We start from the raw sequence: 121896 nt of genomic DNA, 5'->3' as shown, positions 1-121896 counted from the left end.
GGACTGTTACAGCCATTTATGTTCCAGCTCAAAAGCTGCAGAGACATCCTGGATAGGTCTGGTTATTCTTTCTGGGGTGGTACCTTGTTCTCCGGTCCTTGAGGATCCGAGGGGGCGGGCTCCCCTGGAAGTTCTGGCGCTGGCAATCCAAGTCCTTTGTGGAGGTCTTCTCCGTGTGCTCCCAAAAACTTGTCTCTATCTTCCACTGTTTTGATTTTGATCTTTCTCCCTCTGTAGGTAAAGGATAATCCTTGTGGAAACTCCCACCTGAAGATAATTGCGTTGCTTCTCAACAGTCTTGCCAATTCCGTGTAGTTAGATCTAAGGTCCAGCAACTGCTTAGGAATGTCCTTGTAGATTTCAATTCTCTTGCCCAAAATGTCTAGTGACTTTTCGTAGTGCAGGCCCAAAATCTTGTCCCTTTCCTCCTTTGATCTCAGTGTTATCAAACAATCTCTGGGCTTCTCTGTCCTTCTGACTCTGCCAAGCCTGAAAGCAGATACGATTTTAAAGTCTTTTTCCTCTAACTTCCAAAACTTGGCAAATTCCTTAGTTAGAAATTCAATAAAATTATCTTCTTCCACCTCTGGTATTGACCGTATCCTCAAGTTGGTCTCCCTGTTTCGCAGTTCTGTCATCGAAAAGTAAATCTGATGTTCTCCAACTTGTTTGCTGAGTGGTCTTACTTCTTTCTCAAGTTCTTCCAGTCTTTGACTAGTATCTTCAGCCAGTTTACGATTTTCACCTACAGCCTCCTTTAATTCTCCAATAGACTGGGCATTCTGTGCAACTTGTCCAGTCAGCTTATTCAAGCTTTCTATGTTCTGTTCAATTTTAGCTGTATGCAAATCAGCCTTCTTGTCCAGAGCCTCCAGTTTCTCCAAAATTTTCTCCAAGACAGAGCTACTTGTCCCTGAAGCCATATCTCCCAGGTGCAGCTCCTCTGTCTCACCCTCCCCTGCCTGTATTAGGGAGGCCGCCTCTATGTCTGGAGGCAAAGTGGAAGGCAAGGCCGGCACAGAAGATCTACGCTGTGAGGCTGCAGATAAAGTTAGAGTTGTTTGTTTGGTCCTTCCTCTTCTCCTTGCGCCACTCATTCCAAAGTTATCTGTAATCCAAGGTCAATCCAAGTTGTTCCCATGAGAAAGCAGAGTCCCAGATACAATAGTCAAACAGAGGCCGGGAAAGGGAAAGTAAAACAAAGTCACTGCTGTAAATCCAAAATCCTCTAGAGGGAGCTTAATACGTCTTCAGGGAAAAGATCAAATCCAATACGTCTTCAGGGAAAAGATCAAATCCAAGTTAAACTTATAAATTTAAATCCATGTCCATCGCCTCCACAATGTATTATTTTTAGCAGAGTAAAACTTAAAGCAAAACAGTGTTTCTTACAGTGCCTTGACTGCAACAGTTTCAAAGTATCCAGTTCCAACTCAGAATGTTTCAAAACCTGAATTCAATGTATCCAAAGTTGCAAACTGGTGTTCATCCAGGCAGCTCCAGCACCAGAGATTCTTATTTATTTTGTAATCCACTGGTGCCACAGAAGAAGGATATCAATGCACCCCCAATATGACCAGCAAAAGTCAATAGCTCAAAGTCTTTCACTCAGAAAACTGCTTTAACAGGGTGCCAGCATTTAGTTAACGCATAACTTTTTGTCTCCACTCCTCCTGCTCTTTGCTTAAAGTTCAGTATAGCGGGAGATGGGCTTCCTGCTTATCCTCACTCCGTTTTCAGCCAGATTTCAACTTTTTTAAAAAAGTTTTAAAAGTTTCAGAAAGTTCTCAAAAAGTTTCAGAAAGTTGACAAAAGTTTCAGAAAGTTTTCAATGTCCAAATTTACTCACGGGTTGTAGTTTCCAAAGTTCAGAAAAGTTGCAGGAAGAAAGGACAGCGCTGACCGGCCACAGCAACGCGGCTTCACTTCGCTGTTTGCGCAACGACCCACAGCGCCGCTACCCCCTCCGCGATCCGGAGCCCCTTACGGGGTCCCTTCAGCGTTTTGGGGGCTGCTTCTGGCGCCCGCCGGGTCCCGAGACCACAGGCTTCTGCCACCTGTGGTTTTCCTGAATGGGTCTCCGCTTCGCCGTAGCGGACGACCCGTTTACAGCGAAGCTCCCTTCTCCTTACTCGGAGAAGGCAGCCATTACCGGTCGCGCCGCCTCCGGAAGTCCCTTTTCTCTCCCCTTTCTATGTCACGGACTGCGCTGCAGCGCAGGCAGATCTTGCATCGGCCGCTCACCCCAAATAGTGGCCGTGGGGCAGATTCTCTTCTCCTCCTCCGGCGAGGCGCAGAGACAGCTGTTGCGATCGCCGAAGCGCCTTAACGCCTTCCGACGGCTGTTGCGCTTGCACCGATCCTGGACTACGAGCGGACAGCCTGGCGATCCCAGGAAGGCCCCTTCCCCTCCTAACCTCCGCCTCCCGCCCCGTGCACACTTTTGACCGGGTGCCCGCGGAAGGAGGTGCGAATGACGCGCTGATCGACGCCCCCCTCGCCCTCCAAACCAAGCCAGCCTCGAGGCTTCGGGCGGAACTCCAGCTGCTGCCCATTTGAACGAGTGGGAGGGAGGCGCTTCCCAAAGGAGCGGCGGGGCGGGTGGCTTCCTGACCCAGAGGAATGTACCTTTAAGGTGAGGAATGCCGGCCAGGAATGTCAACAAGCAATTACACACTGGGGTCAGAGCTAAAGCCAGAGGAGACTGGGGGCACAGACCCACCCTGCTTTGCTTCCCTTTCAGACTGCTGGGGCAAAGCAGGAGTTGCCCTTTCTTCCTCATAGACAACGTGGATTTAAAGTGCTTCCCTCATTCATTGCCTGTGGTGAGGGCTCTATCTCGACTAATGTTGGAGTTGATTTGAAGGAAATTGACTTGTTTTCCATTCACCAAACACTGGCTAAGGTTTGATGGAGCTATTCCTGTCTCATGTCCCTGCAAGTATGTTATCATGAACTACTGCCACAATTCTCAAATCCCCAATCACCCCATGGCTCATCCATTTTGATCAGGGATTCACAATCGTGGTCTGCGGTGGATAGGGTGGATGAAGACAGGAGATAGGGCATAATCAAATTAAGTATTCACACTGCTTCTTAATTGTATTTCAATTGCTTTTCTTTCTTATATGCTATTATAGTTTGAATTCTATGGAATTCGGATTGCAATACAGTAACAGCCGCAGCAAATAAACTACAATTAAAGCTTTGACTGCATCTAGTACAGCACATTACAACTACTACAACAGGCAGAAAAACTATTAATTGGTGCACAAAGACTCAGGTGTGTGTGGCAAAATTTGGAACCACTGACCTAGATGTAGCACAGCTCTCTGCCTTGTGACAGGGGCCCACCAGCTGAGAGACCAGAGAACAGGTAACACTCTGTAACTATATGAGTGGACTATTACCACCTGCAGGCAGATTCCATTGTAGCAGGCTTCAGTGTAATCTTATCCTGAGGACTAACTAAATTAAGTGATCATGGACCTTGTTCATCTGCAGAAGTTGTGTAGTTACATTTAAATTCTAGCCTTTGCTAGTAACCTAGTCACAACGTGAAGTGTATGATCAATTTGGAGTTGCACTTCTCTGTGACTGAAGGCCATGCACGAACAGGCTCAAGAGTAAAATGTTTCGATGTAAAGAAGATTCACAGCACAAGCTTACGGATGTTTATTCAGAAGTAAACCTCACTGTGACCAATAGGACTAACTGAGCAATTCTAACCTGCAGCTGCATATGAAGACCTTACAGCCAGGGGGCGGGGGAAGAGCAGAGTTTCTCCTGCTTTTTGCTGCATCCACTGAGTTGACTCAACAGACGTGCCTGGGAACTGGGTCCTTAGGGGACCACTCCTGCTTTGTATCCCATATCCAAAGCCTCCATCACCTACCTCCAACCTGAAACAGGGTTTTGTGCTAACTATCAACAGTGGGAGAACCAGAGGCAGGAAGTTGGCACCTGCCCAGATTCAGCAGCAGTCTCTGCACCTAAACACATACCATCCTAATCCTTCCCAGCACACCATCATCAGGAGAGGGGTGAGGATTGCAGTCTGGGTGAGTTTAGAAGTAGTTTTTAAATAATAAAAACAAAGACAATCAACTTACATTTCCCCCAAAAAGGATTCAAAAAATGAAAACAAACAAACCCACAATTCTACTAGCTACAATAACTAAACAAATCTATTTCTTTATGTGAAGTCCTAAATACCTCTGAAAAGCCATTTTAAAATTAGACACATAAGAAACTTAAATACAGATTTTTAAGCCAAATAATTGAGGCCTTTATGGGCTACTTAATGGGGACAAAGATTTAAATAAATTGTCTGTCTGGACTGAATAATTTCTTAAGAGATTGAAGTAAAAATCCTTCTATCCAGAAGGCATCATGCCTTTAAACTTCTGATCAGATCAACACAGAGGAAGCTGATCTTTGCAACTTGAGTAATGATAAAGATGCAATTGGTTACACTGATAAGGGATGAGAGAGAGAAAACAAACACTGCCCAGACCATTCTCTGAAGGCAAGCATGCAATCCAAAATGCAAGACAGGAAATAAACCTTGATTTATATACTTAAGTAGTTACATTCTGACACGTCAACAGAATGTATTTTCAACTAAATAGTTTAGGATTACAGGCTTCGGTTAGAGTGAACAGTATGGATTTCAACAGTACTCAACAACTATACTATGCTGTTCATTCCAGCACAGCTTCTTCAAAGAGCTTTATCATTTCAGGAACTTTTTCTTCACCAAAGCGATCTTTTAGGAGAAAATAAATAATCTGTTCAAGCTTTGTAACCTATGAAAGGGTAGAAAAAACAGCCATTATAATGGAACAATTTTGTCTTAGGCCTAGAGGGTGCATTTCACATCAGGTAAAACTGGTAATGCTCAGTGAAAAGACCCAACCAAAAACAAAAAAGAGGTATTCCTGTCACACAAAGTCAAAAAATTAAATTAGAACAATTACCGTAGAACCCCCCCATAAACAGGCAAGGCCAGCAGAATGCACACATCAACAAAACCAAACATGGGCAGCTTCCCAGAGTGGCTGGGGAAACCCAGCCAGATGGGCCGGGTATAAATAATAAATTATTATTATTATTATAAAACACTCCTAACAAAAAGTGGGAAAAACAAGCAAGCACACAACACACATACTAAAAAGCAAGAAAAAGCACACTTAGCAAAACCTAAGCTAACTAGTTTGTAATACTCAAACCTGTCTACATCATGATCTCAGGTTGAATGCAAATGCACCTTCTGTCAGAAGGGAGCTTTTGGATCCAAACTCATCTCTCAAAATCAACTGAAGTCTACTGAAAATCAGTTGGAAAGCTGATGAAATACAGTAACATTTTGAAGTCAATATTGTTTGCCATCCAAATTTCAGCTAGAAAACAAATGCTTAAGTTTTATTTAGGAGAATAAAGTGAGCTGGGCAGCAACCTCTTAAAAAACATGTTTTATACCAGTGTCTGATGTTTCCATAACTGACAGTCTTGCTACCTTTTCAACATCCATGATGCAGTCTGAACAGGGGCAGCCTGTCTTGTTTCACCACCTGAGGCAAAATGGGAATTGCTGCCTCCTGCTCCTGCCCATGGCACCCCACTTCTGCCACTGCCGTGCCCGGGCTCTTGCTGAACTTGGCAGGATCCATCCTCTAAGTGTTGCCAAGCCATAAATGGCATGCATGGAGCAGGATCCACGGTGCTGCTCACTTGACTTCTCTGGCTGACAGCAGCAACGCTGTGAGCCAGAACACCTCCCTCTCAGTGGCAGAAGTGGTGGGGTGGGTGGAGCGCTGCCTCTGGCACTTCTGCTGCCTGAGGCAAGCGCTTCACCCCGCATTATGGGCAGACCAGCTCTGGTCTGAAGGTGGGTACAAAATACCAAACCAAAACAAACTTGCATTGGCTCTGCAAGCAATCAGGATTTGGAAACAAACAGAACTTCAACTCCAAATTGAAACTTACTTGCTTTCTCAGCTCCATACAACAGCACTTAGTGCTTTTTACACATCCTGAAAGAAAAACAAATATATATAGCTTCTTGTTACACCACTGAACAGCAATAAGGCTGCCCATAGCAAGGCATTTCCAATTTTGTAAAATAAGGTACCGACTAACAAAGTTTTCAAATCTTTATAGTAAGTATGTGGGTTACATTTTAGCAAGAAATTACCTCAGGGTAAATTACTTACGATTCTCAATGTTGCTATCTTTTGCTGAGTTTTCGATTACTAGTTCATCAGCTACATTCATAGTATGAGTTCCAGATTTTTTTTGGACAGTTACTATATGAATATTCTTATTAACTCCTTTCACTGTAATTGTCACACACTCATTCAGTAAAAAACTTTTCAGCTTCTCTGCTGCTAAGATGGAGCACTTTCCATCCAGTTCCATAATTCCTAGAATACAAATAAACCATAAATTCAAATCTATGCTACTGACATTTTACAATGCTAGTGCTTACAAATCTGACAGTTTACATTGCTTTTCTTAAAATCAGTGCCATTAAAATAATGAAAACTCCTTTGTCCATATTTGAATACATTTGCAATCCTTCTTGCACATGAACTCTGCCACCACAAGAATAGTTTTTGCAATTTTTTTAAGACAGGGGTGGGGAACCTCAGACCTCAAGGCCAACTGTAGCCCTTCTAGTCCTGTCTGGCGCTTAAGATCTATCCAGGCTCCACCTCTTCCTCAGCTACACACCCTCTTCCCAGGCTATACCCTAACCTGTCCTGTACTCTCCTTGAGTGTTTCTGCCTAGCTGGAATGTGCCCTTGAAACTTTGATGCCTCCTGCTTGCCTGGTTGGAGGATAGAGGGGTGTGTGAATGTGTGCAAAACTACCCTACAGTACAAAGAAAACATTTATGTTTGCACCTGCTTTTACCTCTGGCATGTGCCCTATGGAACATTTGACAATTTTAATTTCATATTTACATTCCACTTTTATTCTCCAAGGGATTTCCACAAGAAAATTACAAGATAACATTAGCACTGCTTATTAACACATTAAAATTCAAGGCTCTGTATACATGTCAATATATATTCATATTAAGGCATTTGGTTTTTTGACAAATTGCTCTAGCTGGTTTGCTACCTGCAATGGAGCACTTGAGTATCTGAAAAGGTAGTTCCAAGTAGGGGGCAGTTATAGGTAGAAGCCTAGATAATGGCAATATTTCCACATTTCCATAGTCTGCATATGCCACTTTGACTTCTGATACACAAACTTCCAGAACGACAGCACGGTACCAAGTGTCATCACCTAAAAAAGTGAACAAAATTTAAAACTTACCATTTTATGTTTTAAGAGGCTTACCATTATGTGAAACTGTATATCCTGCTTAAAAGAGATTTCTCTTAAACCTGAAACCAGTAAGCATTTCCCTAAAAGCTAGATTTTCACAACTTAAGAGATTTAGAAATTATGATTCACTGGACTGCCTTTAGATGATGTGATGCCGCTTGATTCACATTATTTGGCAACCAGAAAAGTCAGCTTACTTGTGAGGAATTTACATTACAAGTTCACACCACTTGGCCAGAAAAGATTAAGAAAGACTGCAGAGTGAATAGCATGCCTCCCTAGTTTGAACCTAGACAAAGTGCTCCTAAATGCTGAAATACTATCACTGTAGTTCTGGATATGTTTCTATTGCTCTATCAGTACATAGATGAAAACAGCAGTAGGGATTTTCAAGCCTTGGTTGTATGGCTGCTACTCCTTATGTTATTCCCACCAGGGCAGAAGAGATCTCTATGCAGTTAGAGACAGCCACACCAATTAAAGATGCTGTTACTTGTTTAGCAACCCAATTCTGGACTATCTTTCTCCTAAGGAGGCAACTGATTCATTGGACCCAGAGAAAGAAGCGAGGATGTATGCTGTCAAATTCCGTGGCCTCCAAAAAGAGTTAGATACTTCAGGTTACTGAAGGGCTGTATGTATAATCCATTTGGGTGGCCACTCATTTACTGTAGTAGTAAAGGTTAAGGTAGGTCCAGTCGTGACCGACTCTGGGGTTGCGGCACTCATCTCGCTTTATTGACCAAGGGAGCCGGCGTACAGCTTCCGGGTCATGTGGCCAGCATGACTAAGTCGCTTCTGGCGAACCAGAGCAGCACACGGAAACACTGTTTACCTTCCCGCTGGAGCAGGTACCTATTTATCTACTTGCACTTTGACGTGCTTTCGAACTGCTAGGTTGGCAGGAGCAGGGACCGAGCAACGGGAGGTCACCCCGTTGCGGGGATTCGAAACGCCGACCTTCTGATCAGCAAGTCCTAGGCTCTGTGGTTTAACCCACAGTGCCACATGCATCCCAGTAGTAAAGGTTACCACTTGATAATATGGTCTTCACCATATTACCCATAGTATGCTACCCAAGAAAACTGTTCTTTCCTGTGATACCATTTCATCCAACTAAGCTGTTATGCAAGAACTGGGAGTTACCTATTTTAAACATTGACAGTGTGAAATTCACCCAAGCCATCATCTCCCTCTTGTAGGCTACAAGCTCCATAGGCTTATTTTAGACATTTTAAGAAAGTAATTAAAATATTTTCCTTTTTATGAAGTAATCTTAACATTTTCTAATACACAAACACACACACTTTTTCATTTTTTCACCTGTGAATCTGGCACAACAGGGTTCACCAACTTTTGGCTTGAAACTGGAATCATTCTGAGAATTACAGTAATCTGCAAGTCCAGTCATTAGCTTCTGGAGTCTCTGCAGATCCACTAAAACATAAAAGAAGTGCAATGTTTTGTATCTTCTACCACTCACCTATCCTGATAAAGTCTATGAGCAAATACATTCTAGCATCTGGAAGCATGTTAAACTAAATTTCCTTGGATAACATACGAATAATAAAGTAGTGAATTTGCAAACCTAAAGTATTTCCTTTTGTTTTCTTTTTAAATGTATGGTAATCAGTACCGCCTTTCTTTCTTCAGTAACTCAAGTTCCCAAATTATAAAACTTTCAACTACTGCAGGGGGTTTTTAAAGTCCTTGCACACTTCTGGTGCAGATATGTAACAATGGGCCTCTTTAAACTGAAGTTTAACACACCATGGGGTCATAAATAATGGTTTTAGAACAATTTATAAATAAACCACAACTCTCCAAATCTGAACATCATATGGGAAACTGTGGTTAGTTTAAAATTAAGACATAGAAGCTTCTAGTCTTATTACAGGCACTAAAAATGGAAGGGAATAATGATCATTTGTGACCAAATTTTGTCATGGTCATTTACATAGTGAAAAACATTGTTTTCTATTATGACTGAATGGGGCCCACATAAAGAAAATCTATGTCAACTTACAGCATTCTGTAGTTCTTACCTTTCATTTTTGTGGGTACAGCATAGAATAAACCAGGGTTTGTCACATCTAATACATGAACAGGCACAGTTTCACCAACCGGAAATTCTGTTGTTGTCCACTGTATGCATCCTGCAATATTACACACAAGTGAAAATTATTTGCTAAGCACTTTTATGTGGCTGACCTTGGTTATGAAAATTACCTGCCATTAGTTTCAGGATGGAGTCTACATTACAGAAAAGTGGGACCTGATCCCACCTGAGTATGGGCACATATGATGCATACTGGTGGAGCCTGAATCCCTGTTCCCCATCACCTGTGCATGCATGCATGCAAATAGCATGAGGAGCCACATGGCACACAGAAGAAGTGGACAGGGTTATGGAAGGCATGCATGAATCTTCCGCTCCCTGCAATCGCCCTTTGCATTACCTGCATGCAAGCAGGACAGAGGAAACAGCTGGGGGAATCCTCCACATAATGGCAAAAATCCAGTGTTGGGCCCAAGGGATGCATTGTTTTGTAAGTTTCCTTTCTCCTCATCAGTTTTCATTTCTTTTTTCTTAGAATGACCTTGTAATTATCAGTAATTGTGATCCCAATTATCAGATTGTGATCCTTACTAGGCATCAATTAAATATCCATATTGCTGAAGATATGACCAAAAAAAGCCACGGAAATAGTAGCAGGGTATATGTACCGACATATATTGCCAGACAATGCATCTTTGCCTTTGAAGATTTACAAAACAGATTATTTATGTGCTAACTGTTCTGACAATTATATGCTGCCACTTATAAAAGATGTGAAGCCAGTGGATGGGCACAGTCAGCACTGGACAGTGCTTTTAAATAAGACATACACAACACTCTCACACACCTTCAATGCATAATTCACATGTGCACACTATACACACTATCTCCCCACTAGCTGATCTGCACAGGAGGTAGTGGGGGAATGGATGTTAATCCCTGCCCCTTGTGTTCTTGATGCCGTGTGGGAACACCAATCTTTTCTGGATCAGAAGCTTTTGAGGAGGAAGTTAAAGGCTCCTCTCAGCACGTGCAATGTGTACATTTCTCCTGCTGCTAAGCTGTATGGGAAGAGCTCTCATTTCCCCCATCACCCAGCTGGTGGAAAGGTTGCCATGGTTCCATGGGCTTTGAGAGGCCTCAGAGAGAATGGCCAAGGGCTGCATGCTGCCCTTTGGTTGTCCACCTGTGGTTTACAACGATGTGTGAATTAGACCATAGTTTACAGAAATAGATATGTTACATAGCCTGTTGTGAAGGGAACAACTCTACACAGGTAATGAATTTCGTGATGTTTAATTTTGAAATCTACACTGTTATTGAAGTGTACTATTGCTTTAGTTCTTTCAGCTCATCTATGGAGAACCACCAAGTTTTATGCCCATTTCCATCAATGTGATAACATTCATCAACAGAAAGTTCAAAACGTACTTGGTGAGTTAATAATTTATCACATTTGCTAATTGACATGCTTAACGCCACAGCACATTGCCTATACCTACACAAAACAAACATTATGCAGATTCTTCATTTTTAAAAGTTAGTAACATTACCTTGGGAATCACTGTCTGTCAATTCACCTGGCTGCACATTCAGATCCGACACTATTTCCTTTTTCAAAGCTAAATTATTCTTAATTAAATATTCGCTGATCACTATGGGACCACTCTCAGAATTGTCAATAAGCTCTACTTCAGCACCATTTCTCGTTAAAGAAACTACTCTGGCCTGAATTTTCTTCCCAGCTGTGAACGTCTCAAGTGTTGTTGTAGCTTCTGCTGTCCATTCCTTATTTATGGGTCTTACACCTGAGGGGAAAAAATATTTAAGCAGCCATTAGGGACTCTTTAGACAATGCTCTTGATGTTACTAAGGCTGCAAATCCCTTATCGTTACTAGACAACCTGTATCTCAGTAAAAATGAATAAATTGTACTATAAATGTATTAGAGGATTTTGAAAACCTTAGGGACCTGTTATCATAAATTTAAAATCTTTTACATAAATATGTAAAAGATTAACATATGCAAAACTTAGGAATATCAAAGAATAAAGACAGTTTCAGTATTTAGTAATTTCTAATTTAGAACAGTTTCTGGGTCATATTTATCCTACACTACTCTGTTGGTTGTGGCTTAACTGTTTTCTTACTCCTATTCCCTTAGGACAATATAGCCTGAGATACAGGCTTCAAGTGCCTAACAGATTAACATTTTGGATCTTAGATTCAGGAATACACCTTAAACAGAAATATTGTTTAAAACAGTGTAACTTTATATCTTATTTGCAGTTCAAGAGATTTCTACTGAAGTAAGGTAACTGTACCTGACAATGAACATTCAATTGCTTGAAATGGGAGTTTCATAAATGTAGATGTAATCTGTCTGATTTTGTCCAGAGTTACCTCTTCGCAGTTTCCATAATCTACAAACAGAACTTTAAAAGCTTCAAATGAACTGGCTTCTTTCACCAAAGCCCGATACCATCTACCATCACCTAAATTAAAATAAGACAGAGACAAAGATCTTGTAATATCCAATAAGCATACAAATAATTTACTCTCTCATTAAAAACAGTAGTCTGATCTTTTGCTTCATGTCTTACTTGGGCGTAGACAGATACAGCAGATTCATGCTACCCCTATTTCAAAGTGATATCATTTTTAGTCAGACATTAAAGTTACTCTGTCATATTGCAAGAAAAGTACTAATATCCTATTGAAGGATAATGGATAATAATAAAAAAATAATATACATATCAAGAGCTATCTTCAGCCCTGGCAACAGCTTAGTGAGGAGACTCTTCTTTGCCATCAGAAGATGGCAGCTTCCCTCTGCCATGCCCCAGGAATATTTTTAAGGGAGTAGCTGCTAGGAGAACTGAGAGGGTATTTGTGGCCTTTTGAGTTTAGGCATAAACGCTGGGTGCCTGGGGTGCTGTCTAGGTACAAATGGTATCAGCTTTGGGGCTTCTTTGGGATATTAATAACTGACCTATTGGTAAGTGGTGTGCTTACTTCAATTCTGATACATTTTATAGGAACTGTTAATTCTTAAGAATTATCACATTATTATACTATTGCATTTTTACTGTTTATTTTTTTGCAAACTGTCTTGAGCAGTATTCGTATTAGCCTTATTAGCATGGAATGAAATCTACTGTTTCGTAAATCGCGACAATGCAGTTCTTGCTCCATTGCTCTGCTGGATGCCTTTCCTTCTAGGGAATTGGGGTGAAAGGAGCGAAGGCCACAAACTGCATGACATTTCAATTGCTCAGTGTATGTCTAAATGCACCAGGTGTCGGAAGTACTCAGTTGGATACTTCCCACAGCAAACAGAGAAATGTGATTTCTATAAAATATCAATGCAATACAGAAGATTATGAGCAATAAGTAAACTTACTCACCAGAGAAATAAGCACAGCACACATCTCCCTTTGTAACTTTGGAAATGTTTGGGGCTGTTTTCTGGCAGTATGCTGCTAAAGATATATTGAGTTCTTCCAAAGCATTCAAGCCTGCAAAATTAAGATTGAAATTGCAACACTAACCACTGTCAAAAGTTTAATGAGAAAAGTCTAGAGGCCTTCCTTCCAATATATGGCTTAAGTCAGCTAACATCTCAACCTTTTCTAAAACAGCTAATATGGAAGAGCTCCACCAAGCAATACTGCTGCCACGGAATTGCTACATAACCATATGATAGGAAGTTTGAATAAGTGTACCAATGATGGTGCTGAGTTTGAAAACAGTTTATAAATACAGCCAAACCTTGGATGTCAAACTTAATCCGATTCAGAAGCCGGTTCAGCTTCCGAAATGTTTGACAACCAAGGAGTGGCTTCCAATTGGTTGCAGGAGCTTCCTGCACCCAAGCAGAAGCCGTGTCGGACGTTCGGCTTCCGAAAAACGTTCGAAACCCGGAATTCCAGGTTTCCGGCATTCGGGAGCTGAAACATTTCAAAACAGAGCCATTCTGGAACCGAGGTTTTGCTGTATAAAGCTACTGAGCAATAGGACAAAATGTAGCTAGAGTTACTGTTTACATTCCTCTCCATTATTGCACTAACGGGGGGGGGGGGGGGGGGAGAACCAAACAAGATGCATGCAGGAGTGTGACAGAATTATGCCCTCTTAATATTCACTGTGCAAAATGGAAGAGGTTGCTCCACAAGATGAATGCTATCTAAGTAAAGTTGTTTGCACAAACAACTACGTGAGTGAAAAAAGCAATGGCACACCTGCCAGGTTTCTGAATCATACTTGTTTGAGGACACTGGATAGATATGTAAATAACAGGCTGAGTGCTGGGACATGTGACTGAAAGAGAGCTATAGATGGTTGAAATATAAAAATTGATACACAAGGAACAGAACACTCAAAGGGGAAAAAAGAAAGATGTACCGTTATTGTCTAACAATTGGCAAAAGAATTTGCTGGGGTTGTGTAGCACGCAAACAAACACATTTACCACCTGTTTGGCTGTTAATGTGACCCTTGACCAATCAATTTTGTCCAGCTGTTGACCTATAGATAAATATAAAAATAACCATTAGGAGTTATGTTTTTTCAATGTTCATTCTACTGGTGGAAATTTAACAGATCCCCATCAGCAAACTCTAATATATTACCTCATTTTTAGTTTCACAGGGAGATTTGGGTAGACGTTGTCTGAGTATTATAGATTAGGTACAACAAATATGTGATTAGTAACAGTGGAGCAGCAAAAATAATGCTGTTCCTAAATCTGAGTCTTATTCAGTGTTGTAATATTCACAGTAAATTACTAATACAGCTCAAGTCCTCAAGCTAGTTAGTTTTCACATACTCACCACTCATTTTTTGTAATGTTCCAGTGCTTGTTTCAAGCACTGCTGGGACAGTGGTGGCTTCTTCCACTACACATCCCAACTCTAAAAGGTATTTAGACACATTTATTGTTGGAGTCCTGGATTCATCTGTAAGTTCGACCACAAAAGTTTTGTCCTTCTCATTTATTACTCTTATAGTGAGTACTTTATTTTGCACCAGCTTCTTCATAACAGAAGCTGATTCTGTGGACCAGGTTCCAGATGCTGGCTTTACACCTTGAAATAAGAGACGGGTTTAAAAAATAGAAAATAAAAAATTTACTCCTTTACAAGTTAGTTATTTTTCTTTGTAACAGAATTTTCTTTGTCATGATATAAGTCCATCAGCAATAAAAGTATATTTCTAACATTTTCGATCAGGTAACCAATTACAGTGGTGCCCCGCAAGACGAATACCTCGCAAGACGGAAAACCCGCTAGACGAAAGGGTTTTCCGTTTTGGAGGTGCTTCGCAGGACGAATTTCTCTATGGGCTTGCTTCGCAAGACGAAAATGTCTTGCAATTCCTGGGGTTTTTTCCCCGCTCCCCACCCCCTTTTTCTAAGGCACTAAGCTGCTAATAGCCTTTTAACAGCTAATCCGCTAATCCCTTAAGCCTTTAATAGCCGCTAAACCGCTAATAGCGCTAATCCACTAATGGGCTTGCTTCGCAAGACGAAAAAACCGCAAGACGAAGAGACTCACGGAACGGATTCTTTTCGTCTTGCGAGGCACCACTGTATCTGCATACCCAGCACATAATTCTCTATTTCATATTCCCGAAACAACAAAATGGCACAAAAATGTTCCTTTGTTATCAGAAGAGGCTTTACTAATATCTATGCAGTGTTGACCCAAGACATTTTCTTGCCTCTAGGGAAGCACCAAATCGCTACTAACGTTTTGCCCTTTCTGCTATGCCTCCTACGTTTGCAAGAAGTGTCAGGCAAGTCTGCTCAGGGAGAACACAGCTCTGGGCCACTGCCTGGCATAGTTAGGATTACCAGGTCAGTGACAATCCAAAACCCAATATGAACAAGGTAGGGCTAGAGAATATCACAAAGCTGCCAACTCTAGGAAAAATAATAATTTGAACTATGTTAAGTATTTCATACTATGAGCCTCAGGCACAGCAAGCTTTTAATGGTAGGCTTTAAATAAAAGGAGTTAATACAGTAATCAATATACAAACAACTTTATTTACTATCACAACACTTCCAAAGGAATCTCCGATCTGCCTGGTGCAGGTTGCATCATATTGAGGCATAATTGGGATGATTCTATATCTAAATTCAGAAGCTGTACCTGGTACAAATTTTATGGTACAGCTTCAATTTCCATTTTGTCTCCACGGGTTAATCTCTCTGTTTCCCTCACTAAGTTGCAAAAAAAATTGTGTGTGCTATTCTCCAGATGTATTTAGTCATTCTGTTTCATACCTGCTAAGGTGCACTTTATAGCCTGTACTGGTAACTCCATTAATTTTGGAATGATCGGCCGAAGTTTATTTAATGGAAGGACTTCTATGTTACCATAATCTACATAGCCCACTAGAGCAGTTTTCTCTGAGATGTAGGACAAAACTGATGCACGGTACCACTGTTTGTCTTCTGGAAGATAAAAATACATTTGTCACGTAAAAATTATACAACTAACAACCCCATGCTACAAACTGATTTTTACTGCAGCTACTGTACACAAGCGGTGGCTTTCATTGTGGCTGTAGAAGTCTGAGCCAATACTAGCCAAACTAGTTCTTCCCTGCACAGCAGTACACATGCTACTTTAGAAAACATCAGGGGCACAGATTTGCAAAGGTCTCCAGTCTCAAAGGATGTTGCAACTCAGGGCCAATAGGGATCCTACTGCTTCTGTAGAAAGAGCAAGAGTGCCAACGACCATGTAATACTTTTAATGACTTAAAAGTCCAAGATTAAGTGAAAAATGCTCTGATATGCTCTGGTTTTATATAAAATGCCAGACACTGGCCATTAGGCCAACAAAGTGTGAGTACAAAACAACAACAACAAAAAACAACAACACACCATTGAAGAACTGAGCCTCCAATTTCTGCATATGGGTAAAAATGCTGGAAAGGCCCCAAAACTACCTATGTAAATCAACAGAAAGAACCGAGACCTCATCTTTGATAAATGCCTCAACGGTCCTTCAAATTAATACAGGCTTATGTACACTTGCAAGCTATCCTTTATCTACTCTCCAGTCCTCTTGCTTCTTGACTCGCCTGTTGCCTTTGAAACCGCTGACCATTCACTCCTGCTCAGCTCACAATGACCTAGGTCTTCATGATTCTGACTTTAAATGTTTTTCTTCCTACCAGATTGTTCCTTCAGTGGCTCCAAAAAGTGGACACACTTACTCTGGTTTTCCCTTCTGTGCTGGCATTTTTCATGGACCTGTTGCTGTCTCATAGCTGGTCTCTCTCCATGCCAGCCTTCCCCCACAATCCCTCCAGATGTTTTGGACTACAACTCCCATGACAATTCTTCAGGGTTGAATGCAGCTGCACTCCAAAATATCTGGAGGGCTCCCGATTTGAGAAGCCTACCCTATAACACTGCTTTTCAATCTGCTCAAACATCTGGAGACCCAAGGCTGAAGAATACTGTTCTACATTGCCCCTGGGCAACTTCTTCCAATCCTATAACATTCAGCGCTGATTTCACCCAGCTCTACCATGTACTTTAGAATTTTCTCCCTCTACCCAAATTCACATCTCTAACTGTCTCTTTTGTTATTTCTAATCTGCTGTTTTAACACTGCCGGAAACTTAGTGGGTTGGATTCAACTAATGAATCTCACTAGCAGAAGGCAGCACAAGGTCTTCCACTAGTGCAACAGAGCTTTTCGCTCCCAACCAAATTGGCACAGTAGGTAGGTAGGTCCGGAGGATACACAGAACTGCACATAGGAGAAGAGGGACGATTGTTTCATCAGCAGAAGTATTTCAGCTTGCCAGATGGAACAATCTCTTTAGCCCTACACTGAATTTCTCCCAGTATGCTGAAGACTAAACTTCTCATATTTCATCCAAAGCTCTTCTTTCCTTGAATATTCTCTTTACCCAACTTGCAACATGCAACCTGCTGAACAGGCACAAAGCCTTGGCTTTATGTTCAACCTTTCTCCTTCCACATTACTTTGTCTGTTGAAGCCATGTCACTTTACAACATTGTGAAGATACAGCCTTTCCTATCTGCCCCTTTGGCAAGAATTATGGTTCACATTCTAGTAATATCTTTCCTTGACTTCAACCTTCATTTCCGGTCTTCTGTTGCCTTGTCTCTCTCCAAAAAAAGTGACCTCTTGTTACTCTGACACAGAACATCATTCATCAGAGCTCCACACAGATCTAGAACAAGTTCCTCACCTTTATCTTCAAAGCCCTCCTTCTTCCATTATAGCTCTTTTCTTATACCAATATATCCTCACCCACAACTGTTACCCTTCTAGTTCTACCACTCTCAGCTGCTTGAAGACACCTGGCTTCCTCAAATGACTGTCCTTTCCCCCCTGCTGTCCGTTATGCTTGTACCAGCACTCTTACTTCCTACAAAAACCTCTTCAAAACTTAAGGGAAGGGCTGTAGCTCAGTGGCAAAGAATTAGATTCAATCCCTGGCATCCCTAGCTACAACTGAAAAAGACTTGTGTCTGAAATCCTGAACAACTGCTGTCAGTCACTGAGACAATACTGAGCTAGTAGGACTGATGGTCTAATTTGGCATAAGGCACCTTTTATGTTCCCATTTTGCCCATAAAGTTTTGCCATGTGGGCTGCAAACTCCTATGACAAGGACATGTCCTCTTGCATTCTGTAAAGCACCACTCACTAGAGGCATACTTAAACCCACAGATTTCCATGGGCTTGAACAAGTAACCTCTGTTAGATATACGCCAACAACAGCAAATCACCATCATCAACAAGTATTATTTACCTGTAAACTGCGCACAACACAAGTCTCCTACTGCTGGGCAGAAATCTGGGGTAGCAGAGATTGTGTCGCAGTATTCACCCAGGAATACTTGAAGCTCAGTAAGTTTGCCTGACAAAACAGGTATTTATGTGGAAATTGTTAAATAATAAACCAAAATGTACCCAAACCACAAGTAAGCAATATAAAAGTGTTGTACAGTGGTGCCCCGCAAGACGAATGCCTCGCAAGACGGAAAACCCGCTAGACAAAAGGGTTTTCCGTTTTTCGATGCGCTTCGCAGGACGAATTTCCCTATGGGCTTGCTTTGCAAGACGAAAATGTCTTGCGAGTCTTGAGATTTTTTTTTCGCTCCCCCCCCCTTTTCTAAGCCACTAAATCGCTAATAGCCTTTTAGCAGCTAATCCGCTAAGCCTTTAATAGCCGCTAAACCGCTAATAGCGCTAATCGAGTTGCTTCGCAAGACGAAAAAACCGCTAGACGAAGAGACTCGCAGAACGAATTAATTTTGTCTTGCGAGGCACCACTGTACTTTCATTTGCTAGCAAATGCTGTCATTTGAATATGGTTGGTTGTTTGGAGGTTACACAGAGAGTCTAGGCATGTTGTGGATTATAAAGTGCAAACTAGAAGCTATAAATTAAGAGTGATGTTAAGTATTAATCTCCCACTTCAATGAAAAAAACTCAACACCTCACCGCTTCCTAACATTTTAAAAGTTCTGTTACATATTCAAATGCTACTCCTGCATACATGTTTACATTTTAATTTAACTAAAAACAAGGACTTACAGCCATTTCCCATCTGCTGACAAAAGAAATCTCCTGGTGTCTGTATGTGGGCAACCATACCCAAAAATGTATCTCCTATAGATGGCAAGATAACCTTGCGAGTTTGACAGCCACTATGATCCAGTCCTTTATGCTCAAGCTTCTTTTCCTGAATAGAAATCTTTTCCACAGTAGAACCTAAGAAAAAAGAACATATTATCAAAACCTGAGTTGCAGGTTTTACTGGTATTAAAAACTTATCATCCTTAAGAGAATGCAGAATATCATTCATAGACACATTCATCCATCTATGGTAGTAATAAACAAAATGAGACTCAGAAGACTCTCAATAATGCACAACCTCTCATGTGAACTAAGACACCACGAGCACAGCTTGAAGGAGCCACAGAACCACCAGCTCCCTTGAAGCTGTATCTCTGCTCAAAGGCTAAGGACCGAGGCAGCAACCCACAGGTACAGCATTAAATTTTATCACATTTGGGGCTATTACCAGAAAGGCAAGCTCAATATAGCACAAATAGAGCCAACTCCCTTTCCTCCAGCACCCATTACGATGACCTCTAGCGTGAGGCACTGCATCTTCCATAACCTCAAGTGTTACAGTCCAAGATTCTGGCAACTCAACCCTCCAAATTAAAGCAAAAACAGCCCTTTGGACCTGGATAACCCAGCTGTAATGAACCCGTTAACTTATGGCTACACTCCTAAGCCTCATAAAAATGACACACATTTTGCACCAATAAGAATAAACCTATTTTAGTATCTTTAGCAAGTGCATGCTTAAAGGTGCCTTGCTTTCATAAAGATATTAATCAAGATGAATTAAATAAAACGATAAGAACTCACCAGTAACTGAGTTTTCCTTGTTGCTACTCCTACTCTTTGAATTCAAACTACATCCAATTTCCAAGAGTATTTCATGTAAGTGTTTACCTGAAACACACACATTTGTTAATATCCATTCAAAAACAAATCATTGCCAACTGAAATACATCAGATCTACCAAATTTATCTGTAAAGTACTACTGTAAATAGACCTACGACACATACAGTATTACAGATAAATTGATGAATGACAGCTTCACAAAGACTAGTAAAAAGGAATCTGCCATGCATACAAACATTCTGCCAAAAAAAAAAGAGTCCTCTACACTCATCTCTTATAAATTATGCCAAGTCAATATGAGCAGCTACTTCTCAAAACAGTTTTTTGCCTCCAATGCTTTGATTCTGGGCACTGACATATTACCCAGGGGTTTGGTCAAACAGGAAGAAAATACAGCACTACAAACTTATGAAGCTGTTTCCAAGTCTGGCCACCAGCTCATTTAACCCAATACTGACTGACTAACAGCACCTCTCCAAGTTATATAAAGGGTCAGATGCACTTCAATTTTATTTAGTTATACTTGTATCCCACTTTATAGTCCCAATAGGTCCTCAAAGTAGCTTACAAAAAAATCTGCACATATAAACAGAAACATGGTGCCAGGCTTTTCAGGCAGCACTTTTTTTGTACTATTTCTTGATACTGCCTGGTGTCACCAGGCCCACCAAGGATCTGAGGCAAGCATGACTGAGCAATTAGTTATTGGTCAGTCCATGATTGAACCAAGTCTTCCCTGATATGTAGGGAATGACATACAATCACTGTGCAATGACTCATCCACCCCAAGATGTGTTTTTATCACAATTGAAGTATCCGGTGAGCATCCTTCTAGTTCATGTGTCAGATTACAAAAATTGATGTTAACCATCACTGCTTAATTAACAATTCATTCAACAAAGAATATTACTGTTCATGAAACTTACCAGAATCTGCCAATACAACATCCACAGCAAAATAGGGCATCTCATCCACCAAAATATCAATAACAGTGAATGAGCAGCACTTTCCTATAAGAAATGGAGCAATAGCTTTGCTGCAGTTTGCATTCCATTTTTCTTCATTTGGGAGGACATTAGCAACACAACATTTAATGGCCTGAAAGCAAAGCAAAAACAAAACACACTGGGAGGATGTCTGGCTTACTGCTGATCTTTATGGCCATGTGTGCACATGTCCTTCAAACATATGCATGTTGGCCATTTAAGATTTTCGTTTGCGTCTTAGTCAAGATGCCAGTTTTGGAGTCTCTAATAGTTAGTAATAACAACAACATTCTGGCATATTATTTGTCTCGACACACTTTAGTATTTGCATACACAGGTCTGTATTCTTGACACTCTAAATATCTGTGGTAAACGTGCATTGTGTAAACATATACTTACACAGGGAGGAATGTGCGTAATATCTTGGTGCAATCGTTTAATTCTATTTAGTGGTAAATTCTCTCCATTTCCATAATCAATATATAAAACCAGAGCACTCTTCTTAAGGATATCCACCTCTTTTATAAGCACTCTGTACCAGGTCTGAACATGAACAAGTTATTTTACATTATGATTTATTATTGAACAACTACAATGGCAATTTTAATACCAGATCCTTCAATACATTTTTGTGCTTTTAAGCTAGTATCAGATGTAATTTATAAAACAGAATAATACACTGGACTTACTATGATTAGTTCATTTTCTGCAGGGAATGGAGGAGACTGTAATTGTGCTGAACTGAAAATGTTCAGTTTAACTGAGATACTAGTTAGTCAAACAATTCTACCATGAGCTGCTAATTCATTAATACTTGATTTATTACAGTTCACATCTTACTAGTAATCCAAAACACAGGTGTTTTTATCTTACTGCTACAGAATTACAGATTTACCCTACATTTACCCTAGGTTATCACAGCTGTTTGTGTGAAGTTAGGGTTGCCATAAGTCCAGAATTTCCCGGACACAGTCAGTATTCAGCTCTCAATAACAGAGTCTGGGCGGAAATCGATGGAATGTCTGGGGAAATCCAAACATACGGGACACCCATGTTGGCATTGTAGATTTTGGCGAATTTCATAAAAAATACCTTTAAAAACTCTTTTTTGAGATTTTGGGGGGAAAAGCTCAACAACATTAGTGTCCGGATTTTCACTTTTTGAAACATGGCAACCCTGTCAATAGTGCAGACTATTATATCTTCAGATGATACAACCATTAGAACTGCACAAGCAGAGATGGGAAACACAATGGTTGCAGCACAACCCAAATATTTATTGTCCACTCCCTAGTCACCTAAACTGATCCTACTCCCACGTGTGTGTAGTTTTTAATCTTTCTATAATGCTGCCTCACAAATGCTAGTTTTAACCCAAGCCAAAATCTTTATCATGTCTTCAGATTCCAACAGCCCCTCTGCCCCAAACACTTACTGTGTACATTTATTTTCCAACAGTTACTAGCAGTTACCTGCAGGCAGATGGTTGATGGATTCAAAGTAAAGCTCACAGAAGTACAGATTTGTCAAAAGTATTGTTTTCACAGCATATCCGGGGTGCCGCAGAATTTTAAAAAATTAAAGCCCACCCCAAGGGTTTCCTATAATTCTGTTAAGAGCTTTTTCGTCTACCTTTGCATGTATAGATTTTCTCCTCTATTAGGTGAGGTTTTCGAGATTACTGGGAAGGTTATACCAGTTTATTTCCTTTTATTGTTCTAAATATTACTACTTGTGACATCGCAGGAAAAACATCTATTATTTTGTGTTTGTTGTGAACTGTCATACTTAACAGATAACAACTAAGAGGAAGATTTTAAAAAACAGTCCTTGGCTTTATCCCTCTAAAGTTAAAGGGATTAGGTCCAGTCGCGGATGACTCTGGGGTTGCGGTGCCCATCTCACTTTACTGGCCGAGGGAGCTGGCGTACAGCTTCCGGGTCATGTGGCCAGTATGACTAAGCCGCTTCTGGCGAACCAGAGCAGCGCACAGAAACGCCGTTTACCTTCCCGCCAGAGCGGTACCTATTTATTTACTTGCACTTGGTGCTTTCGAACTGCTAGGTGGGCAGGAGCTGGGACTGAGCAACGGGAGCTCACCCCGTCACGGGGATTTGAACCACCGACCTTCTGATCGGCAAGCCCTAGGCTCTGTGGTTTAACCCACAGCGCCACCCGTGTCCTTTCATCCCTCTACTTGTACTTTATTGTATGCATGTGGGAGTGTCATTTGAAGCTACTGAACAATCCCACAGCATTTAAACTGCACTTTTATTACCATTTTAGTTTAGTTTATGATATTTAAAAACATTTGACCTATGTGACAGATCTCAGGTGTCATAACCCATTATAAAATTTAAAATGTTACTTCAGAAAAACCATCTTGCCCTGATGAAAATTCCCAGGCATAATTTATTCAAGTGCCCCAACAACTTTCATCACCTAGCAAACTTTCATCTAGCAAAGGAAAATCTGGAGCAAATAACTGGCACAGAATTATATTGCCAACCACCTCTCACTTTGGCAAAGTTATACAGCGCTGCTCATTTCAGTTACACATACACAAACAAGACTTAAGTACATATCTCAATTTATACTTTCTATAAATCAACAATGATAAGTTGCTGACTGCAGGTTCTCTTGGACAGCCAACCACAAACCAACTGGTCCTTGAGTCCATTTGATGATTAAGTTACCTGATCCAGGGTATATTGTCCAACACTGACTTCACCTTTGGCAGGAATATATTCACCTTGGTTAATTCCATCGTAATCTTTCAATTTCACACTAAGCTTATTAATATTACTTAGAACTTCTGGAGATTTGACTTGAATGTAGAATTCACTTGGATTATTGAACTGTGTTACTGTTCCCTAAATAGAAAGAAAGCCATATAGCAATAAGATTGTCTACAATGCTACATGTCATCAGTCAGCATCACTGCCGTTTACCTGCTGGTGGCTAGGCTGGGTGGGTGCAGACAATGATTTGTCCTGACTGCAGCTACCAGGTAAGGGGCAGGTAAAAATGGGATCAGCTCCCAGGAATTCCCTAGAACAGTTAGTGGAGCAGTTTTGATCCTATTGGCTTACATAGTTCAAAGGGGATTGCTCTCTGCACCCATCCGCTTTGGTACTGAAAACTTCCTTTTGATCAGATAGTTGCTGATGACAGCTTCTTTTAAGTAGTCACCTGGCATTGCAGTGATGTCAGGTGATTGACAGGTGGTTGATGCCTTCCTTCTGTCAAAGCTGGACTGCAGGAAGAAAGGGTCCCACCTGCTAGATCAAGTTCCCCACTCTTGATTTAGGTTATATAGGTAAGAAAATGAAAACATTCACTTTCTAATCAGAAAACTTCAGCAATCAAAACAAGTCTATTTATTAAGTCTAACTGTGTTATTTAAGCAATATATCCTCTCTCTCACACACACACTCTCTCTCACACACACTTTTTAAAGTTAAAAAAAGGTTTGCTCTTTGTTGTTTGCCACCTTGTGGTGGAGGGTGGGCAGGATAGAGAGTGCAGAATACACACAAAACAAAAGAACGGGTTGGAAGCAGAACTTACCACTATTTTCATATTTTTCTTCAGCTCCAGTGTAGTCAGATCAGAATACATAGTTTTCTTGCCCTGCTCTTCTTTTTTGCTGGTATTCATAGATAAATTTTCCTATTGTAAACAAATTATTTTGCTTGCTTACTAAGCAGAATATGCAACTAATATACTAACCTGTTTCAGTGATCTAAAATACTTAAATCATGTAAAGAAGAAGAAGGTGAGTTAATGAAAGGAAGTTAATGGAACTAATGATTCCTGTTCACTCCTTCCCCCCTTGCAATGAATCTCCAGAAGATGGAGAACCCTCCTGAGTATTAGATCGCATGCAAAGCTCTACCAGAGTCAGGCAGACCTCAGCTGAATTTCAGGAAGTTCCACTTTACATCAATCAGCTCTCCAGGATATATTCCCCTAAATAAATTTTCAAGGAGTGAAACCCCACTGGCAAGGGAAGTTTGGACTGCAGTGTAAGAAGGATCAAAGTCAAGGGTAATATTGAAGACTATGGTAGAAATATTAAAGTCATTACGTGTCTTGATGGTCAAGTCGCCCACACAGTATTTTTACAGAACGGAATAAATGGCATTTTGAGATACCACAAATGTAGTACTATTCACTAGTTACAAGAGGCAACAGCTTCAGCAAGAACAGGAGAATATACTTACTTCGTGTCATTTTAAAATGACAAGAAATTGAGAGGCTGTTCAGAAAGCAATAAGGAGTTTATATAAAGTGGGAAAGAAAGGAATTTATCATGTTTAAAATTCGTATCAATAGAGAAAAGGCAGTGAGAGTTGAAGCTAAAGCAGAAAAGACAACTGAGAAAATGCTTGCAATTAGGCACTCGTTAGCTGGCTAGCCGTCATGTAGTTAAAATTCATTCCCTGGACACTTCCATAGTGCCTATTCACTGTAGCCACAGCATTTTGCAATGTGCAGTAACTGCTATATTGATAAAGATGTGAGCTGTTCCAATTTTCTCTACAAGTAGGGAAGGTATCACAAGAATGGGTGGAGAAGTGACCAGCTCCCAAATGAAGGCTGAACTGAGTGTTATTGGTTAGGATTCAAAACCCAGTGATTGCACTTAAAATGCTTTCTTCTAACAGAACTTTAAATAAATTTAATTGCAAAAGGAGTTGTTTGTGCGTCTTTAAATGCTGTTCAGAGGTCCATAACCCTTATAAGAAAGAGATTTTTTAGACACGAGGCACTATAGTGGAAATGGAATGAAAATGAGCTCACTGCACAATGTGGAGGCAATCTCATGGTTCTCTGGATTCCAGTTTGTCACTGCAGGGTGACAGAAGATCCCTTAAGCAGCTTCAAGTTCTCTAAGGCCAATAATTCACTGTACTGCTGACCAAAATATACTATTTGATACACAGTACTATCATCTGCAGATGGTAATAATGCCCCCTCCCCAACCAAACAAGTGAACAACTCTAGTCATACCTTTTTCTTGATTTCATCCAAAGATTTTGTACTATCTTCAACTTTATCGGCACTAAAAATGAATTCTGTTCATTAGTATAATTGTTCTGTAAAGGTCAAGCAGTCCTGAATACACTCAAAATTGACCCACTTAAAGCAGTAAGCATTTATATGTTGCTTAAGAGACATAAAGTAGAGCCAGTTTATAAAACCCCTTTACAACTTACTTATCAATAAACATTGAAGGCGTTATTAGTCCTAATATCTCTGGTTGAATTAACTATTTATTAAGGTAGAATGAGCATTTTAACTGTACACTTCCCACTCACTCCATTTGCATGCTGGCTGGGTGCCTCAAACCTGGTCTGTTTAAACCAGTTTCTCATTATGCTTAAAAGTGGGGGACTCTAGTTTATTAACCCTTCTTAAGACACAGTTTGATTCTGTTTGTAAACTAGGTTTTCCATCTGTGACCAGTGTTCAAAACTTCCATTGTTCTAGGCGCATTTTGTGACAGGGAATTTCATTAACGCAAGCAGCTTCTGAGTTCAGGGTGCAATACTGCGCCTAAGATTTCAGATTAAAACAGCAGAGTAGAAGGAAAGGAGGACCTTTTTCTGCCTCCCCGCTTCCAGCTACTCTCTGAAGACTGTGGAAGAGACCCTCTTAAGAATATTAGGGGGGTGGGCAGGGGAAGGACTAGACCATGTGAAAAATGTATATAATACTTCAGAAATATTTTAAGATTTCTTCATTTTCAGCTTTGTATTCTTATTTAAAAAGCATGCCTAGACATTCCATTGTTGCGCCCATAACCTAGGTTTAAGGTGCCATTTAGCTCCTAGCTTTCATATCATAGTTTCTAACACTGTTTTTGACATAATGGGAGACAGACTAGGATGGTAGTGCTGAAGGTGGTGTGATACAAGGTGAGGAAAGAGAATGGCTCAACATTCATTCTAAGAATGTTATATTCAAACATGGTAGTAGCAATTTTCACTTCCATTCTTTGAGGACAACATACAACCTGGAATTCCAAAATAAATAAATAGACCACATATTGAAAAATGCAATACAGCATACCTAACTACACAACAGTAACCAGAATTTAGAGGATACTTGCTGAAACTCTTCATCACTACAGAATTAGAATCATCCTATAACATCTAATTCAATTTTCTGAGTGCCATTCTTGACATAGCCAAAAGAGCCATGCATATGAGGGAAGTATCAGAAGACAGGGTAAATTCTGTAGGGGGCAGAAGTACAAAAGAGGGGAGGACCCTAAAAGGGAGAATACCCTAGAAACTAGTCCAGTGAAGACATACTCAGTGGAATGTGGACTGCTGTGGGTGGGGGAGAAAAGGGAGTGGAGTAACTAAAACCCAGATATAACCACTCCCAACATTTTGCTGCAGATCTCACTTGTAATTCTATAGCCCTTTGCAGTATATATCTTAAGTGGTGGCTCCCCGACTGTTGAATGCTCCCAAGAGCGGCTTGCCTGGTGCCATCATTACATGTCTTTAGGTGCCAAGCAAAAACATTCACCTTATCCAGGCCTTTAGCCATTAAATAATCTATGGCCTGTTAAAGCTGTGGTGGTGAGTACTGTTATTATGAACATTTTATTATTATTACGATTATTTTTTATTATGCTGTCTGCTATTATGCTTTTTATTATGTTTTTGTTATTGATGCTCCATAAAATGTGTTCTTAATGTTGTACACTGCCCTGGGATCTTTTGATAAAGGGTGGTGTATAAACCGAATAAAAAACAATAAAATAAATAACTAAATAACATCGAAATGAGACCTGGGCTTTCTTCCAACGACCTCAAGATGCTGCAAATAACATGGGTTATTTCCCATTTTATCATCAAAACAAACCTGTAAGATAGCTTAAGTTGAAAGATCATGCTGTAGTTTCTTGTATTTAGTCACATAAAATCCGTGGTGGCCCTAAATGTACAGTGGTACCTCTGGATACGAATGGGATCCGTTCCGGAGCCCTGTTCACATCCAGAAGCGAATGCAGCCCGCATCTGCGTGGGTCGCCACTTCCGCGCGTGACATAATTTTGACCGTCTGCGCATGCGCGAGTGGTGAAACCCGGAAGTAACATTTTCCGTTACTTCAGGGAGCGCAACCCAAAAGCGCTCAACCTGAAGCAACTTCAACCCGAGGTATGATTGTACATGCTAATTCACACAAAGTGCTTGAGCATCATGATCTGAATGGGAACCTATGTATTCATCTAAAATATGAGCAGAGTTCTGCATATGTTTCTCTTTCTGAAACATGACCACTAATGGGAGCTATATAAACAAGAGCAGCCCTACTGGATCAGACGAAATGCCCATCAAGTCCAGCCTGTTTAGTAGCCAATCAGATGTCTATAGGGAAATAGTTACAAATCCAGTTATCAGAGGGAGGATAAATTTAACGTATAAACTTACTTATGTTTAACTAGCTTACAGACGACACTATGCATTTGCCAGTCTTTCCTTTGACACTCCACTGAACAGTAATAGACCTGCTTACACCGTGTGCATCTCAAGGATCCTAAAGAGATTAACACAGAAACACAAAGCGTAGACATTACAGTATGTGGTCAGCAATTTCTGATTCAGTATCCAAGATGTTCTTCTGTGTTCCCATTAGGTTGATGGTCTTTAAAGTCAACTGCACATAGTAGAATTTTGTAATACTAAGCCTCTAGGTTTGAAAATCTTTATTATCCATTGGCATAATTTTGAAAACATCAATTCCCCCCTGCTTTGACATGGAAAAATGTAAGATGTTAATCAACATGGATAAGGTACCCTTGCATTTAGATAAAATATTAAATATAAGTATAGGTTAATTTTTATTTGTACGCAAACTAAGTTCATTCATGAATCTTACTTACAGTATCCAAAGCACTCTACACACAGTTGCCTAGTAATCATTCATACATAATTCACAATTTTTGTTCAGATGTTTCAGTTGTGGTTGAGAAATGATGGCTTGTCTAAGATCACTAAGCAAGTTTATGGTAGATGAAGGACACAGGCTTTAACTGACACTTGAGTTCACTTTCCAATTTATAATAAAAAATCGTAACTTCATTTTTTTTAAAAAAAAAACAAACTTGCAAGGTAAGAGGTTGCACTGTCTATCAGATCAGATAACAGAAACCTACCAGACATTCTACAAAAATGGCATGTGGACCGGTGTAATTGATCACAGCCTGTGGATAAAGTATTGTCAGGAGAGCTCTGTAGTCTTCTCTGCTTTGCATGTTGTAAGGCTGAAGCATGCACCTGCAATATACATTTAGAATAGTTTGAGCAACATTTATATGCCTTAAAATAGTAAAATACTGCCACATAAATAACAGAAATGGAACCGGCCCCACCAAATTCTATTGTCACATCCACAAGGGAAAACACATGTACTATCAGGGTTAACAAAGGAAGCTGAAAATAACATTGGCACTAAAGGACACATGTAGAAGAAAATTCAGACTGAAATCTTGCAAACTCACAGGACTTATTTCATTTGCTGAGGATGGTAGGAAGGTACTGGTGCCATTCATGGCTTCTGATTTCCCTACAATATAGAATAGTAATGTTTAGATATGACCTAGTTTTTCCAAGAAGTAGTAGAAGGGAGATACATTTCTAATAATTAACCCAGTTGGACAACCAGCTAGAGTTGCATGCTATGCACAATTAGGAGTAAGTTACGCTGAATTCAGATGGACTTACTAAGTACAATATTGCACAGCATGAAATCAATGCTTAATCATTAAATATTTATATTAACCACCACCTAAAGTTGGTAGACTATTCCTATGCAAGCTCATACTGAGATAATTTAAAGCTGCCCATATGTAAACAGAACTCAAGAAGGCAACTGCCAAGATTAAGTAATAGCTACTCGTTGCTCTTAACACTTACAGAGAAGTGATTTGATAACAAAGCTTCCAATTTTTCATCTATAGTAATGGTTGATTTTCTTTCTCCCTGCCCCCCTTTATTTTGCTTAGACACCAACAAAACAAAACCACGTGTTTACATCATTTGTTACAAAAAATACAAAATTAACAAAAAGTAACCTCATAAGTTCTGACAATAAATCTTCTTACATAGAAATCTAACTTCCCGTCTTCTCCATACTTCCTTTAATATTTACTAACTTGTTGCAGTTAATCAACAAGTAATGGTTGATTTTCTAATAAAAGAAAACTTAACCTTCTGCACAGCTGAGCTTCAACACTGAAGCCTGGATGGGTGGGTTGTGGGTGGAAAATGACCCAGACTGCTCATACGATACAAAAACTGTAAAAACACAGCACAAAAATGTTTATTGAAGAAAAGCATTTGTTATATAATACACATTTTAAAGCTGAGGAAGTGCACAATTGGAACAACTAGCCATTTCCATTTTCAAAGATTTCAAAAAGAAAGCAATAAAACAATTTAAGTACTATAAGTGAAATTGCAAAAGCAACACAAAAGTTTAAAGGTATGAAAACTATTTTACAATGAGGTATTTTCCTACCTCTCAGTTCCCCTCCATTCATTTCTGATGTGGTTCTCTGTCTGTTAAAGCTACCATGGCAGCCATCATAACTGCTTTCACTTGAATTACTGCCACGAGTTTCAAAAAACATGTTAGCCTGCTCACAAATCGAGAAATTGTTGAGAAATTTTGAAGTTTTATCTTCTTCAGGTAAAGAACTTTTGAAGTTGGGACCTGTGGTGGGACTTCTCAGTGATTCATTTTGAATTTTGAGTTCTTCATTCCTTATAAAACGATTTTGTGCCATCCTGTGCGCATCCGTATCAGAACAATTCCCTGACAGCTGTAAAGTTATTGTTTAGCAACGAGGAAGATGAAAAGAATAAAAAGCAATTAGCAGCTAAAAGAAAATGTGTTGAATTTTTAAATATTCCAGACCAAGATGTCCTAAGCAAATTTTCATTCAATTTTCTGTATTCTTTTTTATTAAAAATAAAAGTGGAATAAAATAAGTTATTCTACAGAAAATACAAAAACCAGTTTTAGCATTAATGTGTTCCCACTAGCTTCAAACAATCATATTAGGGATTTAACAAAACTGCTGGCACTCCTGAAGCCTTGGGGCATGTCCTCAAGGGACAGCCACATGTTGATGTTTATTGATACAATCCAGAACTCAGCCAGGTAGTATCAAAGCTCAATGGAGCAGTGTGCCACAACTGCAGCCCTGCCACTCATTCCAGAAGGGTGTAAAAGGGGTGGGGAGGTAAACTGTTGCACCAGTATGGAACTGGGGCACATATCAATTCTGGATCAGGCCTAATGCAGTCATGTGACAGCAGTGGAACCAGTTTGGGATCCAGTGTTCCAGCTGGAGGAACAGGGAACTCAGTTCAAGTCAACCAGCCCAGAACAAAAGGGGTATGCATTGCTGTGTTAATGTCCTTGCTGAAACAAGTGAAACCTGAGGTGGCATTTTGCAGCAATTCCCAGTAAACTATCTTGCATATAAAGCCAGTTATCCTGTTGTTTTCTAATAAGGAGAAGGCAATGAACACCATAGCTGTCAAATGGCTTATATGCACCAATTCAGTTCATCAAAGTTTGGACAAAAGTTATCAGCAGATAAGCAGAAATGCAGAAGGTGATGCTTCCACAATGTGACTAGATACTGCAAATCAACTTTACAAAAAATAAAAAGTTTAATCTTTAATTGGAAAGAATGGATTCTCAACCCACACAATTGCATCAGCAGATCTTGGCTGCTACATGGGCTGTACATGTACTCCTAACTCCCCACCGATCCACCTCTTGTATACGGCTAGGTCTGCACATAAGTGGGAAAATGCATTAAAACCCAAGATAGCAAGGGGCTATAATTTCATTTCAATATATAGTTATTGAATCCCTCCCACTTGATACAGCTTTTGGATAATCCCCTTCTCTTTATTTAAAGTAAGAGAAAACTGTGCAAGAAAAAATGGCAACTTACAATAGAGCATTGCTAATAGAGTCCTTTCCATGCTGTTCTTATTTTCTACCTGCCGGAAAATCTGTCTCTCTCTCTCCCCTTTTCCTTTACAGCACAGAAGCCTTTAAAAGAAAACCTTATTTATCACCTCAACACTCTTCTATTGCATGTATAGATACGGCCCTCCAATGTCCATTCTACACGTCTTAAAACAACTGGCTGGCATGTAACTAAGCTTTACTCAGTGTAGACCACTGAGATTAATGAACCTAACTTGGTCATGTTCATTAACTTCCATGAGCCCTCTCCAAGTTAACCTTAACCAAATACCACCTGATCATTTTACGTCGTGCAGAGTGCACACTGGTGAGTCGAATCTGTGCATGCGTAGAACTTAGTGAACTTTGATCACTCAGCACTCTCTTCACAAGGACAGGCAAGGGTAGCATGCCTTAAGTCAGTCCCATTAATTACACCGGCTCCCTCGGCCAATAAAGCCAGATGAGTGCCGCAACCCCAGAGTCGGTCACGACTGGACCTAGTGGTCAGGGGTCCCTTTGCCTTTTTTTGCCTACCCTGAGTAAAACCTGAATATCACCTCATTGACCCAAAGCACCTTAACCCAGAAGCAAGCTACCTGATTTCACCAGCATTTAGTGAAATCAGATAAATGTGAACAAAGATCGTGGCATAATATCAACTACTAAACAAGCCACGAATGGAGGGGGACGACAATGGCAAGGCAGATGTGGGTTCACGATTAAAACCAGGGACAACGAACCCGCACTCTCCCCATGTCTGGACTCCCAACTCCGTGCGACCCCTGACCATTAGGCAGAGCCGGATTTGGGTTTAATGAGGTCCCAAGCTACTGACGCATATGGCACTGGCCACATGACCCGGAAAAACTGTCTGCGGAGCAGACAAATGCCGGCTCCCTCGGCCTGTAAAGCAAGATGAGCACCGCAACTCCAAAGTCGTTCGCGGCTGTACAGTGGTACCTTGGCTTACATACACTTCAGGTTACATACACTTCAGGTTACAGACTCCGCTAACCCAGAAATAGTACCTCGGGTTAAGAACTTTGCTTCAGGATGAGAACAGAAATCGTGCTCCGGCAGCACGGCAGCAGTGGGAGGCCCCATTAGCTAAAGTGCTTCAGGTTAAGAACAGTTTCAGGTTAAGAACAAACCTCCAGAACCAATTAAGTTCTTAACCCGAGGTACCACTATACTTAACTGCCAGGGGTCCCTTTACCATTTTACCTTTTAAGCTACTGAAGATAATGGGGCCCTTTATATGTCCAGCTGTCCTTTGTCAACAACAAATTGTTGCTTTTTTGTTGTTGAATATATGCTACATGGTATTTTATGGACCCATTATTACATCATAGGAGCCTACACAAACACTGTTGCTGTATGTAGGTTTTATTTTATTTGTTTTTTATCTTATATTTTGGGAAAGTACATCCAGGTTATTTTCCTTTAAATTTTTTTTTGGGGGGGCCCAAGAGAGTGGGACCCTAAGCTATAGCTGGCTTAGCTTATCCGGCACTACCATTAGGCAATGCTGCCCAGGAGTTGGGAGTCCAGAAGTACCTGGAGACCTACAGGTTCTCCACCCCCGAATTAAACAGCAAACCGCCGCGGACCCTGCCCTGAAGGGGGCCTAGCGATGCTCACCCACGCGGAGCCCCCTCTGCGGGCGTTACCTGAGAGGCCTTCCTACTCCCAGCCCTGCGCCCCCGGGGACGGAGAGACGAGGACAGCTGCTGGACGCGAGGAGGGAGGAGGTCTTTTAAAACCAGCTCCTTCTCCTCGATGAAACCCCGGCAGAAGCCTAGAAACGCGCTTCAGCTCGCTGCCGCCACGTAAAGGAAAGAAATAACGCCCTCGACGACGCCTCCCCGGCTCTCTCTCCCCGCTCCGGGCGCCTCGTGCGCCGACCTCCGAAGTTTTATGCCTAGCTTCGCACCACTCCCCTCCCTCGCGAAAACTGCCGCGTAATCTCAAGGGCGCATGCGCTTGCCTCGCGGGCGACAATGCGCTCTGGTTAACCTGAGCTGGTTAACTTGCGGGGTGGGGGGGAGGAGAGAGAAGCCAGAAGTGGGGGCTGCAGGGAAGTTAAAACGAAAGGCAGTTCGCGCCGTTTCTGCTTTACAGAAGCACGCATGCCCGCGCCACATCTTTTGCAGCTTTCCAAACCTACAAAACCCGGCCGCCTGTTCTGGGTGCGAAGGGGCTAATAAAAAAAGCGTCATATTGGAAGTTCTAAAACATTTTATCTCTTGGATCTGTTTTCTGCATCATTTAGGTTTCCAAAGGGGCCATCCTGGTGGTTCTATGGACCGCCTTTTGCACGTCGCAAACTGCGCGCCCTGGAGGGGAATATCAATGATAGTGATTTTGTACTAGGCTCCAGCGCTACACTACTTCCTCCTCCTCCTTTTTTATATTATAAAATCGTTTTTTAATTTAACAGGCAATCGGTTCTGGCGGTGGGGCTGTGAAAGTTTTTGCAGCCTGACTCAGTAAACAGCAGCTCTAATCCCCTGAACCCCGTGCGGGGGGTAACCTGAACCGACCCACCCAGCCAAGTACCAGGGAGAGCCATCCCTTCCCCTCCCGGTTCCCTATTGCTCTTGTCAATGGCACGCCCGTGGCAGATGATAAAGGCTGCAGAGCTTTCTGGTGACTCAAGCTGTTAGGCAACGCGAGGCGAGGTGCGCGAGCCGGAGCCCTCTTTCCTCCCCTCTCTTCTCTCTCCTCCTCCTTGCAGGCGGATAAACCAAGTCTCGCCCCGCCTCCGCTCCTCCTCTCTCAGCTGTAACCACTCTGGTGTCTGCGGCAGCCATCTTTGTTGATGTGTCAGCTTTCAGTTCCTCTTAGGAGCTTGCAGCAGGAACAAGAGGAGGAGGGAAGGACGACCCCTCGTTACTATTAGCAATGGGAGGGCAGCTACGCTCGCCAAAGATCTCCTGCTTTCCAGCTTCCTAGCAAACTGGTAAGAGCTATCCTGGCAGGGCGGGTGTTCAGACGTGTTTTTTTGGAAACACAAGCAATGTGGATTGATGTAGCTTGCGAGAGCACCTGTTACTAGGCAGGAGGAGTGGGGTGGGGATGGCAGATCTTGCTTGGTGTGTTTTGTTTCCCAGTTGCTTCTTTAGAGTTTGGAATGGTTTCGATGCCCCCGATGCTGAACCTTCTAAGGTGCTTCCCGGCATGTTTCCTCCCTCCCTCCCTGCGGAACATTTCTTAGCATAGTAAAACTAGGCTGCTTCTCCCTGTTAGGTTTTTGTTTTTTTCCATTTCTTTTAACCACATTTTTGGCTAAAAGATGGACTGAAGTCCCCCTCTAGAAATTGAAATAAAAACTGGTGTACCTGCTTTACCAGGAAGTGAAATAGTAGGTGAGTACCTTGCCCTCAAGGTCACACACGCACGCACACATACACATCATTGTATCATACTGCTTGAATTCCCCTGCTGGTTCACATTTCAGAGATGCCTTTGTACAGGTGTGTGGGTGTCAGCTGTCATTAGAAAGCTTGTCTGTCTGGTAGGCTTTTTGTTTATACATCAAAAGTTGTCAGGTGGCCAAATTGCTCAGGACCTTTAACATTTTGACCCCAAATACTTACGGTTGTTCTCTGAATGTGACACCTTTTATGAATACACACTATCAGTATTAACGAGTTGCTTAATAAAGTATTGTTCTGTCCCATGCAAAGCTTGGGGAGGGATTGTATTTACTGGTTTCAGCTTTATTGATGTCAGTTTATTGTGAGATGTGGAATTTGTCTAAATGTAGTATAGGAGCAGACAATGCAATACTTTCATTCAGTTAAGCATCCTAGCTCTTCTTGGTTCATCTGCTGTGCTCTTCTTTTCTGCATAATTAGCTTGCATCTGAGGCTTTTCTCAATGGAAAATGTTTCTTGCCATTTGTACCTGCTTCAAAGCATTGAGATTAGGAAAGCTTTTTTTCTATCTTGGTTTTTGCTTTTTCTTTCTTCTGTTATCAGTTAGTAGCCTTTAGATATTGCTCAGCAAGTGTTTTTGCTAATCCTCCTCCTGAGATTTAGAGCCTGATTCTATATCCCTGTTTGTTTAGGAGTAATGCTACTGAATTCACAGGCATTTACTGCCAGGTAAGTGTGCATAGGACTGCAGCCTTTGTTATTGTCTTTGATTTTGAGCTATTAACAATGGGCTCTATGGCTTCCATGTTGGAAAACCAGAAGGCCTTATTGCCTGTAAAACCATACAATATTATGAATGGTCACTTACATTATGGCCCTATCCCAGAAAGCAGTTTGTTCACAAAACCATTCCACACAGTTTTTCCACAGTATATTTTAATGCTGCTACAAGTGTATTCCTGGGCTGACTGTGACAGAGATAAAATCCTATGTACTGAAGCATTTGTTTCAGTAAAGTACCTTTTCTCATTTTGGGGTGGGTGGGTGCCTTTCCCTTTGTTAATAACATTATATATATTAAAATTAGAGTTTGGTTTTTGATGTATAAGAATCCACATAGCTTAGGTAAAGGTTAGGGTTGTCTTGTATTTCATTTTTGATCTGTACACTTGATAATTGTTGTGGGCCATGCAAACAAAAGAACTGTTATTTGAAAGCTTTGCTGTGATGTGATTCTAAGGCCAGCTGGTATGAGCTGCTGCTACTAGATCTGTTTATTTTTAAAATATTTATTTCCCATCTTTCTAGGCAAAAGAGATATTCAAGGCAGGTTCCCAAAATAGCAAAAAAGTGCAACATTTATTAACATTAAAGGATATGTAAAAAAAATAATAATACTGAAAAAGAAGTAAGCCTACAATATTGATAGCTGAAATAGCATAATCATCTCACCTCAAAACACTTGGCAGAACAAAGGTATTTAGGATTGGTCTTAAACATCTAGAATGAGTGTGTAAGATGTTTCATAGCACCTACTGCACTATTCCAGTGTCGTGATCTGTAATACTCTATTGGCATTTCAGGCCAGTTTCTCTATATTCTTTGCCTTTCTATGTGTTTACATAATGGGGTTCAGTGTGCCCAAAGGATAACTGATCAAAACTTATTATTTACAAAGTTTTAGGTGCTGCTGTCAAGTACTCATCTACTCAGTGTAGGTATTTGCAGAAAGAGCTGTGCACTACTGCTTATCACGCTTTGTCCTGCTGGAAGTGGAGGGCTTGGACTCAAACAGTTGAGGGTTCAAAATGGATTTAGTGTAAGGCCTTCAGCTCCTCTTAATTTGCCTCTGACAGCTGTCGTTATTTCAAGCTGTTGCAGCTATGCATGTATATGTATAGGATCAGGTTGACAGGTTAACTACATTTTGGCAAGTGTCTGAATAATAAATATATCTCTGCCTAATGTCTTACATTAAAAATACATTCTCAGTTTTAAGCAACCATTTTTAGATTGAAAAAAGGAACAGATTGGATATAGTAATTTATTTTGTCAATAAACTGTTTTAATGACTGTTCCTTTTGGAACTTGATTGGTTTGTTGCTACCCCCTTACTGTGCTATAACCCAACATGAGAAATGAATGGGAATTAAATTTTGAGCTATAATTCTCCTGTTGACGGAAAGGAGCAAAAAATATTGGAAGAGAGTTGCCTCTCAGAAATATGCTTCTGAGTTTTTCTACCAGGCTACCACCAAGCTATTATTTGGCTCTGTGTAGAGACTTAAATATCATTTATGATAATAACCATGTAAAGAATACTTTCAGTAGAAATACCACCTTTATTAAATTTATAGGCTGCTCCATATTACAAGTTCTACATTGATATTTCAGTTAAACCCTGACTGCAGTTTGTAAATCCTGATGTTGCCTATCCCAACCTACCCAAAATAAACATGAATAACAATTCCAGTTTCTGGAAGATGCTTTGACTTGGATTTTCCTGGGAAATGAAGTTCTAAAGTTCAGGGAAAACACCTCTGTGCATGCTAGTTCTGATTTGTTGCATGGGTGGTAAATATAAGATTGTGTTCCTAGATGCTCTTAAACTTAAATGAAATACAGAGATGGGCCATGTAGGGCTTTCACGGTCATTATCAGTGCCCTGAACTAAGCATTGAAGTGGTGGTGTCATGAGTTTTCAAGCAAAGACTCAAGCATGATCAGGCAAGAACAGCCTTGTCTGAAACCCAAAACAAACCAAACTCTACTCTCATCAATCCTATGGGCCTCTCCTTCCCAAAGGTCCAGAAACTTACTTTGGGGCAGAGGAAATGCTGGCAGATGCTCCACTCCCATGTCCAACAGACGACTGGGACTACAAGCCCCAGAATCCTTGGCAGGAAATAAATACTGTATTCACCATTTCTTCTAATGAGAACACCCCAGAGGGCGTTTCCTTGTGGAAATAATGTGGAGAACGCAATTTTCCTGCAGGAGTCCCTGATCAGAAATGATATTCCGCCAGGGTCTAGGAGTATCTACTGCCTGCACCTACATCTTTCCCCTGTCCCAAACTGAGTTCCTGAACTTTAGGAAATCAGGGAAGAGAGTGGATGCTTTGTGAGCACCTTCAAATCTTTGTGACTTGGTTGTTTAGAATTTTCAGAAAGGTCCAACCCCTTTGGGAGCACACAGTTGGGTACTTCTACAACACTGAAACTTGCATGTCATGTATTGATATGTCATTGTTTTGTTTTTTTAATGGTACTTTCTCCCAAGTAAATGCATATAGGATTGCAGTCTTGGGTCCATATGTGCAATCAAAGTTAGAATAGGCAGTAGCAGATTACCTGGTTTGTTGTTGTTGTTTAGTCGTTTAGTCGTGTCCGACTCTTCGTGACCCCATGGACCAGAGCACGCCAGGCACTCCTGTCTTCCACTGCCTCCCACAGTTTGGTCCAACTCATATTGGTAGCTTCGAGAACACTATCCAACCATCTTGTCCTCTGTCGTCCCCTTCTCCTTGTGCCCTCCATCTTTCCCAACATCAGGGTCTTTTCCAGGGAGTCTTCTCTTCTCATGAGGTGGTAGCAATGACCATACTACAGTGTGCTTTATGAACATGGCAAAGGAGGATGACTGTCGGTTTTGTTGTTCATTTGCAAGGGAATGCTTGTTGACAAAATACTTACTGGGTCCACAAACAGTAGAAATGCTGTGTCCACAAACAGTCAGTAGAATAACTGAAGGTGATTTACTTGTTACCATGTGATTTAGCAATGGATACCAGTTATTTCAATATCCTGATGTAGCTGATAATATGACTATGTATACCAAAAGAGAGGTGCAAGAACTGAAGCCTGCCAGAAAGTGATGTCTTCTGCCATGAAAGCCCTGACACTTAATTCTCAATTGTGTGGAGGACTGGCTATGGCTACGGAGTGGTGAGGAAAAGTCACTCTGCCTATGTTCTGAGGTGCTGTCCTTTATTAGTAAGCAGAGGGTTGAACACTTGCTGTGGAGTGCAATCTTACACATGTCTATTCAGAAGTTGCACAGACTTCAGTGCCACTTACTTCCACGTAAGGGTGTGCAGGATTGCCCTCTTAGCTATCTTTTCTGATGTCGGCTTTTGGGCGGTGATGAGAAACAAGCTTTAACCTTTGTAGCTCCACAATAAGGGAAGAGGGGGGACGGGACTAGTTCTTTCCAGTCTTGCAAACCTGAAAAGTAGTGGCTCATGGAGCCTAAACTGCATAATAAGAGAGTTGTGTTGTGCAGAATGGGCAATGCCCCAGCTGCCAGAGGTGTACACCAGCCACAAAATCTGACTTGTATCTGTAGCTTGGGGAAGCAGCCCAATCTATTTTGCAGCTGCTCTGTGTATTTCTAATTCGACTAGTTACTCAGGACCAAATTAGACATGTGAAAAATGAAGCTGTGCTCTTCCTACCCCTCCACCCCACTCTGGTTGTCTAATTTACTATAATGGGGAATCTATAAATGACTGTAACTTATTTCCTCTCGCCAGAAATGGATGGACTTTTCAGGCATAGGAGTCCCTCCAGAGTGGATTGAGCCTGTCAAATAGTAAGTTTTGTGCAGAGTACCAAGGTTTGTTTGTTTGTTTGTTTTTTTAAAAGGAAATTAGCTTCTGCCAGAATTGGATGCAATTTACAGACATGGTTGCCCTTCTGAGGAAGAGAAAGCTTGCTAAATTTCAAAATGATTGCTTACAGTGGCTCTCCTACAAATACAAACTCACTGTTTTGGGGTGGGGAAAAGAAGAACATGGATAAGCAAGACTTGGGTAGGTGAAAGAACGTGTTATCTCAAAGGTCATTGGTGAAAGGTGTGATTATACTAAACACCACCACAAGGATACAGTGGTACCTCGGTTTACAAACTTAATTTGTTCCAGAGGTCCGTTCTTAACCTGAAACCATTCTTAACCTGAGGTGCTCTTGCACTAATGTGGTCTCCCGTTGCCGCCGCGTGATTTCTGTTGTCATCCTGGGACAAAGTTCGCAACCCGAGGCAACTACTTCTGGGTTAGTGGAGTTTGTAACCCGAAGCATTTGTAACCCGAGGTATCACTATACTGACAGCAGACCTGGCTGCAGACCGTTGGTCAAAACTTTTATTGGTACATCATATGTATTTCTAGCCAAAATAAGTTTAAAAACCAGCAACAGCCAGCACCTGATCCCAAGGCCATGGAAAAGCCACTAAATATACAGTACAATAACAATGATTTCAAGTTGGTTCTGGGTCCAGGATTCCCTATATTCCTGTGCTCTCTGGATTTGGATGCCCCCCGGAAATACTGCATTTTAAAAATCATTGCTGTGCTTATATATTAGAGGAAAACCTGAATGACAAAGGGACTGCTCTGTACTTGAGTGAAGATGGTGGGGTATTGTTTTGACCCTCTAGTCTAGATTTTCTAACCACAGTGAATTAGTTTTCCAAGGCACTCCAATCACATTGATTTAGGAGATGGATGCTAAAACAACTACTAAAAACTTTGTTTGCTGTTCTCATGCCTTCCCCTATGTAAGTCAGTAGAGAAAGAGATTGACAGAGAAGGAGAGAAAGGTAGAGAAATTTCATGGAGAATGAGCAGTGTTCTAACACCACTACTGACCTTTTTAAAAAGGCATTTTTGGTTTGTAACAAGAATGTGACTTTCAGCTTTGTATATTATCTTCCATGCTGTATTTCTGATTGCAAACCCTTAAATCTTCACAGATCTGTGTGGTCGCATAACTTTAGTTTACCGAAGATTTTCCTCCCCAGCTATTTTATTTAATGCTCAGTTGACTTGTTCCTGGTGTTAATCCATTTCGTTAACTATTACCTAATGTTGGATTGGTAAAAATACAGCCCATGTAGTTAAGCAGTATAGTGTAGTGAACTTTACCTTGGAAATCATCTATAAGCAAATCCAGAACAGAATGCAGGTCAAGTCATTCTATGAAAATTATTATGGGATGACTCATAGAGGACATAAAATTAGGAAAGCAATATTAAATATTGAAAACATAGTGAGATATTGGAAGCAAAGAAATCTACAGCTGAGCTGAAGGTGTATAACTGCTGTTGATGTTTAGCATTAGTCACTAGATAAATAGTTTCAGGCATTTCATCTTAAAACCAAAATGGAGTATTTGCAACCTTAGTCCTTCTCTCTTTTTTAATGAAACAAAATAAAGAATGTAAAGAAAAGGCTGTCTATTAATTTAAAACTTGGGTAATTTTTAGTATGGCATTTTGTCTGCTGTCAATGTGGGCTGTGTTGCATGCGGGTGGAAGAATGAACTTGGAGAACTTATTTGGGCAAGGTCATGTTCTACAATAGCAAAAGGACAGCAAATATAGTCAAGTGTGGTCTGTCTGGGATTATTTATTTACTGATGACACAGGCATTCAACAAGCAGTGGGGAATAACGTATTTTCCTGTCAATTTATTTGCTTGGTTTAGACCAGGGTTTGATATTGGGAGCATCTTCCTTGCCTGCCCATCCTCCTTCTTCACTTCCTAGTTTGTGGTAACCATAGGTGGTGTTGTTTTTTTGTGTGTGATGCCTGAGTTGGTTACCACTAGCCATAGTTTAGCTTCAAGTCCACTTCAAACCGTGACTCCGATTCCAGTTTAGAGCCATGCTATGGCTAGTTTGCCAGATAGGGCTGGAGATAATTTCAGTATATAAGGAGGAAGGGGGAAGGCATGGCAGCTTGGTACATGTGACATCTGAATTGAGTGTGGCTAGAGTACTGGGAAAATGTTAACATCTCTATGGCAAATTGATAAGTCTTTAGGAAAGACATTGAGATCCCAAACAACCATTAAGAATGCACAATTATTAAGGTTTCTAAAAAAAAGACTGGAAAGGTTCAGCCAGGAAAAGAAGTCAGTTGCTGATTGCCCCGTGAGCTTTAATATTTCTGCTGTTTTTGTGTGAAGGGCAATTCTTTATAGTGTTTGCTTTTCTGCCCAAAAAAATTCTGAAGGACATTGAAAATGTCCACCCCTATTTATTATTCTGTACATCAGGGTTCACTGTGTTTGTTGTGAATTACAGTATATATATTTATGTTTGGGGTCGTGGGCTCTTCCTGAGACTGATGGCTGACTGTCATCTTTGGAGGATATTGGCATCTTCCATTCCAAATTTGTTTGTGTACGTGCTTTCCCTTTCTGCTGCCACATCTTTATCAAGTTGCATTGGTGATCTGCCTTGCTTATCTTGCTTTGATGCATTTTTTAAAAAAATTGGGACCAACAGATACTGATGAAAGTAAGCAACATTGAATAAAATGGTGTGGTACTGCCTCAGCTTCAATCCCCCCTTTGTTAGCAGTAAATTTTATTTTGTCAGTACCACTCTATAAAATATGTTAATTTTTTCTTCTTTAGATCTTGTTCCTGTTTCCCCATACATCTTTTACCAGATGTTTAGAGAGTGATCAGTGCTATTAACATGCTACCGTAATAAGCAAGGAAATAACACTGATTTCATTTATTATGTTTAGTTTCTTGTTCTTTTGAAGTGTAGTTAACAATATTTTAAAATATCTACAAAGACTTCTGGTTTTACTAACTGATTTGAAAGGAAACATTGCATTTAAAGGGACAGCTTAAACAAATTTCTAAAGCAGGCCTTATAGCACAGTCACTTGAACTTTACTTTCACAATAAGCTATAGAATCTTTGTTCCTTTATAACAAGGCGCAGCTCCCACTTATCTGTTGAGAGCAGGAATAGTCCACACAAAGATTGCACTTAAACAGCATAATGTTATTTCTTTTAGTATTGTGTGATAACACTTTAAATACTATTAAACTAAAAATAATACAGATCTTGGGCTTCTAACTGGAATAAAAACAACATTTTATTTGTACACGTCTTTATCACTTTCTGTGACGGCAAAGCAATATTCGTTGTTCGCCAAGAATTAGAAGATACCCACTACTGTATAAAATAAAGTGCTGGCTATAGAGCATCCTGTTTACTTTGCTCTTTTGACTTTAAGACATCTAAGAAAGAGAGGAAATGAGCTATTTTTGTGCTCAGTTGCTTAATGTTCTGTGTTAAAAGGGATTTTATATTTGGATTGTAGGAAAGTCTTAATTATATATATTTAATGAGAAAATGAGAGTACTCTGCACTATTCTTCTAGCAACAAATAAAAATAATATGCAGATGTACAGAAGGAAGTTTCTTTCTATATGTCTTGGAAAGTGCTTTGTCTATTTTTCTGGCCTCTGTGGGTTTGGAGACCTCGCAAGATATCATCGTAACAATCCATTAATCCAGGGGTTCACAGTGGGTACCTGGAAACACCTTATTAGCTTATTTGCTGGTGACACTGCCATCATCAAGGCCCAAAAGCTGCTCTTCCAGAGGTAATTAAAACTATAAATTATTGTTGGGGGGAGTTTGGTTTTTTTATAAACTATGACAAATCAGAGACCTTGTTTTGGAATGTGAACTTGCAGACTCAACCAGAAATTAGATGATCCACCAAACTTGTTCTACCTCCTTGCAATGTTTTGGGGTTCTAATTCCTAGGAATCTGAACAAATTGCTTCATTTAAAGCACCCTACTCCCACCCCCAAACATATTGTAAAGGACTTGAAAGCTTGGCAGGCTTTGATTTTTTTTTCTATTCTGGGGAGGGTGGCTACTGTAAAAATGGTAGACCAGAATCTTGTTTCTATTTCAAGTCCTGTCGATTTCACATAATACCCTTACCTCTTGGCAACTTCTTATTATTTGCTGCAAAATTAAATCCAGCGAGGGGGCTGGGAAGTCCTTTATTTACCAACATATTTTGATGCCTTTCAGCTATGGCAAATCGTTCTGATGATTTTAGCAGATCTACCAACATCTTGGGTTACACTGGATGCACAAGATTCTCCTTCTCTCCCTCTAATTGTGATCCCCTTTTTGCTCCCAAAGACGTCAATGTGGAAGTCTTTATTACACTATAGATATGTGGAACAGAAGGTGTAAGAAACTAGCCTCCATACCCCTCATCCTTAATCCCCTTTCCTTATATACCACAATTTCAGGCTCAAGATAAATTAACAGTATCCAACTATTCTTTCCAAAGCGGGACTGCATCGCCTGCAAGACTGTTATGAGAATAACATGCCAGTTACAGAATCACAACTCTCGGAATACTTGAAAGATTCAGGAGTAGATCTGCTACGTATCAATCAGATTGGCATCATTTTGAAAGATCCCATGTTACATGGTGTAGCCACTAGAGCACTGGAACCTTAGGAACATCTAGCTGTGGCAAGCACCCAAAAAGGCAGGGTCTTTCCACTTACTGCTTTGAAATCAGTGTGGGAGATGAACCCTATAGGCGAACTGAAAGATTCTCAGTGGCTTAAGATCTGCTCCTCTTATCCCTTTAGGTCCACGTCTGCTAACATTAGGGAGAGGTTCAGTGGTGGTTTTTAACTCTGGTCTGGCTAGCTCATACTGTAAGATCTGGTTCCCCCTTATGCTGGCGGGGTTGTAAGGTACGAGGAACATATTTGCATATGTGGTAGAACTGTAATTATGTACACAAATTCCGTAAGCAGATTCCAATGGAGATAGGTAGTATTGTTGGCAAACAGGTCACCTTGGATGCTAAGCTATATCTTTTATCTTTTTTGATGGTGACAATGCCGAACTTACTTCTCAACAGTAAATTCTATATCTGTTGCTTGCTCCTCATCTAGTGATCTCTCAAGGGTGAAGGATGCATCTTGTTATTCTGTGGTATAAAAAAGTCATATTCATTGCCATTTCTGAAAAACTGACTCAAAAAAATACTTTGCTTCTGCTTGGGAGTCATTTGTGATTTATATGACCAAACAATCTCACGATTGGCACAGTCCCACTAAATAAGTTTCTTTGGCAACATTCATGAACATTTGGTATGGTTGGTAGAAATATGAACCTTGCATTGCACCATGGAATATATTTTATGTCATTCTTTTTAAGCTTTCTATGATTATTATTTTATTATCTTGTAAATTTATTCTTCCTGTTTTTACAACTGTTTTTAAGTACAGATAGGATGAACCTGTGTAATCACCAGCTTGTCAAAATCAGCCCTTTGGAATGTTCTATATTAGGGCCACTTAGGCTGTGATGTTTTCATTATATGTGATATTTTATATATATATATATATATATTAATTCATAGAATCAAAGAATTGCAGTGACCCCAAGTCCAACCCCTGCAATGCAGGAATATCGACTAAAGCATTCAAGACAGATGGCCATCCAACATCTGGTTAAAAACCTCCAATGAAGGAAGTCTAAATAATTCTACTAATGCTTTATAGATAGATATACCCCAATTTGGCACCAGGGTTCCTGAAGTGGATCAGGCAGTCTTAAGTCCACATTTGAATGTCAGGTGCCATTTTGAATCAAGATGGTGTACCAAAATGTAACTTTGCCCAATTTGGCAGGACAGTTCCAAACTGCATTGATTGGGATGCCTCTAAAGATACTGTCACTCCAGTTTTACATGACATTTCCCAAGATCAAGGACTAGGTTTTGGTATATGGTTGGATACCAATGGACATACTCCTCCTGTCTTTTTCTCAATGAAGGTCATCCATAAGGGTAACCAAGGCTGATTTCAGTCCCATACTGTGGTGTGCGCCCAGATTAGAAAGGATATAAATAATCAGTGTGTCAGATATGTTCATATTTTAATCAGTTACTGAGAGATAAATGTTTAATCACAACACCTATCATATATGTGTTTCAGATAGGCAGAGTGATAACAGGTTTTATTAGGAAAGATGTTTCTAGGTGGCATTTGAAGGAAGAAGAAAAAGGTAGTATCGCATAGGTTTTCTGGGAGAGAGTCCCATATCACATGTAAGGCAATGCCTTAAATATATATGCAGTAACCCCTGTTATCTAGCAACACTCCAGAAGAGCCTTTAAATGTAAACAAGTACAATGTCCATCAGTTCTGCGAAAGATCAATTAATTGCAATGAGTACAATCTGCTTCTATCGCCTAGAAGTCATACTGTCTGAAGAAAAGCCATGGACTTTGTCCCTTCATAGGGTAGAAAGCAGGAAAAGCTTTTTACATTTTTTTCATCATATCTGGTAACAGGAGGGTGGGTGGAGATGGCACAGCTATATGACCTGCCCAGTAGCAGATCTTTCAGGAGTCCCAAATCAAGACATTTTGCTTGTAGTAAACCCCACTGACTAGTCATGGCAAAGGGCAGGCCAAGTTTTCAGTGTGCAGTTAAGCTTTTTGTTGATTAATCAGTTGAATGCTGCAGCTTGATCATTTGGCTTTCAATATGCCACTTGAACCCAGCTACCCACCGACTTTCCAAGTACTGGAGGCAAAATACTCTTATACTTTACATTTCCCAGCATTGATATAGGACTGTGAAACAACTCTGATGAGTGGGGATTGGGTGCAGCATGCAGCATAAACCTTACCTCTGGGAGTGGTAGTGCAAAGTGTTACTGCCTTGTGTGTTTCTACAGACATAGTTCATTAGAACATAGGTGTTCAACCTTTTTGAGCCCACAGCGCCCTTGACCAACTACATTCTTTCTGCAGCACCCCTGTGGGGCTCAGGAGCCCAGTTATGTCAACCCTTGCCTGCAGAGCTGGCAGTCTCTCACCCTTTTTCGAACACACTCTTTTGTGAAGTGTTCCCTCAACCTCGTCTCCTATCCTTGGGAGTCCTCTGGGCAGCCACTGCTGCTGCCCCTGTTATCTGAGCTGCCCCCCTCACCCTCAAAGAGAAGTGCCTCCTCACACTGCCCCACAGAAATCTGGGACTTGTCTGTCCATTCCCAACAGCAAGGGCTGGCAGATGGACTGGCTGGCCTCCCTCCCTTGCTTGCTTGCTTACTCCGAGGCCGTCTCAGCTCCTGGCAACCAGCACCCCCTGGCCAGCTCCAGAGGTATCATTCACCTACAAGTCTACAGCTGTGCAAGACTTTGGGAGGCAGAGATGTGAAAGGGCATCAGAGGAGGGAGGGAAGAGGGACAGAGGCCAGTGTTGCCCACAGCACCCCTGACCATCATTCAAGGCATCCCAGGATGCCATCGCACACTGGTTGAAAACCACTGTATTATAAATATTTGGTTAAAGAGTTAAATCCCGAAGTATCTAACTTGCCCTTTTTTAAGGTTTGATGACTCAATCTATGCTGATACTCATCTGTTTATCTTTGGTAGTTGTTGAAACCGATTAAGGTTATTACAGGAAAAAAATGTTTTATGACTCAAAACTATTTCACTCTTACGTTTTCTTCCCAGACCCTTGGTGGAAAGATGGATGAGCAATTACAAGAAGAGCAAAGTCCTCTGCATCCGGTCAACCTTTCAAAGACTGATGACGTATCTTCCAGCTCATCATCTGCTGAAGAAGCAGAGAAAACACTGGGAATTCAGAGTAGTCTACAGATTGCAGACACTGGAGGTGAAAAAAGCCCTTTGAGCATCGAAAATAAACAATTGACACTGGATCCCAGTTCAACAGCTCTTGGTGCAAGTGGAAATGGGGATGTTGTTGATGCACAGCTTACACCAGACGTTAATGGAGATGGAGGTGGAGATTGTTGTGCTAAACCACTCGAAATGCAGACAAAAGAGGACTGTTTACCTGTGGGAGACTGTAAAGGACAAGTTTCTAAAACTGATGACACAGATCGATCCCTGGTACACCTATTGCATGATAATATGAAAGGGCCTCATGGGGTCTGCTCAGAAAGCCCTTATGACACAGATTGTACTAAGAATCTTATCTCAACTATTCAGAACGCTTCTTCTCAGGAAGCTTTGTTAGAAGAAATAGAGTCTGAACTACTATCGACGGGTTTGTTGAAAGACCATAAACTTCCAAATGGGGTGTGCAAGAGTGAAGCTACGTTGGCTGTACTTGAAAAATGCATGCAAGATAAATATCTGCAGCAAGAACACACAATAAAGAAGTAAGTACTGGGCGAACATCCGCACATAGATCTTTAAACATGAATGTTATCCGTTACGTATTGTGGAGTTACAGCTTTGCGCTGTGTAACTATAGCGATGTCTTTGTGGCTAAATGGTTAGCTTGGGCAAACAAGTTTTCAGTTTTCAATAGGCAGAGAGATTAATTCATATATAAACTCATCAGTCCATAAAGTGACCATATGGTTTCCAAAGCGTACGTTAGGTAAGGCAATGACGTGCCGAAATTCACATAACTGTGTGTCAAGTGTTCTGTGGGGCTTTAGATTTCTATTTTTTTTTAATACTCTCCTTCAGTTGATGGATTCAGACATGGTGTGTTTGAAACTGAGTAGCTTCAAAAACAGTTTGGGGTTCGGTGTGCGGGTCTTCTGTTTAATGGATAAAAGTAAATTCTAATGCCTTTGAGGACAAAACTATTGGCCACTGTATGTTAGTCCAAAAGCCCCTTTCCATTGCAATACACTCTACAGAGGGGTACTTTGCAGTGAGGATGGGGGGACAGAATGCTAAACCTCTCTCCTGTGAGGTGTTTCCTTATTCTCACTGCCACAATTAGATTCTACAACCGTGTTTGTAGTACATTTAAACCTAGAACATTGTTGGGCAGGAAAAAACCAACCTGGCAGGAACTATCTTCTTTCCTTTGTTTTTTTTAACTGTGTTTCATTCAGGTTAAACTAAATTTATCTCATTGCAGTTTAGCTCTGTCCCCAGCTTGTATCCAAGGATCACTTTGCTGCTTGGACAAGGCAGGGGACATCAGGTACAAAACTCCTCTACCCACTGCAGTTCCTCATGCCCCCTGAAAAGCAGCTCTGTGGAGTTGGGAGGCACTCTGGAATACTATGGGATATTGTGCAGAGGGTTCCAGTAGATAGGGGTTGTGGCAAAAATCGGATGTCCCTGCTTTGCCCAAATGGTAGTGGGTTCCACTACTGGCAAAGCCACTATTGAAGACAGCCGCTGGTACTTTGATATTAGAGGAAGACTGCAGTTATTCGTAGTAGCTTATTTGTTACCTCATTTGAATTACTTTTAGTGAGGGTTTGAAACAGGCCTGCAGTGATATAGGGTTAAACACACCAGTTGCTTCTTAGTACAGCAATTTTTAGGACTTATCGACTAGGCATATGATGGAGCACAGCTACTTGCATGCAGACGTCATTGAAATCTGTAGTGTTTGTGCATGTTTTACTGTAGTTACCAAAGAAAAGACAAATATGGTGACTAATATGCAGATCAGGAAGATAATCGGAACTTTTGGCCTTGGACAACAACATTATTTTTTTTTTGTCAGAGCTTAGAAACCTGAGGTGTTCTCCAACAGCCTTTGAGAAGCTGTGTGGGACCCTCCTTCCTTTGAGTCTTCTTCCAGGCTTGAAGCCTTACATCACAGAGTAACTGAAGCAAGAAGAGAGAATGAACAATTAATTGAATTTGTTGCTACTGAACAAGGTTATCTAATAACATGAAATAATCAGAAGCACATTAAAGTGCCCTAGAACACATAAAGTCACTAGAATCTTCTGATGAAGGAAGAAATGGATGCCACAAAAACTTAAAGGGGAGACCAAAATCAAATAAATTATCCGTCTCTTCTGCTCTTCTGGTCCATGTCTCTCATCCCTCTGCAGTGGCCTGACAGCTGGCAGGGCAGATTTCCATGTCACACTGACGTATGTATGGGCCTCTGTGTATGAGGATGTGTATTTTGTAATGTGATAATGGCCGTGCCAGTCTGTCCAAATATATATTTTGCTCTCTTACACATGTAAAAATATGCTGATGTCCCCATCCTAACACTTTACCTTATTTATAGGAAACTAACTGTGTATATGGAAAATAGTAAGGGCAGTAGGTTTAATTTTTTTCTTGGCAAAGAAATAGCAACCCAATACTCTTTTTAATCTCTCTCTCTCTCTCTCTCTCTCTCTCTCTCTCTCTCTCTTTCTCTTTTAAAGCTGCTTCTGGGGCAAGGTAGAGTATCCTGCCCCAGTGAGTAAGCTATACTCTCGCTTGTGAATTGTTTATCAGCAAAGACCTTCCCAGAGCATGTCTGTGATTACAAAGAGACTTTCCAGCCATGACAGGATGGTGTGTGAAAAACTTCCAAACAGCTGTGTTTTTTAAGTTCTTAAAAATATTGATTTTATATATAAGCTATCATTAGATCTTGCAGTTACAGGAAATGTCCTCTGCTGTGAGTCTAAACCAACCAAACTCTGTGATGTAATAACTTCCCAATCTTGCAAGAAACATGTTTACTGTATGTTTTAGGTAACTTTTACTTTGGTCCACTTTGAACTGAGGTAAACTTCCATTTCCAAATGAAGCAGAATTTCACTGAGAATCAAAGGTGGCCCTTGGGCGGTCTAATTTTAGTAGGGTGCTGCTGGAGTTCAGCAGTCTTTGGTTTTTTTAAACTATGACTAAAGAACTAGGAACAGGCCACAGGATTTTGTGCCTGCCCTGCCCCTTGTTGTAATACATGCACTGATGTTTCTGCTTGGGCTGCTTAACCCATCCTTTTTTACCAAGACATTTAGTGGCTACTGTGCTAAGGGCAATCCTACACATGCCTACTTAAGAAATGAGTTCCTTTGAGTTCAGTGGGGTTACTCACAGGTAAGTGAGTCTAGGATTGCAGCATTTATGTCAGTGTCCATACAATAACAAATGATGGTAAAAGGCAGTAAGGTGAGTGGAGAATGAGAGGAGGTTGTACAGTGGTACCTCGGGTTATGTATCCCTCTGGATACGAAATCTCTGGGTTGCGAATCTTCGCCTTGCATGCGTGTGCAGAAGGGTGCCTCCGGTTATGGACTTTGCGGGATACGGCCGGGCCTCCGGAATGGATGCCATCCGTAACCAGTGGTACCACTGTAATTCCAAAATCATGGCTAAGCAACCGCTACCATTAGATCTGTCCCACTAAGCAAACCTTTATTTATTTCTTTAGTTCAACAATGTCTATACCATTTAACACCATAGTTTCTAAGGACACAGTGAGGTTATAAAAGAGGTAGAGATGATAAAATCAGCTAACATTACCCATCAAATCAGAAAAGCTTATTTAAAATGCCTGCTGAATGTGTTTCTTTTTTTAAGGGAGAGGGCTTATGATCTCAGCTGGGAGGGAGTTTCACAAAACTGGGAACCTTGCCAGAAACTATTCTGACTAGATCCTTTGAAGAATCATTCCTTATCAGCCTGCGTGCATAAATCACCTACTTCTTGTTGGTTTCCAACGCCCATCATCCCAGACAATTGGCCACATTGGCTGAGATGGATGGGAATCTCGGACCAACAATATCTGGAGGCCACAGGTTTCCCACCTCTGACTTATGTGCTTCTGGGGTACAAATTGGCTGTGGTTCAGAACTTTTGTGCTGTGAATTGTGCAGTAGTTTGGAGTTGGCAATAATTCAGAACTGTTTCACATGAACGTTCTGGGCTTCACTTGCCTTTGTTGAACCAGTGCTGAATTTGTTGTGCCAGTTCAGTATTATTTGTGTGATGTGCTACAGGCAAACCAGCTTTTCTTTTCTCCCTAGGCAGCCTTGGACCTTCTGACCACATCTTTAATTTAATTATGTTGTTTCATCCATGAGACTATAAAAAAACCCCTGGCCTGTCGCTGTTTGAGGTCTTGTTGGGAGGTTGCTGTTGGCCATTTGCAAATTTTCTAAAGGGCACCTTGAACAGAGTTGAATAAGTTTGGGCAACTTTTGGCCAGAGTATTATTAAAGCTGCCAGGGTTGTAAATCTTTTGAGATTTTGATTTGGCTGTAGTGTTCGAAGGCATGGAGCCAGCAAATTAAACACATGCCTATTCTTTCTCTTTGTGGCTTTATTACCTAGACAACAGTGAAGTGCTTTGTATGCTCTAAATGTGCAGTTTGATCTGAAATACTACTCAGTTTCTTTCTTTTAATTCAAACTTTCAGACCAAAGTATCATAGGAGTCTTTGTGATTTGTTTTGTTAAACAAATGAGATTCTTGTATTTTGAGGATTGTTCCTGTGGCTCCAGCTCACTGGAGATTTTGCGTGTGTGTGTCCAGTTGTGCACTCAGAGTGCTCTACAAATATATGAGCAGCACACCTAAGCATTTTGTGCTTTTAAAAAGAACTATCCTTCATTGAATTTGTCACTCAGTAACTGTTAGCTAAATGGAGACAAACAGTGGGAAGTCTGTTACATTTGTGCCTGCTTATAAGCTTCCCAATAGAGATCTGGTTGGTCACTGTTGAGAACAGGATGTTGGGTTAAATAGGTTAGCGGGCCAGTTCAGCAGGGACTCCTCTAATGTTATGTTCTTACTGCACTGCAGAGGATTCAACTATATGACCCTCAGCCCCTTCCAACTGCACAATTCTTTGATTCTATGTTTCCCTCTGAAGCAAATGTGGGACTTTATTTATGCTTTCTTTAAGCCACATGGAGGCAGTTTAAAACTACCCCTGGTCATCAGCTGCTGTGACGTTTAAGAGCACCTTGCCATGTGGCCATCTCAAGTGTGTGGAGTGTCTCCACGTCCCCTGTGGTCACCTCGAGTGGTGTCATGTGATAGGTGATTCATGTGGCTAGCCACCCAGCATGTTAGGATTGGTACATGGAAAAGCATCCAAATTTTTCTTGTAAAATGTGGAAACAGTTGTAAAATGGATGGGGCAGAAGTGGTAGAAGTCTAGTTACTTTGGGGGGGGGTGTAATGGTGAGGGAGGACCTGAGGACCAAGAAGGGGGACTCTGCCTCAGCTTGAGAGCAGGGGGGTTAAGAAGCCCTTGAGAAAATTTTGGGTCTGTGGCAATCCAGGGTTTGGCAATGTAGTTTCGTCATACACACTGGGCTCTGCTTTATCGGATATTCTTTTAATTATTTCATTTGACAGATTGATTAAAGAAAACAAAAAGCACCAGGAACTAATTTTGGGCATTTGTTCAGAAAAGGACGACTTAAAAGACGAATTGAAGAAAAGAACAGAAACTGAAAAACAGCACCTTGGCATTATTAAACAGGTATGGAGTTTTATGCATATACATGCCTTGTTCAAGATAGTTCACATAAAATTTGTATTTCTATTTGTACTTGGTTCAGTGTTCGTATTTCTTCATATACCTGTTGACTCAGAAGTGTCCCACGGAGTTCAATGAGTCCTAACTCTAGGCTGTGTATAGGAAGGTTGCTGCCTGAATTGCCTTGAACTTATGTTTGGCACCAAATATTTAGTTTTAGAGTGTTTTCAAGGGAAATAGCATATATTTTATTTGCACTGAGATGTACATGGAAGCCCCTGAGGCAATATTTTGATTCTCTTTTTAATAGAGCATCATATTGCATTATATGTGACTGTTTAGTTTCCCATGCTTACCAGATGTAAAAGTGTGTTAAACTCAGCCTTGTAAACAAGGCTACAAAATTACTACCCTGCTAGATGTTTTGTGTTTTTTAACTGCTAGACTCTGGGAGCTGTCAAAGGAGGGATCATCCCTCCAGCAGCCTGTAGGATTTCTGTGTTAGCCTGACTGGGAAGAGGGGTGGAGTGCTTTGTCCCTTAGATATCAAATCGCTCCTTATTGCCTGTGGATACCAGATGAATACTTAAGACTACAGCTGTGCTGAAATTATTGTCAGAACTTGGAACCATGACGGAGATGGCAAAGCCACTTCCAGGCCTGGCAAGGAGGTGGGGTTGCGGGCTCACGCCCACCCCACGTGCGCGGGGGCTGGGTTGTAGCCCCCGTGAGAACGAGGGAATCCCGGCCGCGTCGTCCTCCTAGCCAGCCAATCGGGTGGCTGGGGGGGCGTGGCCTGCCCTATTTAGGGCCGGTGCGGCCGGGGCTCGCCCTCTTTTCACTGGCCAGCCATCTCGTTTTCCCACCCTTCCTCCCTTTAGGTAGGCTTCTGACTTTGCTATGGACTTCGGTCTGTTGCCGCAAGGGGCATGGTAGGAATTTTTCCCAATTGGCAATTTGCAGCCTTTTCGTTTTTCGCCTACCTCGTAGCAACTCATCACAACTCCGCGGCATTGGTGGTTAGGCATTGGTAAGGAGGGGTTAAGAGGATGTTGGGGGGAGGAAACGCCATCACCTCCTCCCAAAGAGCGAAGGGTGGTCCGATAAAGGATTCGGGGGGGGGGGCGTGGCCCTGTCCGAAGCCTGTGGAGGTGTAGGCCTAAGGCACGCCCCCGAGCGGTGACCCAGGGGAGCTCCTAGTTGCCGTGCCTCAGCAGGACTCCCACTTTATGGTGTTAACCCTTCCCGGTCTTCAGCAAATGGGCTAGAGCCAGATAGTCGATAGGGCCAATGCCTAAGCCAATGCCTCATATTCCTGAAATCAATAAAGTTGTGGCCTAATTCACCCATTTAACCTTAATTCTGATGTCCTGTGTCTTTATTTCTCCCTGGTGGGGGGCGGGAACTCGCCACGCAATATGGTTTGATTTGCTGCTATAGCAGGACCAGTACCACATGATGCTTATTGCTGCTTTAGGCTGTCAAGATCTTTTGCAAACTGCTCCCAAAGTATAAAGGCAATGACATTTTTAAAAAACTCTACTCAAGTTGCAAATTTTGCAGATCACTTTTTTGACTCATGGCCGAAATACATAATGTTCTCTTTGCAGTTAGAGGCCAGAATAGAGGATCTCCAAAAAGAAGTTAAAGCTGCTAAAGATAAACTGCTATCCCAAGATGCTGCTGCGAAAAATGCCATACAACAACTGCACAAAGAGATGGCTTTTCGTACAGATCAGGTGACTTTTTTTAAAAGTTCTTGTTGTGCTTTCTGTGAAGGAATGTGAAGGATGATATAGGCACTGTATGAATTAAATATCTTCAAGTATTTAGTTGAAAGCTAAACATTTTGGCTGGTTCTAATAACTTTACAGTGGAACTTCGGGTTGCGGACGAAATCGATGATGGAGGCATGTCTGCAGCATTCGCATCCTGAAGTGCCACGTCTGTGCTGGTGCCAGTGCACTTTGGCACGTCTGTGCATGCGCAAAGCGTGATTTAGTGCTTCTGCGCATGCGCGAGCGGCGAAACCCGGAAGTAACCCGTTCTGGTACTTCCAGGTTTCCCGCGGTCCATAACCTGAAAACACCTAACCTGAAGTGTCTGTAACATGAGGTATGACTGTAGATGGATGTCAAGTCACTCATATAATCTCCGCTCTGGATTTTGCAGTTGCTGAAGATGTGTCCAGAACACATCCTCTGAGACAAGCTTTGGTTGTTGCAGCCATAGGTTATAATGTTATAAGGATAAAAGTTGGGGGTAGAGAGAACCTTGAAGGCAAGGTGAGATATATTCCCATCCCATGTGTGCATAGTACATAAGACACCTTCTGTTAAAACTAATATGGTGACACAGTATTCAGCATTCCATTACTATTGGTGTTCTATTACAGTGGACACTCTGGTTGTGAACGTAATCGTTACGGGAAGCATGTTCACAACCCGCAGTGCCGCGTCTGCGCATGCGCGGGTCGTGATTCGGTGCTTTGGCGCAAAGTGTGATTTAGCACTTCTGCGCATGCGCCAAAACCCAGAAGTAACCCGTTCCAGTACTTCTGGGTTTGGCGCAGTGCGCAACCCGAAGGGTCTGTAACCCGAGGTATGACTGTACTGTTATCCAGACAGACAGAGTGACTATCTTTTCACAGTTACCAATACAGTCATACCTCTTGTTACGTTTGCTTCAGGTTGCGCGATTTCAGGTTGTGTCCCACAGCGACCCGGAAGTACCGGAAAGGGGTACTTCCGGGTTTCGCCGCTCGTGCAGACGCACAAAATGACATCACACGCATGTGCAGAAGTGGCATATCGCAACCCGCGGACACGGGTTGCATCCTGCTCATGTTGCGAACGGGGCTCCAGAACGGATCCCGTTCGCACTCAGAGGTACCACTGTATGGCATAGTGTTGAGGCTGAAAGAGTGACAACTCTTACGCTGTTAGGGCGCAGTCTGAATCCATTGTACTCATTTTACACGGATAGAAATGGTGGGGTGGGGGGAGTGGCAGAATAAGAAAGTGGATGGTCCTACCCATTGGTCTTCTACAGATTACTCCTGGAAAATCTTCCCCACAACAAAAAGAGAGCTTCTCATCCCTGCTCTAAAGGTTATTAAAATGGCATAACCCCATTGCTCTGAAATGGTCAAGAAAAGGCAAGACACAAATGTGATAAGGGTTACAAAATACTATTTACTTATTTATCTGTATATTCTTGTACCCTGTTATTTTCCCCTTTTTTCCTCCATTCCATTTATTTAATTTGTTTTTAAACTCAAGCTGCTTTGACCAGCAATACATTTATTTTATCTGTTCTGGCTTTGAAAGGTTCAGATTAAAAGACATTAAAAGTCCTAAGCTGAGTCATATTTTCATTTTCTTCTTCCACCTCCTTTCCAACATTTCATTGGAAGCTAGGCATTCTTCAGTCATGAATTTAGATCACATTGCTTCAGTTGCAGTGATTTTGTATTCTTATTATCTTGACGAATGGGGAGGGGAGGCATATATTCCCTCTCATTACCTAAAGTAAACTTGTCGTGTTTGATATTCTAAGGCAAACAAGAAATGTGAAGAAGCCCGCCAAGAAAAAGAAGCCATGGTAATGAAATACGTTCGAGGAGAGAAGGAGTCCCTAGACCTCCGAAAGGAAAAAGAAATACTTGAAAGAAAATTGAGAGATGCAAATAAAGAAATTGAAAAGCAAACTAACAAAATAAAGCAGCTTTCCCAGGAGAAAGGACGTTTGCACCAGCTCTTTGAAACCAAGGTATATCCACTTCATGTTGAGTTTCTTTTGTATTCCTGCGGCTTACCTTGAATTCCAGAAATGGGCTTAAAATGCTGAAATGACTTGGCATCTCTTTCAAGTGAACGGGAAATAGAATATATTGAGTCAGATGAAGTTGAGAGTTCTAGTAGAAAGGGGGCTGATTTGAATACAGTGGCAAAAAGCTACACTACTATAGACCTTAATCCCAAATCGGGGTGCTGTATGGTGCATGATCAAATAAATGCGGCATCTTTGTTTCTTCTTTTTTTGGGGGGGGGGGGAGAGATGAAGGTCTCTTTGCCTAGAAAACTTTTAACTACCTGGAATGAAGATGCTCAATGTATATTTATATGTTGCATATGTTGCATTAAGGTTGCACTTTTGGGTTTCTAGCATATATTCCCCCCCCCAAATAATTATTATCTTATGTGTTTTTTACTTGCATATACTGACTATTGAGCTTTCCTGAAAGTGAATTCTAAGACAGAAGTGAACTGCTGACCCACACAGCTAATCTGGTCCACCAGTCCTTCTTTACTGGCCTTTCACAGCCCTTGGCTCAGTTGACTGCTGCTTGCAATTGACAGCAGCTGGTTTAACCCTCTCTCTGTCTAGCCCAGTGCTGCGATGGGGATGGAAAATCTCATGCACTGCACTTCTCTGCTGATCTGCCTCCATTACTCGATAATTTTTCCAGGAAAAATAGTCCCATTAGAGTTCAGGACTGGACAATTGGGCCCTGGAAGGTTTTTTTGGGGGGGGGGGATTTTGCACTGCTTTGTCGCTTCAGAGAATGATTTCAATACTATGAAGATTTTGCTGCCCCCACATGGTGATATTGATATTTTCTTTGACACTGGATTTCCTGGAAACTGTGTAATCATGTCTAAGGCATTTTTGTACATCAAAATGCTTCTGTCTTATTATAAAGCAGTTGAAGAATGCAAAACCTACATTTGGCAGAATGTTTTTCCCCCAGTACAGATATTGTGTTGCTTTTTCTTTCTCTGTTCTTCTGCATTACATGTATTTACAAAGGAGCAAACAAATGACCTCTAAAGCTAGATGATATTAAGGAAGAGAAGGAAGAAGGAGGAGGGGAAAGACAAGGAAGGTAGGAGGAGGAAAAGATAAAGTGAGAAGTTGGGGCAGGGCAAACACAGGATTTGAAGAGCTCTCAATAATTCAGATGTCATACCTTATTATATATATTTGTTGCCATAATATATGACACGAAGCATTGCATTATCAATAGCCACATTAGATTGCAAAACAGAAGTTCAAAGACTTTTCCAGAGATGAGACCTTTTCAGTGTGACTGTCATAGTTCAGTGACAGGCAAGCAGAATTCCCTGAAGACAAGAAGACTACAAATACATTTTGTTCCACTCCAGTGAAATCATTGTGTGCATGCTTAATTCCCCACTGCTTGCAGAAAGGTCGCTTGTATTTCTGCCGCTCTGGGCCTATCCATTTAAAAGGCTTCATTTCAAACCTAATAATCTAAAATTATTCTTTTCAAGGAAGCTGAAGCCACCAGAATGTCAAGAGAAATAGAGAAATTAAAAGAAGAAATGAACTCTCATGTGATCAAAGTAAAATGGGCCCAAAACAAATTGAAGGCTGAAATGGATTTACACAAGGTAGGTGTGCTAATGTTATAGAGGGACATTTTCACTGCAGCTCCTATGTCTCTTTGTAAAGCATGTGGTGCAAGGTTTGATTAGTTGTTGCTGTGAATGTAGGACAAGTTGATTAACACAATGGGAGCGTAACTGGAATGAGAGTGGGGTTTTTTAAATGGTGCTATTCAGTGTCTGTGTGTAATTGGAGCAATGAAAGTTGGAAAATGGGTAAAAGGTTGAGAACTGGCATGAAATGAAAACCTATAAACTTAACAGTGGTAGTTCTGCTGTAATTCTGCGCAGGAGACCTTCTCTTCTGGATCAGACGAGTTACCGGTGAAAGATTTTGGGTTGCACTAAACACTTCACTAGTGACACGTGTGACATTGTGGGCTTGTTGATCAAAAGGTCGGCGGTTCGAATCCCCACGATGGGGTGAGCTCCCGTTGTTCAGTCCCAGCTCCTGCCAACCTAGCAGTTCAAAAGCACGTCGAAGTGCAAGTAGATAAATAGGTATCGCTCTGGCGGGAAGGTAAACAGTATTTCCGTGCATTTTCCGTGCTTTTGCCGGAAGTGGCTTAGTCATTCTGGCCACATGACCTGTAAAAACTGTCTGCGGACAAACGTCGGCTCCCTTGGCCACTAAAGGAAAATGAGTGCCGCAACCCCACAGTCGTTCGCAACTAGACTTAACTGTCAGGTGTCCTTTACATTTACCTTTTTAAACACTTCACCTGGTGGGGATGGACAAGTAGGCATTTCTTAGTATTGTGAGGCTAAAAAACGTTTCAAATTCAGTGACCCAATAGTCAAGAATTTAACACATCAAACAGTTTCACACAGACTACTCTTGGATAATAATGGGATCTTCAGCCAGTGTCTGCCAGTTAATAAATATAATGTTCAACAACCATATCTTAGGTATGGGGTGGTGGTGTTGTGATGTTCAGATATGCCCTTGGTTGCTTAAGGAAAGCAGTGAAGGCTGCCACCCCACCCTGTCCACGTTTGTTCAGACACTGGTCCTTCTGACGTCACTGAAGTTTACTCTCAAAATAGGTATAAATGAGATTACAATCTAAGCATTGATGTTCCTTCGTTTCCAAAGAATTTAGCTATATTTATTTTTCTATTGGATTTTTAATTTCGTCCTCTGCTGCTGGCATTAAGCAGGAATTTTGTCATTTCCATGCAGTCCTGAACTTACTGTCATTGTTCTACATACAGTGGTACCTCGGGTTAAGTACTTAATTCGTTCCAGAGGTCTGTTCTTAACCTCAAACTGTTCTTAACCTGTAGCACCACTTTAGCTAATGGGGCCTCCTGCTGCCGCCGTGCCGCCAGAGCACGATTTCTGTTCTCATCCTGAAGTAAAGTTCTTAACCTGAGGTACTATTTCTGGGTTAGCGGAGTCTATAACCTGAAGCGTATGTAACCCGAGGTACCACTGTACTCATTTAATCGTAGCTAACCATTGTTTATTGGTTTTCCAGGACACCAAAGATCGGCTTAAAGAGGCAACAGCAAAAGTCACTCAAGCAAAAGAAGAAGCTGAGCAAATACGAAAGAACTGCCAAGAAATCATAAAAACATATCAAGTGGGTATAATGTTGCATGAAGCAAAATTAAGAAGTTGAACTTGCATATAGGTTTTATTTTCTTGCATGTATCACACTCGCCTCTAGCCCTATAGCTGAAATGATACAATTCTTTCCCAAAACCTATCTGATCTAATGTCTTTTCTAAATTAATTAATTGTCCTGGCACAGGCCAATCCAGATAGGTTGCTTGCTATTTCATCTTACTCTAGCCATGTGTTCTGACCTTCTGCACTATCACATCCAATAGAAAGATCTTTCTGTTCTGCTGAGTGCATAATATTATAGTTATTTTTTATCCACCATACAACCCAGAGGTACTGACCTAAGGTGTAGTGAACACCTGTGTGTGGTAAGGCTAGGGACCAAGGATACTAACTAAATTATGCCCAAGACTCCTTAAGCAGCATGCCATAGCCACCACCCAGCTTTTCTCAGGGCTGAGTTTCCTCTTCTCAGGTGAGAAATCTTCAGTCCCAGTCTAATGGAGGGCACTGGTTCTAATCTTTCTATATGACAGAACATATGCAACATCTAGAAATAGTATAACCTTTTTGCTTTCAGATCCAGAGAGTGCAGGTTTCAATATCCACACACTTAGATTTCAAAAACACAAGTTCTGATCCGGTGATCTCATAACTCTCCTGCCTGCAATAAGCATGTCCTTGCTTATTCTTGGGAGACTGAGGGGTGACATCAGACAAAGAAAGTGAGCCTGTTGAGTGGCAATAACATCTGATGTCATTCCTCTGCCTCCTTATTTATCCTTGGGGATATTGATTGCAGGAGAGAGCCATTCTGCATCTTGACCACGCATATGCTTTCCCTGTGTAATATCTGAATGGGGGAGCATATGCACGTCCCTCGTGGCAAATTGCACATAGTCCACACACATCTGGTATCTTATGTTTGTTGTTTCAGAGTGATTGTCTTTCCCTTTGCATGTTACCCACAGTGCTAAAAGCAGTGATCTGTTTCCAAGCTTGACTTAGAAGAAAATAAGCTCATAGTGTTTGGACTGTAAGTCTGGGATAGATGATTGTAACATAACTTGTACAATAAATAAGGTCTTTTCAGTTTATGAATTGGCATGTGAAGATTTAATAGTGCTCATTCCCTCGCCTTAGGAGTCTGAAGAAATTAAATCAAATGAGTTGGATGTAAAACTCCGACTTACAAAAGGAGAGCTGGAAAAACACTTGCAGGAGAAGTCTGACCATCTAGAGGTAAAATATATTACTCGCTTCAGTGGTTGCATTTTAATGAGGGTTAAGGCTCATACTGGGGGGGGGGGGGGGAGAGTAAAGTGGTGGGTCCAAATCATAATTGCTATGTAGATTGAAGTGGACAGGACTGGATCCCATTTTCCTCCATGTTGTATGCAGAATTGTCATTTTTCTCTTTCGAAGGTACATCATGCCAAAATAAAAGAACTTGAAGATGTGAAGCGAACTTTTAAAGAGGGTATGGATGAGCTACGAACTCTAAGGACAAAGGTGAGAGAGAAGAATTCCTTGTAGCCAAAAGAATGAAAGCAAAGGGAAGGAAAACTAACTGTATTATTTACCTGGATAGTTTGACCAGATAGATCAGTGCAAATCTGACTTCCAGGGACCTGATGGTTCTGTGTGATATATAATGGCATTGTACTAGCAGTAAGTCCAAGAACTAAAATGATGTGGTACAACCACTTCATCTCTTGTTTCCTGCATTGCTTGTTACAGTGGTTGAAAAGAGGTATTTCAAGTGCCCTTCTAAAGTAAAAAGTATTGAACTTGGCAACAAGTTCAGAGGATTTGGGCCAAACACAGTCTCTCAAAAAAATTATTGCAGCAGGCATTTCTCTGGTGCCACCATTCTTTTCCTGACCTTGACGTTTTCCTTCTGGAGTTGACATGGCAGCTGTGAGAAGATTTAATTCCCCAAGCAAATGAAAGAGTTCCTGAATGGATAAGAGAGCTGCTTCAGGGCCATGCTCAGCTCTTTCGACTTTGAATTCAAGTACTGTCACTGAAATGGCTCCAGTGCTACCACAAAATTTATTTTTCGTGCAACAGGCAGATAGGGCCAGGAGGGAGAAGGGAAGTGGAGATAGGTATCATATTTGGAGTCTCATTTGATTAATTCCATAAGGATACAGTGGTGCCTCGCAAGACGAAAAGAAGCAAGCCCATTAGCAGATTGGCGCTGTTAGCGCTATTGACAGTTTAAGGGCTATTAACGGCTATTAAAGGCTTAAGGGATTAGCGGTTTTGCTGCTAAAAGGCTATTAGCAGCTTAGCTCTTCAGAAAAAGGGGTTTGGGAGCGGAAAAAAACCTCAAAAATTTTCGTCAATTTTCGTCTTGCGAAGCAAGCCCATAGGGAAATTCGTCTTGCGAAGCGCCTCTGAAGACGGAAACCCCTTTCGTCTTGCGGGTTTTCCGTCTTGCGAGGCATTCGTCTTGCGGGGCACCACTGTATATGATGTGCATTATTTGCTGATTTATGTCGAGATAAAATGTAAAAACTTTAGTTTTCAGTTGTTGTTCTGAAAAATGTAATAAATGGCATCATCTGTCAGTAGAGCCTTCAAACTCCCCTAAAATCAGGTAGGAAACCTGTCTGTTGCTAATTTCCATTAGAGAGCCATCAATTCACAAGATGTTAAAATGTAATACATTTGCATTTCACTATATCTCCTAAGCATTTAGGATGCAGTGCTGTATCTGTGGTTTCCCCCCTCTCTCTGCAAAGTTTAGGAGGGGAAAAACCTTACTGCTTTATATTAAAAGCTGGTTACGATTCTGCTGAGTTCAGGCAGATGGTGGTTCTTTTTTCTTTCCTTGCCATACTTTCCACACACTTTGTTAAAACGGCCTATCCGATTACGGTAACTGTAACTAACAATGCCTGGAGATCAGGTGGCTTTTTCTCTTAACTTTAAAACCCCAAACCCTGAAAATGACAAGTAATTATACTTTTGTCAGAGCACTTTCCCAAACAGATCGTGTCCCTTCTTGTAAACAGATAGGTAGGGAAAGAATTCTTTAAATGAAGAAGTCGATGACAAAAGCAAGATTAGGATGGCGGAGAAATAGGTTAAGTTTCAGGTACCTTGTGTCTGTGCAAGTTAAATGAAATGAAATCTTAATGTTTATACAACACAGTTTTTATATATATATATATATATACCTATATATATATATTTAAAAAACAGAGGGACGTACACAATAAATACAGAATACTACAGCATCATCAATAAAGTTTGGCTGGTAAAAAGAAATCACATTGGAAAGACCTCTGCACCTAAAAGAAGGCACCAGGTATGATTCCAGCTAGTGGCAAGGCGTACCACCAGACAAGGCCTGCCATGTTGATGGCTTGATCCCTTGTCAAGGGGCATAGGGCACTACTGAAGTGTCCCATCAGAACAACTCAGTGAGTGATGTGGCACATAAGGAATCAGGTGGTCCGTAAGCCTGGTAACAAATTGGCAACTGGTACAGCTCTCTCAGCAAAGCAGTAAAATGTTGCCAGTAATCTGCTCCTTTGAGTACTGTAGTCTGGTCTTTGCATTCTCAGATACAAAGGGGAAGCACTGTGTGAAGTGTTTGTGATTCAAAAAGCTAATAAAATCTACCAGAAAGAATGAAATGCGCCATTTACTTTAACAAGTTCTGTTGTTTTTAGGTCAAGTGTCTAGAGGATGAACGACTGAGAACAGAAGATGAATTATCAAAATACAGAGAAATTATTAATCGCCAGAAGGCTGAGATTCAGAATCTGCTGGACAAAGTGAAAACCATAGATCAGCTCCAGGAGCACCACCAGAGGTAAGATAGTTACATTTTGGTTTTATAGATATATATATTTAAAATATATATATTTAATATATATATATATATTATACTTAGAGAGTACTCTTCTTCTAACAAATAATTGATGCTGCCACCCAACTTGGGTACAATTCAAGCAAAGTTTTGTGTGGTATAAACCTTACTGAATGATTTAACCTTGGACATGGCATATAATATTTTGTTGCTGTTTGACATTTCTAGAGTTAGCACCAACTTCAGTCCAACTTAATATTTAATACCCTGGAAATGACGATGTCAGGGGAAGAAAGTTTTTAAAAAGTAGTAATTTGATTTGATTATTCAAAACTACATGTTTATGTATAATGTTGTGTTAAAAGCATAGGATTTTAAGCTATTTTAAGAAAACTATTGGACCCTTATTAAAAAAAATAAAAGTGTCCATTTCTCTGCATTTTTCTTCAGTAATTAATCTGCATCCCTTCATCCTCTTCATCTCCTTGAGAGGTGCCTTGCTTTCATACCATGCAGTCTTTTACTTTGACCTGGGTCCCAGTCACAATTTTTTGTCTCCCTTAAAAGAACAGTCAATTAAAATAACAGACTGTGTAATTGCTCCTTGTTTAACATCAGCAAGACTCCATTTAATTACAGTGGATTTACTTCTAGAATTCAGACTTGGAAATTACAGAACAAACTAACTTACGGGCGACCGGAACAAAAACATCTGTGCACAATCATGTTTCCATATGGTGTGGGTGAACTAGGGCCTTGAGTATATTTTCAGCTTTCTTGGTGTTAAATGTGTTGCATACTGAATATAGAAGAGCATCATATAAATAGAGAACCACCCACACAGCCCAGGGCACTTGTAAGCAATAATTATCTGAGATGTAGAAATGTTTCAACAACTCTCAACCTCCCTTAGGATTTGTAGAACTGAGCATTTGCATTTCTTCCAATTAACATGGCAACATTGGCTTTTTCTTGGAAATGTGCAATCACAGTGCCTGCAATTTGCAACTTATGAGTAACATCTTAATGATCAAAGTGAATCCCAAAATGAAACATTCCTTCATTTTGAAGTTAAAAGCTTTAACTATATGCCATCGTGACTGTGAGCTACAGAACTGGTTTCTAGCATTCATTTCACTTTGCAATAATGATTTGCTCAAGTAAACAGTCAATGTCCAAAAATATGTATCTTGTATAGCAGAGCAGGCCTAAGCAACACCAGGACCAAAGCAGCCATGAGCACAATAGCTTTAACTGCAAAGTGTATATGAATTGTGCGAACTATCAACTAGGAAACTGATAGTTGCCTGTCTAGTTTGAACTCCTCTTCTCACATCTCAAAATGATGTCCACTCTTGATTTCAGAGATGAACAAGAGATTAACTCCTTGAAGGAAGAACTGGGCAGTCTCAACTCTCTGCTTACTGACTTCCAGAAGGACATTGATGGCAGCCGGAAAAGAGAATCGGAGCTATTGGTCTTCACTGAAAAGCTGAGTACTAAGAACGCCCAACTGCAGTCGGAAACCAACTCCCTACAAATGCAAGTAGACAAGATCACCTACAGCGAGAGAGAGTCTCAGAATCAGCTGGAACTAGTGAAGCAAGCAAGAGAAGAACTGGTAAATCAGAATTTCAATTAATTGGTTAAGGCTTATGTAACTAATGTTTTTAATTAAACCCTAAGCCTTGGAATAAGCCCGGATGTATTCCTGCTGCTTCTGCTGTTGCTCAGTAAATGGCATAATTAAAATAGAGATGGTACAGTTGGGCCAAAGCACGATGAAATAATTCCTGCCTACCTGAAGGAAACCTTGAAAATGTCATCAGCCCCTGCCTTTGAGCCAGTCAGCCAATCTGCACAAAGGCAGGTGCATTTTACTATATTTATAGTGAATAGGAGAAACCCTGCTTCCGTGTGCCACTGCTGAAGCCAAATTTGGCAGATTTCTTCTTGGGGAGGGGGGTGCTATTTGAATAAACACGGGGCAGTCTGAATAGGAAAAAAACACAGCCAGACACATGCATAACGCTCATTATAAGTGGCCTGTTAACCGGCTTGACTTAGGTAGTGGCTGGGGATGATGGGTAAGAAGCATTGCACCACAAATGGTTTAACAACTGAAGGCTGTGCCTCCCGCTGTAAATAGTATGGATCTCACTTTAAGGAAGTGGTTGCTGGGAGTTCTGAAAGTCTTGTCTGCCTTGTGCAGTCCTCTGGTGCTTCCTTGAGCTGTGCATCTTGTTGGCCACCTAATGTAGATTGCAAGTTTTCTGGCAGGTTGGCTTCTATGCAACGTCCTAGCCCATTTGAAGCATTAAATAAATGCTTTGCAGTATGTGAAATGAATATATACAAGCTTACATTTCAGAAATTGGAAACTGAAATCACGTATAGCATAACATGGGCAGCAAAGCTCCAAATTCTCCATAACTGTGGGAGGAAATAGGGCCTGTGGAAGTATGAATGCTTGTACTTCATAACACATGGGGACAGCTAATCTGATCAATCCCGTTCCTCACAACAGATTCTTATATTCCATGACAACCATATTCTTCAAAGCCCCCAGGAACAATATAGTGGATTGGAATATAAACAGTTGGTATATTGGGTCTTTTCTCTCTCTCTTTGCAATGTGTTTTAAAACTGTATGAAATACTCAGTGGACAATGGGGAAAGCAAATGATAACACATCTTAATTTGTACTGCATAACTATATGTGTTTCATTTTATAAATTCAGGCAAGTAAATTGCAGAAAGAAGAGGAACTTCACAGAAACAATGTTCAAGCGTTGCAGGCTGAATTAGCATCTCAACAGAAAGCATTAGCAGACCTCAACACTAAAGCAGATGAACTAAAAGATGAGTTGGTTACTCAGAAGCGAAAGCATGCTGCAAATCTGAAAGACCTCACCAAGCAACTTCAGCAAGGTTAATATTTCTCAGGCTTTGGTTTGTATGGCTTTTCCCCACAAATATTAGCACTGCATCAAATAATTTATGGTTTGTTCCCTTAGCACGAAGAAAATTAGATCAGTTTGAAAACGGCAACTACGATAAAGATGTCAGCAGTATGGGGAGTCGTTCTAGCTCATCAGGTAGGTTGTTTGATTAGTCTCATCAATTATTTCTTTTAAAATACCCTACCAAAATCATGCCAATAAAACATATTGTAGTTCTCACAGTACATTTTCACCAGCATGATTTCCCCCAACCACGCCAGTTACTAACACTTATCCCCCACCAGATTATGATATACCTGAACCCACATCTGTTGAGATTTCTTATCCAACCAGTTCTATATTAATAGTAATTCACCGTAACTTATTTTCTTCAGTGAAAAAAAAGCACGTTGACTTATACAAGGAATGGATTACAATAACTAAATGACAGTAGTTGATGACAGTCATACTTTATTCCAGAAATAATTTATCTAGAACAGGTATTGTGTATTCACTTTATCAGGCAATTGGAAAAAGAAAACCCATTGGGCAACTTTAACTGCTCAAATGCCTGCTCTAATGTTCCAGCCATTAATTTGCTCTAAGAGCTCTGAATCTTGAATACAATTACAGTTGTGTGAGGCTACCATGAAATAATGGAATAGTTCTTGGAGAGTTTAACCTTAGCATTTATAGCTTGCTGGTTTTTTATATCTTCCTGACTATGTGTTCGATGGCAAATACAAATCAGTTACCTTTTTAGTATTGCTTCCTTGGAAGCTGGCAGTGCACAAATGAAAAATCAATTCATGTTTTACAACAGTGAGTCTGCTGCTTTAAAATTCATTGCTTCTCTATTACTTTGAACATGGAGTGGAATTATCTGTCTGTGCAGAGGCCTGCCATCATCTTGCAAGGTCTGTAAGTGGCGTCAAAGGCTCTGCACAAATCTAAATGTTCAAGTTTTGTTGTTTTTTCAACCTCCATCATATTTCCATTTTAGTAATCAAAAAGGGGAGGCACTCTTGAATTTGACCAGATTCTAAACTGGAACAACATTTTACATGGTAAAACCTTGGCACAATTCTGAATATGTTTGTTTAACAGTCAGGGTGGTAGTCACTTGTAATAAGACCTTCCTTTACAGCTTCTGCAATTGGGTAGCCTCCTTTAAGTGTCCTTGGCAGAACCCACCCCCCTGTGATTTTTAGTAGTTATTATAAATTTGGGTTGCTTTGCTGAGGTCTGCCTGAGTTCTATAGCTTGTCTGTACTAGTCTTGATTAGATTACTTTATCAGATTTCTATACCACCTCTCATCAAAAGATCTCAAGGCAATTCACAATCTCAAGGCAGTTTAGGTTTTAGTACTATTATGAAATGAGTATTTTAGATTTTCATACTGCATTTTATATTTTTATATGTTAGCAATTTTTGTGGATTATTATGTCAAAATGCAGATTAAAATCCTTTATAAAGATAACTTTTCTTTATTTGTTTGAGAGCCATGCATTGCAATTAAGATGTCATTGGTTTTGACAGGATCGCTTAATGCTCGAAGCAGTAATGAAGATCGCTCGCCAGAAAACAGTGGCTCTTCAGTAGCTGTGGATCATTTCCCTGAAGTGGACAAGACCATCTTGATTGAGAGAATAGTAAGGTTACAGAAAGCCCATGCTCGGAAAAATGAGAAGATGGAGTTCATGGAGGATCATATCAAACAGCTGGTTGAAGAAATCAGGAAAAAAACCAAGTATGTACAACACCTGCTCCATTTGGTAATCAGTTTGAAAAAATACAATGCAAGATGCTGTGTTTAAAGTTAACACTGGTACTCTGTATGGTAGCTGGATAACTTCATCGGGAATGGAAATGGTGCCAGACACCTCAATATAGCCCCAATGTAGTTCCATGTTTTTCAGGGTGAGGGTGGAGGGCACGCTTCTGCAATGAAAGTTTCCTCCATTTCTCATATATAGGCGCTAATTTGGTAAACGAAATATCTTAATAGTAAACAGAACTTACCATAGAATTAAACTAAAATAGCAATGTTAATTAAACTGTAGTGATTCAAAGCTAATTATGTGTGTTGACGTATGTAAAGTAGTCTGTGCTGTTTTTTTAAAAAAATCTGATTTGAACGTGAATTCTGAAAGTGCTTCCATAGCAATTTGCTGTTCTCTTTAATTACTACCTTTCATGCAAATTGAATCTTAGCAAATTACCGACTGGGAAGCATTAAGCCGAAAGTTTCCTTCACAATTCTTATGCTGGCAGATGTTAGACACTAAGCTCGTCACCTTTGCAAAAGAAAAAAGAAACACACGGCACAGTTAATTTGCACGAGCTGTTTCAGTTTGAAGCTGCTAAGTAGTTGTGTAGCACACATAGCTGCAGCAAAGTGTACTGTACACCTACTTTCAGAATACAGTACATGATTGCTGTAGCCACAAGCTGGAATCTATTTGCACTTGGTGACACTTGGTGTCATGAAGTCAAATTATTTTTGTGAGTTCCTCACTTTCTTTTTCACAATGAGAACAATACAGTGGTACCTCGGGTTGCATACGCTTCAGGTTACAGACTCCGCTAACCCAGAAATAGTGCTTCAGGTTAAGAACTTTGCTTCATGATGAGAACAGAAATCGTGCTCTGGCGCTGCAGTGGCAGCAGGAGGTCCCATTAGCTAAAGGGGTGCTTCAGGTTAAGAACAGTTTCAGGTTAAGAACGGACCTCCAGAACGAATTAAGTACTTAACCCAAGGTACCACTGTATAGCCAACTCTCATCAGTTGGAGACCCCTTCAGCTAAACTCCCTAAGAAATGTACATATGATGGCTCTTAGAGTTAACAATGAGGACAAAATTTGGGAACACTAGTTAGAGTTTGGCTCTGCAGGCCACTGCTTGACGTCTGACCAAGTTTGTTTCCTTTTAACGGTGATGGTGATTCTGAGGACTATATGACCAGTTGGAAACTGCTAGGACATGATGCCACCTCTAAAAGCAGTTTTGTCAATTTAAACATCTTGAGGTTTTTGCTGGTGCAAATTCCCGTTTGGGAATTATGAGCTGCTATTGTGTCTTGGGAAAAGGACCACAGCAAGTTTGGCTAGGAAAGTTGCCTTTATGTTTAAATATATAAAACAGCATACTTTGAAGTGTTTTTGCTCTACCTAGAAACTATTCTTAATAAGGTAGTGTTCCCAATGTAACATTTTTATAGAACAATAATAGCATTTCTCCCACTGAGTTCACTCTGCGACACTCTGCGTGTAGGGACAATGCTGAGTTAGATGGACTAATTTTCTGACAGGACAAATTAGCTTCCTGTGTTCTTTCATGTTGTCACTATCTTACACTGTTTTACTTTCTACAGAATAATCCAGAGCTACATTTTGAGGGAAGAAGCTGGCACATTGTCATCTGAGGCCTCTGATTTCAATAAAGTGCATTTAAGTAGGCGTGGTGGGATTATGGCCTCTCTCTACACATCTCACCCAGCAGACAGTGGGCTCACTTTGGAACTCTCTCTGGAGATAAACAGGAAGCTCCAAGCAGTCCTGGAGGACACTTTATTGAAGAATATTACCCTGAAGGTAATTTGAAATAGAAAATTAGAATACATCATGCTTTTCATCGCACCTTGGTTGTTGTTTTTTAAGTGATGGTATATGACTGCAAGCTATTATAGAAAAAAGCCTTTTAGACATGCTCTGAACAAAGTTAAAATATCTAGGCAGACTGTCATGTGTACCCTGAAGTGAAATAATTTTGAGTAAATCTATCCTTTCTTTCTTACTAATGTGTGCAGGTTTCAAATTGCAGTGGACTTGAATTCATTCAACCTTGAAGACAAGGCACTGTTTTTTTGTTTAATTGGGTATCATAGAGTCCACTAATTTCCCCCTCTATTTTCTTCAAAGGAAAATCTGCAAACACTAGGAACAGAAATAGAACGGCTAATTAAGCAGCAGCATGAACTGGAACAGAGACTGAAGCAAACATAGCTGAGAGCAAGACCAAGGAGGCAGAAAAGACAGGTGCTCCATACCCTGTTGGTATATAACCTGGATATCCGCCAGTGTCTTCTGTCAATCCCATGAAGCTTTAATAAAGCAAACTGGAGTATGTTTATGAGCGAGGTTTACAAGGCCCAAGGCCCAGCGCTTGCTTTGCCTGAAGTGATGGAAAACTCTTGGTGAACTTTTCTGAACGCTATGTGCATCCATATTGCTTTTCACTGAAACAAGATATCAACATGCACCATTTTATGCACTTATATTTAGAGAGAGAGAAAAAATAATAATTCTGCTTTGTGCAACTACAGTACCCTGTTAATGAAGAAGCTTGGTGGAAGGAAAGACTCTTGGGTTTTGCAGTTCTTGGGGGTGGGTAGTGATGGAGAGGGTTGTCCATTGGACATATTAAACTTATTGCCCTCCAGAGGATATATGTCTGGGGGAAACCAAACACTCACACACATGCACTTCCTCTCTTGGATTTATTTAAATTGGTTGATTTTATTTATAACATGCATTGGAAAAGACTTTCATAGTAGACTGTTCTCTAAGGGCATGGTACTGCATATTTTATCAATTGGAGACGAGAGAATTTTTTTAAAATCCCTGCTGACTTCTTGGATGTGAATTGGATTATTATTATTTTTTAATTAAAGAGAATAATTGAAAGAGAAACTTCTGCAGCTAATTGATGTGAGCTGTTGAAACCAGGATTTCACCTACAGAGATTGCTAATAAAATACAGAGCTATTTATTATTTGAACCCTTGCAAGGCTTTGTAAATTTAAATGGAAATAGCAGTTGCATGTGTGTGCTGTGGCATAAACATATACTCTTGCTACTTTATCGCCTGTCTCATATCTGCCCATGTGCTGGCACGGCCATACTTCTACGTGGGCGGAAGAAGGAAAAGAGGTATTTACTAGGGAACTTAAGTTGTCTATACACTACAAAACTATGGTAGTCTGCTACAAGAAATGACTACATACAAGCTTTCTTAAGAATGGTGAGTGACAGCTTGTGACCCTCCATGTCTTGTTGGACTCTTAACTTCCATACGTTCTAGTCAGCGTGGTCGGGGGCAATGGGATCTGCCCTGCAATCTGGAGGGCCACAAGCCTGGCACAGAATGAACAGAAAAAGCTACCCACTATTGGCTGCTGAAATGATAGGCACCACCAGGAGACAATAATGAACAGCTGCATCTCTGCCAAAAATATGTATGTGAGCTATGCGATTCCTAAAATACAAATTGCAAAGCATTGGAAATAACTGAGCACTTGAGTAGTCTTGCTGGTGGATAGCATGTACTTAGTAAAAGCTCAAGAGCAACAAGTAAAATTAAGTTATCGAGGCAGTTTTGGGAAGAGAAGAAGCTGGTGGGAACTTCAGGCTTTTCTCTTTCTCTTGCTTTGACGAGCGCTAGCATGCATTTCCAGGGAGCAGAGCAATAAAAGGGAGGCTCTGGTTTCTTATGCTTTAAACCTTGAAGTGATAATATGCGGTTTTTCATGTTCCTTTTTGAGAAGAGGGCAGTGCATGTTCAGGCTTGAGCTTGTCCTGATAGGAGGAAGATGAAGCAGATGCTTGCCTTCCCCTTTCAGGAAGTCATTGGCGTACGGTAAATGCATTATTCCAACTAGGTCATTGCTTTGTTTTGCCTTATTAGAATATAGTAGCTTTCCAAAGCTATACTGCATCAAATATCTTGACGCCCATGTGACTAAGGGTAATGAAAAGAAATTGACATATGCCATTCAAATTTAATTAACTTTCTTCCTTCAGTCCCCCGCCCTTCCCCACCCAAGGGTGGAGGCTTGAGAGGAAGGCAGCCTCTATTTCAAGTTGCAATGTTTCTTTTCATTTGTTCGTTTGAAATACAAAACTCAACTTGAACTTCTTACATAGGCTCCATCCCTCTTCTCACGTGTGTGGATTGAGTCTCACTTTGAGAGAACTGCTCTTTAAAAACAAAAAGGAACCCTAAACAAATATATTTGTACAAATATGTATATACTGCTAGAGTTTGTATTTTTTAAAAAGCCATGCATTTCATACTTGTGTACAGTAGCAACATCACATTAGCAAAACATGTTTGCCTTCCAAATGGAAACTTTATGGTGCTGGGGAGAAAGAACTGTCCTCAGTCTTGTACATACAAAATTAGACACTTTCCCCTGTTTAGTGTTACTTCATTGTGTATAAATTAGAGCTGGAGTAACTGAAACTGTACAAGTCTGCAGTTTTTCCTTCAAGGGGGTCATTGTTAATCACCAATTACTTGTTTTTAAGGATCAGGAATTAAGGAGTGTTTGCACACAAAACCAACCAACCAACCAACCCAGAATTTCTTGGGGTTTTTAATGGCAGAAGTGTATTTATTTTCAGAATAGTGCATCACTGCGCACCACAAATTTAGCCTATCTACTATATATGCTTGAAAAGTTGTATATTTGCAATTGCACTGAGTCTTGTTTAAAATACATCCAGCCTAGGGTGAACCTCCTTTTCTCCTTTCATGAGGAACACAGATGTTTTGGAAGGGAAGAACTTCCTTTTCACCTCTGTGAATTGGTCCAGGACAGAGTTTGACTTAGACTATTAAGATGAAAAAAGAGCTCAGAGAAGGGTGATGTGGTGGAAGCCATTATTTTGATAAGCCTTTTAATAGGCCTGATTGCTTACTCTTTTTCTGAATGGAGGATATCAATAAACTTGAGTGTGTGTGATATGCCTGGACAGCAACTCTCAGCTTGTGGTAAACCAATTGTGTGATGGTAGATGGCACAAGCAGAACTGGATATTTGGTGCTGTATCTAGTGTGAGCTATATTCAGAGTAGACCCATTGAAATTAATGGATGACTTAGCACCATTAATTGCAGTGGGACTACACTGAGTAAAACATAGATGGCTACAACACTTAAGAGGTTTGCCACAAAGCCATCTGTTTTCATTGGCATACAAAATGAAAAACGGCTTTTTGTATTGAGCGAGTGCTCTGTGCAGAATATGCCAACAAACAGGATAGTAACTGCTGCATGAACAACTTCTGTACTTTGTACAACCGGGAGACTGCACACCCCAAATTGTTAGAGTATGTCTCAAGGTATTTTCTCAAGGAAGTGTTCAGACAGACTATCAATTTGAATCAGCCCTTTGCATTTTAAGATCACTTTGAAGGTGGAATTATTGGAGAGCAATTTAATTTGATTGTATCTTTGCCATTCTTTCATAGATGCAATTTGCAAATGCTGTGAGGGCAACTTGACAAGATGAGGGGAGATCTGTAATTGAGAAAAGTAGCCAGGGAAGATTCAGATGAGAAATAGCAGTGCTGTGGGAGCAAAGGGTTAGCATGAGAAGGAAATAATAAATAATAAATGTTATACTGCCCTTCATTCAAATATCTCAGGGCAGTTCACAACATAAAAACACAAAAGACATAACCAAAAAAACAAAAACAAAAACCCCTCCCACAAGCACATTCTTTAAAAAATAAGATTTTATCTTCCTGGGTTGCAGTCCCCACCCCTAGAACAGTTAACCACCTCTTCCTCCTGATCCAAATCTTTGTCACAGACAGCTGAATTTGCCATTTTATATGGGCAAGCCAATCATTATTACCATGACCAGAGCATCTTCATGGCCAGCACTGTACTTTGTGTTTGCACTGAATTGTGGAGTATGCACGAATCTATCAATATTGAGTTTACTTTACCACTACCATAGTTTTCCGCCTACCTACTTTTCTGTGTAGTAGAAGTAGCTTAGACCACCCAGAGGAAGCAGGCATACTTAATGCTATTCTTTTACCGTCAGAGGTATTTAGGTCAGCATATTAGGCCACCTTCTTTTTGAATATTCAGAATGCTTAATTAGAGACCTCTTCAGGGCTACCTGCAGCAAACCATCCAAATGATAAAAATGGTGATTCAGCCATTTATAGAAGGGGTTAGTAATAAAAAAAACCCCAGAGTTTTGTAGCGCCTTAAAGGCTAACAAATTTGTTATGGCATAGAAGCTTTCATGGGCCTGAGTCTTCATATGCATGAAATATTATCAAGCAGTATCTGGAGAAAACTTGCTCTAGGAATGGCACATGTTTTGCAGCATTGTATGTCCCCAGTACGCAACATGACATCTTAATTGGTCTTTAATTCCTGATAATTTAAACTAATTAAATAAGGGAGTTTTCGTCAGACAATGGTAATACAAGGATTAGTGCATGCTATGAACAGGGAAAATATATATAGGAAATTGCTTCAATATGAAAATAAATTAGAAAAAATAAAGTGATGTTACCACTATCCAATGCATTTCTGATGTTCCAAATAAACTGCACATTACTTTTCTTCCTTTTCAAATCCCGTTCAAGAAAGAAAGTATATTTAAGAGTAACCCAGTCCTTTGGCTGCAGGCCTTTGCACTTTTCTGGGATTAACCTCCCCTTGAACCCCATGGAGCTTTATAGACAGACACCCCCCCCCCTTCTGCACCATACCTTTAAAGCATCATCATCATGCCACTTTGAACCATCATGATTTACCCCCTTAAGAAACACTAGGTTTTTTAAGGGTGCTCAAAAGTTGTAAAGAAATCCCTGTTCTCACAGAGCTCATTCTCAGAGTAGTTTAACAATCAGTCCCTCCTTCCAGGGAGCTCCGGCAGTTGTAACCCTGGGAGAAAAATAGGAGACTCATAACAACTCTCAGCACCCTTAACAAACTTCAGGTCACAGAATTATTTGGGGGAAGCCATGACTGTTAAGTGGCATGATACATGAAGAGTGTAGATGGGCCATAACCAGGACTGAGCTGCTAAGTCTGTTGTCCAATCTTTCTAGCCTCATAGGAGTCTCTTAAAAAGCAGAGTCTGAAATGACCATGGCACAATTCACAGAAAGTGTTAGAGATAAAAGAACGAGCTCTTCATTTTGAGACAAAGATATTGGCAGCATTCTTGAAAGGACAAAGCTGTTCCTTCCACCAGAATTTAAGATTCCATCTTCTGTTAACAGAATGACTTGGGTTTCGTATCTTATTCTTCTCTTTCTAGGCTTTTAAATTCAAGTGCTACGTGGTTTTCAGACACAGGTCAGCTTGGCAGCCAGTCCCGATATCTGTTCTAAATGAGGTGGTTACTCACAGATTTGGGTTCAAAATCTTGGTACGCTCCAGCAAGTTTTTAATTCCATTTCCTGAAGAGCAACAACCTTTACCCAGTGTCAAAATCACAGCGTTGGTTGTTAACAAGTTGACATCTATCTGTGAGGCAACCTACGTTATTCTTTGTTTAGAAAAATGACAGTAATTCCTCTTGGCGGCTGTCTGCATGTACATGAAAGTGGTAAATCACAGATATTTCTGTAACAGAAAATATGCATACATAGAGGCAGGGTTACTGTCATCTGAGGACATCTGTCATGCAAGAGGGAATGCTGACAGACCTAGAACACTGACTTGTATATGCATGTAGACAGCGTTCATGGAATTTTAAAAGAGTGCGCAAATTAGATGGTGTACCCAAGTATGTACATCACTTGACTGCATTGAAGAGTGTCGTATTTCAGGTGATGTTGGGTGATGGTTCGAACTTGGAATTAACATTTGTGGCAGCTCAGTCATACATGCAAGCAATCACTTGATGTTCCTACTGAGGTTAGTAGCTCCCCTCCAGTTACTATTGACTGCCATCCTTAGCAAAAAAATAAAATAAAAAATACTCTGCTCTTATTGATGATTAATTTGTTTGCAACTCATTTCCTTCAAGTTAATCATTTGCAAATAGTACTAAGGCTTAGTAATGAGGACCAAAACCACCTGTTTTCTAAGACAGCAGACGTGTTCTACTTTAAAAGTGCATCTTGTTCCTGAAGAATAGAGGGGTGGGAGTGTTCTTTCTGTTCATAATATAACTTTAGAGTAAACAAGCCCCTATGAATGTTACTTTATTCATAATCCTTTTAAAGCAAGGTAGTTTAATATTTTGAAACAACAGTAGGTGGTGCTAGAAAACACTTCATATCCTCTAGCGAAAACAAATTGAAGGGAAAACGATGCCATATCTGTGTGGATCTCTCAGTTCATTACAGGTGTTGAACATATTTTTCCAGAAATGATTATATTATTTATCTACTTTGAGTGCTGATAATTTCATTATGTCCAATCTTCCATTTGTATGTATGTGTATTATGACAAAAATATAGAAAACAATGGCTTGACTAAATCATATTCTGTAGATATTTCTGTATAAATGATGCCCCCCCCCAATACATGGATATACATTATGTATATATTGGACTTTGAAATAATAAATGCCACAAACAAATGTGCCGGTGCTTCTGTTTAGTACTTCTGACAGCAACATGTCTGGGAAAATACTTAATTTTGACCCTCTGTACATAACCTACAATTTATGGATTTTTAAAAAGACATTTTAACAATTGGTTCTTGTTAACTTATACACCTTCATCCTGCAAAAAATTAATGTACGTATATATACCCTCATTAGAGACGCAGGTGGCGCTGTGGGTAAAACCTCAGTGCCTATGGCTTGCCGATCGCATGGTCGGCGGTTCGAATCCCTGCAGCGGGGTGAGCTCCCATCGTTCGGTCCCAGCTCCTGCCCACCTAGCAGTTCAAAAGCACCCCTAAGTGCAAGTAGATAAATAGGTACCGCTTTATAAAGCGGGAAGGTAAATGGCGTTTCCGTGTGCTGCACTGGTGCCAGCTCACCAGAGCAGCTTCGTCACGCTGGCCACGTGACCCAGAAGTGTCTCCAGACAGCGCTGGCCCCCGGCCTCTTAAGTGAGATGGGTGCACAACCCTAGAGTCGGACACGACTGGCCCGTATGGGCAGGGGTACCTTTACCTTTATATACCCTCATTGCAATGCATACCCACTTCTTAGTGACTAAATTAATGGATCTGATGAGGCTGGAGATATACACATTTCCTTTAGGTGTACGCCTGGTGGATGATGATGATGATGATGATTTGTAAGCTGTCCTTCACCATAAGGCCTAATGTGGCATACAACCATTAAAACAGTTTACAAAGCTGTTTCAATTACGGAAAGGTGGCTCCTATAAATATGCATTTCAGGTCAGTGTTAGAAACAGATATGAAAGCTAGGAGCTAAATGACACCTTAAACCTAGGTTATGGGTACAACAACGAAATGTCTAGGCATGCTTTTTAAATAAGAAGAATACAAAGCTGAAAATGAAGTAGTATTAAAATATTTCTGAAGTATTATATACATTTTTCACATGGTCTAGTCCTTCCCCTGCCCACCCCCCTAATATTCTTAAGAGGGTCTCTTCTACAGTCTTCAGAGAGTAGCTGGAAGCGGGGAGGCAGAAAAAGGTCCTCCTTTCCTTCTACTCTGCTGTTTTAATCTGAAATCTTAGGCACAGGATTGTGCCCAGAGCTCAGAACTCTTTGCGCTAATGAGATTCTCTGTTGCAAAATGCGCCTAGAACAATGGGAGTTTCAAACACTGTTTCAGGTGTCAAAAGCCCAGGGTAACGTATTCAGCATTTACTGGAAGTTACCGCATTTTTCGCTCTATAAGACGCACCAGACCACAAGACGAACCTAGTTTTTGGAGGAGGAAAACAAGAAAAAAAATATGCTGAATCTCAGAAGCCAGAACAGCAAGAGGGATCACTGCACAGTGAAAGCAGCAATCCCTCTTGCTGTTCTGGCTTCTGTGATAGTTGTGCAGCCTGCATTCACTCCATAAGACGCACACACATTTCCCCTTACTTTTCAGGAGGGAAAAAGTGAGTCTTATAGAGCAAAAAATATGGTATATAAATGAAGATGGAAGACACACCTTTAAGGGGAGGGAGGGAGGGGCAGAACAGTGAATGATATTGGGAACAGTAGCGCAGTTCCACTTTTCACTGGACAGTGTGAAACCTAAAAAACTTGCCTTAAAAAAGGGGGTTCTATGATCCTAGCTGAAAGTTATAATTTACACTTCCCAGCATACATTTTTAATAGTGTCCTGTTTATTGCCTCATTCTTCCCAAACACAAATTGGCCTGTATGTGAAAACATGTCCTGGATTGTCTGAGTAATCACAACCTATTTCTCTGAAGAATGGCTGGAGTACACCAGGTGTGCCTAAACCAAATTCTTAAGCCGGACACAAGGAGTTTCAACAGGATGAATCATACGCTTGTATTGCCAGAGACACACAGACAGACAGAAAGCGCACAAACAAATACAGTGCCGAACTTGGCTAGCTGAAGCAGACTGGGCAGCCCTGCTGGGGCCGGAATATCAGATTTCTGGGGATTTGTCATAATGGTATCTTCAAGTCCCTTAGTGCATGTGCTGTGTGAAAGAAATGATAAATCGTGTCCTCCCTAAAAGAGGGCACATGTTGGGGTGAGATCTGGAGACTGACCTCCTGTGTTGTGGGTAGGCTGGATCAGTTAGCCACAACACCCGATTAGTAGGTCCCTCAATGTTGGGTTCAATCTGGCCAATGGGGCGCAGTCTGAATGGATCGAGGGACCTATTTATATCCATGCGCATGACCCAGAGCTTCTCCTTTTGGCTCGTCCATTCGGAACACCTGCCTACCTCTGCTTAATTTTAGGGCTTTGTGCGATTGACCTAGCTATGCCATCGTCTGTCGTTGGGACAGGGGCACGGCAGGAATTTCCCCACTTGACTGATTGGCTGTTGCCATTTGGGTTTTGCCTGCTGCGTAGCAAATCGTCACAACTTGTAAGGTTGAAGATAGGCACTGGTTCAGGTGATAGGGATGGGAGAGTGGTCTCAGCATCCCTGTGTGAAGGGTATTCCGTTTAAGGAATCCAGGGACTCAACTGGTTCGGTCAACCCCCGGAGGGGGTTGTGCCCGTGCCCTAGTCCAGGCGGGCATCTGGGTGGTGAACATGGCCTGTTCTCTGCTTTTCATCTACCCAGGTGTTCACCCTTGGCAGACCTATGCTGGTGCCCTGGGTCAGCGTTGTCTGCAAGGGTGCAGGGAGCTAGTCGAACCAAAGCCTATGCAACCACTCACCTACTGTAATCAATAAAGTTGTGGCCTAAATTCTGCCAAAAACCAAACTAAAATTTGAGTCAAGTGTGAATTTATTTAGGGGGGAGGGCTCTGGGTCTGAACACACAACTATTTTGCCTTCTGCCTCCTGTCTAGAGTTCACAGTTGCAAGCTCTCAACTTATAGAACCAGCTTGATCTCGGAGGCAGGTGAGAATGGGACACTCCATTTATATTTCTTTTTAAAATGTTGTATGCAATGCCCTAAAGCAGAAAAACAGGTAATATTAAATTAACCTTGTCAATGTTGAATTAACCTAAGGCAACTGCCAATTGTAGAAAGCTTGGAGCTCAGCTTAAGTCTTAATTCGCTATACAGGCAACAACGGAGATGCTGTTTTCAGAGGGGGCGGGGATGTGCTGGCAGTAAACGATCTCTTGGTTTTTTTATCCTTATAGTTTCTTCTGTAAATTGCATTAACATTTTATTTGCATTTTTAAAAACCTTTCCTTCTTCCAAAGCTCAATACGAAGAATGTGGTCCCTCCTCCATCTTCCTAACAGACTTATCAAGTATCTTAGATTAGCCTATAATCTCTTCAGTGCTGCTAACACAGAGGTTTGACTTCACCCCAGAGGGACAATCCAGTGTTTCTAGAAACAGATGGATGCCAAGCACATTGCATAACCTTGGTGGCTACAAGTACGTGTTCAAACATTGGTCCCTAAACCTAGGGCACCCCTCTAAGCACTGCACCACAGTGAGGGATAAGGGAGAAATTAATTCAGTTCACATGCTAATCCCAAAACTACTGAATTTGTAGTTCCAGAACTGAAATGCAGATATCACCTTGAAATCCTCACATCTCTGAATTTTGTGTTGCAGTTCTGCAACCCAAGAAAACGTACAGTGGTACTCGGGTTACATACGCTTCAGGTTACAGACTCCGCTAACCCAGAAATAGTACCTTGGGTTAAGAACTTTGCTTCAGGATGAGAACAGAAATTGTGCAGCGCAGCGGCAGCAGGAGGCCTCATTAGCTAAAGTGGTGCTTCAGGTTAAGGACAATTTCAGGTTAAGAACAGACCTCCAGAATGAATTAAGTTCTTAACCTAAGGTACCACTGTATTTAGAAATGTATGTTTTAGAGAAATGTATAATAGTGAAATAATGTCCATGATCACATTTAAGCACAGTTGCTTGTAAAAATGTGTATATCAGGAGGCATGTGCACAAAACTTCATACCAACTTTAAAAAAACCAAAAAACTGATGCAGAAATGGGGCAAAGTAAACTTAAGACTGGAAAAAAGAGAAATTGAAACTGGCAGATCTGTGCATCCCAACAGCACATCACCTCTCTCTTGCCTTTCTCTCAACTACTTAAGTTATTCAAAAATATTTTATTTGCTTAATCTGCTAGGTATTGGAAGGGTGGGCTCTAAATAGCATCTCATTTTAGCGCTACTTTGATTAAAAGCCTCTGCTATGACTGAGCATTGCATTGACCATAGTTTTGAAGAGTGCTTGTTATGGGGAATAACTGAAATACAAATAATGGACAAAAATAAAATCAAAAACAACCGGGGAGCAATTTCTAAACAGAGTTCATATTCCATTCATAAATAAGATGCCAGGCGCTGTATAAGAATAGAAAAATGACAAGTTGCTTACTGAAGGCACACAATCTGAAAACATGACACAAAAGAAAAGACCATTTGGAGAAAGGGGAAGTTGCACAAGCTACTGATCACAGGAATAGGAAGAAACAGAAGTCAGTCCATCAAGAGTGTAAAGCAAGCGAGAAACAATTAGCTTTTAATAATTTCTTAGCCTACATGTACGAGTTTTCCACTGCTCACACCAAAAGGGCTTGAGCCTACTTAAAGCTTTTTATTTTCACAACTGCAAATCCTCAGTGTTTGCAAAACTCCTCTTTGGCCAGGAGACGGCACCAGTGAGTAGTCTCCATGACAAAAAATAATGTGCAGAATTCCCACTGAGGATTCTGGGTGAACGAAGATCTGTCGGGGCCTCGGATTGCCTTCTGCACTCTCAAAGCATATCTCTGAGCTTTGAGACGAAGCAGAAAAAGAAGCAAAAGGCAGAGGTGGCTCGCAGGATCACAGCAAACAGCTCCTTGTTTGCTTTGGTCCTGCTCTCAGCACTGGAGCAATGCAGCAGCACTTGCCTGAATGAACCCCCCAGATTGAATGGTCAGGATGCCACCTGAAAGTGAAACCTATAGAGGCAGCCAGCAAAATATTTTAAGGAGCCGTGAGAGAGGAAGCAGAGAGATAAGACAGAGCACATGGTGCACATGAGAAGTGGAGGTTTGATAAGCTTAATGTTTGGTGAATGGAAGGACTAAAGAGAACAGAAAAGGAAACACAGATTGGTGGGGTCCCGGATCCCTCCACGACTCCTTTTTTCCTTTAACTGATATGAGAAATGCAATTGCACATAAGTTGGCTCAAAGACAACACCCAAACTGTTGTTGAGAAGGCTGAAGGGTGATGTTACCAGTAGAAAAAGAAGCCAGAATACAGTGCTGCTTCAGGTTAAAGACTCCGCTGACCCAGAAATAGTACCTCGGGTTAAGAACTTTGCTTCAGGATGAAAACAGAAATTGCGTGGTGGCGGCGCAGCAACAGTGGGAGGCCCCATTAGCTAAAGTAGTACCTCAGTTTAAGAACAGTTTCAGGTTAAGAACGGACCTCCAGAATGAATTAAGTTCATATATATATAATTTTTATTAATTTCAATATACCAATTATTATACATTCCAAAGAACTTCACATCTTATACATTCTTTTTGGACTTCCATCAGCACCTCTGATGATCCACCATTTTTATCATTTCTTCTGCATTTCTTAAATTCCTGTTGCCTTTATCTTAACTCACCTCTTTAACCATTTTTGCAATAATTCAAATAATTTACCTCACAAAACTTCTTGCAAACCTACAAACGTAATCTGGTCATCACAATTACTTTTCAAATAGTCCGTAAATTTACACCAGAACGAATTAAGTTCTTAACCCGAGGTACCACTGTATTGGGGGAACTGGACACAATGCATTCTGCCTTCTGCATATTTCCTTTGAGATACTTACCGTATTTTTTGCTCTGTAAGACACACTTTCCCCCTCCCAAAAAGTAAGGGGAAATGTGTGTGCGTCTCTGCTCAGTGTTCCCTTTAAAGAGCGTGTGGAGCGTGTGTGCGGCTCTTCGGGGCTTTTCCCTAAGGAGGGAGAAGGGCTGCCCTTCTCCCTCCTCAGGGAAAAGCCCCAAAGAGCTGCACACACGCTACACACGCTCTTTAAAGGGAGCGTGGCTCTTGGGTAAAGGCTCCCCTTGCCTGGGAGAGGCTGTGCACGGCTATCCCATAAATTAGGACAGCAAGCGGGATTGCTGTGCAGCGATCCCACTTTCTGTCCTGGCTTCTGGGATTCAGAATATTATTTTTTGTTTGTTTTCCTCTTCTAAAAACTAGGTGCGTCTTATGGTCTGGTGCATCTTATAGAGCGAAAAATACGGTGCCTGATACAAGGCTTTCAAATAAGTGCAAGACCTGTAGTAATAAGGACAGAGAGAGGGAACAGAAAGTTGGATACTGTCCCTGTGAGAACAGGATGCTGGGTTGCATGAACTTTGGTCTGATCAGGCAGGACTCTTATGTTTCTGTGTGCTTTTTTGTGAGATAGGAGCAAAACCAAGAAAGGGCACAATTAAACTTGGCAGATGTGTTTCTCTATATGTCGAAATGGATTTCCTTTTGGGGTGATTTCTATGCAAAAGTACAATACAAACATTCACTAAAACAGAGATTTTTTTTGTTCTGCTTGTTCTCCAGAAGCAGCTCTCTATCTCCAGAGGTTTGGCCCTCCACATCATTCCCAACAACATCAGAACCACCACAGCTTCCATACCCCTGCTGCATCTTATAAACAAACGTGTCAAATAATGGCCGCTCTCATCAGTGAAGGCAGATTTGGTCTCTCTTCTATCTCTTTAAGAGGCCACACTGGAGAGTCCCTATTGGCTTCATACCTACCCCGTTTCGCTGTGTGTTGACAAGGCATGACAATCGCCACCTTCTGCTTCAGATGACAACAACTGATCACAAAAAACCACCAAAGCTTTCGAGAGGAAATATTCATAAAATCAGGATACACCATCTCCAGCTTGGACATTTACTAATGTCTCGGAGGAAGAGGAACATCTTCCTGCAACAAGGAGAGTCAGATGAAGGTGTGGAGGGCAGGGTTCCCCCTCTTTGCCACACGTTCATATTCCTGGAGAGCTAGTGTGAGTAGTGGTTACAGTATTGGATTAAGGCCAGGGAGATCCAGGTTTAAGGCCTCACGCAACTGCAAAGCTCACCAGTAGATCTTGGAGCAGTTGCTCTCTCTCTAAGCCTAGCCTAACCTTATAGGGTGGTTGTAATGATAAAATTGAGCGGACAGAAAACCCTAACACTACCCTGAACTCTTTGGAAATGTGATGGAATAAACATTTCAGAAATAAATAAATACCCACGAATTATGGGTTGCAGGGTTGCCATATTTCAAGAGGTAAAAATCTGTTGAGCTTTTTTAGTGCAATTGCCCGATAGCCAGTGGCGTAGCGTGGGGGGTGCAGGGGGGGCCAGCCGCACCGGGCGCAACATCTGGGGGTTAGGGTTAGGGGGCGCAAATCCACGGGTTAGGGGGCGCAAATTACTTGCCTTGCCCCGGGTGCTGACAACCCACGCTTCGCCAGTGCCGATAGCCCCTCTGCCACCATCAAGCCCATGAACAAGAGCCCAGGTCGCCAGAGCCCAAGCATGAACCAGAACCGCATGCAGGCATGCACACATACACACAAACCCCAAATTCCAGGACATTTGCTTTAAAATGTAAAATTCCCCCCAAATGAGCATGTAGGACCCTCCAAAAGAGGACATGTCCTGGAATGCCCAGACATATGGCAACCCTATGTAGACAAAGGCAAAGGCAAAGCAGGATCAGCAGTGTCCTCTGCTTGCTCAGAGTAGTGAGCAAGCCTAACCCGCAATCCTTTATAAGCTGGCAGGGAATATCAATTTATCAGCTCTGCCCTACTGTATTCTGATTAAAAGGCTTACTTTGGCCAGAAGTGAGTGGTGGCACATAAGGTGAGTCTCCCTCAGCTCACAGGTTCTGAACCTGATTCTTGACACAAGTTGACAGGAAAGCCTTTATTGCTCCGATTGATCATTCGAGAGAGAAGTTTAGATTTTTCTGTGGTTTAATTAAAATATATCATAAGCCTTTATTTGATCCGTTTCTCTGTTACTGTTGTTACTTCCTCCAGATCTGATTATCTCTGCCCATGAGAGTGCTAAGTGGCCTGTAAAACAGTTATTGCTATATTGGTTCCTTCTAAAGGCAGTTTATCAAAACAATGGCAATAGTAGTTTATATATAGTATTAGTATCATCCGCCATCACCCGGCCTGGAATTCCAAGCATGTTCTGACCTTCAAATTGATCTCAAAGCAAAGTATGCTCCTTTCCCATGCATGCCACACTTCTTCTGCACTTCAACAATGAGACTGCTTCACCCAAAGCCACATGGTGCTAGAAATTCAGAATATTGTGACTGAAGTGCCGGTCTCTTTGATTATATCAAGCGACTTAATTCCCCCAATAGGCCAATATAAAAGTAGAAAGGAGAACAATTATTGGGAGTTAGTTCCCGAGCCGAAGAAGCCATACCGAACAACACACACACACACACACACACACACACACACACACACACACACACACAGTGTGCCCCCTTCCTCCATCTTGCCTTTGCAGATCCTCACATGAGACACTGTGTGTACGTGCCAAAACCTGTTCACTTGCTGTAACCGTTTGTGGGCCAGCAAAAGTGGTTTGATAATAGAACCGTGAAAGGCAGCCTTATCTTTTGCACCACAGTTTGTTTTCGGGGAAGAAAAATTAGCTGCGTCACTGCTGGATTCAGCATGTTGTTATTAGCCTAGTTCGTGGACTTTTTTCTGAAGTTTGTAGTGATGGGGAGAATTCTGATCTGGTCCTGGGTGACGGAGTATGTCTTTACACCTCTGAAATCTAGCTGTATCGAGATGTCAGATATTCTAGTTGATTTAGAATTTGAGAGAAAGTGGAAAGAAAAGTAACTGAAGAGGCATGTTGAGGTGTTGGTGTGTTTTCCACAACAGTTACTTTCTTAGTCTCTGCCACTCCAATGATCCAATTAAACCCCTGTTGGCTCAGCTGGCTGTTGGCATAGCATTCACCAGCATAGCCTGTCTGGCAGGTATGGTGGCACCCAAAGCAAATCCTCTGGCTCTCTCAGGAAGTGGCCTAATAAGGATCTATCTGGTTGCATACACACCATACATTTAAAGCACACTCACCCACCCGCAGATGATCCTGGGAACTGTAATTTGTCAAGGGTGCTGGAAATTGTAACTGTGTGAAGTAAACTACAATCTGGTGGGGGTGCTTTAACTACTTTGTGTGTACGCAGCACCAGTGCTTTTTTTCCTGGGGGGAATCAGGGGTACACATACCCCTAAACATTTTGTGAATCTAAGTTTGGCCTCATTGAGGGGCAGTATTTCAATATGAGTAGGAAAATGAGAGTAACCCTAAACATTTTTTTTTAGATAAAAAGCACTGCGCAGCCCTATGATTTTGGTTTAACTGCTGAGGCTTTCTCTCAAAGTTATTGCAGACTGTAGTTTGATGATGGCCATAATAATTCTCCATTAGAGATTCCAGTCCCTCCTTTGAAACTGCAGCTCTTAGGAGGTTTATTGGCTGCTGAGACCTTTGGTAAGATTTGTATGTATTCTGTGTCGTTTCGTGTCATTTCATTATCAGTTTTAACAGGGAGAGCACCTTACCTAATCTCTATGCTTTTATAAATGTGGCATGCATTCTTCTTATCTGCCTTCCTATCAACCAAAGATGGGACGCGGGTGGCGCTGTGGGTAAAACCTCAGTGCCTAGGACTTGCTGATCATAAGGTCGGCGGTTCGAATCCTCGTGGCGGGGTGAGCTCCCGCCGTTCGGTCCCAGCTCCTGCCCACCTAGCAGTTCGAAAGCACGCCCAAGTGCAAGTAGATAAATAGGTACCGCTTTATAGCGGGAAGGTAAACGGCGTTTCCGTGTGCTGCGCTGGTGCCGGCTTGCCAGAGCAGCTTCGTCATGCTGGCCACGTGACCCGGAAGTGTCTTCGGACGGCGCCGGCTCGCGGCCTCTTGAGCGAGATGAGAACGCAACCCTAGAGTTGGACACGACTGGCCCGTACGGGCAAGGGTACCTTTACCTTTACCTTTATCAACCAAAGATATGCTTTTACCATTGTTAAGGAGACAAAGCAACAGTCAGCAGAGGGCAAAAAAGAAATCCCACATGCTCAGAAATAATTCTCTTTTGTGTGAACTAAGCAGAATGACTTCAAATCCATGTTTTACATCAATACAAACATTGCTAAAACACTGGAAAACGCCTCACAAACAAAATTTCCCAATAATTTAAACTATTGCTCCTTCTGAGAGCTAACTCATATGGTGCATGTTGCCAGGATTGTAGCCAAGGTGGGGCCACTGAGAAACAAGAAGTTTCAGGATACTTGGGGAGAATCCCAAGGTTTGCAGAAGTACAAAAAATATTTTTAAAACCCCTAAACAGTCCAAATAGGATTAAGTGTGCTTTGTAGTAGTCATGGAATGCAGAAGGACAGTATGAAAAGAAATAAAGAGGTTTATGCCAACGAAGTGGAATGCCCCATTTGGATGGAATGACTGAACAGGGGCACTCCTTTAAAGAAAGAAGATGCATTGCAACATTGTGTTGTGGATTCTGTTTGTAGGGTTACAGTTTCCATTCTACGCTTAGAACTATGACCAAAGCGGAATCCAAAGCTCAAATGCAAATTCCTCCTGTAGGAAACTTCCTGAAGAACATCCTTTCTTATTTGCTTTCCTGACTGTTCTGTACTCCAGTTGTGGCAGACTCTGGGGTTGCGGCGCTCATCTTGCTTTATTGGCTGAGGGAGCCAGCATACAGCTTCTGGGTCATGTGGCCAGCATGACTAAGCCGCTTCTGGCAAAACCAGAGCAGTGCACAGAAACACCGTTTACCTTCCCGCCAGAGCGGTACCTATTTATCTACTTGCACTTTGATGTGCTTTCGAACTGCTAGGTTGGCAGGAGCTGGGACCGAGCAACGGGAGCTCACCCCGTCGCAGGGATTCAAACTGCCAACCTTCTGATCGGCAAGCCCTAGGCTCAGTACAAAGGTGCTATTATTGTCAGTCTTTTCTATAGTTTTTGGTGGTAGCGCTGCATTATTCCCTTTTTTTGAATATTCTTTCCTTCTGACTTCACAGTTTCCTTACCCCATATGTTGATTTTGTGTGTGTGTGTGTGTGTGTACGCACGCGTACCCCTGCCCCTACCTGCAACTCAGGATAGCACTTCATACATAATCTAATGAAATGAATTTCAGTCCTCAAAAGCTTATTTCTTAATTGTTAAGGTGCCAGATAATGTTTTCCTTGTATTTGTGCATAATATTCTTCACACCAAGACCAGGACGGCTATTCTCCTGGCTTCAGAGGGTAGGACCCAAACCAATGGATTCAAATTGCAGGAAATGAGATTACAATCCTGCATTTGCAGTGGGTTGGACAAGATGACCCTTGGGTCCCTTTTCAACCCTACAATTCTTTTATTCTGTTCTAAACACTCATATTCTGCCAATTAACCCGTCTGATTTTGCTCATCATACACTTCATGTTACAGCTTTCTAACAAACAGTTTATCCTACCTTGGGATGGTTGGCAGGTATTGTACTGCCAAGATACAATCAACTCTCTCTCTCTCTCTCTCTCTCTCTCTCTCTCTCTCTCTCTCTCTCTGTATTTTACTGGAAGTGCTGAATTATGTGTAAATATGCCAGCACATGAGACCACAGCCCATTTTATTGCATGAATGAGCTGTCCCAAGGGATGACCTGAAGAACAATATAAAAACAGCAGCAGTGGTATTCACTTCCCCATTAAAAAAGCAACTCGGCAAACATCACAGGGTTGGGATTCCTAATCAAAAGAGATTCTTTGCTCCACTGCCAGTGGGGATTTTTATTTTTTATTTTTATGAGATGGGCTGAACTTCCCACCTTCCTGTTCAGGGAAGAAGGGTTCTTCCCACCCACACCTTGCAGGTCACAATCTTGGGAACAGCTGCACCCAATTTCTTTGGAAACTCTGTCCTCAAAAGTCCCACCCCAGCCCCTCCAACCCTTCTAGAAAGTTCCAGCTAGTTACTGTATCATGTTCACAGAAAAGTATCAGAGGTTCCCAATCTGCTCTTGACATGTTTAAAAAGCAAGCCAAGGCATGTGATTTAATCATTCATTCATTTTTTTTATTCCTCCAAAATGAGTTTAGGCAAACACTCCTGTGGCAAAAATAAAATGAAATGAAAAACAAAAACATTTGAAACAAAAACAATCAGACATCTAAAATAAATTTAAGAACAGGTGTAACCAAATCATATCCCTTGGATAGGCCCGTTGAAACAGAAAAGTTTTCAGCAAGTGCCTTAAAAACTACAGTGGTGGTGTGTGCCTGATGTCAATCGGCAAGGAGTTCCAAAGAAGAGAGATTGCCACATTAAAGGAATTTTAAGAACGGCATAATATACTGATGGGAACAGGAATAAACAGTAGAATTTCCTTCTGCCTAGGCAAACGCCACTAGCTTTGCCCCACAGGTTGGCTTCCCAGGTAAGTGGCAGCCTTGTTTTAATAGATTTCTTAAAAATATATGGCAGTTTCCCAAACAGATTGTGAACTGCCAAGTATGGAACACAGATCAGAGAACCATAATGTTTAGAGCATGGTCGGAATCCTCAAATTTGGCAGCTTGCCAATACCTGCAAGTAAATTACATAACCATTTAAACAACAGGTGCTAGAAAAAAGGGAAGTGTCCTAGGTAAATTCAAGAAATCGGAGGCTAGGGAACTGTAGAACAGAACTCGGAAACAATAGCCTTCCTATCTTCAGTAAGACAATGAGGCTGTTGAGAATATTTGGCTCCCTTTAGCACCCATAAAACCACTTTTTATTTAATTGTTGAATTACGGGTGAAGAAAAAGGGGAAAGGGGATTTTTGAGTGCATCTGCATTATTATTATTATTATTATTATTATTTAATCCAGAAATGGGGCTATCAGACCTGGAGGCCAAATGCAGCCCTCCAGGCCTCTCTATGAGGCCCTCATGACTCTCCTCAGGTCACACCCCCTCCCCAGATGGTCGTCAGGAAGAATGACAGGACAATGTGTCTGCCCAAACCAATACAAGGTTTGCGCCGCTTGAATAAGTAGTGCTAAACAGAAGTCAAGGATAGATAGAAGATAGGAAATTGGGCAGAGGGAGGATTTGTTTTGGTTTGCATTTTAAGAACCTACAAAATGCAGCTCCCCTTCAAAATCTGCACACTTCTGAATGTTTTGGTTCTTGAGCCAAAAAGATGTGTACATTTTAATGTAAATCGGTATGTAAACTGCTTAGGGGCTTTGATGAGTAAGTGGTATACAAACCCTGTGAAATAAATGAAAAAATTAAATTGGGCAAATTAAAGTGTTCATCACAATGACTTTATTACTGAAAATAACATACAAAAATGCATTAGCTTAGAGGAAACTGCATACATGGATTTATGTATTTGGAGAAGTGTGCCCTAAAGTGCTGATTAATGTTGAGTACTTTCTTTAAAAAAAATTAATGAGTTTAAGATTGGGAATATGAGAAATTGGCAGATTTGTTCATCCATAGTGGAGCATTAGAGAAAGCAGTATGGACTGCTTCACCTCAATGTGCACTGCGTAATGGACATTGTCCATAATGTGAAAGCTGCCCAAGTACATGAAGTACAGAAAGGAGATCATTTCAACATCTAACACCCCCCCACCCATAAAACTCAGGCAGCTGCTGATCGAGCTCACTCATCTCCAGCAAGCTCCCTGAACGCAATGATTTCACCATCTATCAACTCATTTCTGTTTGCACAATAAGAGCAAAAACCTCAAGCTGATGTCAGCAGAACCGAATTACAAGTAACTGTCATGCATGCACAGAAATGTTGTTCTTTCCTTAAAAGTTTATTGTTCTTTAAGGTCATTGTAGACAAATTCCACTGTTAGGGATAGTGCTCAGGTGTCACTACTTCTGAATAGCAGTAGTTAGGATATCACCTCTTTTGACCTTTGAAGCCATCCTTTTCAGATGATCCCTTGAAGGGAAGTTTTTAATGTGTGACATTTTAAATGTATTTGTAATCTTTGTTGGAAGCCGCCCAGAGTGGCTGGGGAGACCCAGCCAGAAGGGCGGGGTACAAATAAATTGTTGTTGTTGTTGTTGTTGTTGTTGTTGTGGTTGTGCTTTCACGTGACACATTTTTACCCTCTGAGTCGCCTGCTCAGTCCAGTGAGGAACTGGAATCTGCCTGAAGCAGCAACTGAAGATAATTCAGGGAGAGCATGCCTGTTTGGTGGAGACTGTGTATGTGTTTGGATAGATGAGAAAAGAGGGGTGTTTATAAGATAGGGAATTTGCCATGGGCATTGTTTCCTAGATCCTTAATTCATTTACTAATTTGTTTTATAGTGACTAACTTGCACAATTTCATGTGGTTACCTAGATACAGGCAGTATCTATTTCATTTGGTTACCTACTTTGCATCAATTTTGAGTTCTTTCATGGATTCATATGATTTTACTGCCTGTATCTTGCCTGTATCTTTACTGCCTGTATCTTGGCTCATTTCATGGGCTTTTAGTTCTTTGCCATGGATTCACTGCCTTTCAAAATACTATTGGCCTCATTGTTCCTCATTTATAAAATGGGTACATATTTTCTATGATGTCTCAAATACTTAATTCCTTAATAACATGCTACAAGCACATGTCACTTTGGTTTCACCTGCATGAATTCTTTTCATTCTTCCGTCTTGCTGGTTACACTGTTGGGAGTTTGGATTGTGTAAGAATGACCTCTGTTGACCTTACATCATGTATTGATGTAGGGCTCAGTGGTACTAGTAAAGTACAACAGCTGTTGTACTTGGACACCGATTGAAGATGACTTAAATGCAGAAGACACATATCTGCTATCTACTTCCTCAAAAAAATATCTGGAAGCAGCATCCTACACTAGTTGCATTTCACACAACTGTATCTACCCAGATAAATATAAAATATCATCAGAGCTGCCCTCTAGTCCCTACAGAACCCTACAGATTGCTGAGATGTGTGTACTTTGCACTCAGGTATCTGAACACAGTTCAAAAAAGTATCATAAGCGGTACCTTTCAGCAGCTTGAGGATTAGACTTCTGTTCAGTGTTGTACATAGGTGATATATTAAAACTAAATGGAGGACCCTGCACTCACTTCTTGCTTCATTCCTACAAACATGAAAACTCCCCGGAATTACGTTGTATGCCAAATATTTGTGACTGAAAACAAATTTATTTGGAATGTGACACACCCTCTAGACATGTCTGAAGAGTAGGCAGAAACCACAGCATTCAGACTTGCCTAAGGGCGGGCCTTCCCTGAAAATGCGATGGGACACAAGTTGACTTCCTTTTATGCCTCTTCTTCCTTGCCCAGACGTCGTGTGAAGTAAGGTGACCAGCAGGTAAACATGGGCAGGATAAGTTGTTTAGAAACAGGAAATTGAGGAGGCACAGCTCTGTGTATGAATGCATATAACAGCTGAGATTTCATCACAACTATGGGTAAGCATAGGAGCTCCCCCCACTTTGTATTTATATACAATACATGCAGGGCTGGATTTAGGTTTGATGAGGCCCTAGATACTGAAGGTAATGGGGCCCTTTATATGTCCACCTGTCCTTTGTCAATAACAAATTGTCGGTGTTTTTTGTGTCGAATATATGGTAATCCCTATGGGATGCCATAAGCAGGACCTGATCACAACAGAACTCTCCCCACTTGCATTTTACAGCAACTGGTATAGCATCCTGCCTCCAGCAGATAATATAGCCATCGTGATTAGATAAAATGGAGAACATTCTGGCAGCAGAGGCCCAACCCTATTTACTGGCCATGGGCTTCTCCAAAGAGCACTGGGAATTAATTTCCTAGGTGGCATTTAGAAATCCCCAGACGAGACACCTTGAAGTTCTCCTGCAGACATGGTTGGGAACCAGGGCAATTAAACCAGACTTAAATTAGGGCAGTGGGATATAAAGGAGGACAAAACCACTGGAGGGAGCTGTGTAGAAAATGAATGTCTGCAAGTGCAGCTTGTCATACAGGGGTCAGAAAAGGTGTACCTGCTGAAATGTCCTCTGTCAAAGGGACGCAGGAGCCTTGCTCACCTTTGGCACTGCATCAATTCCCCCCTCCCCAAGTTTAAAGGTGTAGTGTAGATGTACTTGCAGCCTCTTTGAACTCATGGGAGCAACTCTTCCGCTCTCTTTTAATAGCTTGTAGTGAGGACTCTTGCATTTCTATCTGAATAGCGGGGAAAAGCTTCGCCTGCTAAAGTTCTGCTCCTTAGTTATTTTTATTTGACAAATGTATAAACTGCTTCACAGCCTGGGCCCATCAAAGCAGTGTAAGAGAATACAAAATACCAAAGAAACCCCATCAAAACTATTAAAGCCATTTCTACATGGGAGCACCGCCACCGGGGGGGGGGGGGGAGTAAGCTACTCTGGGAGACTGAGGTTCTTCCATCATCTTTGTTTACAAAACATTTACTCACTCTCATTTTAACACATACATGCATTAAGTGTAGAGCACACTTATGGAGAAATGTAAATATAGAATGGCAGCTCATCTTCAGCTATGCCTCAGAATCCGTAGTTCACAACTTATACCTAGTTTTACAAGACCTGATCAGAATCTCTAGAGCAGGCATAGGCAAACTTGGCCCGCCAGATGTTTTGGGACTAAATTTCCATCATCCCATGACGTGGGGGAAATAACTAAAATGATTGTAGTGGAAACCATGGATTTCATGGCGGATTGTTTTTAATTACAAGACCTTGATCAGAATCTCTAGAGCAGGCATAGGCAAACTTGGCCCGCCAGATGTTTTGGGACTACAACTCCCATGATTCCTAGCTAACAGGACCAGTGGTCAGGGATGATGGAAATTTAGTCCCAAAACATCTGGAGGGCTGAGTTTGCCTATGCCTGCTCTAGAGAATATAGAACCCTAGAGATCATACTGGAGCCTTAATACAAATTAACCAGAAGTTCAGGTAAACAGGAATGCTAGCATTTGCACTTTGTTTACAATGCCACTGGAGGTGAACTTTGGCCAAATACCAAAGACTATGATGGTTTCATTGTTTTTCAGATTTAATGCTTTCTTATGTCTGAGTCATGCCTACTTGAAGTGCCACATACCTTGCCTTGTTGGCAGCACCTGGGTCCCACCTTCACCTTGACAATTCTCTCTTCTCACCGATATCTGAGAGTGAGTGAGTGATTCGTCTACTTTAAAATCTCCACAACAGACTAACAGATGAATATCCCCTTAGCAATGTGCCACAAACAGATAGCAGGAAGTATTACAGGCTGGTGCATGATGCGGAAGAGCAAGTTTAATAAAACACACCCAGATGGCTCAGGATTGCCCTGGAGGATGCTTGTGTTATTAGTCAGTGCACCTCCAGGCTAAAGATAGCTGCAGTTCTACAGGTTTATTCTGTAATGGAAAGAAGAAGATTCAGGTACCAGAATGGTCAGAATTTAACCATCAGCACATGGGCTCCATAGGGGAGTCAAAGGACTCTCTTGGGTTAATAGCCAAGAGGATGGGGTGTAGGAGGAATCGGAAAATTACTGGACCAGAATTTTCATCTATCATGGGGCGTGTGCACAAAAGAAACCAGTATTTTCAGTCCTACTATCATCACACCAGATTTTGGTTTAGCAGTAGTGATATCCAATGTAAACCAGGATAGGATTCTCATGCCTTTAATAGTTGTGTAGAAGAGCTTTATTAAATGTACCCCCTTTACAACAAACTTCCCTTCCCCACATGCCATTTTTAGCACCCATCATTGTTAAGGATGGGACACTCATCTATTTGTATTTTTTTTTCTATTTGTTTAAAAGGCTTAAAAACTGCTTTTCAGAAAAATTGTCTCAAAAAATGGTTTACAATCACTGAAATACACTAGGGGCATCCATCTACTACCAGACATTAAAACAAACCTAGACTATCATAGGAGTAAACCAGCATCAGACACGGCCCAATCATTCTAATCCAACATCTGACCTCACATTTTAATGCTTTAAAAAAGTCTTCAAAGCTCATTTAAAAGAGGTTGACAATGGGGCTTGTCTGACTTTGCCCAGAATTGGGACACGTATCCCTACTGCCAATCGAAGAAAATATCCTGGCCCTTTCTCAGAAATCCTGGTGCACACCAATGACTTGCTGCTGCATACATTAGTCTCTCTAATTCCAATGTCAGCACCATCTTGCTAAGGCCCATGCATCTTGGCAAGACCCATTGGAGCTTAACACTATGACTGCCCCGCCTCCCGCAATGTTCATTGCCACTTGATCCCCCTGTCAGTGAGAGATTGACTTCAGATGATTTTCCCAATACAAGGTTACAGATGAAACAAATCAGGTTACAGTATGCAGCAATTTACCAACCAGCCTTTCCGAACACTCTGGGTGAATGTTTCTGTGGAACAGCACTTTTGAAAGAAAGAATCTCCTCAGCAGCTTCTACTTTTAGAAATATATCAACTAGCATTTTTTATCCCCAAGGATATTCTTCCCATCACTACTTCATTTTATAGATAGGTAAACCATTCTGAAGGAATTCTGTTGAATGATCCATTCATTCTATATATTGGGGACGGGGAAAGGCAATTATTCCCAAAAGCTACTAAAGGGGTATCATTTTTACAACCCCTACTGCATTTGCCTGACCTCCTCTAAGGGCTCATTCACCCCAGGATTTTGATCATATTGTTGATTTTGTTGTTCTGGAGCTGTGCCTTGCAAAAATCCGGTCTTCCTCATTGAGTCAGATCTTATTAGATGTGCGGAAAAATCTGAAGAGAAATTTTGCTAAATGAGCTTCAATTCAGTGGGAAATTATGGAATTTCATAAGGTTCAGAGATGGAAGAATGAGATAAGCTCTGGGCTTGGGAGAATTAATTGGTACACAGTATGATAAAAATGCAGAGCCAGCAAAAGTGTGGATGAGCCCTAGGCTGCCCATCACCAGCTTCCTGTAACTGGGTATCATTATCCTAGCAAAGACCCAGGAGAGACATGAAGGTTTATATCCTCTGTGATGGCTCTCCCTTCCTAGCCATTTGTTGGGTCCCAATGCACACCTGGTTCACCTTTGGCATCTCTTTCCTCCCAAAAATTAAATCATCTGGCTACCCCACAGGCACGTCTCTGAACTTCTTGGCAGGCCTGACACCACCTCCACTCCTGAGGGGATAGGAAGTAAAGAGGAAATGTAGCTAAACTATTTTTTTTACTTCCTGTGCATTCTGACTGATGTACAGAAAAGCACATGAATCTGACTTTTGAAGAGTTTGTAAGTAAACCATTTTTAAACTTACCAGACGTGTGGTTTTCTCCTATGCTGTGGGAAGAGGGAAACTTCAGAAAAAAATGTTTTAAGGGGCTTTTTGGAACTCACTTTAAAGGGCATATTTTAAAGGTTTTACAGCCTAGATTTCCATGCTTTACGTTGCTGCATATTTTGTGACTTTACATCTTTGCTAAGGTTCTCTCACCAAAGAGTACATGCCCTAAACTTGTATCTTGGCAATATGTTTTTTCTCCTGAACCAAGAAAGACTTGCTTTGCTTTTTCACTTGTTACATTTCTTAGAAACCTACTCTAAATTCAACAGTAAAAATTGTGTTACAAATCTCAACTCATGCCTCATTCTTTTTAAAAATAGTTCTTTCCCTCATATGGTGTTAGTAAAGTCCCTTACTACACCCCATGCCTCAAAAAAGAAAAAAGAAAAAAGTGAAAAATTAGAGTGAATTTTCACACATCATTATTTTTCCTGGTTTGATCTGGTTAGCTTATTCCAAAACTCTGAGTTCAATAAAGCAGAACTTGGACGGTTGACAGACAACATCTTATTTTAGTTATTTCTCAGCATATGGGTGATGGGGTTTGGTGTGTTGTGCAGAGTCTAGATACAAAAGCAACTTTAGCCACTCAACAGTGTTTCTTAAAATGAAGTATTTTTTTCCTATTTACTTTCATTTTTATATATATTTTCCTTTCAAAAGGATTCTGTGTAGTATTTCCCAGCCAGCCCAAGCTGACGTCCAATTTGGACATGAACTGAATTCTTCTAGTTGAGAAACATGCCAAATGCCTACTGAATGCTAATACCTCCATTATGCCGTGCAGACCTTTTTCTCCCTGGCCAACTGATCTGTTAGCTAGGAAATGGGTGGTCCAAGGTATGGGTAACTGATTTTCAGTACAAACTTTCAGTCGCTAGGTTTTAATCCAGCTTTGGTCAACAATACCCTTCTGCTAAGGTGTTTATTGTTGTTGTTGTTGCTGCTGCTACAATTATATCCCACATTTCCTCCAAGTAGCTCAGGAGGCACACATGGCTCCCCTCCCCCAATTCCTCCTTAAAGGTAAAGGTAAAGGGACCCCTGACCATTAGGACCAGTAGTGACTGACTCTGGGGTTGTATTATTGGCTGAGGGAGCCGGCGTACAGCTTCTGGGTCATGTGGCCAGCATGACTAAGCCGCTTCTGGCGAACCAGAGCAGTGCACGGAAACGCTGTTTACCTTCCCGCCAGAGTGGTACCTATTTATCTACTGGCACTTTGATGTGCTTTCGAACTGCTAGGTTGGCAGGAGCAGGGACTGAGCAACAGGAGCTCACCCTGTCGTAGGGGTTCAAACCGCCGACCTTCTGATCAGCAAGTCCTAGACTATGTGGTTTAACCCACAGCGCCACCTGCGTCCCACAATTCCTCCTTAGGGTGGAATATAAATGGAGTAATTAAATTTATCCTCACATCAGCCCTGTGAGGTAGTCTAGGCCAAAGGTCACCCAGTGAGGTTTGTGGCTGATTGAGGATTTGAAGCTTGGACTCCTTACTCCAACACTCTGCCCACTACACTACACTGGCTCATATGAAAACACAGGGATAAAGATGTAGCAGAGTAGCTGCCTGAGTGTCATTTCCAAATTTCCTTCCTCCGTTCTCAGCTGGCTTTGCTGCAGCTTCCATTCCCCTACTCTCAGTCAATTCTGGTTCAAGATATTTTGCTGCTGGAAGCAGAAGCCAAATAGTGCCTCCTCCCAAGACTTCAATGCTGCACCATTCAGATATTAATTTCTGCCTTCATCTATCCCTTGTCATCGTTTTCTCCGTGCTGCGTGGGACAGAATGGCACTCCCAATTATCCATTCATCCTCTCTTAGGTCCCCTGTGTTAAGCTATATAGGCACAAAGCAAGCACTGAGGAAGCAAGGAGGTTGTGAATATTATTTCTTTTTTAAAAAATAAAGGTTTACTGTCTATGGATGCAAAGTAATCAAACACACATTCAGGTTTGATGAGGTTTTATCCCACTGTGGTTCCCGAGGAGAAGGCTTATATGTTGGCCGCTGGCCCCTCAAACTCCTTGCCAGCTTTATGAAAGAAATGGCATGCATAGAAACCATAAATTCCAATGGCAAGCAGGTGCCGAGGGGTCTGTGCTAGCAATTCAAATATAGAGATGCACGAGTGCTTCTTTGCCCCTCCCCTCCATTGCCAAATCCTTCAACAAAAATTAGAGTCACGTTACAAGTTAATGAACCAACTTATATCCCCTTTGAACGTTACAGGTGGCTGAACACACTTGCCACATAATGCGCGAAGTGATTCTGAGGCAGCAGGGAGAGCTGGCTAGGATTTCAAGTCAAGCTGTTGTCTTTCTGGATTTATCGTTCCGCCATAAATATTTGCTCTGGGTCAAAACTTGGCACTACAAGGGCTCAGCTTCAAAATGAATCTCAACAACAAAAACAAACCAACTTGTTCTGTCATCTTTTAAAGCTGAAGGAATAGAGAAACAAGTTTTCGAGTTTTGGATAGGATGCCTATAGTTTGCATGCCAGAAGCTAAAGAAATAACCTTGTTTATGGGAAAGAGCATTTCTCGAGCCAATAGAATTTTAATAGGAACCAGGCTTTATTGATGGATTTGCTTTTCCTTGCACTTAAAAAAAAATAATTGCACCAAGTTTTAAAATGCAATGTTTGCACATTAAAAATGTTTTTCCAGAATACCTTTATTGGCCATATACATGATTTGCTGTGCAGCCTCTGTCCATTTCAGGCAATATAAGTTTACACTTGACTAGAGAGAACTGGGCCATTCTCCATTACAGCTGCTTAGATGACATTCTTGGTACAGTATATATGTCTGCACAGAGGGCTATATACATGTGCAGAGGTCAGGGGCACAGCCAGTGGATGTGATCCTGATCCCTGCATCATATGCTGATTCTATACAGATTTGTTTTATGCGAACAGAGTCACTTGATTTAATTTAATGTCTGAATAAGTAGTAAATTTGAAGTGGCAAAGTAAGCAAAAAAAGACCCCCTGGAGATATATCCAAAATAGTGCTAAGTAACTCATTTATCAGTGTGCAAAGATTTATGCTCAAGTGTAACTTGAACTCCCTCCATGCAGTCTCTAAATCTGTTCTGAGGGTTGCCCAGCCTAACCCTCTGGAGGTGATTTGGGGAGGATGTGAGGAGAGGGGGGCAAATTCTGTTGTGCAAACATGTGTTGTTGTGGTTGGAATGTGTTGTTGGATACTGCCCATGCCCCTGGTCTCTCTGAAAAGAGATGCAAAAGGAAATTGAGTGACCACTCACAAACGAGGAAATGCATGACCAGAATAGAGGACAAAAGAGGATACAGCTTTTTATAAAAATTTGCATAAAATTTGCATGCTTCTTAATATCTGCAAATTTAATAACTATTACTATAATTTAAATAGAAATATATATTGACATAGTGGGAATGATTGTATCCAGGTGGTCTGTTTGTCTGCCCAGTTTGCTCTCCAGATGCTCACTGATAATGGGCAACTTCAAAGCCCCATATGTCCTGTCTTATCATTTTTTATCTTAAAACCGGACTTGGACCAGACAGCCCTTCTAACACAAGACATCTTCAAACAGAAGAATGCCTTCAAGCTGAGGATTGTCCTGTGTAAAGTAGGACACACAGCCAACCAAAATGGAAACGTAAGTAAACTCTGCAGACTTTAATTTGCAACATTTAGTTTACTGACATTTGTTGACAGATATGGTTAAAACAACAGTTTGAACTGATGTATGTATGTATGTGTATTTTATTATTATTTTTGGGCTACGTATTATTAAATGGATTGAAATATATAGCTAGTTCTACACCATACTGTTAAAGCACATTCAATGCGTATAACATCCTCTAAAGAATCATGGGAACTGTAGTTTCTCCCTGACAAAGGTACACCTCTCAGCACCCTTCAGAAACTACAGTTCCCAGGATTATTTGCAGGAAGTTGTGTCCTTAAATGCACAGCGTGGAACTGCCCAATGAAGCATAGTTTAAATGATTCACTGATTACTTAAACTCTGTGTCTGGTCTCTCTGTTACAGTGAATCTTTCAAAATTAGCTGTAGGGTAGAACAGCATCTTTTAAAAGGGATTAGTTTGATAATGTTTTATGTTGTGTTAAGGGTTATGCTTATGATTTGCATGCGCTCCTTCATCTTAAAGCAAACAGTTCATAAAGAAACACATTTTGGAGTGCTTAATCCTGGCAGAACTTTTGGTCCTTCATTTCTGTTTATGTAAAGAGGTGTTACTACGGATCAAATCATTATTGGTGCTTTTCATTCTGTTATAGATCACAATCAGTATGTTGTCAAGAACGTACAAATATTTTTCAATATTAAGTGTTAAAGAAATATTGATGTTACTCAATGTTGGACATCATTTACCCCTCCATGTTCAAGTATTTCTGCCCTCTGCCTTTCTGCAGTTCTCTGTATAACTTGTTTATAGTAGTGTTGTGCGGCACCCAAGTCTCTGAGCAGTGTGAGATTACAGCAAATTCTGGCCTCCAACTCAGGTTCTGTCCTTCTAACTATCTAAGAACTGGAAGAGAGGCTCCAACCCATTTATTATCTGGCAAGAAATCCCCTTTCCTTTGTTCTGTTAATGGCCCATCACCCAGGTGATCACTTCATCAGAAAGCCAGCCTGGCTTGATCAGCTTTTAACGTTTGCTAGGATTATAGTAGTCTGGCACCCACAAACTCAAAACAAAAACTTCTACAATTCAGTTCTTGCTGCCTGACAATCATAGTCTAAATCTCCATCTCTAAACTGCAGTGATGCAGCTTGGTAACTTTAGGAACAGAGGAAGTTCTCTTATACTGAGTCAGAACATTGGTCCATCTAGCACTACTGAGCTATGCCCCTTCCCTATTAGACCCTGAACTTAATGGAGGTGCAGGGAGAGGCTTTTGATGGCCATATTATCGTCTTCCAAAGCAACTTCTCAATTCCCAATTTAAGAATGGAAAGTGAAATATTGGTGGACAACAAAAGAGGTTTAAAGATGCTCTCAAGGCAAATCTTTAAAAAATGTAGTACAGTGATGCCTCAGGTTACATACGCTTCAGGTTACATACGCTTCAGGTTACATACTCCACTAACCCAGAAATAGTGCTTCAGGTTGAGAACAGAAATCGTGCTCCGGCAGCGCGGCAGCAGGAGGAGGAGGCCCCATTAGCTAAAGTGGTGCTTCAGGTTAAGAACAGTTTCAGGTTAAGTACGGACCTCCAGAAAGAATTAAGTACTTAACCCGAGGTACCACTGTATAAGCACCAAAAACTGGGAAACACTGGCCTGTGAACACTCCAAATGGAGCACAGCCTTTACCAAAGGTGTCATAGACTTTGAAGAAGCACGAACCCATGGCAAAAAGGATAACAAGCTAAGAGGAAGACATGTTTGGCAAACCTCACCATGATCAACTCCCGCCTGGAAACCTATGTCCCCACTGTGGAAGGACGTGTGGATCCAGAATTTTCCTCCACAGTCACTTACGGACTCACTATTAAGACCATGTTCATGGAAGACAATCTTACACAGCTACGAGTGACTGCCAAAGAAGAGGCTTCAGCTGTGAAGCGCATAATCACCATTCCTTTTCTTTCCATTCCCTCCTCCATCAAATGCTTTTGCAACTGCTTCTGTTTCAATATGTTAGAGCACAAAACAACAACCAACCAGTTTACCATCTCTGATTAAAAGAACTACTTTGAACATATGCAGTTTCACATTTAAAACTCACTTAAATCACAGCAGTACCATGACTCCAGGAAAAAATGAGTTTAATTCTGCTGCTCCTATCACCTTTTGCTTTCTGGGTTGTCACTGGATGGCACCTGGAAGTCATGAAGCCTTGGACACCCAGCCCTAGCTGCGTCACTGGTGCTAGGCAATTGCCACTAGGCGTTGGCCCACTTTGCTTTCTCCTAGTCTCCCATGGACGGAAAACACCACAGGGTTAGGTTCTCTCTCAACTCACCTTCACTTCCCCAGCCTTCTCGTGGAACAAGTGGTGGTTGGCCAATGCAGGGGAGAAATCTCAGTTCCAGCCTGACAAATGACCTCAGGAACGAGGCAACAGGCTGCCTTTTCCAGGTGGCCAGAACAGACAAAGGCAGAAAATGTACTACAAAGTGTGTTCCACAATAAAAAAGATTAGGAGCACCTTAAACAACCACAGGAGATGCCTGTAATATTTCAGAACTCTCAATGGGAAAGTTTACTGCAGGATATAGGCAGTTAAAATAAACGTAGAAGCACTTTCCAAGTAAAACCTGCACTAAATAGCAGTATAAACAGATCCATAAACAGCATCATCGTATTTATTATTAATAGAGAATTATATGCTTATATCCTGCACATAGATAAATTGCCCTCACTTTTTTTCAATGCAAGGGGTCCCCACAGGTTCAGAATGCAATTGTTCTTCACAAAACTTGACTTTGTTACTCTCTTGCGTATATTATAGTATCAGTGAATGATAGCCTGGGAGGCCTATTAAAGAAGAGTATAAACTTACAGCAAAGGTCCAACAGCTCGCTCCTGCTCCACACCCAAGTAAGGATACAAACAAGCTTTATGGGCCCAGGCAGGCTATGTCACATGGGAACACAGGTGGTTGGTATTAACCATTGTCTGGGATCCCTGGGGAACACAGGAGACTGGTATTAACCATTACCTCCCCCTCTAGCTATGCATGGGGCCTGTGGATACTTCAAAGTGTGTGAAACACATATGAATTCAGTGCTACTGCTGCTACCAGTTAGGTGGAGGGCATCTTGACCATCAATATGCTGCAAGTAGGGCTTCCATGCCAGCTCACCTTTTCGGGTCAACACACATGGGTAGTAGCCACTGATCGCTTTCTCCTCTGTGAGGAGGAGTGTTCAAATGTTAGAGACGGATTGTAGCTTAGAGGAAAGCCATGTACAGTGGTGCCTCGCAAGACGAAATTGATCCGTTCTGCGAGTCTCTTTGTCTAGCGGTTTTTTCGTCTTGCGAAGCAACCCTATTAGCGGATTAGCGCTATTAGCGCTATTAGCGGCTATTAAAGGCTTAAGGGATTAGCGGATTAGCTGCTAAAAGGCTATTAGCAGCTTAGCGCCTTAGAAAAAGGGGGTGGGGAGCGAAAAAACCCCTCAAGAATCGCAAGACATTTTCGTCTTGCGAAGCAAGCCCATAGAGAAATTCGTCCTGCGAAGCACCTCTGAAAATGGAAAACCCTTTTGTCGAGCGGGTTTTCCGCCTTGCGAGGCATTCGTCTTGCGGGGCACCACTGTACTTTGCATACTCCAGGCTCCATATCTCATGAAACAGGATTTCAGTTAGGAGGGCTGGGTCAGTAAGTTCTCCATTCCTGAGGCCTTTGAGAGTTGCAGTCAGTCAGAATAGACATCGCAGGCCAGAAGGACCAATAGTCTGTTGCAGTGGCATATAGTGTGGGGGGGCCAGGAGGGCCATGGCCCCAGATGCAAAATTCTAAAGGGGCACCTCCATGCAGTTTTATTCTCAGTCTATCAATAGCTGGGATTTCTAATGGCAGGAAGGGCTGGCGAAGAACTATGTAGGCTCACCACCTGGAAGGCGGAAACTGAGAAAAGCATTGAGAAAAAAATGTTTTATCCAATGTAATCCATTCACTTGTGAGTTAGCTTTTGTTTCCTAATGACACCATCTTGCAGGTGAAAAAGAGTTGATACAACAGACCATGGCAGTGTTTTCACAGTCTCCAAGTCTGCAGTGTCAACAGCTACATTCATTTTTTAAACCTGCTTGCATCCAGTTTTATCAACGAAGTATTGTTTAATTAAGTTCCAAAACATAAGATGTTTACCTCACTGGCCTGCTAATTTATCTTTTCCATTCAACCTGCTTTTGTAACTACCAGTGGTGTAGTGGGATAGGGGTGGGTTTGGACAAAGTTCTGCCACTTCTTTCAAAGCAGGGATAATGATGTCATCTCCTGGGGCACTATTTGCCAGTCCTCTGCTTGCCAAATAAATAGACTTTTCTCAGAGAGAAACTCACCAAATACAGCAGATAGGGGAAGCTAAAGCTTTGCAATTTAGGCAGCCCTCACTTGCTATTGCCTTTGTGAGGATATTACAGTAGTTGGATGCAGGGCAGCCCATGTCGCGAGTTAGCAGGTTCATCAAGGGACCTGGTATTAGACACTTGGTGCTGTTATTACATTTAAAGCCCCATACAGCTTGGGATACAAATAGCCGAAGGAACATATTTTCCTGTATAGTATCAGACTACCCATGTCTCAAGTTCTGTGCTTGGAGCCCTTCTCTGGTGGTCTTTCTGAGCAGTGGTATGCTCTATAACTACAGAGGAAAGGACCTTTTCTGGAATGTTCTCCTCAAAGAGGGGGAGACTGGGACTAACGTTACCATCTCCTAGTCTGAACCCCTCCCATTGCTGCCACAGCCATTTCTAACCATCTGAGAATGTTCTGCCTTAGATTTATAGGAAAGGCATCTCCTCCAGACAAAATGATATAAACAGTATATATGTTCACAATCTCCATAATTTTTATTACATAAACAGGACGCATTTTCCTTTGTTATAGAATGGTCTGCAACAGAGGCATGGGTCCATCCATGCACTGGGAAAGGACAAAAAATTCTTCCGATGATAGCCCCTCATGTCTCATGAGGCGCTGCTCTTGAAGGGCCTGACCTTATGAGTGGAGATAAAGAGGAGGAAGCTGCTGCTTGGATGGTTGAGCTTGCAAAAACCCTCCCTTGTTTATAAGCAAACATCTACTTGCACCAGTCTGGATCCTGACCACTGAAACATTTGCAATAAAAAGTGACTTTTAAACACAGGATTACAATGATTTGGATAATTATAAACTGTGGATGAGAACTATTTGAATTATGGGATGGTTCTTTGCTATCATTAGGCTGAGTTCAGTACAGGTTGTTCCAATGCAGGGAACGATCTAAGAACGAGATCGGCAAGAGGGCAGAGGGCAATTTTTTTTGTCTTGAGGGTCACACTGCCGGTTTTAAACATAAAAGCAGGCTGTGTCTGTGGATCCATATGCTCTCTTTCCAAAACACACTTTTATGTGCGTAATATATGTACCCGTTGCCTTCCTAGCACCAGTTTGTTTAAAATATGTGCCCAGGAACTACAAATGGAATCCTATTACAGGAATGGGTGTGGGCACTCTTGGGAAACATCTCAGAACATCCTTCACTGGTTGTCATAACTTCATAGCTGGACTATAGCTAAACAAAAGCACACCAGGGTAAACTTGTTAACAGTCTGTTCAAGAGTTGTAAGAGCCCAGTTGTAAAATTCCAGCTATTGATCGATTGAGAATAAATAAATAAAACTCTATTTCATCTTGAGAAAATCGTTTGCGAAATGTACCTGATTTGCAGATAAAACAGATAAAAGGGAATTGAATGAAGTAGACATGAAATGCCAAGATCTTTCCTGCAACCAGGTTGCAGATTACTTCAAAACCAGCCTCTGATATGGGCTGCTGTCCTGACTGGGTCAGGGGTGCAGAACCTGTGACCCTCAAGTTGTTGTTGGACCACAACGCTCATCATCCCTGTCTATCAGCCATGCTGGCTGGGACTGATGGGAGCAGGAGCCCAATAGCATCCATTGGACCACAGGCAGGAGCAGCCAGTGCCAAGCTACCCTCCTGACACTGGTGTCACTGCTGCATACCAGGATGGTGCAAGGACAGAGCAGCCGCAAAATCAGGGCTGGTAGAGCCAATCCCGTGCTCCTGTTGGTGCATTTTCGCATACCCTGATCTTGCCACCACTCTGCTCTCACACTTTCCAGATACATAGCAGTGCCTTTGATACCTGGCCACAGGTTGCCCATCCCTGGACTAGTGCTTCACTAGCCTGCAATGGCCCTAGTCAAGGAATTCTTGCAGTGTTAATCCTTCTGGGGCTGCCCCAGTATAGATGAACAGTAAGCCCTCAACTTATGTGGGGGTTACGTTCCAGGGATTGTGCCTAAAGCCAAAACTGTGTGTGGTCAAAACATATTGGGTTCAATAGCAGGTGGGATTGCCGGTCTTTTCCCCCAGAAACCTGCACCCTTAAAAAAAATTTTTTTGCTATGTACATAAAGCTCAATGTGCACAAGTTAAATGTGCGTAAGTTGCCGGCTTACTTTATGTGACCGTCAAACTCTGAAAAGTGGTGTTGGTGCTCTGGAATGATAATGTGAACCTGTCCAATTGCTGGTCTTTGCTGTGAGTAGGACTGTGCGTGGCTTGAATGCCCACTCTGTTTAGATAGTTTGCCCTGACATGAACTGAGCTAGAAACAAAAGCCCAGCAGTGAAAGGACTCATTGCTATGTATATGAAAGCATTAACATCACCACAAATTCTCTCAGGTCACATGGCTGAAAACTCTTAACACAAGTAGTTCTGAGCCACATGAAGGGGAGTGTTCCTCCCAATGCAGGATTAAATTTCATCAGAGTTACAAAATACACTTGAAAAACACAGGTGTGTTTATGTTTGCTTTGCAAAAAGAAAGAAAAATGACTCCAACTTCTTAGAATCCTAAGTCAGTCTCTGAAATCCTTTGCTTTTCTTATCTGAAGCTACTTGCAGTTAGATTCAGGGTTTCAAAAATTTGGGTTTTCCACATTTGAGCATTGTTTTGAGCTACTTAATATAACACATACTTAATATATACTACTTGAACTGGACTTCAGAAATTCTAACACATGTATGGAAGTCTGGAACAAATTGCCATACTCTCAGTGCCACAAACGGTTGCTGGAAATGGGGGCGTGTTCAATCCAAACACCTTTTACCTATTACTACTGTAATTTTAGAGCAAAAGTCTGCTGTGAAATTTGATGAGGATATTAGAATTTTCCAGCAACAATCCCATGAGGTAGGGAGAAGAGATGTTGCCCACTGACTTTCCCAAATAATATTCCAGTTGGGAGTTCTCATGTGGTCATTAGAGAAGAATTCTAGAAGCAAATTGCCACATCCTCAAAGAAAGGGGAAAGGAAGTTCCCGTGAGAGTTCAAAATCAAATAAGATTCTGAAACTCACTTTATAAAGAAAGTTAGATAAAAAGAACAGGGAAAGAAGATGCCCCTTTATTTAATTGTGTCTAACCAGGCTTAGCTCAATAAATGACTAACTTGGCCAATATGAAGACTCCCATCAGTATGTTATTCTCCATATACTCTATTGAAATGTTGCAGGATGGAGATGTAAATTGGAGGACCCTGGTTTTTTTGAAGTACCTCTAGCCCTTTGGCATTATTGCCATTCTAGATGGCTATTGGTGGTCAGCTTTGTCTCTGTTCAGGGCCGCAGAACGACAGAAGCACCAGCAACCAAAATCCAGAAATTTGGCTGGGGTAGTTGAGACTGGCTCACATGTAATTTTATATAGCTGGTTCTACTTTGTTATGGAGGAGGCCTTTTTATTTTCATATGCTGTATGAAATTTTAATGTTTTATATTTATTTTTATCTGTTCGCTCCTCATGGTAATAATAATTGTATTATATTATTAATAATAAATCTGTTAATCTACTTTTCCCATGCACATATTTATATTTATATATTAAGAGCAACTGCGGTCTTTCCCATGCATATGAATAGGTATTACTTTCTGTGTTTGCCCCCACTTTCTTATTTGTTTATTCTTTTATGCTGATTAAATACTGATAGGACATGTGCACAGATAGCCTGTGTGCACACCTTATTTATTTATTTATTTCACCACCCAGTAAGTTCCCCAAAGCACAAAGACAGTTGTGAAAACTCAGCACACACTTTTGCAATTTTCTGGTTTTGTGCAAATCTGAAGAATCAAAATATATAATAATATATATATAAATAAATATATAAGACTATGCTCTGCCTTTCAGGAGCACACCAGCTGGAAAAGAAATGAAAATGAAACTGTAAATTTTCAGCATACACTTTTCAGATTGCTTTGCAGTATTTGGTGTAGACATTTTTAATGTGGCTTGCTTCTGCAATTTTCTGGTTTTGAGAGATCCAGATGACATGATTGGCCAAGTTGCAGAAGAGCTAGGAGGGATGAAAAAGAATATTATCATCACTGTCAGTAATGAAAGCACTGGACATGGAAGGAGGAGTAGCAGGAAATGACAACTGATCCACCCACCTAAAAACACAGAAACAAATGGTCTGCAACTCCAAGTGGAGCAATTTGGAGGCCAGTTCCTTTTACCTTGTTGGATTATCCTATATCAAACTAAGTAACTGGGGCAAAGCATCGATATTGTTGTTGCTTGAGGGTATTCTCATGCGGACTACACAAATTAAATGAAAATGCAAACAGCTGCAAACACATAGTAAACTCTGGTGTGGACAAGCCCCAAATCTATGTTTTGGGCAACAGGATAGTGGTGACAAACCATACATCTGATGAACCCCCCCCCCCCCAGTAATGAACAGAGCATGTGCTGTTGGGACAATTTAAAGACCAGGCTGTCAATTAAGGTTGTTGACCTCTGAAAAAGGCAATTCTGCTACCTCAGTATTGGGAAGGTTTCTAGGAAATGCTTTATCAGCTAGTGCACAAGAAGCCTGAAGGGAAGAGAACAGGCTCTCCTGGACAATGCTCTTTCCTTCTCCCCTCCCATTCTAGGCTGCCAATTTTGCAATCATGTGAAAACAAATTAGCCGTGTCCAGGAAGCTTCACTTCTATACCCCGCCTCCCTGCTACTTCCCGATTGTCTCCCGCAATTAGGGAGAATTAACAGCTGTATAATCATTCTGTGCCTAATTTCTCTAGTAAATAATCTGGATTGTGGAACAATACAGAAGCACTTCACGCAAGTCTGTTACTTCCAGTGTAAGCAGGCGATGTTACACTCCGACTTTACACTTCTTCTGTTGTCTCTCGGGACAGCCAGGTGTCAACAACTAGTTGGTAAAAAGTCAGGATTGGCTTAAGAAGGCCTCTGTGCAAGTCCTATGTTTGTCATGGGATTATTCTATAGTCTTGGCAAATTTTTCTGTTGCAAAATGGGAATCAGGAACGACCCAAGACATTTTGCTGCCTGAGGTGGAGCAACACACAGCTCCCTGCCCCCTTCCCAAGCCAAGACATATAATATTGGATAAGTTATTTTGGCAGAAAATTCCCCAGCTTTCCCCCCTCTCACTGGCAGTAAAAATACAATGGTTATAAATTAAGTATCAATTGTTGCACTCTCATGAATCCCCAAACCAGCCACCTCACCCTGCCTACTGAAATAATGGTAACTGAAGCGTATTGTGAGGGGAAATATCACAATAACAACAGGAAAACATGTTGTATATTAAAACTACTATAGAACCAAAGCATAGCATTTATTTATTTGGAGGTTTGTACCCCATTCTTCAGCCAAAAAGGCTCAGAGAATGGCTTACATACAAGCAATTAAAACAAGACAGTCCCTGCCCACAGGCTTACAATATAAAGAAACATGGCACACAAGGGGAAAGAGACATTGGTGAAATGTATTGTTTGGGGAAATTGCTTGCAAAAGGGGGAAATTATGGCCAAAATAGACAACCAACTCATCCAGTAGAAAGGCTTTATTTCCCCCATGAATTTGCTCAGGAGTCTATACTGATGCAAATGTTGTTTGAGGTTTGCCTGCCATAGATTTATCATGTATCCTAAACATTTTTTTGGGAAGGGGCCATGAAGCTCACTGGGTGACCTTGGGCCACGCACGCACCTCACAGGGTTGTTGTGAGGATAAAATGGGGAGAGCTATGTAAGCCACCTTGAGCTCCATGAAGGAAAGGTGTAAATTTGGTATTGTTTTCCAAGGTATCCAAGTTGGGAAGGATTTATAAAGTCATTCTGGAGATTACAGTATGGGTAGACTATTTAGCCACTTAGACTTCAGCAAATTTTGGAGTAAAAGCATTTCTGTTTGGTCCGTGTACTTCATTTTTCTAATCTTTCCTGCATCTTGTATGCTTCTGCGGTTAGATCTGGGTAGAATATTGTAATAGCTATAGAATCTAATTTCAGTTTGGGAATGTAACATTACTCCAAACAGCAATGTATGCATGACAAGATTTGAGCAAATGCAAAAAGGGAGGAACTGCATGTCAATATTTCAAAATATTTGCAGAATTTGATTTTACTAGAGCAGAACATATTTTTGTCATGTCTGCCAATATTTATTAATTTGATTCCATTCAGGCATTTGTATCTCAAAATAATGCAAACAGAAGCAGTCCATTTATAATATAGCTATACTGGTTTTCTTTTTTCTAGTTTACCCCTCACAGATCTACAGATCCCAGAAACTCTTAACAAACCACAGTGCCTAGAATTCTTTGAGGGAAATAATGTGATTTAAAGGTATAGTGCCTGCAATGTGCTAGCTTTGTTCACATCTGGTCTTCCTTAGCTTCTTCTGTTTATATTTTAAGAGAATCCTTTGGAGGAGTCTTTATTTGAGGACAAGGGCCACTGGTTGAATCTGGCATGGCTGAATATTTTTCCTCTCTGCTTAGAATGTTATTTATTGATTTTCTTATATATATCGTGCTCCAAATAGGTATTTCGAAGGCAGTTTTCATATAAAATAATAAATACTTAAGAAAACGGCAAAGAATCCTGGGAGTTAGTTCTCTACCGCCAACCTACAATTTCCTGCACTCTTAATAAACTACAGTTCTTGGGATCCTTTGGGGCAAGTCGGGTGCTTTGAATGTAGGGTTGCCATATTCCAAAGAGCAAAAAACAGGATGCATTTGTAGGTGGGCCAGGGAGAGGTGGGGAGGAGAAAAATACAGTGGTACCTCGGGTTACATATGCTTCAGGTTACATACGCTTCAGGTTACAGCCTCAGCTAACCCAGAAATAGTGCTTCAGGTTAAGAACTTTGCTTCAGGATGAGAACAGAAATTGGGCTCCGGCAGCATGGCAGCAGCAGGAGGCCCCATTAGCTAAAGTGGTGCTTCAGGTTAAGAACAGTTTCAGGTTAAGTACGGACCTCCGGAATGAATTAAGTACTTAACCCGAGGTACCACTGCAGTAGTAATAGTGTGTGTGCAGGTGTATTGAAATATTTAATAATGGTAATGAAAAATGAAAATGACATACCCGCTAACATTTTGTGAGGAAATTTCGGGTCTTCCATCGCTCACCCCTTCCCTGGTGCTGAGCCCTTCCTCGCCTGCCAGCTTGCCTCCTTCCCTCCCCTCTCTTACCTTTGCTGTCTTCGGCCTCCTGCTCACAAGACACTGAGTCTCCAGACGATGCGAGACTGAGCAGTCCCAGAAAGGCCGTGGCAAGCCTGGTGGCCGCTGGAAATAACACAAAGCCTAGAGTGGCCCCAGGAAAGTTGTGCCAGGTCTGACGGCCAGCAGAAACCACACAAAGCCTGGCACGGCCTCCAGAACCAACACAAGGCCTAGAGTGGCCCCCAGAAGGCCACACGAGGCATCACCAACACGAGTCCTAGAGTGGCCCTAGTAATTATGGTTAATATAATTGCAAAATATTAAACATCTGCCCAGATGGTGATTTTACCTTTGGTAAAGAGGACATGTTCAGGGAAATCCAGACGTATGGCAACCCTGTTTAAATGTGAGTTGGTTATGCTTTCAATGTATGGTGTGGATTTGCCCTTTAAAAATAGAAAAAATGCATCCAGTTTGGAGCCTGCGAGATGCAGTGTTCAGCTACTATCACACCTAAACTACAAACCCCAGTGGCTGTGTTTCTATGCTTAGCTACTCAAGGAGGCCAGCAATGCTATTGTGCAACTCTAATATCCTGACGGGAACCTTTGCGTGCTGTAAATCATGTTGCAAGCCAGACCCTCTGATCGCCTGTACGTTCAGAAGCTGTCACTAAGGTGGCAGAAGACCAAGCAGATGACCTTGAATTAATGAATCTAGACAGAGTGAGATGGATGGAGGAACACAGCTAGTTGCTTAGATGGTCCCAGTTGCACACGTACTATCACATGTGGGATAGATTAAGCCTGCAGTGGTGAAGAGTCTTTTGGTAACTTGCTTGAGATAAGGCGAGTGATGGATGAACTTCAAGAATGTTTGAAGATTATGTGTATGTATGTGTACACACACACACTATCTTCACTAGCTAGGCAACCCAAAATTTAGAAATGCCACTGAGGTTTATCCCAGTGATCTGATGCTCTTGGATGTGGAAATGTGAAACATAACTTGTGCAAGAACATGGATTGTTCTGTGTCTGCTGCCCATTTGGACAAAGACAAAACACATGAGTCTTATCCAAGCAATCAGTGACACATTTTATCCTTGCCAGGAAAGTCTACAAGTCCCATTTCAAAGGCAATAGCGCAACATCCGGTGTATGTTAAGGATGGGCAGAATTGCAACATAGTGAAAACAACAAAGCACCTTAATTTGTTATAAGCTTTCCTGACATATCATCCACGTCAACAGATACATGGAAATGCCTTGTGCTGAGTCAGATGGTCATTGGTTTATCTAGCTCAGCTTTATCTAAATTCTTTCCTAACCGTATTGAGAGATGTCATGAACCTCGGGGATATATGTAACCTCAGGTTACATACGCTTCAGGTTACATACGCTTCAGGTTACAGACTCCGCTAACCCAGAAAAAGTGCTTCAGGTTAAGAACTTTGCTTCAGGATGAGAACAGAAATCATGCTCCGGCGGTGCGGCAGCAGCAGGAGGCTCCATTAGCTAAAGTGGTGCTTCAGGTTAAGAACAGTTTCAGGTTAAGTACAGCCTCCGGAATGAAATAAGTACTTAACCCAAGGTACCACTGTAAACAGTTTATGCTAGCAGGATTGCAAGAAGTTCTGTAAGGAGGACTATTTGAAAGACTTCAAGAAAGACTATGATGAGAATTATTGGTTAAGAACAATTAAAAGTAATAGAGAAATTAAGAAATGCAGAACAAGCGATAAAGAACGGAAAATCTTCAGAAGTTGTTGATGGAAGTCTAAAATATTGTATAAGATAAGAAATTATCATTTCCAACAATCATTTAACATATGTTAAAAAACCAATAGAAATGTGTTAAAGAGAGAGAGAGAGAGAGTAGTGAGTAGGGTTGAGGTAAATGGGTTGAGAGGCAAAGTTCCTCTCTATGTAAGCTGCTTCTAGGGCCCTCGTTTGAGTAGCACAGCACAAGGGAATCATACTAAGTGGATCCTGTTCTCCAGAGCAAAATAGGGCTTCATGTGGAGCAGGTCCATCCAGAGTGCTAGTGGAATGACTCCAGAGTAGTGTAGTAGGGCTGAAGATAGGATGGAATAGGATGACAGTTCAAGACAAATTCCTCCTTTTATGTGTTATTCCAATTGGTTTTTCAGCCTGGGGATGGGGGATCAGACAAAGGAGGTTTTGTTCAGCTGTTACTTCCTTCTGGCAGGAGGGGGTGGCTATCAGTTATTCATTCATTCATTCTTACAAATATATATACATTTAAAATACAAAATGCCTTAAAATATGTATTTCAGTTTACTTAGGTGCTTTGTTTCATTTGGGGATAAAGTATCAAGCCTTCTTTTTACATAAAAAAGTACCTTATTAAGTAACAATTGAATAGAGATCTTGTGTGGTACAAGTTAATAACCATATTTTGCTACTTTTGTGGGAAATGGTAAAGAAAATACCATCAACACATGACAGCAAAGGTTGCGTGAACTTTTGAAATTTCATTTAGGTTTTATGAACAGGATCAGGACAGAAGCTAATTACTCATTTAATACACCTTTGTGTGATGTGGAGAAGTTAAATAGACATTAGTGTGCTGGTAAACAAACCACCATTTATTTTCTGTCCTTTGCAGAACAAAGGCAGCTGCTTTGTGCCAAGTCAGACCTTTGGTCCATGTTGCTTTGTGCTCTGCAGAAAGGCGGGTCTCAGCTCTACAGAGTTTTAGACAGGGATCTTTCTCCATCGTACCTAGAGATGGCAGGACCTGAGACTGGGAGGAGACCTTCTGTGTGCAAAACATGGGTTCTCCTACTGAACTATTGCCCTGCTATGCCACATGTTGTTGTGATCTTGTGTGTTCCCACCACAAAAGCAGAAAGCAGAGGAATAGATGCAGAAGCAAGAACTAAGGCAGCAGCAGAAACAGTGTCCCTGGAAACTCGATTGCTACCTTCCAAACCTGACAATACCCTCACATTGCATGAAAGGCACCAGAAGGAGATCAGCTCATGGGGACTGCAGCACCCACCGTCATCTTCCTGCCTCATCCTGTCATGCAGCCGCCAAAATGTACAATTGTTCTGCTCTCCATACATCTACAAATTTTGAATCTTAAACCGGTTCAGAAAAAGTCACTGGTTCATTTTTTCTCTACTTTTAAAATCAGAGTTATATAATTAGCAATGAGCAGCATGTTAGTTGCTGCTTGGTCTTAAGCGTGAAATGTTACTTTCCCTGTTTGCAATGAGGTGGTGGTGGTGAGAGATTCCTTTACTTAAATTTCCTTGTATTATATTCTGTTTTCAGTTTTGAATAGCAAAATGACACTTTCTTTATTAGGAAAAGAAACGAATGGAAAATCAGTAACTTAAATCCTTACAGTAATAGGGACATTGGAGACATTAAAAGTGGCTATTCAAGTGGCATTCATCATGCATCACCTTAGCCAAGACCAACAGGAAGAAATAAAATGAGCTGAAATGTGTATACAGTGGTACCTCGGGTTAAGTACTTAATTCGTTCCGGAGGCCCGTTCTTAACCTGAAACTGTTCTTAACTCGAAGCACCACTTTAGCTAATGGGGCCTCCTGCTGCCGCTGGAGCACGATTTCTGTTCTCATCCTGAAGCAAAGTTCTTAACCTAAAGCACTATTTCTGGGTTAGCGGATTCTGTAACCTGAAGCATATGTAACCTGAAGCGTATGTAACCCGAGGTACCATTGTGTTAGGAAAAATGTTCTCTAACATTGAGGTGAGTTTTCATAAGGCTTTTTTTTTTAATTGCACTTCACTGCAAAAATGTGGAGAACTGAATTTAAGATTGGAAAAAGGAGAAACACAGAGAAACCTAAACTGACAGTTACCTCCCTAGGTTAGGGTAATATTTCCCCCCAAAGCTGCCCCTGGAGTGCCATACTTCATTATCACAACCACCACATGCCAATGGGCCATCTTCACTGATGGTTCTTTCGTCAGGCATACTGGGAAATTGGCCACAGTGGCGTACATGCAGCAGAGTGGCATTGTAGCACAATTTTCTAAGGCTCCTCAGCCAACTTTCTGCTGACTGTAGTACTGCGCCCTAATAAAGTATTGAATTTTGCTGTCTGATCAAATTGCTTCTTTTACTGGAGAGAGAGAAAAACATGCCGTTCTTTCTTCAGAGAGTCTTTTCAAAGCCTTACTTTATGCGAATAAAAATGGCAAAAGTCTGAAATTTAGGAAGAAAAATGGCATCTCAAAATGAGCCAGTACATTAAGAGATAATGGTTGCCTTCCTCCTTCCACATAAAACCTCAAAACTGAAGGAAAGAGGTCATAATAAGTTCAGAGCATCATTGTTCTCCTTCCAGAGGTTTTATCTAAGGAGCCAGGCATTCTGCAGAAGTCACCCGAAAGATTATCGACGATGAGTGTTAATGACATGAATGTGACAGTATCAAACCTTTAATTTATGAGGCGCCTCCTAACATGAAGACAAAGGAATGGCCCGACCTATGACAGTCTGTGCTTTGAAAATGAATCGTGTATTCAGATTTTCAGATATCATAGCTTGCAGAGGAAATTCAGTTTGCACTGTAGCATAAGCGAAAACAAGGAGGGGAAAGTAAATTAATTTCCTTTTCATTACTGTTAAACTTCCACAATATTACACGGAATACAACAGAAAAATCCACAATTATTTTCAAGTAATTTTTAAAAAGAAAAATCATGGTCTGATCTAGCAAACAGGTTTACGCACGGACATCCCTAGATAAATAGGGAACTGCCTAAACAAAGGGGATCTGCTTGTACAGTTCCATTGCCTGGGCCAGTGATGTGTAGCCACGTTATTCACGAAGGGATATGGGAGGCTGGATTAAGTCCCCTGTTCTTTCCCTTTCAGTTGATCATCGTGATTGCAACACACTTGACAAACTCTGGCTGCTTCTGACAGTAGACATACGTGACTGGGGCCACCAAAACACAACCAGTTGTATTCAGACTTAACTGTGCTTAGAGCAGATCCTTGACCAATTCAAGTCCCATTGAATTCAACGGATCTGTGCTAAGCATAACCAAATAAACTGTGGTTGTATTTGCAACTGATCCAAGGGCAGAAGTGAATTCTGTCAACTTATTTATACCTGGATGCTTTCATAAGCAGAGGAATGTTCCCCACCCTGGTCCAATTTACACCGAAGCCAGGAGTGGCAGCACATTGCTTTTGTCAATGTCTGGAAGCTGTTATAGGCTGGAAAAGGGTAGACATATGGGAAGGAGGGTATTACCTGCTCTTCATGGGGTTACACTCTCTCTGAAGGGGTCCTTCTGGTTCCCTTGCTGTCGCTTGAGGTTCAGATGGCCTGAGTGTCATGAACCTTCAGTTGGTGACCCAGCTGTGCCCCTGTCTGATAACCTCTAGCTTAGATTGCTGCAACATGTTATAGATGGAGCTGCCTCTGAAGGTGGCTTGGAAACTTCAGCTGATGCAGAAATTGGTGCTCAGGTTTCCTGTGGACTTTTGTTTTGTTTGCTGGTTTTTACTGTATGCTTTTGATTCTCATATTAGCTGTCTTAGACTGTGCAAAGAAAGGTGGGTCAGGAATATTTTATATAAGTAAATAAATAAGCCCTGGTGGCTAGTAGCCCTTCCGATTTTGAGTTGGAATGCTTCGATTACTTGTTTTATATGGGATTATGCCTCTTTCTCTAAAGGAACAGGTAGACAGTTTAGGAGCTTAGCCTTCACATGATGACAAGGAGTACCATTGCCACTTTCAGCTGCAACGCCATGGCGAGAAAAGTCAACCTGTCAACCATTTAACATACTGGTAGCTGTTGCTGGCAAATGAAGGCATCAGAGGCCCTTTCCAAGATATTGGCAGTTGTGTGCTGAATTCTGATATGCTACACCTCTTGCTTATTCTTCCCTGCTTTGTACACTTCAAGCATTCTTTCATATTGCCAATTTGCCCTCTTACACACTCATTGTTTTGAATAGTAGTTTCATACCTGGCTGCTGCTATAATATAATTGGTTGGTTTTTAGGCATAGTCATGCGCATATTCATGAAGCTAGTTGTGATATTAACCTTCAGCCTATGGACTCTATCTTTCACTCTGTGCATTGATTTTTGCACTGGCTTGCAATGGCTGAGCTTCCCCATTCTTCTTTGAGTTTCTGCATTGTTGCTTCCTTAGAGAATCTGGATGTGGGCTGGGGATCTTTCATAATGCATGTCCCGGACAGATTATCACTAAAATGCCTTCCCATTCCAACTTTCTCCATCCAATCCCATCTCTAAGAATTGTTTACTAAAGGCTCATCTCTTTGCTGCATTAGTTCCCAGTTCCCTGGCTGATTGTAATGACTCTTTTAGATTGTGGTAGAAACTGTCTGCTTGCTTGTCTGTCTCTGTTTATTGCATAATATACTTACTGTACTTAAACACACTCCCCTACTCTAGACATCCTTTTTCTCTGTGTGTCCCTAGCTGACACAACTCTGTGACACTGAAATTGCTCAAGCTTATTATCTCCACATTCCTCAGTTGTGAGTGTTAATAGCAGGCAGGGCTTTGCTCTACTATGCAGAAACACACAAATCTTGCAATAACACCTGCCTGTTTTTCAGTTGATTTGACCTCTCCTATTTCATTAAAAAAAAAAAAAAGCTTAACTCCATTGCCATACAATTAGCAATTTAAAAAATGCATGAATTAACATGTTCAAATACTCAACACCCAAATCTGAATGACTTTTGATTAGATTAGAATCTTGGTCATGTAATCTAGTCTAAAGGAAATATTCTGTGGAAAATAAAACGACAGGAGACAACTCTTCAAACCTATATAGCATTCAGGGTATGAATGGTAGGATATGGCCAACTAGAAATGCAATTATGAAATGAAAACTGAAAGGCAAAGTGATTATATTATATGAACAAAAGGATGCCTGAAGTACTCTGAGTTAACTAATCTGTGTTGACTGATCTCAGTGACAGAGCCTAATGTCTGAAGTAGTGGTTCTTACCCGTATTAGAGATTGTAACAAAGGAATGAGAGTACATTCATTAGAGATTAATTAATCAGAAATCACAGAACGTGTCTTTTTGAATGCCTTTGAGCAATTCGCCCAAATTCCCAGAAGAATTGAAGTGAACCTACTCTTCAAGGCATAGCTACACAGTGATTTGGAAAAGGGGGCATGAAGTGGCTTTTATCTGAAGAGAGATACTAAGTGGATGTAACTGATTTGGCCACAGTGGCACACACCTCAGTTACATCACATTTGGATCATTGTAACATGCTCTATGGTGGACTGCCTTTGAAAAGTACTCAGAAACTTCAACTGGCTCAAAAAGCTGCAACCAGATTGCTGACCAGGGCTGGTTATAGGGCTCACATGACTCTTTTACTAGAACAGCTCCACTGACTGCTGGTCTGTTTGTGGGCACAATTCAAAGTGCTGGTTATGACCTAAAAAGCCCCATGTGGCTTCGGTCTAGGCTATCTGAAAGACCATATTTGTTCTTATAAATCTGCCCAGGTTTTAAGATGTTTTGGGGAGGTCCTTATCTCTGTCCTGCCACCCTCACAGGCACACTTGGTAGGGATGGAGGACAGGGCCTTCTCAATGGCTGCTCCTAGATTTTGGAACTCCCTCCGTAGAGAAGTTTGACTGGCTCCCACCTTGTTATCCTTCTGCTGGCAGGTCCAACAGGTTTGATCCAACAGGCTTTCGGAAGCTGACTGCTTTATTGAGGGGGCTGGTGCAGTGCTGTTTGTGTTGAGATAGATATAGTTTTAATTCTATAAATGTTTAATTGTTTTTTAATTATTGGGATTTTTTTCCTAGGTTTTTAGTTGTTCTTATTCATGTGACCCAGATCATATTGTTAAAACTAAGCAACATCCTTTTTATAATTTTGGTTAGCCTGGTTGAATAATCATAGTGGGAGAAGGATTGACACATAAAGATGTTCAAAAGCAAAGGGAGAATTAGGGGGCAGGGTGGACAATGTGGTGGTTCTGAATGTCAGGCAGATGCTCTGCAGCCACTCAATTCAGAAATGACTTCCAGATATTATAGCAGCAGTCAAACTGATTACAGGATCCATTAATCCAGTAATCCTGGTGAATCCTGGAATTTGGCTGCATCAGAAGCAGAAGAACTGGGATTAAAACGCAGGAGGGGGCTCAATGGCAGAAGATCTGCTTTGCATGCAGAAGGTCTCAGATCCAACCCCCAAAATCTTCAGTAGGGCTAGGAGAGACCCATGTCTGAAACCCTGAAGAGCTTGTGTCAGTCAATATAGACAAAACCATGCTAGACAGTCCATGCCAGAAGTCCACCTAACCCTCTAACTCTTTTAGACTTGGGTACCCAAAGATGCAATTGGGATATCTTGTTATGCCTAACACACAACTGCAGCTACATGTTTATTCATGTGGGGAAAATAATGCATTTTTCTTGTGTGCAGGATAATGACCCCCACCTATTCTGCTGTTGGATGCTCTGGGAAGATCATTTGGGGTTCATGGGGATGATGACTTCTAGCCTGCTCTGGGAATTCAAGTCCTTATTTATAGCTCAATTTTAACAGTAGACTGCATATTCTGTGCTACATATTACATATGAGAGCTAGTGTGGGTGAAGTGTTAAGGCTGTGAGGACTGTGAGCTCATTTAAAGACTGAAATAAGTTGTTAAAGGAAGCTGCATTTTCAGATTCAGCAGAGATGTGCATTAATAAGAAGTACGGTAATGGTCATTTCCACATGCTGCTGAGGTTCTTAGCCCAGAGAGCACTATGAGAGAACTTGTAGGGTAGCTTCACATACAGCTGTTGAAGTTTGTGTGTGTAAAAACATGGAGATCGTCTCCATGGAGGGAGAAAAGTAGCAGTACACTGACATTTGTGAAGTGGGATGCAAATGTTTATTTTGCAAGAAGTACCTGGGTCAGGAAACTGATTTGCACAATCCAAGTCCTCGTACTAAAATAAACAGTTGCAGCACACTTTGCAAATGACGGGGTGTGTATTTTTCATGGAGTTATAGCTATGTTGGGGGGCGGGAATGTGTGTGAAGTAGTCCTTAGGTAAACTGGTTTCTAGAGAATCAAATCAAGAGTGAGAATAGTAAACTTGTTGACTAGCCTTGATCATTTCACAATAAAGATAAGGTTCTTTATAAGGTTCGTAAAGTACTACACTCTTTTGGTTTTGGTGGTCACCTGAACTTTTTCATGGAATAATAAGTCTTGAAAGAAGCCATTTCCATTTACCTTACCACCGCAGCAGTACCTGTTTATCTAATTGCACTGGTATGCTTTTGAACTGCTGGGTTGGCAGGAGCTGGGACAAAGCAACAGGAGCTCACCCCATCATGTGGACTTGAACTGCCGACCTTCTGATTGGCAAGCCCAAGAGGCTCCAATGCTTTATGCCACAGCACCACCCGTGTCCCTCCTCTGGAATGAACATCATTGGTTCAGGGGTTTGCGATTATGGAGAATCCAGATGACTGTACTGACAAACTGTTGCATTCCAGTGTTTCCCCTATGTTCTTTTTAGAAATGCAGCATGCCACAAGCTATTTCACTTCAAATGCAATTGTAATACTAGTGTGTCCAGTGTAGACAGGCACAGTACTGATGGGAGACATACCTTCTCAAAAGCAGATCCAGTTTATTCACCCCCTCCTCCCAACACACACCCTTACTGATATGCTTCCTAAATACTCTCTTCTTTGATCTGTTTATAGAATTTTATTGCAGAAATTTATTTACTTTCAGTATTTATCTATCACTCAGGAACAAAACATTTTCTGGGCATTTATGGGTGATAAAGTTTGCCAAAACAGACCTGACAGGGCTGATTCTATGACTGAATCTCTCTAAGAAGCCTAACAACAACAATAACAACCACCACCACCACCTTAAATGCACTTAAAT

General features: G+C 41.3%; 3 protein-coding genes across 16 annotated transcripts in view; 1 reads left to right on the top strand and 2 right to left on the bottom strand.

The window, feature by feature from the left end:
• Window positions 1–3660: 3660 nt before the first annotated feature.
• On the bottom strand, window positions 3661–34380 carry TDRD1 (tudor domain containing 1). 8 transcript variants are annotated; one of them, XM_083441070.1, is made up of 27 exons: window positions 33552–33845; window positions 31862–31962; window positions 30409–30712; window positions 30099–30185; window positions 29390–29454; window positions 29045–29165; window positions 28320–28425; window positions 25882–25933; window positions 24436–24537; window positions 23562–23738; window positions 21265–21408; window positions 20806–20977; window positions 19840–19926; window positions 18994–19170; window positions 18206–18313; window positions 15687–15857; window positions 14230–14484; window positions 13802–13924; window positions 12805–12915; window positions 11722–11892; window positions 10951–11205; window positions 9384–9494; window positions 8662–8775; window positions 7129–7296; window positions 6216–6425; window positions 5989–6035; window positions 3661–4808 (listed from the first exon to the last, which is right to left on the bottom strand). In XM_083441070.1, exons 3-27 carry the CDS (start codon window positions 30674–30676, stop codon window positions 4704–4706), a joined length of 3507 nt encoding a protein of 1168 aa, XP_083297196.1. In that variant the 5' UTR covers window positions 30677–30712; window positions 31862–31962; window positions 33552–33845; the 3' UTR covers window positions 3661–4703. The 8 variants fall into 8 exon arrangements, with proteins under 8 accessions (XP_083297196.1, XP_083297197.1, XP_083297201.1 ...); XM_083441071.1 differs by having other exon boundaries at window positions 33523–33805; XM_083441075.1 differs by lacking the exon at window positions 21265–21408 and having other exon boundaries at window positions 33552–34380.
• A 328-nt stretch (window positions 34381–34708) lies between these two features.
• On the top strand, window positions 34709–77396 carry CCDC186 (coiled-coil domain containing 186). 4 transcript variants are annotated; one of them, XM_083441088.1, is made up of 18 exons: window positions 34724–34843; window positions 35954–35990; window positions 36570–36737; window positions 47586–48259; window positions 53176–53302; window positions 54910–55038; window positions 56858–57070; window positions 58597–58716; window positions 60192–60296; window positions 61424–61522; window positions 61706–61792; window positions 63967–64109; window positions 65472–65727; window positions 66848–67037; window positions 67124–67204; window positions 68590–68800; window positions 70426–70645; window positions 70973–77396. In XM_083441088.1, the coding sequence occupies exons 4-18, from the start codon at window positions 47601–47603 to the stop codon at window positions 71054–71056; spliced, it is 2724 nt and encodes a 907-aa protein (XP_083297214.1). In that variant the 5' UTR covers window positions 34724–34843; window positions 35954–35990; window positions 36570–36737; window positions 47586–47600; the 3' UTR covers window positions 71057–77396. The 4 variants fall into 4 exon arrangements, with proteins under 4 accessions (XP_083297212.1, XP_083297214.1, XP_083297213.1 ...); XM_083441087.1 differs by lacking the exon at window positions 36570–36737 and having other exon boundaries at window positions 34730–34843; XM_083441086.1 differs by lacking the exons at window positions 35954–35990; window positions 36570–36737 and having other exon boundaries at window positions 34709–34843.
• A 39948-nt stretch (window positions 77397–117344) lies between these two features.
• LOC310677906 (uncharacterized protein) overlaps window positions 117345–121896 on the bottom strand; it is a 64462-nt gene continuing 59910 nt past the window's right edge. For 2 of the 4 annotated variants that reach the window (XR_014511502.1, XM_083441135.1), the window contains one exon: window positions 117345–117520. Coding sequence is in view for 1 of the 4 variants with exons in the window: in XM_083441135.1 (XP_083297261.1) it covers window positions 117516–117520 (5 nt within the window). In the remaining 3 variants the exon portion in view is untranslated. Of the gene's footprint in view, window positions 117521–121644 lie in introns of those variants that run through there. The other 2 variants (XR_014511503.1, XR_014511504.1) reach the window with 1 other exon arrangement.

The sequence above is a fragment of the Podarcis tiliguerta genome (assembly GCF_965153285.1).
Source record: "Podarcis tiliguerta genome assembly, chromosome: 5".
In the NCBI taxonomy this organism is placed as follows: Eukaryota; Metazoa; Chordata; class Lepidosauria; order Squamata; family Lacertidae; genus Podarcis; species Podarcis tiliguerta.
This window is presented reverse-complemented; position numbering and strand designations above follow the sequence as displayed.

Excerpts from the sequence above, each read along its gene's own strand:
- TDRD1 (XM_083441070.1), bottom strand. The coding sequence starts at position 30,676 with ATGGCACAAAATCGTTTTATAAGGAATGAAGAACTCAAAATTCAAAAT. Across the intron at positions 21,409-23,561 it reads GACAATATACCCTGGATCAG|ACCTGGTACAGAGTGCTTAT; the intron begins GTAACTTAATCA and ends GTTCATGTTCAG. Across the intron at positions 8,776-9,383 it reads TGTACCCACAAAAATGAAAG|TGGATCTGCAGAGACTCCAG; the intron begins GTAAGAACTACA and ends TTTATGTTTTAG.
- CCDC186 (XM_083441086.1), top strand. The coding sequence starts at position 47,601 with ATGGATGAGCAATTACAAGAAGAGCAAAGTCCTCTGCATCCGGTCAAC. Across the intron at positions 61,793-63,966 it reads TACGAACTCTAAGGACAAAG|GTCAAGTGTCTAGAGGATGA; the intron begins GTGAGAGAGAAG and ends TGTTGTTTTTAG. Across the intron at positions 64,110-65,471 it reads CTCCAGGAGCACCACCAGAG|AGATGAACAAGAGATTAACT; the intron begins GTAAGATAGTTA and ends TCTTGATTTCAG.